The sequence below is a fragment of the Falco rusticolus genome, chromosome 4, assembly GCF_015220075.1.
Source record: "Falco rusticolus isolate bFalRus1 chromosome 4, bFalRus1.pri, whole genome shotgun sequence".
Classification (NCBI taxonomy): Eukaryota; Metazoa; Chordata; class Aves; order Falconiformes; family Falconidae; genus Falco; species Falco rusticolus.
Window position 1 is genome coordinate 32,407,058 of NC_051190.1, and position 144,179 is coordinate 32,551,236.

The window sequence follows — 144,179 nt, forward strand, 5'->3', positions numbered from 1 at the left end:
AATTTGTATTTTCAGCTCTTTTATCTGCTATGCTTCAGAGAGTTACAATGGTAAAAAAATATTTTCTCTTTCATGGAGCCTACAAACCTATGCCTGATACCAAATGGCACCAGATTTATTTCTGCCATTTGTATAGCATTTAAGCACACCCCCTTTCTTCTGCAGCATAGCTAGCAGTTTACTAAGAGGGCCTTCAGGTTTCTCCAGGCACACTATGTACATACTCCCTAAAGGATAATGATGAGAAAAAGAATTACAATCAAGTTTATGTATTTCTTTGGAAATGGGTTATTTAAAATTCAAATTCACATTAAATAATAATAATTGTTGGAGTAATAAAAGTTCTCTTTAGTATAAGGGAATTTGATAAACAGAGATTTAAGTCATTTTTCAAAATGGTTACAAATAATAGTTTCAAGGAAGTATATTTATTTTCTCACATACAAGGATTCTTGTTTTCACTCACTTGCTTTTTGAAAACCTATCTTCATCTCAGAAGACCTGTCCTCTTTTCACTCAGGTGTGCTCACAGCTTAGTGTGGGACCATCTGAAAGACACCCAAAGTGGCCCTACACCAGCTGTGCCGCCAGAGCCAGAACAGGGAACAGCTTGGGCACACTGTGTTTAGCCTTTCCATGATTAGGCTGCCCTGAAGCCTAATTCATTCAGCATTAGCACATCATCCAGTATGTGTTCTACTTCACAGTCAAGGAGACACAAAATTATTGGGGAGGATACGAAGGCATTAGCTACATTCATTTCAGCCTCCTGAAAAAAAAAAAAAAAAAAAAAAAAAAAAAAAAAAAAGAAATTCAGCAATCTGCACATTCTCAGAAGCCAAGCTGGTCTTGGTGCACCAAATGTGAAAACTATATAGAAGCTGAGCTGCTGCAGTGGGGAATCTAACCTGAGCCTTTTCACATGATGCAACAAGAGACTACAAATAGTAGAGTAGAAACATTGAGGGGACTAATCACAGAAATGAAGCTATGTCCAGCACTACTGAGCGATTCAATAGCAGAGCCAACATTTAAATGGTTGCTCTACATGCAACCAAAGACAAAGCTCGGGTGTTCCAATCCCACTCTCACAGAAACAAACTGTTTGATCAAGAACTTGTCATGTAACTTCTCTGATCCAAATTTTTTGTTTTCAAATATTATGCAGGGGCAACAGGGCAATTAAATCTTAGTTGTGCTGAATATGAACATGTTACCATTTGGGTGTTCATCAAACAACCATCATATGTCAACAGAAAATTATGACAATCACAACATATATTAAACAAATTCCTTTCTCTCCTCTGAAATACTAATCTTCATTTGCTCAGTAGTAATCACAGTAGTAACATTCCCCTTTCTGCATCTCTGTCTTTCAACCTCCTAAAACTGCCAGAAAAAAAGACAAAAGCAGGCTTTTTGCATCAGTTGAACAGGTAGCCAAATTCCTGCCATAACATGAACATGAGAAAGACTGTTGTGTAAGACTTCATGTTGTCCACAGGAGAGAGCAAGCTATAGGCAAGACAAAAGTGAAGGCATGTTTGCTGCTTATATATGCTCTACTTTACTGTTTACGTATTCTCTCAAATTAACAAGAGTTAATCTGTGGATGGTTTCCTGTCCATTACATTGGTTTGCAATTCAGAATTGGATCTGGGGCTTTGCATGTCGCTGACCAAGATTACATCATGTCAGTACATGATACCTGATAGCCTTTGCAGAGCTGGATCTGTAGTGGCAAGCTTAGCACAACACCAATAAATAAATCAGTTATAGATTTCAATAATCAGTAAATAGCCTTACAGATTCACTCAATGCCTTATTTTCTACAGCCCAGTCAAGCCATACATAAATTACAAGAGGCCCTTGTCTTTTTCACTATTATTATTTATTTTAAAAGAAATTATTTAGAAGTTATCAAGAATCCATACACATTTATTCACCGGTGTAATTGCCTGGAAACTTTGCTGCCTTTCTGGTGTGACATTTCTCACCTTGAAAGGGACATTTGCATTAAGAGTTGAAAACAATTTTAAAACTCAAGGCTGAGAACACCTAGGATTGCTATTACTCATCTTTACCAAGCAGTGACAGTTTTAAACCTTCTGAGTACTGAGATAGCTATGTAATTTCCTAAGGGAGTCAACTATTGTGCGACACTATTGTTTTCATGTGATAGCACTTTCAAATCATTAGCCTACAGAATTGTATACATATCTGTAAACAGGTATGATTTATAGCTTGTAGGATGGAAAAATCAGACTTAAAATATTACATTTTAACAAAAAATAATAAAAAAAGAAAAAGTACTAAGAAGCCCCTCTGGATTTCTGAGGAAAATGCATCATCGCTTTACTATTTACATTGGGATAGCACAGAGGGATGAATAAAAACTCCACTGTGGTAGGCAGTATGTAAATATAGAAAAGGACAGTTCTTCCACAAAGAGCTTAAACTCAATACTTTAAAATACCTATTTGAGACATCACAAGGGATCGATAATGCAAAAATCAAAGTAAAATTAATCATCATATAAAAAAAAATTGGTCCACAACCTGTTTTTTTTCCTTTAAAGCAAAATAAATGGAAATAATCTGCTCTACCACAGTTCAAGAAAAAGGATATTACAATAAATAACTTAGAATTTAAATAATCTCCCCATAGCCACCAAGGCTGGATCCACATGTGAACTGGGATGTTTTCCAAACTTCAGAAAGGACAACAGGTTTGGGGTGCAAAACCGAGACAGAAAGTCTGGCACAGACATTAGATATAAAATTGAAGGGGCTCAATAGCCTTTCTAAGAAAACAGGCTAAAACAAATCAAGAATAAACATGAGACGTCAGAACTGCATCACTGCAATTAATGAGTAACTAATAAACAAAAGTTCTCAAGGAGCCACACTGCAAACATAAAACGGAGATGCTAAGAAGTAATTCTGAAGGACAAACTAAGCTCAACACCCCCTAAACCCTGCCAATATTTACTTAGGAGATATTTAAAGGCCTGTCCCATTTAGATCTCAATTAATTTAACTAGATTATTACAATCCATCCTGCTTAAGTTCTCCTTCACTTTTAAACCATTAGTTCTATCCCTAGAGTTTTCAAACCTCCAGTGCTGTATGGCACCCAGTGGAAGGCAGCTCTGCCATAGGAACTCTAGATACTGTTACCATTGATAATCGATAGCAAGTACTAGGAAGCTTAGAATGAAGCACCACAATGTTCCTCACCTCTTTCATTTTTATATATGTACCACAAAAATACCCCCATATAGTATGGGAATACGACTAACTTAGTTAATGCTACTTTTCAACTTAACACTTCACTCACTGTGCATAAGGATTCATTTTCTGGATGAATCTTCTCAAATTCTGTCTTTGCTAAATGTATCTCAGTCTGAAAATACATTTTTTTAATCTACAGCAAATTCATAATTGCAAAATAACTAACTATCTTTAATTACAGTGATCTGCTCCCCCATCATTGCAGCAGAATCACAATTATTTTAATTGGGTAGCCCAAGGAACACAGCCCTAAAGCATAACGTAGCCCAGTGGCATGCAGTAACAACTTCAGGTTCCTTAAAATATCAGCTGCAAATACAAGTCAACAATAGCACTATAAGAAAAAACCATCTTTTCCATTTGCTTCCCATTTTCAAAAATAAAAATATATGGTTTGGTATTAAGTTGACATGAAATGGAATGCTTGTAAAATTGAGAACATCCCAATTGCACCCCATCAAAAATTTTCTAAAGTCCTGTTGAATAATAATTTTAAAAAAATCAACATGCATTTAATTTTAAAATGGTTAAATGAAAACAACCATTTCATTGTTTTCTGAAACCAAACCAATTTCATAAAACTTGAATGAACTAATGAAATGCTTTAATGCAGGTGGCTTTGTATTTCTCACCAGTTTCTGCTGACATTCTGACCTGTTTTTTACCTTGTGTGGTAGAATTTTATCCCCAAATATTTTAACATGTATTATAAATATATGGAGTGGGTGAACTCTGACTTCATACAGTATACGGTGGTCTTGTGATATGACATGTTGAAGTCTGACTGAGACAAGTACCGAAATGTACAAGATCATGACCTTGAAGTTATCAATTCAGAGACCACTTTAAAGAGTAGGGCTTCAGAAAAATACTACATTATCCTGTATCAATAACAAAACTTCTGGAAGAAAACTTATCATACTTGAGAGATAAGTGATAAGGAATTGAGCCATGGCATATTCTGCTAATAACAGTGCCCTTATCCAAAGATTAGTTTGTCTAAAGGACAGGAAGAGAGTATATTTACAAGGCTTAATCTGTCAAACCTCCATCAGTCTTTTTCCTATTTATCCTACATAAAGCAGCAGAAGAAAAAATATTCCCCTCTGCTGCTGTAATCAAAGTGATTGTGTTTCACATCAAAAACATTTATTTACTACATGGATTAAAGGATTAAACTGTATATGAGTACTTTGTCCAACATTTTGTGCTTATGCTAGAATTCAGCTGCCCTTAATCTCCATACCATTGACACAGCATATTGATAAAATGGTTTTTCCATTATGGCTTCTTTGTTTGTGATGTATACAGAATTAAAGTAACATAAATAAGATTCCTAGGTCATTTTCTCCAATGAAGTTAACTCCTCAGCCAGCTTTATTAACAGGCCATGTATCTTCTGCCCAAGAATTGCTCCTTTCTTGCAGAGAAAATAACTGGAATCCATTCCTATTGACCCTGAAGGGCGGTCATATAAAAAGGAAGAGCAAGAGCTATGCCTGTTCCCAGCTGTGGCACACTGAAGTGAAACAAAGTCATTAATGTCTTGACCAGTAATCTTTGATTAAATCAAATTTCTGTTTGTTTCTTCTCTGCCCTTTTGAGACATTCAGCAAAACCTTGGGGTGCTTGCAGTGCACACTGGAAAACCTCACCCACTAGTTGCACTCACACACCACAGGGAGGCTATGGCTGCGTTAATACACCCACACATCTCAGAGCAGGGCAATGTGGCAATGCCAGCTTCAGTTCTGAAAGCATTATGGCAAATTTGCCCTGTTGCTCTGCCTTAGCTAATAAGCCCTACCCTTCGTCAGGTTGAATTAGGTTGGGCAGATCATCCAGTGGGCAACGTTACATTGCTTCCAAGTCTGGAGGTGGCTCAGGCGTCTCACACTGTCTTGTTCAGGGCAAAACAGGTATGTCATAGTTTACAGACACCAATGAGGTTCAGCTAGGTATGAATGGCAGTTATCTAGAAGACCTGGGGAAAATGAGTTAAATAGTCAAAAATCACCCCTGAAAGAACAAAAAGCCACCAAGAAACAAACTGTGCCACAACAAACCCCAAAATGACTCCTCATGTAGGCCAGTGGCTACAGACTAAGATATACTGCTTTTAACCTCCTGCAAGAGACTCACTTTTCCACCACACCTATTGATACACTAAAGCTCTGCACTCCCACAGCTAAACATCTAGTTTGCTTTCTGTATTTGGCTTCAAGGCAGATTAAGTCTCAGAAATAAACCGGGGGGGGTGGGCAGGAAGACTAGAAATATCCTTTTAGAGGCAGGAAGAATGAATTTAATTTTGATTGTTCTCTGACTACAAAATAAATTCTTCTTTCAGGTTGTTCAGGAATCCATTTCTGAATGGACCTTGAGTGAAATAACTCACAATGAGAGACAGTAAACTAGGTTCAGAGTACTAATACTGATCAGCAAGACTACTATGACAATTCCATGAGATCATGATACTTTCTAAGCTAAATGACCAGATGTTTTCTGTGCAATGGGATCCAGACACATCCCATGCAATGACCTGTGATTGCTGCAGCCCACCAAATACTAAAAATAAAGGCAAATATAACCAAATATATTGTATTCTGTGTTAGTGAAAGTACTGCTCCTTTGTTGGAAAAAGTTTTTGTATAACCATGATACGGTTTAGAACAGTTTCAAAATTAGAGAAAGCTAAGCTGAGCTGCCCTTGAGGAAGGCACAAAACTCCACTATCATTGTGGAACCTTCTTGTGCTCCATCCCCCCTAACAAGCCCTGGGACGTATTCCACTTGTGGAGAATGCAAATAAAATATTATCGACCCTCTATTATCACTACACGCATTACGCCTAATACACATCCATGCATCTGTGTTCAGGACAACATCTACAGCCTGGATAAACTGTCCACGGATGACAAGAACCATGTCAAGAACCATCCAAAAGAATTATGTTCTTTCATAAACAGGGACACATTTCACAATGCTGACACCTAACAAAATCCATGACTGACCCTGGTGTTAGCAACCAGTTACAGAAGATGAAGCACTTTTCACCTTAGACCTGTTGTTTCAGGCTTTTTGCAAATTCAGGCAGCCATCACTGCAACAGGTTAGACATCTATCACACAGTGACAGTTGTCCGAAGAAAATACAGATAAAAATCCCCTCCTTTTTTTCTCCTCTAATAAGAGGAGATACATCCACATATCTCCTTTTCCCAGTAAGTTTCCAGTTCTCTGCAGCTTTTGCTTTGAGAATTGACTTAGAGTAAGCAAATATGATAAACTGCTTTAGTAGTATTGCCTGCTGATCATGAAAGAGGAAAATAAATAACGAAGAGTCCCAGTCACTCTTTTATTAATCTTTGTATATTTTACAGGGCACACGTTGGTGTGTTGCTGCTGTTGTTTAAAATTATGTGACCTTTAAGGTTTATTTTGTATCTTCAGGCTTCTGCTCTTCTGCGATTAAATGCATAAAAGCAAGTGGAATAATAATTATGTAATTTATGTTCATACACATCCTCCCACTGGCATGCTGCTTCTTGACTGAAATTGTATTTGATTCATGAACAGCTAACCATTAAAGATGGCAGGGACAGATACTGCAAATCTGTAAGAGCAATCATGAAATAATATTTCAGCTACACCACTCATGTCAGGTCCATTTGCACATTTTTATCACTGATTCATGTTCTGTAATCTACTGCTTCAACTGACAGCATTTATCCTTGCTACTTTTGAATAATATTATAAGCATGTAGAAAGGTGAATCATACAACTCAAAGTGCGCAGTTCTTACCATTGATTCAGGGAAAATAGGAATATAATCGTTAACTAAATCTACAAATACAGACAGAAAAATTTTCCAAGTAAAGCCATTAACTTGTGTGTTTGTGTTGACTTCCACTATAGGAGAAGTGTTATACCTCAGAAGTGCTAAACTAACATGTATAAATTAAATCAGAAGACCTCTGCTAAAAGGGGCAACATTTCTTTTCTGTATCTACATCTAGCTCCTGGGTAACGAAAATAACCCTAGCTGAATAGCAACATATTACTTACATAGCAAGGACACTTAAAGAAATGGTCTTGTGTTGGGCCTCTCAATTGTGCCAGGTACCGTTCAAGCTTTTGCCATTATGGAAAAGGCAAAAGAGTGACAGAGAAATCAAAAGCTGACAGGAGTGAAGTAACTTGACCAACATGACAAAGCGAGCCAATGGCAGAATAACACAGAAAACAGATCTTGAAATTTCCCAGCCTGTGCCCTAGCTAACAGACATCAGTTTCCCTCAAGTCCTTATATGAAGGCATTGTAAACCAAGTTACAATTAATTCAGCTGCATTCCTCTAAGGATGTACTGCAGTCGATGGATGATACCAATTCTTCATCGACACTTAGTTCTGCCTAAAGAGGAGGGAGAATTTTAAGGCTGCAATCTGACAAAGCTACTTTGTTCTTTAGCAAATTCATGACTATTCTTTGACTAAATGACATTTAAAATTAAGAGAAACACTGAGAAGTTGAAGGTAATATTTCTCATTTCAAAGGAAATATACCAGTGATCTGGAATCTGGAATGAAAAGTTGTAAGTTGCTCTTAACAAACCCCCTGAAATCTGTGGTTCTGAGTTTACAAAGACATGACTGTAAATTGGTCAAAATCCTCTTCGCAAGCATTGCTTATCATGCTGCAACAAATACCAAGAGCTACACAAACACAGCCTAACCAAGTATCCAGTCTTCTTCAGCAACCACCTAAAAAGCTATTAAAAGTTTTCTAGAATAAAAATTTCAGTTAAGATGTGGGGGGTTAGACACTAAATTGAGGTACACACACATTCAATCAGCCCCACTGAAGAACAACTATTGCACCAGTCTATGAACGTATTTCATAAAGAAGGCACATCTAGAGTTAAAAGCAGTTATCAAAGCCGAGATCTCTTTCTGGGTGGATTTGCAGAAGAGTGCAACAAATGAAGCTGAGTGCCCTGGTATGAAACTATTACCGCAACAAAGCACTATTTTAAGGACTTCATTCAGGTCACAGAAAAGAACTGATGAATCACATAGTACACAACTCCTAAAAAATATGTCCAAAAGAAAGGTAAACTGGACTTACTAGATAACTTCCCCTGCATGACTAATAGCCTGTTCTGAAAGCCTAACAGAATTCATATCTGTACTAAACCATCCCACAGCTCCACAGCATCGCATCTGTCACAAAGAGAACGAAACAAGCATTTCTGTGTTTTCAATCATTAACTCATTCACAACATACTGGTTTAGTGAAGCAGCCAAAGCAGAGACAAGGAAGTCGCCATTTCCCCCCAAACTGATACTTATTTTTTGCACAGCTGCAAAAGGCTCAGGAAGGCTGAGTCTTTTTCTAAATTCACCAGATAAAACCAGGTAGCAGATGGTCAGAGGATAGGCCGCCACTATTTCAGCCTCCTAGTGTGTCTTGTTTAGTAAGTCTTCAGTTTTAGAACCACTTCCACAATACAAAAGATCACAATGCATATTTTGACAGGCCTGTTTAAGGTGTTCCATTGAAAGAACTGAACTGAGAGCTGTGGAAGACTGGACTGGTGTACATGATAATTCTCGTGCTATATGGTCTTTAATTCACAGGTTAAGGATTAAATTATTGTCCCACTGCAGTCAGTTAAGGAACCTTCATGAGCAGTACATAACGTTCTGAAGGTGTTCCATTTAGTGTCTATAGCTACACTCAACAATTAAGACTACATCTTTGCAGTAGGGTTTAAGTTACCTATTGTCAGACTGACTTCCCCAAAACTAGCCTGGTTTGTCTGAATGTCACATAATTCTGAAGCAGGGCTGTGGGATTACATGCATGAGTAAAGCTCTATGCCAACTGACATACTAGAATTAGCTAGCTTGAATTGAAAGTGCGACCACAAGAGGAAGTTTTGGGTCCTTAGAGGAGAATCTTGATTCTGGGTAACATTCAAGTTCAAGTTAAAAGAGCACTAAAGCTAAGCTATTTGCATAGATAAGCAGGTAAATCCTTTACCAAGGTATCATTCATACGTTTCTCCATGCATTCTTGCCTACAGAGAAAACCACTGCAGTTACAAATCACATCCAGCATTAACTGCTTTCTACAAAGTCAGAATCCCACACACCCACCCAACACTTCCACCAAGAGTTTATATGCAATACTAAAAAAATACTATTTGCTCTCCAGAAATTTCCAAAGGCTAAAGCAAGAGCAACACATCTCACGCAGGATGCACCTAGCTACACATCTGGAAACCAGATATATCCTGCAAGGCACATTCATCTGACCCCACTTTTTTATTGTGACCTAGTCACCCTCTATGTATCTTGCATGGCCATACATTTAGTCTCTGCTACTTGTTGCCAAGCATATGTAGTAAAAGGGAGAAGAGAGTAAAGGGGCTATGGGGGATAACAGAATTTTGGACACTGTCCCAACGAAAGCATCCCAAAACTCATTTAATCCCAACAAAATTGAGTTTGGACCACATAGACTGCAGTATCTTAACAATAAAGATAAGATTATTTTAACTGAGAACAGCTTTTTTCACCCAGGACCACAAAGCAAGTACATTTTACAACTACCACCACACCGCAAAATATCAAAAGTATCATTATATTTTTTCAGCCCACTTACTTCATACTGGAGAGTGTCTGTCACCCACAGAGTTAGACAAGGAATCCTGAAGTCCTGGCCCCAGTCCTCTACAGAATCTCACAAAGATGTGAGATTCACATGCTCAAGCTAACAAAAAAATACAAAGGATAGCACAGTTTATTGCACGAGATGTTAAAATATAGCCTTCACAATAGTGCATGCACTTAAATAATGGTATTTTAATATTGCATCTTTCTCTACTTTTTTTTACAGAAAGTGAGGGGGATAACTATTACACAATGAAATATTTCAGTGACACCACCAGACCTCAGTTAACAGTTCTGTGTTCTCTGCCACTTGTACTGCTTCAAGAGATGGTTAAGCAATACCGACCCATTGTGAAGTGGTTTATAAATTGCTACTGATGAGAACTCTTGCTGAACAAGCAAAATAGATTCTTTAATGCCAACTTCTTACCAACAGCAGCAAAGTGGAGAGAGACAATAATTAATGTGTTAGTATCAAGAGAAACAAAGAACCTGCAAAGGTCTCTGTCCTTTCCCAGATAACAGACTGAGAAAGCTTCTTTAATATAGCTGGTTCTGTAACTGTTCATGGAGGTTGGACTGAGGGTAAGCAGTGGTTGACTGATTTAAGGGACAATTCTGACAGCATCTTAAGAGCCTGGATAAATATCCTTTAAAAAAAAAAAAAAAAATTAGGCTGCAGGCAGCAAGTGAGGTCTGGTATAACGGTGTAGGGCACAAGAATTTTAAAAGCCAAAGCTAGTATCACTTCTAAATATAACAAACGTCTACACCATGTTCAGGAGCACAAGAGTCAGGTGCATTGGAAAAGAGCTTTTATCAGCACTTCATTATGATAGCTGTTTTCTGGGACAGTTATAGTTTTCTTCCAAGAAATCCAGCCAGCACCAATTAAATGGCAAGATACATATTCGTACAAGGAGCTAACGAGGTTCGCATTATTGAACAAAACAAGAAGTAAATGGGTTTTGCCCTCATAAATCCAAAACACTACACTGCCAAAATAGAGGATGTGAGAAAGCACCCACACTAGTTGTTGCTTCTCCCTTGGAAACACAGACATCAGAACCCCCAAACAACCTGAAACTTTGCCATGATCGCAGGGTTCAAACCTAATTACTTACAAGAAGCATGATACAATCTTTCAGGACTAGACAAGGGCAGGACAAGTTTTGTAGCTCACTCAAGACATACTTTCCAAGAGCGTATTAACGACATGTAGTATTCCAGTGGAGCCAGAGGGAAAAGAATCACCTCATGACAACCAAAAAAAAATTAAAAAAATTAAAAAAAATCCAACCCAAAACCCAACCAGACGAATAAAAAAAAGTTACTGCTCTTTGTAGCACCAAAGTCTCCCTTAATGAGCTTCCATGACCATGTCTTCAAAGTCCTGGCTGTACAAGATCCAGCCATTAGAGCACGTTACCACAGCTAAAAACATTTGCCTGCCTGCTTACAGTCATCAGCAGAACAGTCTGGACTGGGGGAATTTCCCTCAATTTAATTTATTGCCAATTAACATAAAATTTTAATTACTGACTCAGTTATCGAGAGGAAAAAGAAAAAAAACCAAACAGGGAAACAAACCTTGGAGAAACACCTTTCCTCCCATTTCAGCAGGCTCTGCTTCAGACTGTCACCTCTTCCTGCTTCCTCACCTCAGGCTCCCTTGCTTTTGCCATGGACTCCAGTCACTCCCAATCCCTGCAGAAGGGCACGGGCAGCACAAAATGGGGCCCTTCAGCCACTCTTTGCTTCTTTTCTCCATTTTTCTCCTCAGGTCTTCGCTTCTTACTGCTCCTCTGCTCTGCACGGATCACCCGTTGCACAGTCCCTCACAGCCGCGCTGGCCCTCGAGCACACCTGCTCCCTGAGGGGAGGCGGGTCCCACCCGCTCCCAACCAGCAGGAACCAGCTGCGACCGGCACAGGGCAGTTTGCAGCCTACTCCCCACAGGAGGCTGCCCAGCCCCTGCTACCCAGACCACAGGATTTATGCCCAGTATACTCACATGTGGCATTTTCTGTGGGGTAACTGAAAGATACACAGGATTTCTAAGAGTAAAGAATTAGATTATAATAGGGAAAGGAGAAGTTTGAAAGCAGGGAGGGGATATGGCGTGGCTGACACAGAAACAGCATTTCCTATGCTCTTTCCTTGAAAGTCTCAGGGAATGGGAATGCTAATTTAGAGTAAATGAGAAGGCTACAGTCAAGAAATTAAATTCTGCGTTAATTTCACAGAGTTCTTCCCCCCTCCTCCCTTGCAATTCAGCACCTTGAGTCTTATAAGAGACCCCATGTAGCGGTACCATTGAACTAACACACCCTGGAGTGAGCCGAGTGCCTGCACATGTGGACACCAAGGACCCTGACACATCCAAAAAAACGGCGACAACTGGCATGCGAGACATCAGTTATTTCACATGTGCTCTCCTGAACCTCTTAAATGTGAAATGCACCCACACTGAGCTGATTAAAAGCTCCTGTGAGTCTGAATTCCTCTCCCCGAGTAGGTTTCTACACCACAAAAGAACATTTCATACATCATATTTGAAACCGATCGGAGCCTTAAAAGCAACTTTATTCTACTGCCATTACAAAACAGAGCTTTCATTGTCTGCTGCTGAAATGCTTTGAGTCATCTTCTTCCAGTAATAACTAATCTCTTGCTCTTTCTCTTTGTATCTGACAATTCATGGACAGTCCAATTACAGGAGAGGAAAGAGAGGAAAGCTGCATACCAGTTTCAGAGGGTGGACTTATAACACCCAACTAATGTTAAATGATTTTGTTTAGGAGTGTAATTTACTTAAGTAAATGAATTCTGATAATCTACTTTGAAAGCAGACTGTAATAAGAAATGGTTAAACTGCAGCAGTATCGTATAATAAAAACAAAGCAAAACGTGATTACAAAAAATCAGGAGACTGAAGTAATACAGTATAATTTGAGAAACCTGACAACTATTTATGTCCATGTAAAACCCACAGCCCACGTTTTTGTCTACAGTTTTTCATGCCAAATCTGCTTCTGAGTTGCTAGTATTTCTGTCACTTGAGTGACCTACCATAAAGTCCATTTCACACCAAGACAGGTATGTGTGTAGAAGTCTACCACAACACACGAATCTCTATGCATTTCATACAGACTTAAAATATGGCTGGCACAACTTTGGTGTCAAGGACTTGTCACTAGTTATCCTCATGAACATCCAGCCAAATCTGTCCAGGACTCTGTGCGGTGGTGAGGCTGGGGGGAACCACAACAGAAGGAATTTTAAGAATGGTGTAATGCCCATGCACACTATTTCAGAGACAATTTTAAATTCAATCTCTCTTAATTCTCAAGCGTTTGATTTTACCGAGTAATAACAAGGGCTCTTTTTGTGTAATATCTAATCTGCAGGAAGAAACCTTAAAGGGAGCACTCAGAGTGAATAGACAATTAAATTGTTACTTCACTTTCAAGTATCTGCTCAGCAAGATGCATATTGAGCATATATCTGAAATAACAAGACAGAGCGAACCCTTATCTACAGTCATAAATTAAATGCAGCTAAGATACATGCCACATGTGAGCTTCCTATACTGTACTGTCAAACCACTTACCTGCTAATGGACAGGTGCTGATCATACAAGGTACATCAGAAGACTTCCTCCAGACTCTGAAGAGCACTCGTGTAAGTAAAAGCTTTCAGGATTTACCTCCTTGGAGCCAGTGGTAAACATTTGGGCTAAGAGCATCTGAGCCTTCTTTCAAAATAAGGTAAATCCATGGCATATACTCATGGGGAAAAAAAAAAAAAAAAAAAAAAAGAGAACTAAGCATTAACATTTGCACATTGACACCATCAGGGACCTTATTAAAACAACTACCTCTTCCCTATTAGCTCTGCTCCCTCATTTTTTCTTTTAGAGTATATTTGAATAAACAAGACAGATGTCACAAATCTAAACCAACAAAGTTTGTCTCTTAATTTACATTATAATTTTTCCATTATGATTTCTATCATGAACAGAAAGGCAGCTGAACTACCCGATGACTTCCTTTCAGAGAATGCTGTCATCTCTCAGAGTCAGACATATCTAAGATATGCAAATGATTAAGGAAAAGATACTGCAACTCCTCTGATGCAGCATATGCCATATTCCACAGCTACAAACGTTACAATCTTCAATAAAAGGAAGCCAGCAACTCCCTTCAAGTCCTAAGCTTCGTTGTGAATGACTGCATATACAGTATGTTGTGACACATGCAGAAGTGTTGTTTTAGAAGAAGAAAGTTCAGATTCTTCTTGCCAACATGATTTTGATAAGGAAGCAAGGCTTTGCCAAAAAATCGTTTGTTTTCCAAACCCTTATATAGTGCTTACTACTCATGTACGTGAGCTTCCGCTTGTATATACTGGCATACAGCATGACTCAATCTACCATCCCCTCTTCAACATAACACACAAACCAAGTGTGGGAATAAAAAGGCCATGCTTTATTCATGATCCAAGGAAACAAAAGCATTATCTAAAACAAAAAGGAACTGGTGAGAGTAATAAACTCTCCCTCCTGGCCAAATCCCACAGCTAATCCTTTGATCCACATACAGAACTATGTTAAGCAGAATGGCTTGCTCCCCTCGATCTAAATGCCTGCATCGCAAATTCCACAAACTGATCAGCCGTTCCTGTCATCACACAGCTGTGGTTCAGGGTAAACCAGCTGGCTACCATCCTTTTTTGAACTTTTGATGGCTGAATGCTTACCACATGTTTCTGCTGGACCTTATCTGCTACTGGCTTTTCTGGACCCAGAGAAGAAGTCATGACTTGCTTGATGAGTGTCCCTTTGCCCTTGCTAAGGTCCTCAAACCAACTAATGGGAAAGGCAGTAGTGATTCAGCTGGGAAAAACTCTTGTCCATCTCACCTAGGAAAGAATGGAAAAGGAACTTGCATAGGGAAATCCTCTAAGTGAAATAACTTCAGAGAAACATATAATGCATTACTACAGTTGCAGTTTAAGCTAGCGAACAAGTTATTTCCAATTTGCTTTCTATTCCAAAACTTCTAGGATTAGATTATTACAACACCTACACAGGATAAACTAAATTTAGCACTGTTCCATAACAACATGCTGTATTTTGCAACAAAAATGAAACATTCTTTTCCAGACTTTTCTCTGAAAATACACATTTTTCCATAAATTCAGTATTGCACATTTACTTTTCATTTACGAGAGCTAAGAATAAAAGCTTTCCTTTTCATTTACAAGTCAATACTATCTTAATTTACATTTTCAAAATGGCATTTTATTTTCCCTGCTATACTATAGCATTATATCATATCTCAAGGGAGAAAAAAACGCATTTAAGTTAGTGCCAGGTATCTTCATTTTTAATACTAGGTGTACTTGTTACTAGTCAAAGAGTAAACAGGTGCAAATTCATAAACTAACCTAGCAAAACTATACATTATCCTATATACTATGTTTAATTGGCACATGCTGTAACATTTATGCATAACTAACATACAGCAAAATATTCTGTACTAACCACCAAGGCTTCATGCCCAGTACAGTGGAATATCCCACCTCAAAGGTAATGAAGACTAAGCAAATAACCGATACCTAAAATCTGTTTGACATGACCAAGCGATGCCTTCAGCCAAATATGCAATAAAAACATATTTAACACTTGACTTCAAATGGGTTTAAATTCATCAACTTAACAATTTTGAATTCATATGACAGTCATGGCTGAAAACTGTGTATTTATATATACACTTGTATATACATACACATACAGGACCTCTGCCCATCAGCCTCACTTCTCTGCATCAGTTTCAGTCCTGCTTATGGTGTTAGCAGAAGTGTTGTACAAGATGAGCAGTAGAGGGACATGTACTGCATAATGATGACACTCAAATTCATATCAATTGACTGGTTCTGCTAATTGCTGTGAAGATGAAAGGAACAGGTCTTTGCAACTCTGCAAGAGACCTGTGGAAAGCACACGTTGCTTTGTTTTTAAATAATGACTTGACTACAGTTGCACCTACTGCAAGCCTTGATCTGCAGGTAACTAGTATGTTAGGCATTGTTCATCTGTTAATTTGCAGGCGAGATCACCCACCCAGGAAAAGTCATCAGATTCACAGACAGTACACCACTGAATGGTGGTGATTAACTTCAATTATGCCTCTCATGTTATTCTGAAACCTCTAAAGAACCTGCTGTTTTTAAATAAATTAAAAAAGAAAAAAAGACAGACCCACCCTTTGCTATATCAATCAAGATAATCTTAGTTTCTGTGAGAATAGCAGAAATTCCCAAATTAGAGTTCATCTGCAGATGTAACCTTGACCTCTGAACAGTTACTTAAAAGCTGAATTTCTTGTAGACATGAAGTAGACCATTCTGTTTAAATTAAGACTTCTAGAAAACAAATGGTTAACACATTAATTGACTGGCCAGGAAGAAAGACTGTACAGTGAGTGAAGAAATGTTTGTCATATACATACCTCCTATTTGCAGCTGTTATGTAAACAAATACAATACCATACATGAGAACATCACATCCATATCTCATTAATACAGACATCACCCTTTAAAATACAGGCTGTTTTCATTTATTAAAGATCACACCTGATTTTAGGTCTTTTATATTTAGTCCATAGTATAACAGTAAAAATATTCTAAATAAAATGAATACCACAAAGAGTTTTACAAAATATTTATTTTGAAAAAATCACTCTGTACAAATTTAACATTCTCAACACCCAAGTTTTATAAAAATGCTAACACAACAGAAAGATGAGTGAAACATTAAACTGATCTTTTCTTAAATTACAAAGAAACTGATTAATTCTAAAGAAGCTACTGTAATTCTAAACTTTAAGAAAAAAGAAAAGAGAACTTTTTAAGATTTTACTTTACCTATTACAGCCAAATACACGTATCAAAGAATGATTTTTTCCATCCTTTTTATAACCCCCCCTGCAAACACTGTCCACAACTAAACCAAATACTCTAGATTGTTTACACTTTTACTGTACATAGCTTGTGCTCCAAGAAAAGCTAGCACAATTTGATCATAATTTTCTCAGTGCCTAACAAAAAGTCACCTCTATACATCTGGTACAAAATTCTCTGTACAAACCAACTTTGCTCGTGTAAATTTGAAGAAAACGTAAAGGAAGAGTATTTATTTGTGCCTTCAATTTGGTACAATGAAGGGACAGTGATTAAGTAAAATTCCACAAAGCAAAATTCAGTAACTGGGAATACTGTATTTTTTTTAATAATTGCTATTGTATAAAAAAAATTATATACTGCAGGTTATTAGGAATGGCAGACCCTAAATCTAACAGTGCTAGTTTTATGATCCTCATCACAAAATAAGATTTTTCTGTACATTATTTAAGTTTCTGCTCTTCATTTTAAGCTATTTGTGAAAGCTGTTGCATATTAAACAACCTTTCTTAAAACAGGAGGAAGTGTCCCCTCATGAAATTAAAACAGTAAAATTGTCATATTACTGTAAACACAATTAAAATGAAAACCGACAAAATGCAGTGTGACAGGTAAGCCATGGTCTGGAAAGCTTTTTTCACATTTTCTGAACACAATATATGACTCACACCACAAACAGCAGCAAAAAAAAAAGCTATTGAAAATTTCAAGTTAGAGCCAGGGGTGCCACGCAGGATCCATACGACAGAGATTATCCAAGCTATTTGCAGCTGCTACCAGAGTGTTGACTTTGCTTTCTCCTCCTTCGAACTGAGCAAGATTATGAAGTCGAGTCATGATAGCAGTAACAGCTTTCTGAACTAGTGAAACCAGCTGCTGGCTGTCCATATTTTCGGGTTGCCCAGCTGCTGAGAGCGGAGAGGAAGTATCCTCTTGTGTTTTTTTGTGCCATGCAATTATTTCATCCCGTAGGACGGTTTTTAGGATGCCATCAACCTATATGAAGGAGAAAAATCAGACTATTATATTTAATCCAAAGAACCATCATGGACTATAGAATTGTAACTCTATTTTAGTCAATGGCATTTTGACACTTCTGGTCCCAACATCGCAATCTTGGTCTTTTCAAGATGAGTGCAGCTTCCAACTGTCTTTACTATTTCCTCTCAAGGTATTTCTTTTCATAAAAAGCTTTCATTATCAAAACACAACACAATGACTCCTACAGAAATGAAAAATCATGTGAACTATAACATATTAAGCGTGAACTATAACATATTAAGATGTTCATACACAAATATAGTCACATACATTCTATTTTTAAATGACTTTGCTAAATTTATGACTTTTCACACACACATGCATACATACACAGAAGTCTTGTCCAAAGATCAAGAGTGCTTTGCAAAGCTGAGGATATTTTTGGCACACTGATTATGCTCTCAACGAATACTGTTTTCTGCCAATCAGGGAAGAACACTGACTGCAACACAGGTATATATGTATATAATCCATACACGCATATAGATACGTATATATAGGCCAGTTCTATCCTTGAATGAAAAAGAAATGCCTGCAACAAATAGCTTCCAATTTCTTCTCATCACTGAGTTGAGTTACCGACATTAACCTGTCAACTCCAACTGCCTTGAGCTTCTAAAACAAATTTTTAGGTATCCAGTCTGAGTCAAATTCACTGTTTGCACATATAGACATTAGGGCAACATACACAAAACACATATTGAATATATTTTATGGAAATCTCTGAAAGAATATAAAAGTATAAAGAGTTAAAAGCATCCCTCTCAAGTCTAAAGACACATAATCTAAAGCAGTATGCACCACATGCCTGAACTGAGCTGGGCACCCGCAGGTCCAAAAAAAATAAATGGGCACCTGCGCTCCGATCTTCAAGAAATCATAGAATCACAGAATATGTCAAGCTGGAAGGGACCCATAAGGCTCAGGGTCCAACTCCTTGCTCCTCAAAGGACTACCTAAAACTAAACCATATGACAAAGAGCATCATCCAGGTGCTCCTTGAACTCTTGACAGGCTTGCTGCCATGACCACTTCCCTGGAGAGCCTGTTCTGACTGACTGCCCACCCTCTTAGAGAAGGGCCTTTTTCTCATGTCCAGTCTGAACTTCCCCGACAGAGCTTCATTCCATTTCCTCATGTTCTGCTGCTGGCCACCAGAGAGAGAGGAGATCAGCACCTCCCCACTCTGCTGCCACCCCTGAGGACATTGTGGACTGCAATGAGGTCACCCCTCAGCCTTCTCCAAGCTGAACAAACCAAGAGACCTGAGCCACTCCTTTTAAGTCTTGCCCTCAAGACCTTTCACCATCTTGGTCACCCTCCTCTGGACACACTCTAATAGTCTGATGTCCTTCTTATATGGAGGTGCCCAAAACCGTACCCAGTACTCAAGGTGGGGCCATACCAAAATGATGTGGCAAGTCTAACTGGGCATACTACAACATTAATTCAGATGTAGAAACTACAGGCTATGTCAGCAAATGCGTCTGCATGTATAGACACAGCTTTGTAAGGTAAATGATAAATTATTAAATATTCTTAAACACAGCTTTCTGTATTATAGATTAAAAAAATCACGGAGTATTTTCCATCTTTTAAGTAAGTAGCTCAAGCATAGCTAGAGTACGCTCTTTGCAATGTCTTTCTGGTACAAATTGCTTGCCTAAGTGCAAGGTACCTCATTTTTGGAAAGCATTAGAATTTAAAAGGAAGTCAGACACTTTCTTTAGAAAACTACACACTGTGAAGAGCTAGAATACATCAAAGTAACAGTTTATCTTCAGCATTCTATTCTGCTAACAAAGGGTCAAGACACATTTCTATTCACAAACTACTATGAAGATTCTAAATTTGTCATTTTACTATTTACCACTGCCAGATTTTGTACAGATTTATGAGGCTACAGAACTGAAACAATCAGCCTCAATTAACATGTTTGGATAAAAAAAATTAAATTAAGGGTCAAATTAAACCTGTCTTCCTCCTATTCTTTCAAATAAGGCAAACTGCAAACATCTCAGCTGGCCTTTGTGATGACCTTAGGGTAAGATTTTAAAAAAAAGTAAAACACTGACTGTTCAGTTTCTCCCTCAACCAGGGAAGTGCTATTTAGTTTACAAATTGCTACACATAACATGCCTGCAAACAAACTTTCAAAAGGTATACAAACCTTAAAGTTTGGCTGTGCAAAGCAGCGAGCTACTGCAATCATAGATGCAGTCAACGGACCAGACACCCCAATGGTGGTAAGAAATTCAGAAATATTTGGTGTAAGCCGGAATGGAACTGGACGGTTGGCATCCAAATCTCCAGTAGCATCATTAATGTCAAAGCGGAAGTAAGCTACATTTAGCTTGCCAGTGTCCTGGAAAAGTAATTAAAGGAACGGATTTTCATTAATGAAACCAAAAGAAGCTGAATCTTTGTTTCCTGTTAATACTCAGACTACAAATGGTACTGCGGTAGCTTTTCACTCTTTCTGTCAGTTTTTGAGCAAAAAAGTTAAAATTAAAGGCATTTACACATTATTGTAATATCAACCTTCAGGAACAGATTCTTCTGCAGTATCGTCTGTAAGGAGTCATGCAGATAGACAGATTTCTATTCTCTATGCATCCCAGCTCTGGGCAGGCATTCTCTATGCATTGTTCACTCTGGGTAAGCATCTGAACGCGTATCTAGAGGGATTAAAGAACCTTAATTGCTATGCAGAGTATAGCCCTCAATGCATTAAAATGACATTACAACTTTAATTTATATCACCTTTGCCCTACTAAGGTGGCAAACCTTATTTTAAATGTTGGGTTTAAATGGTACAGGAAAAAAATCACTCTTAATAGGAGCTGTAGCTTGACATGATGTCAATGCTGAAAAGGGAAGAGTATTTGAAAAAGAGTATTCCCCTTTAAGAAAAGGGGAATTTTTTGAGGTTTTTTGAAACCTGTTTGACACAGAAATATATTCAAAGCAATATATTTGAAGGAGGACTAAAAAGACTTATCAGTCATGAACAATTCCAATGCATCCAGAACATGAACGGTTCCACTTATCTTAACAAAGATTTTACAGACAAAGTTCTAAATCCTCACCACAGAAGGTAGAGTTGATGTCCACGGGGACTGCGGTTTAAATTACTACCTACCTGATGTGCAATCACATCTAAATGAAAAGCCTACTGAAATGCAATTATATATATCAAATTACTGTTTTGACTCATTTCAAAAGTACTGTCCAGATTTTCATTTGACCAAAGATGACAGCATGCATCTAGAACAAACTAAAGCATACCTGGGCAATCTGCAGCATTTCGGGGTTGAGTCTATTTAGATGAAAGATGAATTCTGCAAAGCCAATTAGAGCTAACTGAATAGTGAACATCTTTCGAAAAGTCCAGTAATCTGTAGCATTGGGGAATGTATGTAAAGCCCACTCCTTAAGCATACTGCGCGGCACCATGTTACTCTGCACTTCTTTAAGTATATCTCTGAGAACCTATATATGAAAAGTATTAGTTGAAAGAGATCATTTTTAATATACTTCTTAGCAACTGACAAATATGCCAAAAGCAACTACCAAACTTTTCTCAACTGCTGTATCCCATTTTAAGAAAAACATCCTGAACTTGGACACTTTCAATCCAACATTACTTCCTGACAACTTTGTCAAAACACACGATACCTTCTTAGCCCATCCTCTGCACAGCTAGAAAATATTCTTTAGCTGAAAAGACTACATTTTAAGTAAAACCACTAAAAGTAGGAAAACTGTAAACAGGCATGTCAGAAAACCTGAGACTCAAGTATCTTCTATTCAAGACTTTCAAGAAAAACAGAAGCGAGCTAAAGAGACATTCAACTCACAATGTTGTACTCTCATGGGAAACTAACGAAACATACTTCACTATTTTCTCACTTCAGTGCAAGCTGGATATGCATTTTGCAGCAATAAAACAAAATCCTACATTTTAAGCATAATGGCAAGATCTGAAATTATACATGGGGCCTACAAAGCATGCAACCTAAAAGACGGCTGCCTGCATGGTTTCGTCATATATAAGGTAAAGGATTTTTATATACTCAAGATAAGGAAAGACAGTAGGTAAATTGTAACACATATTATTACAGCAAATTTACCTCAAAAGTACAAAAAGATAAAAGCTGAGAGCTGTATTCAACTGTTTCTCTAACTGTACACACTGCAACAGTTTTTTCCCTAGATGTAAACATTTGCAGTCTACCAAAATATTTAAGTACAGTAGCATATACTAGCCTAATTAATTAGAAAAGGTTAGGATCTGTTCTATTACACCAGAACACACGATAACTATACTGACTTCAGTTAAACACTTGTTAAACAGTTTCATAACCTAAAGGAAAAATACTCAAAATTGAAACAAATGTTATGTAACGCTTAGTGTTATTTTGTAACAAAGAAAGACTGAAAAGATAATTTCTTTAAATTATGTCCGTGATACATGTATACTATGTATTTTCTAATAGCTATTTCTGAAATGAGACTGGCATTTTATGTAAGAATTTGCATTAACCTTAAGATAAAAAAAAATAAAATAAGGTTATTTATCACAATTGGAAGTTTGGTGGAGGCTACAGAGAGAGGGGTCTTTGTTCTTTCTGAGTACTATCATTTATTAGGGTGAGATAACTCAACTGTTTTTATTTGACTCAGATGAAATGAACCCACTGGCAATTTTAGGAGATACATTAGAAGAAGATGGGGAAGCCTAAATCACATACCATGCTGTAACTGCTTATGTAAATCAGGAATGCTGTTTCCCATGTTATCAATTATTTTCAAAGCACTATACAAAAGGGTCAAAAACCAACCAATGCCTTGTCTGTTACAGTTTTCAGTTACAAAACAACCTAGAATAAAATGAATACAGCTTTTTTGAAGTTTTCCAAGATAATCTAAAATACCAAAGAGATATAAGAGTTCCCAAGAAAACACTAAGCAAAAACAAAATAAACCCCCAAAAAATCAAAACACCACCTCTGCAAAAAATATCTGTCTCGCACCTAATTAGAGATGAAGAGTCCAGGGGGAGAGGGGAGCTGGACACACTATAGTACAGTCCTCAAGAAAAGCCCTTGATTAAATAAAATTCATTATATATTCTAATACCTGATGGCTAGCTTGAGTCCCCCGTGCTTGGACAGTTGCCAGTCTGTCATAGTAACGAGAAATAGGGTTGTCATGCTCAATGCCTTTCTTGGCACAGCGTTGCTTATAAATCTCCACCAGGGAAAGAGAAGAGGGGTTGTCTTCTACCAAACGCATCTGTGGAGAAACTGCTACAACACGGGGGACTAGGAGTAATGTGAGAAGGGTAAGAGAAGATGAGGGCAGGGGGGGTGGGGGAAGAGCAAAATAAAACAGTTAATCCATAACCCAAATATTAAGAGAAGAATTAGCATGCAAGTATCAGCCCTTAAAATACAACTGTGATAATCAGCTGAAGTATATGAAGAGAAAAATTGTATTACTACATTCATAACTAATTCACAAGCTCAGTTAAAAAGAAATTTAATAGCAGATTTTTTTCATCTTAACAGCAACTACAGTAGCAAAAAAATAAATTCAGCACTCGCTATTCTCAGATGCAAATGGGTTTGTAATATCTGATTACATGACACTGGCATCATGTCAATAAAAATGACTTTGAAGAACAATACTTAGCTCAATAGGGTATCTAAAGTGATTCAGAAAAACTGAAGGAAAAATATCTGAACACAGTTGAGGAACAGACGTTTAAATGACGCTATTTGAAAACAACATAGGGAAGACACAGAAAATAATTCAATAATCAGAAAAGCCACAGAGCTTTTCCTTGATGAACAGTAAAGTTGCAAAACCCATATTTTCACTTCCGTGATGCTCAACAGATGTATCATCCAACTAAATCCTACGTGCATCCCCACCTACATTGAGACAGACAAGGCTTCTTCCATAGCCAGGTTGTCCAGCAACAGTTTGTACTGTTTGACAGCAATCTCCAGTTACCACCAAAACTGTTCTCTCATCATTTCCCTCAGAAGCTGTAATAATTAACCTCAGAAATACAGGGAAAAGTTGTTTAAATGCACTTAAATTGTTTGATGTAATTTCTTCAATCTTAAAGAAGAAAATGCATTCTGCAGAAGGGGTGTTAATGAGCAATTTCTTCTGGTCTGCTTCCATTAACCTCTGCCAGCAGAGAAATTAATGTTCTTTAGGTTTCTTTCAAATAGTATCTAACCAAGATACAGAATTATTTCCGCAAACACTATAGTTTAAAAACAGCTCTCTGAAGGAAAACGTATTACTTTAATAATCATGTTATATAGATGTATTTCTGCATCAGTGGCCTTGTTTATCATTATCTTTCAAGGCTTTATCCACTGCATTTCTGTTCTTTTGACCTTACTGTGATGCAAAATTGTCTTCGCATATGTAGAGATACTATATTTATCTTTTGTTATAACAAATCCTTTGGGTCATACATTTTGGTCTTTCAAAGTTAGAACTCAAATATGCGTCTCTAGCTCTCTAAGTGCAACTTGCATCATCTGGCCACCTAAGCTCAGAAAGCAACTTCATATCAATAGATACTATTAGCCCAAAAGGGGGGACTGATAAAACCATAATTCTTTAAAATCAGATCTCAGCACTTTTAGAAAGGACAACAGCAAAGCAGCAGCTTTGCCTTAGCGTCTTTGATTGGTTTCCCTTATCCATAATATATTTCCTGCTCACCAACCAAGGATTATTAGGACCGACTAATGCAATGTACAGAACTCGTTTATATGAAGTGATTCATTGACCTTCTAAAATGAAATGTATTTATACATTCATATGAAGCAGCTACACAGCTGTAAGCTGGAATTTGCCAACAGCCTTAGTATCTGGAGAACACAAGAGTTCAACTATTATGAAGCACACTAACCAATCAGCATATATTATTTCTGAAAGTGAACACTTAATTTACTTGAAAAATTACAGAGATATGTTCTCACATCAGAGAATCCAAAAACTATGTATCAAATTCAAACTTCTAAAAAAAAAATAAAAAAAATCTTCTGCATTCTGTGGAAGAGGTAAAAGAAATTCAGTATCTGTATATTGCAATTTGGGGAGAAAAAGTTTTGTTCTGTCCCTCTCCAATTGTTTCTCAATGCTTGTTCTGAAGTACATGTATCCATTACCATAGCAACAGATCCAATAGCCATGCCTCTGCCTTATGCATGTTATTCACAACTGAACTTTATACCACAAATTATGTGTATAAGCTCTTTTAAAAACACCCTAGATCACATGCAATCAACTTTACTTCTTCAGAGGGTTGCTACAATGTCAGAAAAGACTAATCACCTAGGCAGATGTGAATTTGCCTTCTGAATATTCAAAAACCTCAGTATCAACGATTAGTAGCTATCAAAAACTTTAGCATTTACAATCTTTGAGTGTAACATATTTAAAAATAACATAAAATCTCTTTCCAGTACCTGTGAAAAACAAATGTCTTTTTGTGGTTTCCTTCCGTTTCTCTAAGCAGGGGTTCAAAAGGCGAAGAAGTTGTAACACCCGCTCTTCTCTACGAGACTCTGTCAAGCAAGCATCATTCATTACGAGGTATGGGTAAATCTTTCCATTATGGCCTCGAATATAGAGTCTTCTAGCTGCAGTATTGTGTTTCTGAACTATCTCCACTCTGGGCATAAACCTATCAGGAAGGAAAGGATAGTAAAGCATCCAGGCTAATCTCCTCTGATATTAAACAAACAAAACCACCAAAGAAATAAGGCAGTGCAAGTGTGTTACAAGGTACAATTCTATTATCCCTTTAGCCTGTGGTCTCTATTTTGTAGTAAGAAAGCTCTTCTGTTTTTTATTTAAGAAAACACAATTCTTGAGCAATATTAATCATCAGATCAGACCTTTATCACCATTTTGAAGAATAGTGCCTCTGCTGACTACAACAGAAGAATTAATATCAACTTGTATCAACCTAACAGAAAATCAAATATACTCTTCATGTAACAGTACAGTTCCTTAGTGAGACAATGTAAAATTACAGGAGGATAGATTAAAAAAAAGGCATTTATGAAAGTATGACTCTAGATACGTAATTTAAATAAGTTAAATGTATATAACATCTACTTTTGCAGAGTGGACAAATGGAGGAAGTTTTTATTCTCTTCTCTGTTTTCAGAATTACAGCTACCAAGGCTATTTTTTAGATTACCTTGCTATCTTGATGTAGTAATGTGTTGGCTTTGGCATAAGGAATTCTCCAGGTATCTCTACTTCTGCAGTTTGAGCTGAAAAATTACTTAGAAATCGGCACTTTTCCTCTATGAGGAAGAACTTTGGAAGCTGTTTAGTTTTTGCCTCCAGAATTTTGATCCATTTCTTCAGTTTAGAGATAAGATTGTGAAGTTTCATTGACCCTGGCACACTGAAGTCAAAGTCTAAAAGAAAAAAAATACATATACATCCTCAGAGTTTAAAATTCTACATAGTGTATTTAACTACCAAGTGTCTGAAGTTTGCATTTTGAAAGAGGTTCTTTCAGGCACATGCCCTGAAGAGAAATACTTTAAGGAGTCCCACATATAGCACACACACCTTTTATGTAGAATAGCATCACACTGATCTCAAATACTGTAGTAAAATGGAAAGCTACTACAGTCAGCAATTCACACAAAAAAGGGGAGGCATACTACCAAGCAAGTCCAGCAGAGAAACATGGCTACCTGTGAATCCACAAAGAAAAACTAGCAGGTTCAAGACAAACACAGAATAGCATAGGAATCATCAAGGAAGAGTGTCCTCGTTTTGGCTGGGATGGAGTTAACTTCCTTCTTAGTATCTAGCACTATCAGCATAATCAGAGCATAATCAGTATAGGATCATACAACAGCAATAACACTACAACCAACAAATTATAAAATTCAATAGTGTAGAAGAGCTGCTGAATATTTCATCTCTGTATAAAATCCTGTAGTAGAGTCCTAAAATTATATATAACTTAAATCTGTCAGAATCTTCTACCTCTTTTCTGTACACAGCTCTAAAATACTGTTATTTAGTAAACAACGACGCTCTTAAGATTTTCCTGTTTTATAGTCTGTGGATAACTGGCTAGCTGAAAAGGGTCACATAGACATAGTCCACCTGGCTGGACAAAAATGCACATCGCTCTCAGCTTATCTGAAGTAAAGCAAAAATATAACAGGAAGATTGTGGTGGAAAAAGAATGTTGCAAGTGGGAACAGATAACTACAGAAGAGAAACTAGGGGCAGGCTTGATATTTAGGCAACTAACCAATAATGTGCTTAACTTTTGTAATATGTATGAGCTAATTATAACAAGGCATAAAAGGTGACTGTGAGGTACAATAAACGAAGTCTGCTGATCACTCATATTGAGTGACTGCGTCTTCCCTCCGTCATGACAATAGTCATGCAAAAATTAGAAAAATATCCTGTGAAAACTTTCAATACTACTACTGTATTCAGCAGTATATATACTACTGCAACCAGGGAGATTGCATAGTAAGAAAGCAGTAATAAACTGAAATTATTAGATTAGATCAGATCATTTAGTGAGAGGAGAAGTCTAGCACTGTCATTCTCTACCTGTTTCACTAAGTGAATTATTTATTTAAAATCAGCGGAGGCTTTTTGCTTTTAAAAGGGATGAAAGAGCCTGAACTGAGGATAGAACATAGAATCTGTGAGCGAGTGCAGGACAGGTAGTAAAATTGCTATTACTATTTTTCTCCTATGCAGAGATGCAAGAAAATTCTCCTTATTCTTTCCTGGCTTAGCTAACAATTTCGTGCCACCACAGGAAGAAAAGATCTGACAGCCTAAGCAAAAATTACAATATTATGCAAACAGCCTGCTCTTTCCTTTACAACCGAACAGTGTTGCAGCATGCAACTACCTCCTGTAGCCCACACGCAAGCAATGGAAGAACTTTCCCAAGGTCAATACATGGTCTTCAACACACTATGCAAATAATTCTGTAACAGAAATCACTGTAATAACAACCATTTTCTGGGACAACATCAATGCCATCTTCTCAACACTGCTTTCACTACAGTTTCAGAACACCACAAACAAACAAATAAATCTGTTTGAATTTCCCAGAAGAGGGAAACGCATAAGCCACATGCATAAAATTATGGTTCAGCACTTCAGTACCACAACAATGAGAGATTAAACACACTTGGATTAGAAGATAACCTGCTTTCTCTGTAAACCTTGTTATGGCATCCCAAGTCATACAAGTTAACAGACTTGAATTTTTAAAAAGCGTTGGGGGAAAAAATACCACCCACCCCTGCAACAAACGCAAGAGAGTCATGACTGCTGCTCAAAGAAGAAATTAATTTGACCACATAAATATGCTACAAGCATCTATCCGCACGTATGCCAACAGTGAATTAAGTACATGAGTACAGTAATTACTGCATATACAAGTTTTTTTCAACCACAATTAAAACCACTCAAAACTCTGATTATTCACAAGACCTACTCCTACAAACAAGCTTAGAACATTTGTTCTTTCAACCAGGACAGTTCATATCGTTCTATACATACACTCTTTTTCTCCAAGTTCTTTTCTTTACATGTACAGGATACTATTACCAAATAAAATCATGCAGCCTAGGATTCCTTTCATTTTGCTATTCTGTTACTTAAACAAAATATTAGAGAATATATAACCCAACGTATTTCACTGCGTATCGACAGCTAAAAGCTTTCAGTAAAAATCTTAAGCCTACTAGACCAAAACAGCTAAAAAACAGCACATACCAAATCCTTTTCATTTCTATAAGAAAAAAGTCTATAATGAAAAATACAGTTTCATATTTACAGATGTTAGAAATCAGTGTAACTGTAACATTCCCTTTTCTTTTTGTACCTGGTATGGGCAGTGCATCTATTGCAGTACCACTGTAAAACACTCTTATTATAATCCCAAGCCTACCCTCTAGCGAGCAGTGGGAGTAAATCATTTCACGAAAAGTGAGAAAATTTTTGAATAATTTATCTCCTGAATCTCTGAAGCGAAGGAAAGTATCCCCAAATTGCAACTAGGTTTTGTGCTATGTGACTCACCAAAGTAGTAAAAATATGCGTGTATATACGTGTGTATATATATATATATAAAATATATATTCCTTATTAAAAAAAACACATTCACTTAACCACAAGGATAGCTCTAGTTTGTTGAAATGCCTATTTCAGGATTTTTGTTGTTTTGTTTCCCAATGCTAGACAGGAAAAACAGAGAGTTCAATTAGTCTTTTTGCTCATGTGACAGAGAGCCCATCTGAGAAGAAAAATTACTTCAGCTGGATGAAAGGGAAATACAAGACTAGGCATTATTTGTGCACAAAGTCCCCTTGCTTTGCAGACATCTATATAAATAGTATTTTTGTTTCAAACAAATGCATTTTGTCAGTACTTACTACTGGAGAACATATTTCTCAAGCTAACACATGCTGGTCTAAAACACCTTACTATTTACACCATCGTTTCCTAAACAGAATAGGAAGTTTACCTCCTCATCTTTAATTGAGGTATTCACAGAAGAGCATGACACAGACTGCAACTGAAGCAGCTTGCTCTTTGTTCTCAATGCTGCCAAATGCTGCACTCTCAATAAAAGAACAGGGGGCACAATATTCCTGTCAGTGAGACAGATCTAAAAAAACTCCTTGTGCTTCTTAACACAATACATAAAGCTTAATTCTTTTTGAATAAGGGCTGTAGCATCACTTCTCATGAAGCAACGCAAAAGAAGAATACACTTGAGTAAGCAAAATTAGAGTAGCAAGCCCCTGTGCCCCAATCCTTGACCTACAGAACACGAACATAGCATTACAAAGAAAATGCCTCCAAACCAAGACTTAGCAGCTAACACCCCCTCTACCTCACCTCATCCCCCCTACCTCACCTTCTACTACACTGGCAGAAAATAGTTCTAATCAGTTAAAAGTACCAGGCAATTAACACTTTCAGAGCAAGCAATAGTTCATTTGCAAGATTTTAAAAATTATTCTGACTATAGATAGACCCTGATCACACTTGAAGATCATGACCCAAGGATCTTCAACTAAAAAAAGACAAGACGCCAATCATATAAGAGGCCACTTAGGACTGAAATGTAAGCTTAGCTTCACAGACCAACCCAAATTATTTATGCATATGATACCGAAGAAGTTCCAAGCATTCTCAAAGAAAGAAAAGCTGTCTTGCTTTTGAAGTTATTACTCCGACATTTACACACTCTGTAAAAAGAAACTTTGAGAAAGCAACCTCACAAGGACTTTTGGAAAGCACCAACAAACCTGAAAAATCCCAGTGACAGGTAAGCAGCAATATGATGCAGGACTTCTGGTGTATCGCTCAGCTCCAAAATACCAAGACATAAAGACCAGACCAAGTTTAAATACGATGCTAACTCAAATCTCTTGATCTGGATTTTCTGGATAATATCCTGTTATCTAAAAATTAGAAGGGAATTAAAGATAGAGCTACCAAAGTGATGCTATGCTCAGTCTCGAGAAAAAGAAACCAAATATTCCTTTAAAAAAGCTGAAAATTATTAACAGATCTTCTCCCCCTGCCCTCTCCCCACATTTCAGAGACACACTAGGTCTTCAAGAAGCTTTGTTCCGATTACAGAGTTTCCATTCACAGTAAAGAATTCACTGTGCTGGGTGCCAAAACTCCCAAGAAAGTTATCTTGCCCTTTAAGGGTATATTTGGGATTTTTCCATTAGTATTCAGCTTGAGTGGAGAGATGGTTGCAGAAAGAAGCAATCCAAACTCTAAACTATCATCTGCCCACAAAAGAACAATTGAGGCAGTTTTTCTCCTCCTTTCACTGCTGAGAGAGCTCTCAAAGGGAGCATTTCTCAGCATTTGCCTGTTCTTTGATGTCAAAGGTTTAGCAGAAAAGGAGAGAAGGAACAAAGAACAGATGGTCAAAGAACTATGCATTTGAAGTTCCAGGGGAAAAAAAATTCAAAGTAAAATTTGGTTTTAAAATATTTAACATTAGGATGGAAAAAGATGACCTATCAAAGCTCCAATGGTCCAGACTGCTGCACACAAAGTATTTAGAATATAAAAAATGGTGCAAGAGTCCCCAGTGGTTCCAAACAGGAATCAAGATGCAACTCAGATGTTGATGGAAATTATTATGCAACCAAACATAGTTGAAAGTGTCTATAAAACATAGCTGCCAACATTAATCTGGAAATAATTGAAGAAGAGAGTTTACTCCAAGACAGCTCCTCAGCTTGGATACTTTTGGAATGGAAGGCAACGGCTGTAATTAGCTGTCCATCATCTAAATGCAACTGGTACTAAGAATCAGAAAAAATAAACATGAACATTCTAGTGTGACAAAAGGACATGGCAGGCATGATTTACAAATGGTTTCTCGTTATGTTATAGCCGCCTTTGCTATCTTCAGTACAGTAATTACAATCCTATTAATTTATTTATGCACATTTTACTGCTATTACAAAATTAATACAAGACTTTCTTTCATTTTCTGCATAATGAATTAAATTACTAAAATGTCTAAGTACATTTATCAGTTTAATTTCTTCTGTTTTCCCACACTTCATTTGTGGATTAAAACACTAATTTATTAGATTAAAATAAAATAAAATCTAGTACCAAGCAAAATAATTATTTTAATCTTGTAGACATTAATGTTTAATCATACTCAAAAAATAAAACATGAACTCTTCAACAAAAAAAAATACAGAAAGCAATTACTTACTATTAAACTAAAATTTACTAAGAAACACATTGTATTTTATGACTTACAGGATTTTTATGCCCAGGTCTATGTTACTGTTCTTTGCTTTATATGTTGTTCCATATGATTCTTTGTAAATGCTATGATCAGATAGCAAACCTGAAAAACTTAACTACCATTTATACCGTAAAGATATGCAAAAAATATACATCATAATAAAAATTGAAAATCCTCTCTATTTTTTATCCAAAAATTGTAACTGAATTGCAATTAATTAAACTTTCTTAATTGTTTTTCTAGAAACACTCTGAAACATTACTTTAGATTTTGCAGACTTGAGCCTGGTGTTGTATTTAGTTTTCCTTTGGAACTTCCAAACCCCCTGATCTCTGTAACACTCAAAGGAAAGAAACTAAAGAGATACTGTGACAGAAAAAAAATAACTCAAATCCAACAAAACCTGAGCATATCAACAACACTTACAGCAATAAAAAAGTGACTATATACTACTGCTGCAATGTAGAGACATATAAACCACATTAAAAATGAAAAACAAGTCCAAACTAGTATTAAATGCAGAGCATAGCATTTCAGTCAGAAGGGACCTACAACGATCATGTAGTCCCACTGCCCGACCGATTCAGGGCTCACCAAAAGTTAAAGCACGTTACTAAGGGCACTGTCCAAATGCCTCTGTCCTGGTCTCAGCTAGGATAGAGTCAATATTCTTTCTAGCTGGTACAGTGCTGTGTTTTGGATTTAGCATGAGAATAATGTCGATAACGCACCGGTGTTTCAGTTGTTGCTAAGCAGTGCTTGCTCTAGACCAAGGACTTCTCAGTTTCCCATGCTCTGCAGGGTGAGTGTGAGCAGGTGCCCAAGAAGCTGGGAGGGAGCAGAGCCAGGACAGCTGACCCGAACTGGCTAAAGGGGTGTTCCATACCATAGAGCATCATGCACGGTATATCAACTTCAACTAGGGGGAGATGGCCAGGGGCTGCCAGTCACTGCTTGGGGACTGGCTGGGTATCGGTCAGCAGCTGGTGAGCAACTGCATGGTACATCACTCATTTTGTTTTTCCTGGGTTTTATTCCTCTCTCTCCCTCTCCTTTCCATTACAGTTATGAATGTTTGTTTGGGTTTTTTAAACTTAGCTGCTGGCTGGGGTTACATCACAACAGCCTCAGACACTGACAGGCTTGAGGCATCAACCACCTCTACAGGAAGCCTGCTCTGGTGTTTGACCACCCTGACCACCCTCCCAGTAAAGAAATCCCTCCTAATGCTCAGCCTAATCCTCCCCTGGTGCAGCTTTGAACCATTCCCATGTGCCCCATCACTGGATCCCAGGCAGAAGAGATCAGCACCTCCCTTTCCCACTTCCCTCCTCAGGAAGCTGTGGAGAGCCATGAGCCCACCCCTCAGACTCCTTTTCTCCAAACTAGACAAGCCCGAAGCCCTTAGCTGCTCCTCACAGGACATTCCTTGCAGCTCTCTCACCAGCTTTGTTGCCCTCCTCTGGACACATTGGAGGACCTTCACGTCCCGATATGGTGGGGCCCAGCACCGCACACAGCACCCCAGGTGAGGCTGCACCGCACTCAATACAGCGGGATAATCCCCTCTTTAGACCGGCCAGTCACGCTGTGTTTGATGCACCCCTGCATGCCATTTGCCCTCCTGGCTGCCAGGCATGCTGCTGACGCGCACCCAGCCCGCACCCCCAGATCCCCTTCGGCAGGGCTGCTCTCCAGCCACTCCTCTCCCAACCGTGTCCAGCATTACTGCATCCGATGCACAGAATCGGGCATTTGGACTTGTTAAACTTCATTCCATTAATCACTGCCCAATTATTTTTTTCTTCCCTGTATGCTCCCATTAAAGACACACACAATGTTTCTACTTCCATTTCCCTTCCTAGTACACTTCATCCATTAAAAATTTAATCATATGGTTCAAGACTTTCATTATCTTTTGTCATGCAACTCTTGTGTCTCAAAAAGGACACCATGCTATACAGTGTGCACAAGCTATGTAGGCCATACCTACAACTGAGTTACTTTCACAAGTTTCCCATCAGTTCACTTATTTTCACAACAGTATCAGTAAAATGCTTGAAAAAACATTATAAATCCACTTGTCAAACTCTGTCAAACAGTTATCTTTAAGTAAAACCTGATGTAGTTCTGATAGGAATTTATGCAAAACTGAGAATTCTATCAATCCAATACCCTGATGCCAATCGGTGTCACCTCCTGTCACATATAGCACATGGCCTTAACACTTTTCTCCCAATATATCAAAACCACGCTCTACTGTACACCTTTTCTTAGAATTTTAAATCAGCATTAGATACTCAAACATGTAACTCCACTGATAAAAACGACTGAAGCAAAGAAAGCTACCTCCCTTAACTATCTTTTTTATTAGATCTGATTAAAGTTATTGATTCCATTTACCTAACAATGATGTAAATTTGTGTAATAGGATTTTTATAATCTAGTTATCCAAAACACTGAAGTAATCTTACTCATCAGAAATAGGCTGTTTTGAAAGACTTCACATAATACTGTCAGTTTGGAGTTCTGGCGTAAAAATTTCATTAAATTCTGGCATCACTGTAAAATAGAGATCATTATCGTCCCTCATCTATAGCAGGCAGTTCTACACAAATTGCAAAAATATAGTGAAGTAATTTATCTTTAAACACGTATGTGATGTGACCACAGTTTTAGGTAATAAAAATGCAACAATATACTAATTCTTTATGTCGACATCTGTTTTTTCATTTGAATTATCTTTACTACTCCACAGAAAACTGGAACAAACTATTTACGGTTTGCTGAATGACAGAAAGGTGCTGCTTTCTGTATTTTCTCTTAAGAAAAATAGTGGAAGAAGAATAAAAAAAGCAGAATTTCTTCACAGTTGAACTTTGAAGGGGGAAATTTCTCTGGAAATTCAAAGTATCATTTAAAAAAACACTTTAAATATTTACCTGTTGTAAATTGCCCTTTTAACTTCTGGAACACAGGATCTTGAGCTGTCGCCTGTGCTCTCCTAGCTAGTGACTCTGAGGCTGCACTAGAAAACATGGTGGACACATTAGAGACATTCTCAAGACCTACTCCAAAAGTGCTGACTAACTTCTTGACAAAATTTAGAGTATGAGGAGTGATTTTGGCATCTGAAACGGCTCCACTTTTCTCAAAGGCAACGGAATAACACTTTGCCAAGCCCTGTTGCAGCTGTCTAAGAACCTAAGGATTAAAAAAAAGAGAAAAGAGTCAGGAAAATTAGGACTTCTGATTTGACAGCAAGTATTTATACCTGCGCTGCATTTTATATAGTGAAGTTATTCTCAGAAACATTTATTTAAAATTGTATTTTTAAATTGCCTCAGAGGGTCAGTCACAATGAGCGCACTGATTCTTATTAGCACCGCAAATAAACTGAGCAGCAGAAATGCCCCAAAGTACACCTTGCTCTTTTAAGTGCAGCTAAGTTTTAGATATATTTTCTGATATATTAGAAAAAGATGTGATATGAGGAATCCTTCTTCAAACAAACACTGTGCTAGGTAGACAGAACTTAACAGCCCGACACTTTGAGGCAAATAATAAAAGTAGAGTGGCATGTCCATCTGCTCCCTGTTATAATTCAAACTTCAGACAATTAACACTACCTGTCACAGACCACCAGATGAAGAAGGAAACTGGTATCCATGAAACTTAGTAAGAATATAAATTTTGAGTTAGTACAAGCAACAGCTTAAATCCTAGAGGCATTCATCTAATTATTAGTTTTGGGAAACCTCTGCATTTCTTCCAGAAATCACCATGCTCCTTAAAACGCCCATCAGAACAATCAGTTCTACAAATACATCAGTTTACTAATCAAAATGAAGTTATGTTTTAATGTTTAAAAATAACTCTAGATAAATATTTTGCATTTAACTTTTCCTTAAGTGATACATACATATGAAGGTGTATTAAAGCCAACTACCTCTTCATGCCAATTCTCTCTGAACCAGACCATCTGATCTACGATCCCTTCCAGAGAAGACAAAAGTGTTGGATGTAATTCTCGCTGCATATGCATAATTCTGCTGCATCGCCACATTGGTGCAGTGGCTCTGATTGGGCCAGGATCTGAGGCAGAGTGGGACTGGTTTCCAACTGAACTTGGCTGTTGTTGCCCAGAATCTAGAAAGTAAAAAATTTTAAAAACATAAAAATTACCTTTCATAAACCTGAGATGTGTCTTCATGAAGTAACATAAATTGTTCAAAGAATTTGCTTTAGATTTGCATTAAGTATTAATCATGTATTACCTACGGAAATTCAGAAAAATTGGGGGGTTTAGAAAGAAATATTTGGGGGTTTAGATGTGCATGTGGCAATATCAAGAATTTGGCAGAGAAACGCCTGTCACTGGATATGAACGTAGTGAAGTATTATGGTATGTGGGCATCCCCTCCTCCTCCAAAAGAGTACTCAAAGAAAAATAAGACATTATTTAATTAGTCCTTCAAAATTTAGTGAACCAATTCCCAAGTGAAAAGGCAATTAAACAAACAATGCACTTCATAACAAAGAACACAGAACAGAACGGAGAATTCTTCAAGTGCACTCCTGGGATTCCCAGAAAATTATATGGGACAAAAGAACGATGAAATTCTGTGGAATCATTTGACGTAACAGTTCGAAATAGGACTTGTTGGAAAAAAAGGTGTTGCACAAGTTGTTTAATGTTCTTCCCACCTCCCAAACATTTCTTCAAAGCCTAAATTGATTTTATTTTCTGTAAACTTAGATGCTAACTTCACTTGAACATTCATCTTAAGAAGTTATTACGGAAACGTTAAAGTGGAGATTATTCAGGGAAAGCAGCCTCCCTCACTTGAGTTACATGAATTCATCCTTTGTGAAACTATTTTTAAAAGTTGGACTTACTTGAAAAGAAACTGAATGTCACATGGTTCATGCCTTCAAACAAAATTAGACTACAACATCTCAGAAAACTATGATGCTCATCTGTACCTGTAATCCAAGAATTTTCTATCTCTCCACCAATTTTTAAAGGTAAAAATCCAGTAAGGAATATGTAATTCTCAATAATTAAGTTGGCACGGGAATGAAGGCGATTAAACTCTACTTGGTTAATATTTTATTCAAGAAAATTCAAGACAGCTCAAGCCATCTGTACATTTAACTTCACAGGAACAAATGAATACAAGCAAAGTTCGTCAAGATTTTTTTTTCCCTTAGCCTTTATAAATTGGTTATGTTTTCTAGAGAATCAGTTTTCCCAATAAAATCAGGTGAAGCTCAAAATAAGTTAAAAAGAACCCAAACAATTTCATCATGATCAAGCTCACCACTTTTGTAGCGCTCTCGCTGTTCTATCTTCAAGGTCAAATAGAGGGTCCTAATGGGGAAGTAGACAGCTTGGGGATAGACCCTTCCCACCTATTCGAAGACACACACAGACATATTTCTCAGTTAAGGAAAACTGACTCTAAATCAGATCAACATGTACAGGTTCTCTTTGTAATTGAGTGCAATCCAGCTCCTTGTTTTAAAGATTCTTTCAGTAACAGAAACTCTTAAGAGGATGAAATGGTAACTCCCTACAGACACTGCTAAGGCATTCCCTAACGAGGGCTTCCAGATCACGTTGCTTGATAAACCTGAAAACAGCATTAATGCCAGAGTACCAGCCAGGCCTGCTCAAAGATCTTACTCAGGCAGGTAATGGAAGAAACACAGACATCATGACAGTGGTTAGTCTTTAAGTTAGGCCACAATTCCCAGCAAGCCCCATGATACTTGATATGAAGGCCCATTAGAGAGAAACTTCACCCAATTGTGGCACTTTAGACTAAGGGGATACTAATTTCACCCAAGGATTAAAAAAAGATTTTATGGCTTCCATTAAAAAAAAAAAATGCTGAAGAGATACTAACATTCAGCATCCCCTTTAAAATCTGTAAATCTCGGTATCTATTAAAAGGAAAGAAACAATGTGTCTAAGTACTACCCACAACAGAGCACACCTGAAGACATGATTAGAGGCTTCTACAGCCACAATTTTACTAAACCAGGGATTCTTTCTCCATCCAAATGGGCTTGGTAAGCGGTAGAAATTTTGCAATGGCATTTAACTGTTCAGTAATATGATATTCGTGGCAGATTACTGATCTGACACACACACGCTTCATGTGTAATTCAAGAGTAAATCACTGGAAGATAATTGTAAGGTTTAGGTTCTAGTACTTCTGCAAACTTAAAAGAGTTTTGAATTAGTAACACTGAAAATTTGGTACTTTTTTATTTTATATTCTTTCAACGAACCTGAAGTGTAACAAAAATATCTGTGATATTTATGAGCCTAAGCTCATAAAGTCCTACAGCAGGACTTCTGAGTAGGCACTCCTAAAATTTTATACAGATCTCAACAAATAAAGTGTCTACAAGTCACTGAAATAATATTTTTCTGTCTGCTCTCAGTAGACAGCCAAGCACATGGTGTTGCAAGACAATATCAAGCCATACACATCAGAAATTTTGACTTAGCTACGTTGCTTTCTTAAGCTGTTTGGGTACATCGCCTCTTCAAAGTTTCAGTTTCATGTTAGGGAGAGAGGGAAGGAAACATATATATACATATGCACACACATACTTATCTAGATTTGTGTACACAAGTATCAATGCATATGCAAACACAGATGGACAGATTCCTCTCTATAAAAATACATATTCTCAGAGCTCTGAAAGAGCAAGGATAAGAGATAGATAGTATAAAAGCAGCTGGATATCACAGGATCACAGAATATCTTGAGTTGGAATGGACCCACACGAATCATGAAGTCCACATCCCAAAAATCAAGAGTGGGGGGAAGGAAAGGAGCACTGTGAGGAATTCAGCACAGCAGCTGTCCTTTGCCAGTTTTCAGGGACCAGTGGAGCACTGCAGGCAGGAGTGACCTGTGGTTCAGGCTACTGCAGCGTCGTTGTGTGTTCACCTGTACATTAACAGGACTTCACTATTGTTTTACATTAACCCAAACGAGCAAACATCAAAATGCTCCCAGGTTGTGCACACGCTAAAACACAGCTGAAGTTAGCCCATGAACAGTTAACATCTCTGAAACCAGGCTGGAACCCCGTTCACACTAAGCAATACCAAAACAGCATCTAAAAACACATTAACAAGAAGATGTCAGTTATTCTCCCTCAGTCTACAGACATGCTTAAACCAACTTTAAACTGACATACACGTATACATTCTATTCTTTGATTCTGCTTAAAAACAGACAGCAAAGACAGTAAATTCTTAAAATTCCAAAGCAAGACTAATCAAAATGTGTATCTGTCAGTTCAGAGGTACATATCCAGGAAGTAAGTTCAGTTTCTTCATCTAACTCCTTAAACCTTATCCTTATTTGTCTGTTTGTCATGCTAAACTTCAAGTGAAAACTTACAAAGCCCCAGTAAACATTTCTGATGGTGACAGAGCCTTGTTTTTTAATATTGTCTAATAAAACCCAAAGAATTAATGAAATAGTTTGCCCTTTAGTCACTGAAGTTAACAATTCTTTATCCCTACTCCTGCATTACAAGCATTTAACTCTGTGTTTCTAAATGTGTTCCATAATGTTCACAAAAGTCTAATAAATACAATTCCAGAGGGAAAGCTATAACGCCTTATGTGCATATGGCATACAACTTCACTGGGTTTAACCTCATTAAGTAACACTCACTTTGAAATTTAAAATATTCTAGAGAGAAACTGCCTTTGTTGTTTGGTGGTGGGGTTTTTTTTAAAAAATTGCATTTTTAAAGCTTGGCATTTTCATAATTTGCTTTGAAAAAATCTTTGTCTCTCATCTTGAAAACAAAGATTGCAGACAATAAAGAATTAGCGATTATCTTCCATACCTGACTAATGAGGTTCAGAAGGAGTTTGCCCTCTGAGCCAACCAGGCACGTCAACAGCTGTGGAATCCAGGCCAACCACTGAATGGGTGGGACACCGATACAGTACTTATCTACTGCATCTGCTAAGGTGTTCTTATCATCATCAAAACTCAGTAGCCAAAGAACCTAAAAGAGAATTTCAAGACGACATCTCAGCGCTTAAATTCAAGACACATCAATCATTATGATGCACAAAAAACACAGGTATTTTATTAGCATTTTAGTGGAGTCCTTGCAAGCCTTAAAGTTGTTAAAGCGTTAAAGCACAAGAACTTACATTCATTATGCCTGGCCAATGTCATTTTTTCTCTTAGAAATTATATTTAAAGGAAATAGAAAATAAATATAAGTGTACTACTTGCTATGAAACAAGGCAGAAAAAAGTAAATGAACATGACTGCATTCCACAAATTCTTTGGGTATTTGGTAGGGAAGGGGGTGGAAAATGAGGCGTGTTTATAGAATGTAAAATATGCTGTTCAAATAAATTAACTCTGACACCAGAACCTGAGTATTTCTTTGGTTGTTTTTAATTATTTTAACTGTCCACCCCTAATGATACCTTTCCTACAGCTCAATTTAAATGCAAATATATTAAGCACTGACTAAAAATCACTAACAGTTATTCAACCAGACAGGGAGAATAATAAAACTTCAGAGTGCTACTGAGGCCACCATTAATCTAAAAAAATGTGTTTGTTTCATGTTCGAAACAGATTGTCTTCCACAGTCTGCTGCCATTTTTTAGCTTTTTTTTTCATGGGAGAGATTGAATATGTCCATAGTAACCACAATACTAACTACAAAGCGCTTTTTTGGCTGAAATTTTGTTGAGTTACAGTAAAAATTTACAGAAAAGGCATATTTGAAATAAAATGCAATACTTAAGTAAAAGTTACTATGAATTATCCATAGTAATGATAAACACACATCAAATTATGTTACTTTAAAGGACCAAAGGATGCCTTTCTGCAGATATTTCACCCATTTATATAGCAGAAATGCTGGATGTGTTTCGTCCCCTTTATACCACAAAAAGGTTCCATACCTAAAGAAAACCCCAGATATCCCAATGAAGTAGAAAAACCCAAGATGAGTTACGTGCAGTGACCCAACAGCAACCATATGCAGATTCTCTACCTAAATTATAGCTTTCCATCAGTACCTGCTATTTCTCTAACTGCACAGATGTGGACACTGACCATTATCCCTGCCTCTTCCGAAGGGGCGGAGCTCCAATTCTTTCTAAAAAAATCTAGGTCTTACCTTTGCTAAGTATTTTCTTGATTTACTCTCATTCTGATGACGACATGCATGAAGGTAGCAAGTAATAGCAGACACACCCAGGTGAAGCTGACGTTCTTTCACAAAAATATTCTCCAGGTAATCGCCCCACATTGCCCATGCTTTCACTAGCACATCATGCATTTGCACAGCTGCAGAAAAAGCTTTGTTTGCTTCTTCAGACCTGCATTGTGACAAATAAAGAGTATGAATTTTACATTAACAAAAAAGTTACTACACTATGTAAGACAGATTTCTGATAGGGTACTCAATTACATTTTCACATCAAGTTCTCTAGTAAGGTCCCTTATGACTGTTTTGTCTTAGCTTTCCTTAAAGTTCAGCACCTATGAAAGTACATGCTTCATAACAGAAACAACTACACAATTATCTTAGATCTCCGGATATCTCCTGAAAAAAAAAAAAAATAATAAATTTCCAGGGCACTGCAATAGCACCCAAAGCAATGATACCGGGAGAAAAAAAAAAGAGTGAATGATAACACAAGAAAAGACAAAGCAAATGCATTAAAAATTGTTCCTCTGCTGAGCAAAAAAGGGAGTAAGAAAAAACAACATTGGGAAGACGTTGTATCAGCTCTTTTGGAGGACTATATTTTATTTAACTGTTCTCCCACCAAAGTCATGAGAGAATTTACAATCAACATTATCTGCAAAAATTCAGTTCCTCATCCCCACAGCTTTAAAAGCTTATTTTAACAGGAAAAGCAAAGGAATATGTGTTAATCACACAGTTCTTCATAACCAAAAGGTTATTTCTTTGATACTTCTGAAGGCTTCTCTAGGTTTCCTCAAGGTTTTCTAGTCCAAGATTTGGCATTATTCATCCAATATATATGCAGCCCTTGACCCTATGTAACTTTTCAGGCATAAAAATAAACGATGAGAAAACTCACATTACTGAAATGAAGACACTTTTAAAGCATTCCAAGGTTCTGTATTAATAGAAACCGCTTCTCTTCTCCCTTATAGAAGCAGCATTGAAATAAGCCATACAAAAGTAACATAATGCTTGTTTGACTATTTTTTTTTTAATTAACTGTAATGTATTTTTTCTATAAAAACACTACCTTGGTGAATTACAGTGATTATAGTGATAAATTAAAATAACTATTAAGGCAAAACTGTAAAAAAGAAAGTAACTTTGTCTGTCAAAGCATATATTAGTTTTTATGTTACATTAACATTACTTGCTTTCAGAGGTTCAGGTTTTGCAGCAAACTACCACAGCAGCAGCCTGATAAGATGACTTGGTACCATTACTTCCCCTTTATAAAAAGGGGACTTTTCAGTCTGTTTTCTTTTCTCCTCTACAATCCATCATTCCTGACACCCAAGATGACTTTTTTAAAATGGTTTCTATCACCTTGCTCAGCAAATGGGCAGCACAGGGAGATGCCAGAGCAGAGATGACCTTTAACTTCCAGTATATAGTCAACACACAGGTGATAGTAGTCACACATTCGCAGGTTCAGTGCTGTCACTGTTCTTAACTGTAGCTGACCTGAATTCCCGACCTCAGCTGCAGTGCTAAAAAATGCCTGTACGTTTTTGGTAAGATTAAGAAACTGTAAGTACATCAGAACCATGTTTTAAACAGAATCCTTTATCCATTCTGTCCCAAAAGAACAAACAGAGACAGTTTAGCTGCCTATTACTTTATCTGCATACATTTTAAAAAATTAAAAGACGACGGGGGGAGGTACGCTTCCTTCTCTTTACACCTTCACTGAAACAAAGGTCGCTTATGGCCATAAAAAAATCCCACTGCACTTTCCATCGAAGTAATTGCATTCAGCCTATTTAAAATTCTCTCTTGTATCCACATAAGAAGATATTCATCACTTCCTGACTTAAATTGCTATGTGAGGTTGCAGTGTACAGCTTAAAACCTGATGGATTTTATTCCGTAAGCATCCACAACGTAGTGGTAAAGGAATTATTCCACCCATATGTAACACGTAGCAATACTGCCATTAAGTACCATGCATACTAAACGCTGTTGAAATCCAAAGGGTTTTTTTGGCATCACCAAATAAAATTTGACTGCTGAGATACTTGTTTATTGAACTAAAGAGAGATCTTCCTCAAAACAGCAAGATGCCTGTCTGCATAAATCAAAAATATTACAAAAGTAGTTGAGTGAAAGCAAGGCTTTCACCTAGGTGTTTAACTGCCACAATGCAAGATGTCTCCAATGCACACCACATCAGTGTTTCAAATTCCATTATCTGAAACTAGCATTGCCTTTCCATACTGCATCACACTCCAGATTCACCTAAGCACTCTGAACTGTGCCACCACACATGTTCCTATGCCTTGACCACTTGCAGCTATTAAAGGGACATATACAATGACAATCAAACAGAAATGAGAGAAACAAAGAGGTAGGTTAATTGGTTACAGATTAAACTTTTTCTTCCTTGGTTTTACATGTGGTATTTACATTAAGAGCATAAATAAAGCAATCTCCTTTTGACAACTACACTAAGATGTCAGTTAGACATCAGTTTGTCTAAGTATTCACACAACTAGTAGGGGTGGTGTGGTGGTGAAATACAAAACTTTCCAAAAAAGAACTGGTGCAATGTTTGTTTTAACTAGTTCTTTCCTACAATACTTAGAAATACGACCAACCATTACATCTTCAAACTACAAAGGAACTTTCATGTATACTTTCACTTTCTTGCAGAGCTGTGACAAATTGTATAAACATATGGAATTTCCTGCTCAAATACTGTGCTGAAATACTTCAGTTGCATTTTTCTCAGAGGTGTGCCATTGCCTCTTCCAGCCAACATACTTGTTAATCTGTGCCAAGAACATTCCCTTCAATGCATAAAACTCAGCAGTCATCTCCTTGGTGAAGTACTTCAGATTGGTTGATTCAATAACTTCAAGACCCTATTAAAAAAGCTTTAGTGAGAAAAAGCCTTCTAAAATGGAAAGGTTTAAGATGAAAGCATCATAAAACAATAGCCAAAATACTCTCTTGAAATTTAAATAACACAGATTTATAGTATTTAATTTTCATTTTAAAAAATCTGGACTGAACAATTTTAAGTTTCCGCCAGCCTATGCAAAACTATCAGATACTACAGACAATGTTCATCAGGTGATCGGCTACCTTTTCCGTCTTGTTTTTTTATGTTATGTTATGTTACATTATTATAAGGTCCCAGTTTGCTGACCTTATAATCTTATGTCAGTGGGTTTTGCCTACAATCACATTTTTTCCTTTCCTTTTAACACATACAATTTCACTTCAGTTTGCCAGCATCCCTCACTCACGAGTCAGACACTTAAAACTGACTCAGAGCTTCAGTTAGTCTTACAATAGTGTTTCTTCCTATTGTAAATAATCTAATATTCAAAATCCCTTCTATTCACCTATCTTGTAAGATTCAAAAAAACATATTTCCACTTTATTTTTTATTCAGCTAACGTTTAATGTATTCACAGTACTCCATTCAAAGAGGACAATGACTGCTTTTAACTAACAGCATTACTTAAAACAACACTCTATCTACGGTATAACATGGCCAAGAAAACTAGAGCCTGCTTTGTATACAGGCAGTTTATTTAAATCAATGTATCCGATAGCCCTTGTAATTCTCCAAGTTCCACCCACTTCAGAGATAAAGTTACCATACCTGCATGCATTCATTCTTGCCCATGACTCCAGCCAGCTGAAGGTAACATTTAACTTGCTGGCGAATCTTCTGAAAGCAGTCCACAATGGGCACAGTTGGAATTGTATGAATGCGACTCAGGATGTCCAGAGCTACGTTGACCAGCCCTTGTTTACGAGCTATCTTTCCATATTGGATAATTGCCGATGCAGAAGCATGAACTCCCAACATAGCGTTATTGGAACTAGGATCATGCTGAGAACTATTTTCATATGCAGTTACAATGGCTAGAAATAAAACATGCAACATTTGTCATTATAAATTAAAATTATATACACAGCAATATCTTACACAGCAATACATATGAAATGATGACTTAAGATAATGAAACACTTCAAAGGAAATTTAATAAAAACAAACATTTGTCAAAATCAAAACCATCCCTGTATGTTTAAACAACAACAACAAAAAAAAACATTAAAAGAACTTATTTCAAACAATGTGTTGTCTGGAAAATTACATGATGAATGCATGCTGGACCAGGCAGTTTTACCCTGGTAATGATGTTGTCTCCACATGAAAATGCTGCTCCAGTGGGATAAATCATCTGACACAATAGGTAACCTGTTCCTCCAAGTCTTTACAACAGTCTTCATATCATGTAAGCTGTTGTTCCTCCCCAGATTAGTTGGCTGCAATCCTGCATTTATTTGGGCTGCTTCTTGAAGTTCAATTATTTGCTGCGCTGCCTAGAAAACATTAAACAATATAAACACCATAAAGGATAGTAAAACAAGCTGGCCAATTTCATTGTTAGAAAAGATCTCAATGAATGATGCCACCTTTAAATGATCAAATAAAGATGAAACTGTTAATGCTCTTTTAGGGACCTGTCTATTAGCTGCATAAATGACCTTTAACCAATCATTAACAAAATAGCAAAAAGTCCAGGAGATTAATTCAACACTTCAGTCATTGACCTGAAGTGTTGAATTCATCCACTGAATCACCAGCACAGTATTTATATGAATGGGTCACTAGTCCTAATAAATAGGCAAATTATTAAAAAAAAAAATAATAAAGGTGCCATAAAGTACTTTCTTACATGCTTCCAGAAGGTCCCTGCCTACCTTCAGGCTCCCCCCTTCTCCAGGGATGGAGTAAAAGTACCAAACAGTTTATTTCATGCATGCCTAATGCTAATAAAACCTAAGTGCCCTAACATTACTGGGTTGTAAAAAGACATTACTGATCTATACTTAATATTTTCTTCCTATGATACTATGGGTTTGCTTGTTAAGTTTAATTTTGGGTAACTATGATGTGTCTTTCATTCATTATATTAAGACAAAAATTCCCTCATCCATCCTTTTATTTTGAACTGCAAATACTTTCACAAATTGCCCCTCAAATGGTAGTGTCTTCCTTTGAAGAGGCAGTTTTTTCTTAAAAAAAAAAAAAACAACACACAAAACCAAACCAAAACACCAAACCCACAAAACAAAACAAACACAACACAGCAGAGGAAAGAATTTACTGGAATGTACACTTTCCCTTCATCCCCATCCTCTTCCCCACACGCACTTAAATAAAACCACAGGTTAGAATTAAATTCTAGCATACAGGTTTGACCTTACTACATCAACCCTAATCACAGAAAAGCGCAAGGAAACATGCATGCTAAATACAAGGATCAAGTAAAAATACTGACTTCAAAACTTTCAGCAGAACTGGTCATGATCTGACTTCTTGATAAAGCTTGTATGTACAGAAATACCATCTACATGATTCTGAAGGTGTTACTTTAAGCTACTCCACATACACCTTAGCTTTCAGAAATAAGTTTAGAATGGTTTCTCACCGGTATCTACTATCCTCAAATTAATGAGAGGAACAAATAGAAGATGGCAGTAGTCTCAAACCTACTTAAAGGCAGGAGACATTTTGTTAAAACTTCAACAACCTGAAGGAAAGGCCCACAAACTTTAATGGAATTTAATTACCTGTAGTACAGTAAAACCAATGTAGTATTCTCTAATCTACCACTTGGCAGATAACAGTTGTATTCATTGTTAATCAAGCAAATAAGATAATTATTTGGAAGGAGAGAAAAAAAAAAAGCAGCAGTCCAAATTTAGAGTGAAATCTCTTGAAACAAAATAAATTAAGCAAAGTAGTATTTTCCTACCATCATCTCAGTATCAGCTCTCACAATAGCTTAACCTTCATCCTACACTCATTCATCACGTAAATTTAATTTTCTCACAGGTATTTAATCACATACTATCTGATATTAAAAAAAAAAGTAATTACTGCAGTGCAAATGCATGTAACTGCATACATTTGTACTTCTGTCAGTCATTGACTAATCTATCATTTCTTCATGAGGGATATATACATATTAGATTATTCTAAAAGCTTGTTTTAATTGATATCTGGAAGCACTTAAATACTTTATTTAGCAAGACTAATCCTTTCAAGCTGCAGATACTGCCATTCTTAGGGGAGGAAAAACTTGAAGTATCAGTGAAGACTTAGCAGTAAAGAATTAAATTTCATCAAGAAGTGTTCTAGTGGTATTCTATCAGCTCAAACAAACAGACTCAGAACGCAAGGTCCTCTGCATTTCTACAGGTAAGGCTCATTCACCGTTCTCTAAGCAACAGCCCATCAAGAAGCGCATGCATCCCTGTTAGGAAATTCCAGATTGTGTTGCACTGAGATTTTCCAGAATTTCCCCTCTGGGCATGAAAGGTTCCCTCAACAGTAACAAGAGCTAAACTTTTGCAAATAACAGAATGCAATAATATACCCACCCAAAATGGATCTCACTTCAAAACCCAATGAATGTTCAAGATCTCCAAGTACTGCAGTGCATTATGTATTAGCCCACAAAAAAAGATGAGCATCTGATCAATTTTTCAATAGCTACCTCTGCATGCTACAAACAGAACAGTCTCAAGTAAACTACAAAAACTTTAAAAGGAATCCAAATTGAAATGCACATTCTGCAACTTTTAACAAAAAAATATCACTATGAAAAACCTATCAGCACTACACAGTTAAATATTTTACAGTTACTGAAAGTTCTGAAGCCTGCCACTGAAAAACAACTGGCAATAAAAACCTTCTCATTCTTACCTGCAGGAGGGGAGTATGAACATGTGAGACTACGTGAGGAAGCCTTCGCCATTCTCGAATAGCTAAACTACTCGCCATCTCTACCAGCCGCTCGATGAAGTTAAGCTGTTGCTCTTCGGGGTGGCAGATTGCTAAGTATCCTCTGTACATATTCACTTTCCATGCCATCTCCTTTGGACAGCTCAACTCCACCTGGTAATGAAATGGAAAAGAGTCTAGTAAAGATCATTCATACTCCAACGCAGACTTTTAAAAATTATTTTATAATATAAAAGCAAACACTCAATTTTATTTTTATTAAAGTTCACTCATTTTCTAAAAATACCAGACTAAACTACTAGAAATCTTGTCATTAGAGGAGTCTGAGCTCTCAAAGTTATTGGCAAGGGCAGGCTAGCACATAAATTGCAAATTCAGCACAAGAGTAGAAATGCCTGCATACAACCTGCTGTTAGGGTATTTTTACACTGACAACTGTAGTGTTCAGACAGCTGAGCAAGCTGAAAGCAGTCTTGCAACAGGAGCATGAAGCTCACTGCAAACCAATTCACCCTGTATAAAGAAAAAAAGATGCTTCTCAGCAGATAACGCATACTACCTCCGAAATGCTTCAGGCGCTCCAGAACAAGTAATGTCAACTTCTCACTTCACATGATCCCGCGCCCCCATATGTCAGCACATTATGCCAGTATTATACTTCCTACCTGCCTGCTCTAGGACATTACTAAGTTCATGAAAATAAACAGTTAATAATTTTTTAAGTCATTTCTCAGTGCAGGTACAAAGTCAGGTTGTAGTGCTAAAGTAATTTAAAATTTTTCTTAAAATCCTGGAACAACAGAAACGTGGCAACTAAAAACAGTAAAGTACTTTAATGGTCTAGCAACTAAATTCTGTGAGTATTTTACAGTAAACTTGCACTTAGCCAATGCTCCCTAGCTGACACTGCAGGTCTTAAATCTAGAACATTTTCCCTTCTTTTTCTTCCGCTTTACATCAAACCCTTTATGGTTTGATATGCAACACAGAAATCCCTCTGCATTATCTTCGTGTTGATATACTCTATCTTAACCATTACAACTGTTATTTCTGTTATCCTCAACTGATTTTTATGCCTGAGCCAGCAAAGAGAAACTGCCAGGTAGCAATCTTACACTTACACAGTGAAAATAATCTCTTTCTTTATTACATTATCTACTGGATCATTAAACACAATGGCAATGTGAGCAAACGGAAATGAGTCTTGGGTCCTATCAAAGGCCACTTGCTGTTTTAATAGCTCGACTTTAATAGATAGATTATTAAAAATGTTTCACAAAGATTTAAGAACACAGATACATGTTTGCCATCCTTCTGACCTCTCTTGTGAATCAACCATGGAACTTGATAAAAAACAGCCACATTAAAGGATATCAATAAAACCAGAATAGCAACTATAGCAGCATAGACTCAATTATTCTTCCACATCCTAATATTTATGCAAACATGTCCTGAAACTTTTACAAGAATCTGAGTAGAGCCACAAAAGCTCCATTTATGATTTCAGCAGCATCTTCTCCTTAGTCATTTAGTAAATGTCTCATCACTGAAAATATCTCATTTAATATAACTGCAGCTGAAGCATATGAGCAGTTACTCGGGGTTGTCACTTCTACTCAACTTGCAAATCTCCAAAACCAGAACCTGTCAGACACAATTTCTGTTCAGTATTTCATTCTGTTCAAACTCACGGTTTATAACGTACTGTACAACACAGTTCTTATTTTAGGCTTTAAAGGTTTCTCAAATAATACTATTTCTATAATTAGCCAAGGAAGTTGCACACTTAAATAGGACAAAAATACTAATTGTTTAAGGACAAAGGAAGTTAATTAAAATGTAAATATAACATATTTTTTGTAGCATATGCAGCTTGCTGCTTACAGATTTGGCTTCACATGGGCTGATAAATAATAAAATCCATCTTTAGAGACACCTATTTAATTTGAACCATTAGTACTACATCCAATTCAAACGTTGCAATGGTTGGACACCCTTAATCTAGGTTCCATCAAAAGACAACACTACCTTTAATTAATCAAAAAACTTTTACTGTTTACATGGTTCAGCCTTTAAAGTAAAACATACTGATTGTATCTACCTATTTTCCCTTCTGACAAAAGAAAGCATTACAGAAGAGTAAACATACTACATTTTAAAAATGTAATATTCAGTCTGATTTTGGAGAAAGTAAGAGACACACACAACTCTGCATATTTATCATGTGAGACTAAATTGTCACAAGAAGCATGCTGTTAGGATATTTTGTATACAAGAACTTAATCCTGAAAGATATTGGAATTAAAGGATGCTCAGCCTTTTTCATAATTATGCTTCATCTCTTGCAAATACTATGAAACTCAACAGTCAGCTGTCAATTTGACATGTAATATTATTAATTGGTAGGTATTGGTTCAAAAGACAGTACTGATGAAACAATAAACACTAATTAAGTGAGGAACTAATTCTTCTGGCTCTTTGCAATACAAAAAAACACTGCCCATGACTCTGCTTGAGAACTTTGTCAGTAAGATTGTATTTTTAATATGCAATTCACCCTCTTATTCCAAACTCTGGCATCTTTACCAGAGTCATTCCAGTAATGTCACACTATGTAGCAACAGTGCAATGAAGATCAGCAAGTTCCCCTTTGCTTGTGATTTAATGTGGTATCCTCACCTTCCGAACTGCAGTTCTACTTAATGTAGAAACAAACCAGATGTAATCACAGGTGAACAACCCTACGCACCATGAAAAGAGGGTATATTCCCTTAAAATTAAAAAAAAAAAAAAAAACAAAAAAAAAAAAAAACCCACACTACAGAACAGCGATATTGCATATGAAGTTGGGGGGGGGGGGGGGGGGGGGGGGAAGCCCCAGACAAATCTACAGGTGACTCCAATGCACAAATCTGTCATTTGCCCCAAGAAGCATGAGATGGCCTAACATTTTATAATAACCTCAAGAACAATACCAGTTTATTCACATGGGATGGTTCTTAAAACAGTTGGGGAGAAGATGCCTAAGAGAAGACAAGGAGCAAGTTACCTAAATATGATCAGCTTTTTGCATGTGTAAGATTTCATCAAAATTTGCTCAGATAGAAGTATCTGCCTATGTATTCTCTCTCTGTTGCATCTTCTCAGAAAATGAGGATTCATTTACAGCATGTTTCCCTTAGCCATTTTAACTTTATCCACACACACACAAAAATAAATTATATTCCAAAAGAAAATAGATCTTCCAGATTCAAATCTTTCAAAGTGTTATTTTCTCTATGTAGTGTGCCCCCCACCTTCAAGCTGTTCTGTAACAGCCAAAACTTTAGAGTATTCATTCATCAAGCACACAACACAGAATACACAGTCTCATGAGTGAAACCCAGGAAAGGTCAAAGGGAAAGTTAAATGTTTTACAAGTCCATGCTGTTCAGAAAAATGAATTACAAGCAGGACACAATAACGAACTCCATAATGAATCAGGAAGGTCAACAGCAGGAAAGAACAAACAATACATATTATCCACGACCAAACGAAGATGGTGACTACCTCACTTGCCATATGCAAGTTCCTTAGTTTCTAACAAAAGAAGCCAAGTACTGCGCTGTTTTCTAAAACAACATATAAGGCACACCGATGCTACTTCAGATGAAGAATACGTCCAGAAAGGCTGTGGCATCTCAGTTCTTAAGAGATCCTAAAACTCTTGCTAGGCAAGACAACCTGATGTACTGGGGCCCTCCTCTGGACAGAGCAATGGACCAGATGACCTCCAGAAGTCCCTTCCAACTCAAGCCATTTTATGGTTCTGTAAACTTTGTGTTAAACTATTAAAGTATAATCATCGGTGCTTCTGAGGAAACCTTGGAACATCAGAAAATTCCAAACTCAAGTTTTCTGATTCCACGGAGGATCAAATAAGGAACTTAGAGGGAACAACTCCTACTAGCTGTGCCATCTGGAAGCCTCAGCATTCTGTCATAAACGTATATATATAGTAGTCTTTACAATAGTTATATTTACTTCTAGCACAAAAACTTATCACAAACTGTCACAATTTGAGAAAAGATAAAAATACTTTTCAGCCTTTTTTTTTTTTTTTTGGTAAAGACTGTAGATTTAAACAGTGTCACTTCACAAAAGCCTACTCTTGCTTATAATTGGTCTCACCATTTTTACTTGTATGCTTTCTAGTATAAAGGTTATACACACAAAAATTGTTTTGGGAACACATTTGAAAGTCAATCGTCTAAAAACTAGGTATGCCCTTGTGCTTATGCATTATGATTCTATTTACTTTATAAACCCAGTTGTAGAATCGAAGTACCTTTCCCCCAGAAGTAACCCATCCCTTTCTGTAATCAGTGATTTGAAAAATTCAGTGACTTGTTCAAATCAGGTCCCTATCTGCCTCCCTATCCATCAACTCAAACCCTGTCTCCTGCACAGCCAGTCCCACTAACGCACCCTGCAACATCTAATTCAATGCCTCCCTCCTCTCCGCTGGTTTTACCACGTCCTTTTACACTTTCTCGAAGGAAATCACTTCCTTCAACTTCTTGCTTCTGTCTATTTACCCAGTTATCCCTGCCACTCCTCGTCAAATTTGTACTCCTCCAGCCTTCTTCATCCTCACCTCATACTCTTCTCATTGCTTCCTAATCCCAGGCTCATTGCCTGAGGTTCATTACCTGGTCTTCCTGTCCCTCATTTCTTGTTAGATCTCCAGTTTCCAGTCTTGACCATACTGGCTCCAACCTCTAGTGTTCCCAAGATATTTTAAAATTATATGTAACGGATACATTGCAAAATCAAATGAACCTCATTTTAAATGGAACTAAAGTAGACTCAAAGTGAGAATCAAGTTAGGAATCTAGCAGTAAATTTGCAGTAATAAAGTATTTGAGTACTTAAAAAGAAAGCAAAAGATGACAGATACAGGAAGAAATCCCTGGACAGACAGTACAGACAAACATTGCTACGGAAAGAAAAACAAACCTATTACACCTCTGCTAAGCAGGGCTCTAAAATCCAAGAAACATGAAAACCAGCATGCGCCAAGTAATCCCAATACATTTCCCACCACACAACCAACCACAAATTTGTCTCTTTCTTCATTTGAACAGTAACTACTGCTATAATCTGCAGCGTACACCAGCCTCGCCAACCAATTAATACTGAAACTGAGATTTAATATGTTACTTTTTCAGGGATCTTTTTAACAAGGATGCTGAAACACAGCCTTACAAATATTCCTCAAATATACCAAGGTATGTAACGTAATTCAGCTAATCAGTCCCCGACCCTCACATTTTCATACAGGTCTTAATCCCCCTTCATGTGCAGTGGAGATGAACAGAATAAATTGTGTTTAGCAGTTTTAGGTTTGGGCAGGAGCAGTTCAGAACGCTTTGGCTTTGCCTTTCAGGTGCTAAAACACACACCCACCCCACAGGTAATGATGGCCTTTTGCCCTTTTACACCTGGAAGCACAGTTATGTTGCCCACAGACAGGGGTATGATAATAGATGTGTTTTCATACTTCATTCCCTTTCACAAAAGGGACATTTATTCCTGTAAAGGTGTAAAATACAAAAAAAAATGTCCCTCCCCAATAATGTACTATTTTAAATTACACATTATACTTGCAAGGGTCCCATTTTAAGTTTCTCCACATATCCCTGCTGGCACACACTTCTGTGACAAGCATTTGTCACTTTTTAGCTACTCATTACAATGCACATTGTCCTTCACCTGCCCTGGCTAGATTTTTTTACATAGTACAGCTTTATAAACGGATAGAAAAAGAGAATCAAGTTTGTCTGTTGAAATTACATGGTTCAGTTGCCAAAACACCCAGCTGTGCGCTGGGACATCAAAGATAACTTCCAAAGAGCAGTTCACTGTGTCTGTGAAATGAACTGAAATGCTGACTTGTTAGCAATGTAATCATTAAAATGAAGAAAGAAACTAAACATTAGCATAGAAAGCCCTCGCTCACCTGCACCAGAGCCTCCTTCATAGCAGTCCAGTTTGAGACCCTCCATGCACATTCCAGTACTAGGTAAGGATTTATATGACCTTTGGACTGGCCATATTCTGTCAAAGGTTCCCACTGGTTCAATTCTTTAGAGCAACTACGAAAATCAAAAGCATTGTCAATTTGGTTAACAAAAAAATAAAAATTGAACAAAAGTGACTATAAATGTTGTGTATCAGAATATTATCTGCATAGTTGTTTGTCTATGAACAGCTCTGCAAGCACTGTAGAAGTCTTCTCCAGATGGGAAGATTTTTTTTATTATTATTTTTTTATTTTTTATTACCAGTTATAATACAGAAATCTGTGAACAGGGAAGAGCTGCATTTTGTGTCTCCCAGAACAACCATTTTAAATAAGAAAAACAAATTTTAGCTCCAGTCTGTTTCCACCAATATCAAATTACACTTTTACAACACTTCAGGCATATCACTTCTGAGGTTCTGTTAAGGGAGTAAAAACCAGCTTTTTTTATTCCCTTAAGTTTCCCCTGTATCTGAGCTAAGTCCTCAGCTAGGTTTATTCTCGTAACTAATGTTTTAAACAGCAGGGTATTTTACTTCAACTGCAGGGTAAAAATAGTTGTTCTACACCAGCTTTAAAGTCTTACCGAATCCAATGGTCTTCCCAGAGCTGATATTCAGGAAAGATCGAAGGAGAAGCATTGTTCCGTTCGTGCTCTTTTTTAGCCTTTTCCATTGCTTTTTCGTAAGTTTCTTGTGCCTAAATAAAATTTAAACCATTTTATTCTTCCACCTGCTATATACACATTAACTCAACACTTCCTCTACAAAAAAAAAGTTATAAGAAAACTTTTATAAAGTCTAAGTTTAAAAAAAAAAAAAGTGTAGTGTGTTAATTCATTCCTGAATATAGTCACTATTTTGCAGCTTTACAAATGTGATGGAAAAAACGACAGATGTGTTCAAAAATCTCAGCTTATCTAGTTATTACACGGCCTTTAAACTACTACTTTAGCCAGCAGAAAAGCTACAGTGCTTTCTATTTTAGAATACCGAAGTTGTTTATTAATATTCAGAATTTTTTTTCTGACCATAATATTTATTCTGACAGTAGAACTACTCAAATTGTTTCTAATGTCAAGAGCGTACCTGTTCAAAAAAGCCATGTTGTTCATAGGCAATAGCTGTTGCTGTCTCTGGGAATTTACAGCGCTTCTGCCACAGTCCAGCCCACATATCCTCTTCTTGTAGCAAAGAGTAGAGCTCAGCAAGGGAATCCAGTATTTCCTAGAATGTTAAGCACACTTACTTCTCCACAGCCAAGCTGTCCTTATAAAGCATAGTAGATAGCAAAACCACATGTTCTACACTGAGGCAAATTGAGAAAGACATGGAAAAAACTCCAGAAGGCAAGCAATTAGCAGCAACCAAGTACTGAGGACAACACTGCATTACATGACAAAAAAAACTACCTGTGGCTTGTACATTGATTCTTGCTTGTCTTCCCCAATAGATCAAACCATAGAAACCAAAAACAACCAACAACTAAGTTTTTAATGTAAAAGGAATCTAATATTCAGCTTCCTCAGCTGATCAGAAACATGCTTAAGTAGATCATAAATACCTGACAGACCACTAAACACAACAGCACCTATTTACACATAACTCAATTTTGTTTACCTTTAATAATTCTTTAAGGCCATATAATAACCAACTTGATTATGGAAACTAAGGGAGACAGACAACACAGAGTTCTACTCAAGATTTAAAATTAGGGGCAGAAATGGTTTCATGTAGTTCTACGGTGCTGCAGAAAATGAGTTAGTGTCAAAAACAAAAGGAAAAGAGGGATCAAGAGAGAAATATGAAAATATCAGTGACAGATGAAAGAAAAGCATGAGAAGTAGGTAAGACACAAAGCAGTCAATGTTGCAAGTGTCTGTATGCGCAAACACACAAGGACAGGAATTTCTTGACTGAATTAAGAGAAAATCAACACTAATAAGCTTCTAAATACAAAGATTTAGAAGTGCTTGTCCCCCTGTACTTGGCACTGATCAGGGGGCACCTCATATACTATGGGCAGCTGTGGCCCCTCACTGCCAGGGGGACGTGGAGGGGCTGGAGCGTGTCCAGAGCCGGGCAGGGGCTGGGGAAGGGGCTGGGGCACAAGCCCTGTGGGGAGCGGCTGGGGGAGCTGGGGGGGGTCAGCCTGGAGAGCAGGGGGCTCGGGGGGGGACCTGATCGCTCCCTCCAGCTGGGGGCTGTGGGCAGGGGGGGGTCGGTCTCTGCGCCCAGGGAACAAGCAACAGGGCAAGAGCAAACGGCCTCAGGCTGCACCAGGGGAGACTGACTCCCTGTATTAGGAAAAATGTCTTCACCGAAAGGGCTGTCAAGAACTGGAACAGGCTGCCCAGGGAAGTGGTGAAGCCATCATCCCTGGAGGTATTTAACAGACAGGTAGATATGGCACTTTGGGACATGGTTTAGTAGTGGACTTGGCAGCATTAGGTTTATGGCTGGACTCAGTGACCTTAAAAGGTCTTTTCCAACCTAAATGGAAAAATATGACTATGGTACCACCGCACTACACTATCACTGTTTTTTTCTCTTCTCATTTCACAAGGTATTTCAATTACTCTAACACTACCTGTTGAGGAGGAGTTATGCTTTCCTGCTCGTAAAATTCTGTTGTCTGTTTAGGCTTAATTTGTAGACTCAGTCCTTTTTCAAAGGCTTGATGTTCCAGCATCAGCGTAGAACGAAACCAGAGGTTATGAGTTTTACCCAAGTATTTCAGGACACAAGGTCTGATGGGAATGGGAGGAACACACTGTGACATGGCTTCCACAAAGCAATTCAGGGCACTCGGCTGGCAATCTCTCTGTACTTGATGGCTACCGCTGCACAAGAAAGGACTTATTTCACCTGCTAGAGCCTAGAAGAAAAAAACATAGTAATAGTTATCTGTTCAATCAGATTCTTCAATTCTCTAATTTAGATTTAAAATCTTGTTAATACATGGAACATTCATTTGATAACAGTATTTCTCTTCGTACACTGAAGGGCTCTATTTTTTTAAAAAAGATGTATTGAGGTATACAGCATTCACTAGTCACAAAGAACGGCAAACTCCTCAAAGCAAGTGAACAAGTCATTTATGACACAAATACATTTTCCTGGGACAACAGTCAGTTACAAAGGGGATTTTTTAAGTGAGAAGAGAGAGATTCTCACATGTTGCTGCCTGTCAGACAAGATTTTCCAAAGTCGTGAAAAAAGCTGTATCCAAGTCTTCTCTGCTAATGGTGTAGAAATATGACATAACTGAACAAAGGCACTCAGCAATGCTCCAGTCTAGAAACAAAAAGAAAGAGATGTATATAAATGGCAAAAATACAATTCAGTACTATGGAAAAACAGTTCAGAGTTAGACAGCTGTTTAAGCAGTAATGCAAATGCCTTTTCCAACCAACATGTCAAAAAGTTGTTTCCTCTAGCAATACAGACTACTGTAACAAGAGCTTAATCCTATTTTCATGTTGATCAAGACTCTGATGCATTACTGTAACCATTTAAAATTTAAAAAATAGGAAAGAAGTTTATTACTTCAGTAATAGGTATGATAAATTTCATTGGACAGAGCTGTTACTATTGTGAGAATTATTTCACATAGCTTTCAGCTAAAATTATTTTCTCAGAAATGATTTCAATGCAAGATGCTGATACACATTTTTGATCTCTGCCCTGTCTCTGCCATCACTATTTTCTTAACTGAACAGTTAAAATACATTTACAGGTGGAGTAGGATGAAATTGAAGTTTGGTAGGAAAGGGATACAGTAACAACTAGCAATTAAGTGAAGGCTTAAGAAATTTTTACCCTATGCAAATAAGAAATTACATCAGATTATAAGAGATATCTACATTAAAAAAATCAGCTAAAAAAAAGTGTGAGATTAAAAAAAAAAGGGGGGGGGGAAGGGATGTCAGATCAGTTTGAAGATTTCAGTATTAAAGTGTTTTGTCAAGAAACCAACCACCCATACCAACCTTCACTTCTCGAAGAGAGTCAAGAAATTTGTCATGCCGGTTGGTCAACATGTGCAGCTGGTTGCCGATGTCCTTCTCAGAAAGTTCCTTAGTTTTAGGTGTACTGGTCTGATCTCCTGGAGCCAATTCAATGTCTATTTCAACATCCTATACAGAAGTAAACAAATCAAAGATTGCAGATAATTTTCTACACACTTTTGCTTTTTTTCCCATACAAATACAAGATAGCCTTCCACTCAACTTATTTCAGGTCTCACTATTTCTGTTAGTTCTTCAGGTTCAGATATTACTAGAGTGCTATAGGAAAGAAAAGGCTAAATGAATGATGCAAGTTCTGAGAAACCCATGCTTGGTTAAAATACAATGTATTAAACAAGGATACACTGAACAATCTGTGCACCTCACCTTGGACACATATTCTCCAAACTTACTACATGAGAAACTAGGAAAAGCTATACACCAGCAAAGATTTTTCTACTGTACTTTCTGGAAGTTACCTCCTCTTTGGATTCACTGTTTTCCCTTTCACGAGGCTCTTGTTTGACATGGGTTACCATAGCGAATGCCGCTCTATCGTGACTGTCAGCAAGGTTGATAACGTTGGTAATAGAGGGCAGCATAGCACCCTGACAGCTTGTCCCAATCGTTGTATTCCTCTCACACACTGCCAACAGGAGCTAAACAAGGAGAAAAAGCAAGGGGAGTTTCTAAATACACAGTTAACTGCAGTATTCCAAGGAAAACATCACTATTGTTTAATATTTATCAGTAAGATAAAATTTGCAATAATACATCTAAGGCCTATTTATCACCGTCATTCAATAAATACACTAATATTTTTTCATCTTAATCTGATTGCATTTTGTCACCATTTTCAAGTTCATGACTATACTTTCAAGATTCGTTTTCAAATCTCTCCTGAAAATGCTGAAGAAATAGGAATCTTCTACGCCTAAATTCTGTATTTGGTACTTTTTAACATGTCTATTTAGTGTCCCCAGTCTGCTAATGTATACAAACTCTCACCGTTACAATGAAAGTCCTCCCAGAGTGAATGTTGTGGGGCTCAGGGAAATCTGAAACCAACAATGCTGGGGTTTATCTCTCCGGAAGGAGTTCTAATACTTTTAAGAGTACAAAGTTATCCTCACAGTCACTCTGAAGTCATGTTTTAATATGCAGATTGTTAAGAAATGTGGGGTGGGGGTGATCCCATCTTGTTTTAAATAAGCCAGCCAAAAATGCAATTTCATTTCAATGCAATCCCACCTAACCACTGTCATACGGCCAGAGCAGACGCTCTAGCCTTAACAGTTTTCTTGAAGTCATCCACTGTAATAATTCTTGTGGGGTTTTTTTTATAATTACTATAATTAATAAGAGATAGGTTTTCTTAAGCAGTATAAACCTGGTCATTAAGCTTTTTGCAGAGAAAAATAGATTTTAAAGGTTAATATTAAAGCCACCTTCCAAACATCAGCATTTCACAATTTAGACACTGCATTTATTTTTAAGCAGCACAGGAAGTATCTGAGGCAGCAGACTTGGTACTTTTAGCTTTGATACAGATAATACATACTTCAAGACACACACGGCACAATGCTTTTACACCCAGCCAAGCAAAATGGGGAATAAAACATAATTCTTTAATTATAATTGTATTTCTGATACAAATAATTTCCTCACCTCGATACACTGTTTTATCCAAAAGTGATTTCCCATTGCTTCCCAGTTTTGAGAACAGGTCACATAAAGTAGGCGCTCATAAACACGACGTTTCATAGAGTTGTCAAAGACCTCAAAAAATTTGGCTCGTATGAGTGGCTGGGCACAACGCAAACCCGAAAGAAATGCTGGCTCAAGTTTAGCAGTAAGTTCACTACCAGAAAGATTCTCATCCCTAAAATGAACAAAGATTAAATGACAGAGACATTAGTGAGAGAAGACTTCTAGGGTTTGTATATAACATCAAAAAATCAAAAGAGGTGATATTCTGTAGAAGCCCACAAGATATGACACAAATATATCATAAAAACTCTTTCAGGATAAAATCTTATCATAATTGTGAAGCACTTTCAGCCATATCTGTATTCTGTTTGAAATGACAAATGATATTCTGACTACCATGTCCACACCAGGGCTTTCCACAGTTAACCAGCAAACAGAACAGCAGCAAACAGTAACTCAAAATACTGCGAATTGTCAGCACAAAATTAAATGCCTGGCATTTGTTGTTGATAAGGTAATTATTTGAGTTATTTCATCATGTTACAAAACCTAGCAAAGTAACTCTTTTGAAAGTATAACTTACAACAAATTTCCAAGAAAAGAAGAATTATTTATACCCTATGAATGTGAAAAGACAGATTTCAGCTGTTACCACAGCGTTTAGAATACAATCGGCTACAAGGATGCCCCAGTATCTCGGGAAAGGAAGAGGTTGGGGCAGTAAATATATTTTAGTGGATCCAAAAAGAAAATCCTTTCCAATGAACTTCTATTTTCAAACTGTCTTCCGTAATGCATACTGTGGTCTCACCGAAATGAACTGATTTTGCTTTTTTTTTTTTTTTTCCCTGGGAGGGGAAGACATCACTTAATTCAGACCAAAAAAGACTGATGATACGTCATAAAGGTCATATATGGTAAAAACTATGAACCAGTACACTGCAATAAATGATTAATTGCTATAATTACCTATAGACATAGTTAACAAGGTCTAAGAACTGGGCATTTAATTCAAGGTCTTCTGGAAAACGCTTTTCAATGTAAGTCATCATTTTCACTAGTAAAATGGACTTCTCCCGGAGAGTAGGTGTCTGTGTTAAAAGAAGACGTGATTAATTTTGTCAATTCATCTTAAAACGTGCAGAGAACTGGCACATTCAAAGTACACCTCAGCCATCCTTTATATCCCTCTTTCACTTCTGAAGTACTGAAGAATAGCTTGGTAGAAGGTCATAGTTCTTAAATAACTCAAGCATTTATCCTTCTAATATATGCTAGAGAATTTTAAAATCATGACTAAAACCAGGTTTAAGTAGTTCAATGATTACAAAAATCTAATGTATATTTGTAAAAAGTGTAGGTCCTTTCATACAGCACTAGGTTGTCACGTATCCAACTCCAACAGAAAATACAGCAAATTGAGAAGCCACAAAACGTTACAGGAACAACACAATTTAAACCTGCATTACTCCTCCTCCTCCTGAAGAATCTCTTTATCCATGTTAATGTAAAACATATTTTAAAACTTCTACTTTAAAACAAGTACTCAGCAAAACAGCACTTGAGATCAAACACCTAATATAAGCCTATAAAATGCCAAGTATCTTTAAATCCAGTTACTTTTACAGGAGATGCAAAATATTCCAACCCTCATCAAGTGCATCTAAATATACACAACAGATACTTATAACCCTGTCAAAAACTGATGAATTGTAACAGTGTCTTATAGTTATTCAATATTTGAGAGCATTATCTTCTCAATTTACCTGATTAGCTGCCATTGGGGAATTGTTTTTCACCCACTCTTCCACTATTTTTACCACTGCACGAAGAATTTTGGCATCAGTAGATTTTTCAATGAGAGATGTCAGAATAGCTTGTATGAAATTTTTCCTCATTTCCATGCTCATCACAGCCAGCCGAGTTTTCACAAGGTCCAGGCTTAGCATCACCAGTTCACTTGTACCTGCTACAGATAATTGTAATCCTTTGTTGTTGTTTTTTTGTGTATATGCATATAAAACACCTAGTAAAACTTTTTTCAAGGTAAGCTACTGTAATTTTAAAAATAGCAACAACCATATCTATTACCTGGAAATATATCCCCAAAAATAATGTTTTCAGAACAACTACTTTCCATTCCTGAACAACTGAGACAGACTCCTTCAAAAAAAAAAAAAAAACAAAAACAAAAAAAAAAAAAAAACAAAAAACAAACAAAAAAAAAAAACCCAACCCAAATCCATTCAAAATTCTAAAGGCAAGCCTGTGTGGTTTCATTTCAGTAAATCTTTGGTAAAAGGCGTTACAGAACCCCAGTACTGGAAAAACTAAAGTTAAACTTGTGAATGAAGTACTCCATGATGGAGCAAACCTATTCTGTCCTGTTAGTTTCCCGATTGGCTTATCTGTCAAGTTTAGTAATTTTCCACCTGTTTCCCAGTATTAATAAAAATTGCAATTTTCTCATTTAACTATTTAAAATATGGGCTGGGAATCTAACAGCAGCAATTCTTTCGAAGTATTTTCTACAGTAGCTTATTCATTAATAAATTACAGTGCTTGTTACTAGCACTGGATTTTCTTCTACAAGAACATCTGACTTTTTTCAATGACTCACGACCTAATCCATTTGATGACAGAATTGTACAGAGTGAAGAAGCTATTTTAAGATAAAAACAAAGCATCAGCTCCAACAAGTTCATTTCACAAAGCTGTTCCAATGTTATCAAATAGGAAGGAGTAAAAAAACGCAAAAGCACAGAATAAGCAAAAAAATTCAGCCCCTCTCCCCTCAACACTATAAACTCTTTATAGAAATACTGAAATTCTTAAATGCTGTAGCTCAGCAAATATTCACTAATCATTCACTGAAGTGTTTGGGTTAATACTGAAATTGATATAGAGTAAGCACCTAACAAGACCTCAAAGTGCATTTTTATCGTTTGATACATTAGTAGTATTTCTCACTAATGCCAAAGTATTTTTCAATATGTAATAATGCACACAAATCTACAAAATCATTTGGATCCCTTTAGGATGAAGGGATCTTAATACTTTACAACACATCAAATAATTGACACCCCTAAACTATATAGTGCAATACCTGTATTTGCTTCTGCTGTTCCTGCTGTAGCCTGTGGGTTTAAATGTTCCCTGACCATCTTCTGCAGAGATCGCATAAAAACTGAGATCAATCTGTCAATATAGCTGGGATTGTTACTGCATGCAGACTTCAGAATCATCAAAGTACCTATAATTAAAAACAACACTTAATGAAGTAAAACTTTTACTGAGCATGACCTGAGAAAAGTAGAGATTTCCAACGTGGATATTCTCATTTCATGGACGAGTACAGAAAAACATTCAAGCTGTGTTTTGTCCTGCCATGAAGGAAGCATGGGACTACCCAAGCTACACTATAAATGAAGACAGATTTGAAGAAAAACTTCAGTTTCAACTTTAATCTTTAGTCTATTACTAAAAAGTTATTTTTGCATTAATCAAAATATTTTGAAGTCTGTATAAAGCATGTGATGGAGGTCAAGGGGGAGAAAGGGAGGACAGAAATAGAGGCATTGAGAGTAGATACTTTTCCAACATCTGGGAGGGGGGGCGGGGGGGGGGGGGGAGAGAGAGAGATTTAACCAGCCAAAATTAAACTACTCTTAATGTTGCACATTTTTTTAGCAGCAAAAAGTAGCAAAACTTTTACATGAATAGGCCTTGGTTTAGTAATTAAAAATCAAGTAAATAAAAACATTACACAATCCTGGGTTTCTAATCTTATTAGTTTCAGTAGCTAACTTTTTCAATCTGCAGTAAGAGCTGGTTTCAGCACAGTTTACGAATGCACTATGCCTACAAGATCCCAGTCCTTTCAAATTACACAGTTGTTAACGATGCCTATCCCAACATAAGCTTATCCATGTTTGTGCAAACCAATCAGTTTTAGCAATATCTGCTTTAAAATACTTAACCGTTTTTTAAAAGTGCGCCCATCCTGCCGAACTACACCCTCTAAAAACACCTACAGCTATCCCCTTCCTTACTACAACTTCACAATTGAACAAAAGCCTACAACAATATTTAAAGGAGTGTGCTTTGTTCGTTGAATGGCTGCTTCAAAAGTTTTGATCTCTTTTTGTGCTCAGATGTGTACAAAATTCATCACACAAAGTTCAGCCTCAAACACAAAATAACTAAGATGTGCACCACCTGACAGACTGTAGTGCTGCTTTTAAGCAAGCTCTGGACAAAATGTAAGAAACATCTTTCTTGGTTAGTTTGTTGTATAGCACATCCTGACATCTGACAAATAGGCAATTCCCAAAGCAAAATTACAACTATCTACACAAATCACAGAGCAGAATAGTGAAGGACATTTGCCATTAAAATCAGCAAGTTTTCCAAAATTGTGCAATTTCAGGTCTGTATTACCAACACAACCAGTTCCAGGCCAAACTGTATTATTGCAATACATCCTTGCCATTGTATTATGTAGCTGAGTTTTTTAGCAACTAAGTATGAAGAACAAGAAAAGGAAAATTTCAGCTGTTCAGAATGGCATATGCTAAAAACTCAGATTTGCTCACTCAAGAAAAAATAGCATTTTTGTAATTTCTTACTTACTGAGAACTCAAGATCTATATATATACACAAATCTTCCCACCCTATTTAAATCAGCTGATAAACAAGACTTTAAAAACAACTGAAAAAGAGTAAGGCAATAAAATGTAAGAATGTTTACACAGATTCCTTGAAATATTCTACTGCATCTCAGAATACTACCCAGTATTCCAGTAACTTTTACTTTATATTTTGCTTAATCTGAATGCTGCACCTTTTTCCTATACCCTTTAAATACAGAAGGCTTCCATGTGGCACAATTGCAGCTCCCCACTTCCAGTAACTGCTCCCAAATCATACAGAAGACAGAATGCAATGAACCCCCAATCCCTTTCTTCACAGATGAAAAGACATCCCAAGCTCGTCTCTCAAGTTAGCCTGAAATGCTTCCCACAGCTTCCTCTCCGTGGTACAGATTTCAGCTTCCTTATGGAGAATAAAAGCTCATGACAAAGATCATATTCGTGAATACGCACTCCATGTATATCTGCTAGAGATGTGGGAAACTTACCAAAGAGCTGAGAAGGGTTAGCATTAGTGGCTTTTTCATAATTAGTAAGTCCTTCATAAATAACCTTTCCAACTGCAGCATAAAGGCACTCCAGCTCTTCATACTTGGAAGCTACACTTGAGGTACCTGCAGAGTTTAGAGAGTTGTGTTTACTTTTGGTAACATTAGCCACAGCACAGGCAAGGAACAGTTACACGGTGAACACAGAGTCATCTATACCACGACCAGAACTTTATCTTGCTAACAAACCAAAGTAACATAAGCAGATCCCTCATTTATAAAAACCTCTTTATTATACAACCAATATGTATTTTATAATAGTGTACCATTACTTCTGAATAACTCATTTTGATGAGAAGTCTTATAGTAGTGATTTTTTTTGGAGAGAGAGGATTACCTAAATTAGTGCATATTAAGACATGGCGCACTACCTGTCGTCTTTCTTTTTTGTACTCTATCTCCCTTCCTTGTTTTAGGAAAACATCAAAGCTTAGCAACTAAAAGATTTGCACCTCTGAAACTGAAAAATTATAATTGCAAAAATACGTTAAATTTATAGCATGCATTTCTTGAACCAAAGTTATGACAGCCACAGGTTATTAAGTTTTTATGTCAATGGATAATGTATTGCACACAATTACTTATTTCAGCTTTTCTTTTTTTAAACAGAGGTTGAAAGTGCAAGCTAAAATGGACCATTAAATGCAGGAATCATAAAACAAGAGTATTAGCACATTCCAAAGAGTATCTTCACCCCGCCCTTGATCACTTACGTTATGCAGCAATAAAGGATAAAAGGAGGAAGAAAATGCCACATACTTGGTTCTGTAGGGAAAATACCCATCAAGCGAGAAAGCAAACTGTGGACTGCTCTCAAAACCTTGGTGTTTCCACAAGTCATACAAGCTGCGACGCCTCGTTGCAGGGGTTTGAAGCTGCTAAGGATAGCAGGGGGCTGCAGCACAGTCAACAGGAAACTTAAGACCTCTAAGCCAGTGCAAATGTTGGCAAAATTGGCCTGATTGGGTTGTTCCTGAAGAGAACACACGTAAAAAGGCATTGAGTGGGGGAAATCATCAAGTATTACACAATTAGTAAATCCATATCAAATCTGTTGACAAGCTGTAATAAGGCTGAGGTTTCTACACTGGCAATGTTTTACATCAATCTTTTGATTAAGTCACACAATATAAAACTGTAAAATACAAGGTGCTCTAAAATCTTTAACCACAGAAGTGTTACTTAAGCATTTACAGGTATATTCCTTCTGGTGTTTTTTGTGGTCCTTCGCTTTGAAAATTTGCCTGCAACCTTGTGGTTAGAAATGCTTTCAACAGAGGATTGTGTTTTATCTCCTTGTCAACATCTCTCAGAGACAGACCTTCCATGAAGAGCTAAGACAGCGTATTCTGTGGTAAGTTATAGCTTAAAGATTAGAAAAGGGGATATCTGGAACAAAAAGGAAAAAAAAAAAGGAAATAAAACATCTCTGGACATATCTTTGTAAGCCTACAAAATCATCAAGATAGTAAATTAGCCTGTTTCCTGCAAAAGCCTTAGTCTTTTCTTCTGAGCCTCTTGTATAACTAATGCCATATAGCACAAAATTAAGATATAAAATTCCTGTTCCAAAGGGCTCATATCCTTGTATTAAGTAAACATCAGCAACCACCACCTTCCTCAGGTCTGATGGCTGGTATGACATGTTTGTTTTGCGGTGGGCAAAGGAGAAGTGGAGTGGGCTAGGTTTTGATTTTGGCTCACTCTTAGATGCAGCGCACTTAGCCCACCTTCCACAAATTCATGGAAGATGATAAACTGGAAGATTTGTATGAAAAAGGCAGAGGAAAACGATAGCAGTTCGCATTCTGGTAGCATAAAACTCTCCAAATTGCATGCTCTAATGCTATTTTCACATCTTCACCATCTTCGCCTCTGTTTGGGAAAGCAAGGGCCAACGCTGGTCTGTACGGTAACGTGCAGCTCTTCTTCAGCAGCCAGCACACAGGTACTCACAACTTTCTCTGTCTTCAGTGCACATGGCTTTGCTGAAGTCATACTGCTGTTACTGCACGGCCTCCATCAACCGGCACTACAACAGCCTTGCAGCTGTGCAAGTGAGGAAGATGAGGACGAGGCAATCCTTGCACAGCAATGGTCAGAATTGACTCTGGTTTTTCCTGTTGCAGGCTATCAAATGCCATAAACAGGAAAAAAATTATGACTTTTAATGGCAATTTTCACTCAGGTTGCACACTATTTGGGAAAAGATGAGTAAAGCAACAAATATGAGCTCCCTGGAGCACTGAACATTTGTAAATCCATAACAAATGGAGCCACATCAAAAACTCTTCCAACAGAAGGAGAAAAGGATGAAAGTACATACTTGCCCTTTCAAGAACTATCTCCATAAAGACAACAGCACTATTGAAGTACGGCACATGCAAATCATCGTTTGAAAAAAATAGGCCACAGCAAATTTTCATGTAATCTTAGAGATTTTAAAATTTACAGAAGTAGGCTATATTAGTCCTTTATTCAAAGAAACAGAAAAGCGACATCAAGGGAGCTCCTAAAAATTTAACACTGTAAGATTTACCAATCTATTAAATAGCATGATACAAATAAAATAGGTGTAAAAAAAGTTACTATATGGCAAAAAGCACAAAAACAGCACAGAGATTATAAACAAAATATGTTGTAGCACCAAATACAGGAAGCCAGCCTTTCAGTGACTTCATATAATCATAATGTAGTCAGAAAACCAAGAACCAATAAAAGCAATCTCAATATGTAAAACTTTCTATCAACAGAAAAGCAAAAAAACACCATCCAAACAAGCAAACTACAACCTATTTCAAAATTGAAGTAATTCAGGAAGTTACTCCACCTGCTCCTAAGTCTAGTTTAATGTTTTAAGTACTGCAGCTATACAAATTATAACCACCGATACAATTCACATACTTAACAGATTATGTAGTTCACTACAAAGAAGAAAAGACGAAGACTGTAAAAATCAGCATCAAGATATCGCTAGTATTCAGTCAATGTATGGGCTAGTGAAACCTGAAGACCTACAGGACTAGAATGTTACCTACCACAGTCATTAGCAGCTTATCAAACCACTGCAACTTCAGTTCCGATTTTGGCCACATGTCTGGCCGTAAAGCTGTTTTCAGAAGGTTGACACAGCGGCGAGACAGCAGTTCCCCAGGAGATCCAGCAGTGTTTGAGTTGTCATTTACCTAGCAATTAATCAGAGTTAACAAAATGACACCCTTTTGTAACCAACTCATTAATTCATTATGCATTCCAAGCAAGCACATAATTTCTTATTTCTGAAATGGATGAGCTTACATAGTTTTATCAGTATAGTCACAGAGTATTTAACTACATAAAAAGCTGACAAGTAAACATCAGTACTGGTGTCTAAAGTGCTAGCTAATTACCCCAAATCACCCATCAAAGGTATATTTTGAAAAAAGTTTAATCCCATACACTACAACTCTGAACATGCTCAGGATGGTTAATCTTTTCTGTTTGCAAGATATGTGTAAACACACGTAGCTCTTTCTTCAATTCATCTTCATACTTCGAGAGTGTGTCTATTCTGTGCAATGGACTGCAGAGTATAAAATCCCGCGTTACTTACCAGCTGAGTCTGCTGCAGAAGGAGAAGCCATAAAATTTGTCAGCTTTGAGCTACACCCTGCTAATTTTCCCCACTCTAGAAAAGTTAATTCTTACAAAATATGGTGAAAAGCTTTAGTCCTACATGCTGCGTGAAAAGAAGTAATACCATGTATTTGATCTTGAAAACACAATTACAATCATTATCCTTAGAGATGTAATTCACATAGTCTTCCCCTATTATAAACTCTCTAGTTTTTGGATAAAATATTTTTGCCGTTAAATCTAGGCAATAGAACAAGCATACTTTGCAGCATCAGGCAAATACATAAACGAATTAAAAAAAAAACGCTTATGGGCACTTTCTGAAGTCTGCCTGGCTCCAGCCAAATTCTACTACTCATGTTCATTTCAATCATGTCATTCCTGATGATATAGTACTTGCTTGAAAAAGAAAGTAAAGAATAAACAAACATTTCTAGTAAAAATACTAGAAATGATCAATAGCACAGTAAAATGGAGTCGAAATTTCAGAATCTGGATTGCAACTGTTCACATTTGAAGTTTTAATTTCAAAGTGCACACTCCCTGTGGCAAGCTCTAAACATACAATGCCAACAATAAGAAGCTAAAGCATACTTCTCTTGAATAATATCCATCATTTGTGACATCAAAAACACACAGAAATTTTACCAAATTCAGTTTCTTTCCTCCTTAAAACAGAAGTATTTTACTACTTCTACAATTTCACATTAAAGTTTCTGACCTTTTAGCAATATAAAGTACACAAACACTAGAATAATCTAAGCATAAAAGGACTCTTACGAAAAGAGGTGTTTATGGTTTTGACTACTAATCCCGCATTGGTATTTGCATATCGGAATAAACACATTACCTGGCAAGCAATTCTAATCAAGAAATTCACGACTGTATCTGTATGCTGCTTGTCAATCGGCTTGGAAAGAAGCGCATCAGCTCCTGGCAAGGACTGGCTACGTCCAAATACCTGCAGGTATACAAAACACAAAAACCATAAGCAACACTGGAAAGGATAACAACAAGTACAACAAATTTAAAATATTTTTTAAAACCTTAACTTTCAATTCAGGGAGCTTTGAGCTAGGTGGAAAAAAAATAATTGCACTAAATTGCTTAGTGAATGCAGGTTATAATTTCAGAGTGTCTGAACAAAATTTTTCTCTTACGGCACTTATTGCTCCTGTAGCTGTCCTGAATCGTTTTACTTCTTGGCCAGAATCCACAGACAACCCTCTCTTAACAGCAGATAAGGCAGAACCTGCTCCTTCTCCACTTGCACTTGAATCCATATCTGAATCTGGCTGAAATATCACAAATGTATGTGTTAAAAAAGCGTTTAACTGTATAACAGTTCAATCTTTACCAGTTTCTTTAGACTTCCTACCTGCTGGTCTTTAATTCTTTGCAATTCCCACTTAATAACTACTTCAGCAAGATCCACAGCTAATTTTCTTTGCTCTATTGTAACACTGGGAGTGAAGCCCAGTCTCTGCATGGCACTAACCATATGCTGAACCAAGTGATGCCTCACTGGATAATAAACCTGAAAAGAAGGTTTCACAGTCATGTTAGCCATTAACCAATAAAATTCTACACAAAAACAGAGCCAATATAAAGCAAAACGGTAAAAGTGTCTTTAATCTCAAAGCCTACTAAATCTGTACCATGTTCAAATTTTGCAATCTGGAAAAGTAACTGGTGTTTTGCAAATAAAACTTTTCAGTGGTGACTACTGGTTTCATATACCCAAATGAAGATTTTTTTTGAAAATACATTATTTTTCTCAAGGACCAATCATTCCAATTTTTTGCTGATCCTTTTAGAGAGCTACAACTCACATTTGAACTCAGATATTTTTTCAAAAAGCACCGAGGCATTGATTCATGAAAAGCGACTTAAATGTATATTAGGTAGCTGTTACTTCACGTCGTATTTTAATACAGTTTCAAAAATACTCCTATATAGATATTCTGCAGCATTCCTCCATTTGCTTAATACTTCCCAACATACATTAGCTGGAGATAAAAGTTGTCTAGTTAACCCCACAGAATATATAAAGTCAATAAACAAGAATTACTGGAGGATGGAAAAGAATATCGTTCTGCACTTTTTTTAAACAACTTAAAGAATCTTCACAGATCTGTTAAAGAGCACTGCTAATGCATGTGCAATGAATTAACCTTGCAGACTTTCACCTAACATTCTGACTTCAATCGTGATAAAGCTTAATAAGTGGCTTGCTGCTTAATTTTAATAGTTTTCAGTTTTAAATAAATAGCTTTGCAGACAGTTGATGCCTTTTCAAGATAAACCATATAAATCAGATTATAGTTTTCTAAGCAAACTGCAGTTAACATTCTTGGTATCTGAGATACCGTGACTGCCAGAACTGGTGCAAGTACCTTGAAATGTTGTACTATCAAGTGCAAAATATGTACTAGTTGTGGAACTGTATGACCCTCTTCCACAATGATTTTTCGCGTCCAGTGAGTCAGCATCTGATGTCCATCCTCCATTCGAGCAGGCACAGCCGGAGTCAGAATGGCCATCGCTTGCCTGACAATAGCTCTGGCCTCCATAGCATGAGCTTTTAGAAGACTGTGAAAAACCTAAACAGCAAAGATTCTGATCAACATTAATATTACATATATTTTCAAAAATAAAGCATTTATAAAGAAAAAGAAACTACAATACACAATTCTCTAAACACCATTTTTTCCTGAAGGCCCATAATTTGTTAAATACATGATGATACTTCATTATGAGAGGTATACAGCATATATTTCCGTTTCCCTTATGTTCCCTTTTTCTTCCTCCCTCTCCACTGTGCAATTTCAAGTCTTCCTTCGGTCCCCACATTCTACCACAACTGAAATGTGTGTATTTTTTAAAATGAAGAAGCATTACCAATTTTCCTAATTCAATCAAGAGGACTTTTCACTGTCCCATTTACCCTCTCTTTCTTCCCTTACCATCAAAACTCTTTCTATACTCTTCTACCCCCAAATAAATTTGTATTAATATTTGGCTTGCTGCTTCTTTCTTTGTTGCATACGGATTTAACTAAGTATCCAAAGTACGTATATATATATTATTTTTTTTAACTAAGTAAACTAAGTATCCCAAACTACTGTGCACCCTCTCCTCTGCATTTTTAAATAAAAGAAAGCCCACTAAAGAACTTATCAACATCCCTTACATGTATGAATACAAGCCCATAGTCAATACCTGCAGAACTATCTTCTTATGTATGGCAAATTTTGCAATGATGTGTGCCAAAAGTAAATGTCCACTGTATTTGCATGCTGGGTCCACACAAGCCTTGGACAAGAGACAAGGCCAAGCAAATGTCATGAGGCGTCGTAGTTTGCTGTTCCGGTTTTTGTTATTGTCATGAATGTGATGTGGAGCATGCTCAACCAAAAGTGTTGCAAACTGCAAGAGATATATCCTGAGAGAATCCAGCATATCAGCCTGTTTTTCTGGATCAAGTACCTAGTCCCAGGGATGATCCAAGAGGAGAGGAGAAAGGTGAGGAGAAAAAAGAACAGTGACAAAAAAAAGACAAAAAAAATAAAAACAGAAAAACAAAAAAACCAATTTTATTATAGTTTTTTTTTGCTTTTTGAGCAGTTTTTAGTAAGACTAATAAAGTATACCACTTTTTTTATTCAGTTTAATACCCACAAAACAACCTCCTGAGTTGAGAACTTTTAAATAACAAGCACACCTAGGAACTTCTGAAGTGCTAACCTACTGGGGACGACGCCAGGAGGATGACAAAAAAACCCAAACACAACACCCCCCCACAATCCTCCTCTTTAACAACACCTATTTTATAACTCCTAACTGGTTCAACGAAATCAATGTGAATTACAAACATACTGATGTCCAGTCATGGAAATCTTTGCTTATGCAAAAGACTGGGATTACAGCCATATAAGCCCCATTTCTGAAGACAGACGTTCAAGTTGTAAAGGTACCATGAACTGAAGTCCAATCCTAATGATGACTGAGGGATCTCACACCAGTTCAAAATTATGATGTGATTTGATATACCTGATCGTAGTATTTAGAAATAGCACAACTAATTCAAATCAGGATTGAAAAGCCAAATGAGAGAAACAACTTTTTAATTTTCCAACACTTTAATGTAAACAATCCTTGTTTACCTTTGTTATAAAAACACTAGTGATGCTTTCTGGATTATCTCCCTCTGGGTTTGGAGGTCCTAACAGCTGTTCACCTTCTCCCTTTTCAAAGCTGTACAGGAAAGCCGGATTCAGGATATGTTGCAGCACCTACAGAATACAAACAAAAAAACGATTATATTCAACTACTGGATTCTTCTAACAGCAGTCAACATTCGAGTAATTTCATATGCAAACCTGCATGTTAGACACACTTGCTGCCTTACAAAAGGCAGTGATACATGAAACCTTAAAGAAACAGATACACATGGATTCCCCCCCCCCCCCTTTCCCCCTTAAAGGGCAAAGATTCTTAGAAAGTGTAATCTGAAGTAGTCAGCACTGAAAGCAAGATAAATTGCTGTCTCTGTTTATTATCACTCTTCTTCAGGTATGATATTTTCACCTAAATGACTCTGCCAATTATCCAACTCACTGACATTTAAGTAAGCAAGTTTTGTTGCCCTTGTTCCCAAGAAGAAAACTAAACCTAAATTCCAGGCTTCTTTGATTTAATTGCTTTCGTTACCTTGGCTTTGAGCTCATCTCCAAAGTTTGGGTCATTGAAGTCTACAAATCGGAAGAACAAAGCCCGTTTCTGGGGAATACTGTAGTTTTTGGGGATCTCTTCTTCCATGTATTCTTTTAAGAAAGTCATATTGCAGAGAAATCGACCTGTAAAAGCTCGAAGCAACTGGAAGAGCAACTCTATATCACCATAATTCCTTCTGTAAAAGAACATTAAAAAAAAGCTTCTGTGAAAAAATACCCAGCCAAACTACTATGCTAATGACTTGATAAAGAAACTAGTCTTGGTTTTAAATGAGCACAGGCAGGAGCAAGCAGTGTCAGAGGCATGGTTTTAGAGCTAACGGCAGTATTACAAAATATATTAAATTTTCTCTTCAATAACTACAAACCATTTTATAGTACCCCTACACACCTTTACAGTATTTTCAAAATTTATTTTAAAAATATATGCAAGCTATAGGAAATAAATGTTTTTACGTACTTGCAGTAATTCAGTAAGCAATATGCCAATAGCTTAGGTTCTTTCCAATTAGTTGCTGCCATATTCTCCTTACGATGTCTCTCCTGAAAAGCTTCACTCACCCAAACACGTTTCAGCTGATTCACCAAAGAATGTTGATTTGCTAACCAACATTCATCATTCTTAACAATAATACTTATGATCTGTCAAAAGCAAAACAAGACAAATGCACAGTCAACACGCAATAGATCTGTCAGTAGAAAAAAATTATATAAAAGCACTTCTTTAAGGTCAAAATCAAAGGTTTTAAATATTTTTTTTTTTAAAAGTCAAATAAAAACTAGTCTATATTGATTTTTACAGGAATTTCTTATTTTAAAAAGATGTTTCTGTGGCCATGTTTTCCTCTTGTATCGTACTTGATTTTTAAGAAAAGAAAGTATAGTTCACCTCAAGTCTTCTTTCCCTTCCTACAGTGACTGACTACAAACAGTTCACATTTTTACAATTGTTTTTCTATGAGCTATAACACATACACACACTTGAAAGTCTGCACGTAACAGGCTTGTAGCTAAAGAGATTTAACTATCTAGTTCAGAGACAAACAAGAATAAATGAATACCTTGATAGCCTGGAACTGCAGATCAAGACGCATTGTGGTAGTGCTTGGAGAACCAGGTCTAACAGCTGCTTGGGTACCAACAGGTAACAGCAGAGTGATAAATCGGTTAGGATTAGCTGCCAGTACATCTCGTAGAGGTTTGGCATCTTTATGTTTTAAGAAACTCTGCAGAAGGGGAAGACATAATTTTAATAACAACCTTTAAAAGCAAAAATAACAAAGGTCTATATCATCCTGTAGATTTTATATTCCTCCCTTAAGTTGCAGAGGTTATATTTCACATACATAAAAATAACCTCTACAACTTTAGTAATAATCCTACATGATCTGGAAAGGTATAAAATCAACATCTCAGGGCAAATAAAAACCTGAGAATTGGCACCCTACAGTCAGAGTAAAACCATGATTAAGGACTACCAGGTCACAGAGGGAAAAAAACACAGAACAGATGAAAAAAATTTTGTTCATCAGATTTGTGAAGATGAGGGATTTCTCCTGCTCCCCTCCCCACACAGCTTACCATAAACATTCTGCTCCACTGTGGATCATTTAAAGTGGCTTCCATCATGAACAGCTCCACAGTCTGGGATGGATGACGCGTCAAAAATTTTATCAATGGTTCTCTGAATGGACTGCCAGCCTGGAAGATTCATAAAGCTTAAATTAAAAATGCAGAGTAGAGAGTATTTTCTAGTCATTTATTAGAATGCAGAAAAATCCATTTGATTTGGCATTTATGCAGATACAAAATGTTCAGAACATCTACGATGAGAATTTACTGACAATTTCAAAAAGGCACTTTTAGGAGTCTAAGACAAATGTTAACACCTCCTAAAACGCTTGAAGAGAATATTCATTTATTTATTCATTACACAAAATGTTTTTCTACACCATTCCTAAAATATTGTAATTATTATATACTAACGTTTAAAAATACCATAAAGCAGAAGTGTCAGCAATGTTAACTTCCACTTTTACCTCAATTAACATTGCTCGTTCTGTTTTCATAACAACTTCCAGCAGAGGTTTAACCAAAGTCTGAGGGGCAGCTGGGATCAGATGGAATAAATTTATAATTGCTGAACAAATCTTCATTTCCTACAGGTAAAAAGGAATACAATTAAATTAATATTACCAGCTAAACATGTAAAAACAGTATCACATACCCTACCTTTTTTTTCCCCCCTTCTATATTAGCATAGCCAGCAACCAAATGCGAAGGTTTAACATACATATAGCATCTACTTACCAGAATGTACGGAGAAAATTGATTTTGTGAAAGCCTGCCCTTCCCCCCTTGTAACATCATGGTTTAATTTTATATTCTTTGTCAGTATAGTGGTGTTTTACAGGTAAGAGCTAAACACTATTTAATGATAATGGTGATGGGGAGTTATGGAGTGCTCACTGCACTACACCAAGTGGCTCATACATCAAAAAGCCAGTTTAATTTCTCATACACACCCTGCAACCCCAGACTAGACACAAAGAAAAAGACAGACAGCTTTCTCACAGCACTGTTCAGTATATCTCACAAACAGCTGGTTACTTCAGAGAAATGTCAGTTCTGTTCTTCCACTAGATATTAAATTCTTCTGATGTTCAAAATAATTTTGTGGGTTTCTTTCAGTGTAATTTAAATGGGCACTATATTTCAGTTGAGTGTGAATTTCCTTCAGTAAGAAAAGGGAAAGGAAAAAAACCGAAACATCCACCCTCACCATCCCTCTGAAACTGAATTCTAGTACGCATTATACAAAAGAATATTACCAAGTGCACTGCATCTCCTCAACTGAATTTAGACACAACGTATTAGGCCCCACTCCTTAAACATGATCTGCCTAGACAGATCCCCACAAAACTACTCTCATGGATTGAAGTGCAGCACTGAGAACGCATATAAAATCTTTTGAAAGTACTTATGCCTTCACAGAAACTAAAAATCCTGCTCTTCCTAGTACAAACATGCTTAACATGCTTAACATCCTTAACAGCAATGTTATCAAAACAGCTCTGCCACAGACAAAAAGAAGACAATTCACAGCACTGCACTCAAAGGCACAATGCACTCTGCCCAAAACACCACAATTGAACTAACAAACCACAATTAAAAAGAAAGGAAAAATAAAAAATAAAACCAAGCGAACAAAAAAACCCACAACAACAAAGAACTTCCTGGTGCCTCCACTGAGTTTCTCACCTCTACCCCCTCCGCGGCAGGCTGAACCAAAACAGAAGTCACAGCATGAAAAGAAAATGCCCACAAAAATATCAAATAAATGAACAAATCAGGATATGCTATTCTTCAGGCTGCAGACAGAAACTGACTTCAGTAGGGTTATTTTCTCATCTCAGACTGAAAGAACGGAAACAATGAGCATCTCCCATGCTCTGAATTGCTCTCCTAAGAATTAGGATGGAAAGCATTCTTTTTTCTACTCGTATGTTGTTTAGACATAGCTTCTCAAATATTTATACTGAATAAAAAGATAGTAGAGATTATTAAGTCAGAGGAAACAATATTTTAGCATCTTCAAAGACAAACTGGTGCAACATTGAAACCACTTTCAATGCTTGAACTACCAAGCTATAAAGTCCTTCTGACAGACTGTAACGCAGAATTTCCACTGCGGTGCCACTGTTCACAAGCCGGACGGTCAGAGGCAACCAACTATTCAAAACTTTTTCAATTCCCAGACATGACCTAAAAAAATGCCTTTCCCTGGGGAGACAGGGAAGAGAAAAAGAAGGGACTTAAATCAAAGATTTCATTCATTGAGCAAATGGATTAAATCTTAAACGCTGCTTAATATGTTCTGGTTTAATTTGTTCATTTCTCTAAACAGCCCAGTCACAGCTCAGGAACAGAGTAAGACTGTCAAAATTATTTAGGTGAACGAAGAACTTCGTTATTCTGGCATCAACGTGGATCTTCACAATAGCTGTTAATTATAATGCAGCATTTTTAACAGAGATGTCTGAAGTTCTTTGTTTGCCTAGAACTGCCATCTACGTGTGAAAACTCATTCCACAGACTTTCGGTAGGTTTCATTTAGCAGCCTTGCTGACTAGCCACTGCCCGCACTGTGCTGGAGCACTGCACACGACCAGCAGCAGCAGCATCAAATGGCACCTTCATAAAGTGCCAACGGAAAAAAATGAAAACACTTTACATCAAAAAAGTTATCGTAACAGTGTTCTCTACTGTTTCAGCTAGCAAACACAAGGCTTTCCTGACCAATTCCATTCTCCACAGCATGCCTACCGTCTCCTAGATCTAATCGCTCACTCACTCAGTCTGAACGATGAAACCTACTCCAGTACACTCCCCAACATTGCTTTTAAGTGATTACGGCAGATTTTTGAATCTCACTATGGACAAAAAGAAATCGCAGTAAGCGAAAGGCCAGCTACAGCAACTTTGACCACCAGCTCTGCCATCCCAGTTTTCCCACATTTAGAAGGTACAATTACAGCAACAGCACACTGTACATATGGACATACAAACACAGACTGTCACAGCAATGGAATTAAGACCACGCTGTCTGTGCCTTCCTTCAGTTTCTTAGAGTTTTTATTTTTAAGGAAGCTTTAGAGCAACAACTGGGGGGAAAAAAGTAGTATTTCAAATCAGCTTTGCAGTCACGCAATTCTATTTGAACATGTTTCCATAGACTTCTCTCCTCTCTCAAGATGCAACAGTAGCTTCCTTCTGAAGAGTCTGGTGTGCACCTCACCCTCAACATACCTAGGTTTTAAACCAACACTAAGAAAACATTACAGGTTTAGAGGAGACTGAACACACAACTACATATAAAACATCAACAGAAAACATTAAAAGCAGAAGAATTCACAATTCAATGTGAATTAGGGACAACTAAAAACTGTTCTGGAGGTGTCACACTGTGGTTTAAAAGACTATTGCTATAAAAAGATCTGCAAGGTATCTGTATTCACCACATTTCAGGAAAAGTGAATCCCAAAATAAGGATATGAAGGCCTTAGAACTACTCCGATCTGAATAAATTCTGTTTAACTTAAAAACATAAGAAACAAATTCTACTCCATCTAGGTCAATCTAGGTCAAATACAAAGCAATGACCTAATTCAGATTTAAAAGCTCTCCTTGCAATGACAGCAGAGAGTACTGAAAAGCCATTAAGCCATTTCCATGTTTTGAGGGAAATAAAACACCAATCTAATTTCATTCCAATTTGAAAAACAAAGACATGAACAAAATTCCTGCCAATTTTTCCTAGTTGCAATAATAAGTCTCAACACTTAATGTAAGTTATTAATAAAATCTTAATAGAATTATGGGACTTCCGGTAATCTACGTGAAACTACACTGAAGCAGGAATTGCCCTCAGTACCATATTGCCAAGAGCACACAGTGTAGTCATTAAGCTGTGCTATTTTCCATTTGTAAGAAAATTGATCAGCTTCCCACAGCTCACCATTAAGGCCACTAGTATGGATAGGAGAGAGATTTTAATGTGATTTTAACTGCTAAATATTGAACTTGGTTTTCAAAAATTAGATTTAAAATTAACTAGGATTATATCATTATTCTGTATAATTGTCAGAATACTATGTTATGGACATCAAACATATTAGTGAAAAGAGAGGGATTATGCTGCTGAGCTCATCAGCCATTCCAATGAAGAACAGATTTCTAAGCAGAAAATCCTAAGTAAAAAAAAAAGTAAAAATCATTGAGCTGTTCTCACACCAACCTGTAAGGAACAGGCTTGAAAGTAACCATTGTCAGCAGCTAAGAAGCTCCTCTCGCTAAGATTTGCATCAAATACTCAATATACATGTAAGTTCATTAGTTTGTAACAAAACATAAGTGTGTAATCAGTTATGACAATATTTACAACTGAGTTCTGTAATTCCAAAACATTAATACTATTTATTTATTGTGTTCCCACATGAAAGCGTTCATTAACTTACATTTCCATCGCTCCGTTGTCCACCTTTGTGTGTAATAACTACAACCTCCATCCATTTACGCAGGTGTTGCTATAAAGACAGGATAATTAGTATTGTTCTAATTATACTGTTCTATTTTAGCAAGTGACAGCATATGCTACAAGAAAAGCAGCAGCAGAGGCAGGATTGAAGGAAACAAAAGGCAAAATGATTAGTTATTTTCACTCCCTCAGATTAAAGAGTTCACTGTTGCCAAGTCCTCTCCATATTCAAGAAAGTAGGGGTTAAAAGAGTACGTACATTAAAAGTCAGAAAAATCTGAAGTCTGATAGACTTACACTTGGTAATTATTTGCTTGATATGTATGCATTTAAACATTTAAATATCACTGCAAACGGATAAAGAATTCACATACACAGCTTAAAAACTGCGAATAAGAAGGGCAATACCTCCCGCCACTTTATAAATCAAGAAAATACCAAAACAGACTTAGCACACTAGGAAGTAAAATATATTTTCAAGGGTTTCCTTAGTATATTATGCTGCTGGCACCTTGTTTAAAGATAAATTTGTCCAAGCAGACCTTAGCATAATCAGTCTTTGCTAAAAAAAAAAAAAAAAAAAAAAAGTATCCTAACTTTCTGGTTTAGCAGCTCTTTAGAAATTAAGTCAAAATATTTAAAAAGATATTTTTTTCTATTAACTGTGAAACAAAAATCTTTTACTTCCAATATATACGCTGAGTCAGTACTGAATTGTTTGTTGACTCTTCAACAATACAAATGTAAGCTAAAAAAAAAAAAAAAAAAGTTCTTCTGGAAGACCTAAAGAAAACTTGAATGAGCTTACCATCATCTGATCGCAGAATTTATCATTAAAAGAGTTTGGAAAAAGTCTAGTGACAGATGTCAGACGATTCACAACGTTCAGTGTCAGACTTCGATAGTCTCCCAACATCATAAGCAATGGTCTCATGTGTGTATGAATTTGATCAACTTCTATGGTTGCTCCTTCCAAGAACTGCAAGAGAGTACAGGATTAAGATACAGACGGAGAGGGGACTTACTTTTGTGCAAGCTTCTTAAAATAAATTCCACTAAATTGATTTTTCTTCTTTTCATTTGTACTTTTAAAATGCAATAGTTTAAACAATGTTTATTGCCCGAAATACATATAGTGGCAAGATGGATTTGGGAAGCACTTAAGCATTTCTGACACACAGTAGGTTATTCCATAAAATAATCAAGTAGGAGATTTTAATTACAGATGGACTGAAAAACTGCTACAGCTCTAAGTTCAGCTATAAACACTGCTTTATAAGAACTGCCTGTGAATCTGGCTGAAGGCAACAGAGCAAATATTCCCTGTTATATGCCAGTCAATCTACACATCATTACAAGGAGGTTAGAAGGATTTTTATTTTTTTTTCATTTTCTGTATTTTTAAGAATGGTATTAAAAACTTGCTAAACGAGAGTTAGGCATACCTACTGGACAACAAACCACGATGAGAGAATATCCTTTTCACCATCCTTCCAGGGTTTTTTAACACAATAACCTAGCATCCACAGAATAGATAGTGTAATGTAGCACCATACAAGGATGCCGATTCTGACCTTAACCAGTACAGCCAGTCCTGTTCGTTAAGGTAACTGCCATACTGCGATGCAGAGTCTAATCCTGCTGCATTGCTTACTTTTCCAAAACCAACTATGAGGTTTCTACCACTTCTTTTGGGAACAAAAAAAGAAACATGAGAAAAGCTTTTACACTAAAGCCAGGCATGCACATTTCCAAAACTGCTAGGAAGGACCAACACTGTTTACTTTAGAAAAGAAGATACATTTACAAAGACCCAACAAACAGAAAGACCAAAAGACGGGACAGATGGAAAGATTGAAAGACTTACCATGGTCCTTGTCCAAGAGCTTATAATGCTTAATTTCAACCAGAAGAAATTTTTACGGTTAAGTTCAACCCCCCCCCCAAACCACATCTGACCAAAACATAATTATACTGGTGTCACTAACAAAAACTTAACAGAGCAGCCATTATTTCCCATAGAGAACTTTCCCAAGAAGCTTTCTAACAAGAAAGTAAAGCAGGGAGAACAATGGCCTCAAAAGCAATACTGGTTTAATACACTAACCTTTCTCATGCATGCTTCTCCTGCCTCCTGCAGTTCATTATTTGTTGAATTAAGTGCCTTGAAAAGTGCAGCAATGATTTTCTCTCTCGACTGAGGCAAGTAATTGCAGGCAGCTAGAGCATCTGCGAATATCAAAGTAAATTTGTTCTCTTTGTTAATTTCAAAAGAGAGGGGGGAAAATCCCTAATTCTACAGTTCTTCTCCTTAAGTTTCTTTTATTGCATCTCAAATTACAGACAGCTAAAGCATAGCATGCTTTGCCAAAAGCAACAGACATCACAAAACAGTAAAAGAATGGAAACTCTATTAACAGTGTTCTAAAGTTTTCTTAATACTGTATAACATAATTAGTCTAAAAATATTTGGGGCTCATTTCAGAAACTAAATACTAGCCATTAAGAAAGCAGTGATACTTTCCCATTATTCTCTCCATTAAACTGTGTCCTCTAGAGAGCAGTCATCAGTCTTCAAGCGCTCAAGTTTTCTGCTGATCTTGGGAAGAAGACTGCCCATTCTCACAAAGACATACCAAATTTTGTTTAGGAAGTTTTACGTACTTAAGGCTGCAATCCGAAGAGGTACAAGCGACGGAAGACTTTTGTAACAAGGTAGTTTCATTAAGGCAGCATCTTCAGCCTCACACAGATTTAGCAACTAGGGAAAAAAATAAACAATCATTTTAGCATAGCACTGTGAATCATGGTTGAAACAGTATTATCAATTACATTTTGAGTCTTGTTTCCTCAAACAGCCAATTTTACACAGAGTAATCAACCTCCAAATTTCACCAACAGGCCAAAATTATACTCAAAACTAGGGTATAAGTCCCCACGAAAACTGGTGGTTATCCAGAGGCAAGAGAGTCCATTAGCACTGCCAACACAGAAAAGTCAGGCAAAAGTTAGCCATATTGCATTTTTTTGGCCAATACCTAGGTGGTCTATCTGCAAACAGGCTGCTCATACAATCAAAGGTCTACAGAAAAACTTGCCTCCTGAATGGCAGTAATAATACTGCAAATACGAGGAGCAGGGCAAGAGGGCAGAAGGAGATTAATAGGGAGAAAACGTGCTGAAAATGTCTCCATGAATTCTAAAGCTCATGGGTCACTGCCCAGAGGCTCTCCTCTTTGCAGGCGAGTATTTTCAATATATGTATATGGTTTTTATATATATATATATACACACACATACACACACATATATATATAAAACACTGCACAGGTTGAAACAAAGTCATGCAAGTTGACAATGTCCAGGTTGCACCTATACTCAAGAACACTTAACACTCACATTCACAATACCAATGTATCACTCACTTTTACAGACATTTTTTCACCTACAGCACATTGTCTTCATCTTAAGTCAGAAACAGAGGATCCTCTGCATTGACAACTATACCCCACACCTGCTTTGTTAATTGCTATTACTGTTGGTATCAAAGACCTTCTAAATTCACATCTGGACAAGACTGCTAGGAAACCAAGGGACTAGACAGTTTCTCTCAGTTAAATCTATATGCTAGTTTTATACCTGATTTTACTCAAAGTGTTAGAGATGCAAAAAACTTTAACAAACTGTATCTATGTTTTGGTGTTACAACAACTTATTTAAGAGATACACTGTACATAAAATAAGACCTAAATGTGAAAGTTAGGTCTACTAAACTAGGAGTAACACCAAAGTTCATTTAATATATTTCACACACATTAGAACACCCTGCTTAGCTCAGAGCTATTACATTGTAGGTAAAGGCAGACCTCAGCTCACATTTCAAAAGGCAAATTCTTAACATTTCAGTGAAAGTTTAAAAGACACAGAGAAAAATATGTATTTTTAACAAAAAGTTCTAACACCATCACTACTGAAGTATCTACATTAAAATATGACAACATAAAAAGAAAGTACCTCTGTGTAGAAAACCTTGTGTTCCACCACATTTAGATCCATTGTAAACAATCGGGGTTGCAGGGTTGTGCAAAATGTATTTCCCTCCATCAGGCCAATCTGGGCATTTGCAGGTTGATGCCTAAGTAAATGCTTTTTAGGAGGAACCATGTCTTGGAGAACCTACACAGCATAGTTTAGATTACTGAATTAGCAGCCAATTCAAATGACCCCACAGACCTAGCCACTAAGTCATCATTGGTCATGGATGCAAGTTTCTATTGTGGTTCTAGATGTAACTTTAGAAATCACCAAGCAAGAAGAAAAGTATTTCTCCAAACTAATTTAATTCACAGTAAGTTAGCAAAACAACTCAGTATCTGTAATTACATTACATATCATTACAGAATATGTAATACATATTCTCTGTGAGCAGATCTATAATACTTATTAACTTCACATAACGTCATAAACAACAAAGAAATTCGTAGACTTAGACATTTCAAATGCTCAGCTCAGGAAACAAGCATATTTTAAGCTCCTAAAACATCAGAAAAACTAAAACATTCATGTAATTTTTTTCCATTACACCAACTTCTCACTGTCCTCCATAAACACCTTTAGCAAAATAAGGTATGAATTAGAGGAGGCTCCTCTGTATGATCCCAAACTACAACAATGACACCTATAGTTTCATACCCTGTGGTGGCCCTTATGGCTTATGTATGTTTACCTGTCTGTCAAGAGAATGAATGCTATTACCTTTAACAATATTCAGCAAGAAGTTATTTCAACCAGCTTTGATCTTTATAGTCTCTTTCTGGATAGGGCAAGACACAGCAACATGCCTCACATTTAGAAAGTAACACATAACTGAGGTTCAAAATGCAGTATCTACCTGGCCTAGCCTATGTCTGATTGGTGGTAGGACAAGCACTCCATAATTTCGGGAAGTAAATCAACCTGAAGACACTATAAACACTGGCTAAGTAGTCAGGCATAGCCTGTACGAACCTCTATACTACCCCAGCCACAGTGTATTTTAGAACAACGAAATCTAGCAAATGACAAACGCATGCTACCAAAGCACTAAGAACTTAATTCACTACTGTGAGAAAACATACTCAGAAAAGCATTTTGCAAATCCAAATGGGTAAACAGCTTTAAACTCCCTTCCAGCATTTCTGCTCACCTCTTTATGTGGCTCCATAATCACCGTGACACTTTTTCCAGTGACTTGTGCAAGTACCTGCAATGAATGCATGGCCTGTTTTCTCACAGTAGAGTTTGGAGAAGTTACTTCTCGAACAAGGTCATGTGTTACATGATGGAAAGACTTTTCCTGTGCTGCTAGGATTTCTTCTGTTTTTTCTTCATCTTTTAAAGGAGTTGCACATCTAATCAAAAGCTGTTCTAACGTGGTCTTTGCCATAGCAACTGCTCCATTGGAAACCTAAAGTATTATAGATCATTTTTATTAAATAAGTACAGATCTAAGATCAGAAATCTACACACTACTCATCAATGAACTTGGCATCTGATTTTGATCAATCCTCTGCAAATGGCTAAAACATATAAGCTTAAACAGAACACGTATTATTCAACTAGTCTTCCCACCAATCATTCCAGAACTGTGAGCTGCAACGCAATTTCATAAACAAACTCAGGCACTGGAACCCTTAGCAATACTGTCACCATATGATTCACAACTGAGAAAAGGTCAAGCAGCTGACTCTCTAGGTATCTATAACTACATACAGCTTTTTTATAAGATGAACAGCTTTCAAACTAGACACAGAAAGAAGAAAAAACCACAGTGTTTTTCATGCAAGTGAGAGCAACTCTAGTGTTCCTTCACTGATCTGAATGTGACCTGTACATCTCTACGCTGAAAGAAGCAAGTGTAATTCCAACAACTTTGGCAAAGTTATGTGGAAAAAACAGATGTAATTTCTAACTTCGTCTTAAGGTTTAAGTAAAAATTACTAAAATTCACTCCTATCACAGATACAATACATTCTTAAGTTAAGTAAAATCAAAATTAGCAAGAGTTCTTCTGTTCTTAAATTCACACAGATTGGTTTTTCCCCCCCCTCTTTATTTGATATAATTCATTCATTAAATACCTCTCCAGTTAGATCCATCATAACAAAGAGAAGCGCCTTCAGGAAAGTCTGCTGGTTCTGGAGGACCCAAATTAGCGGCAGTCGTTCCATAAGAAATTTAATTGACACAACACCTCCTAGTTTAGCATACCAAGCTTGTTCATAACAGCAAGCACATAAACGTTCCACAATATATGAAAACAAGGGAAGCTGACAAGCCTGGAAACAAAGAAATGTGTCAGTTTGCTTTTTCAGCTCACTGGTAGTCTCCAAAATTTTAGAAGCAAAATTCTATTAGCTGAAATTAGATCATCTAAACATATATATTTAAAACAGAATATATTACCCTTTCCTTTGAACCCAAGATAATACTCGCAACATCAAATATCACTGCTAGAGCCACCTCTCCAATTTTGCAGAGTTCCTTCTCCTCATATGCCATGCAGATTGCTATGGCATCAATAAGCACCAAGGGATCCATGCCTTTTGACCCATTTTCTTCACTATGAAACATGGCTGTGCTAGGCTGGCTTCCAACCTGGTAGCACTGTAGCAAAAAAGGACCTGTAATTTGTATTGGGGGGGCAAAAAGGGGGAGAGAGATAAAACAACGTATATTTCAATATGAACAGTCTTTCAATTACATATTACTACTGTTCTAACTAGCTCATGGCAAAACCAGCAAGGACTGTGTCTATTTGCATATGAATGGATTGTAAAGCATTCTTCACACTTTGAAGAAAAAAAATTATTACATCTACTTGTATATTTTCTTCTATGCACTAAACTATGCACTGCAAGAAGATTTAATTAAAATGAAGAAGCACAAAAATTCAAGTTACGTTAATGTGACAACGAAGTGTGATATGCTTATAGTATGTCTTTTCCCAAATTACTTGTCATACAGTACAACTGCAAACAAAAAGTTTTATTCATAGATATGAGCCACAGCAGCGCTCCAACTTTTACTTGGTTCCTCTGATGGTCCTCCAATACCACAAGTAAAAACAACCCAATTAAAGACCATCTGCAAGAGTAACTGTGTATATCAAGTTACACAAATGCTCTGGAAATATAAACTGTTCCAAGTTGTAATTATTTCATTTGCTGTAGCATTTTAGAAGTATTTTTAGGTTACTAATTGTTTTTTAAAACTTGCTTAATGTTTTTTTACTGCTCAAAAGAATTACAATGTAATTCAGCCATCAAACAAAACACAACGTATCTACCCAGAAGCAACTGCAATATCATGACTTTCTTAAAACAAATTACTATTAGAAAAAGTATAAACTTTTCCACCCTCTGATGACAGTCCACACAATCTCTATTCCACTTACCACATTGCTGAGCAACTGCCACCATTGTGTAATGGCGGATTAAGCTGGCTACAAAAGGCAGAGCGCTAGGTCTCAGGTCTTTGATGACTGCTGACATGAATGCCCCTGTCAATGCCTGTTCAAACGTTTTACGAGCTGGAGTATCCTGGGCTTTGTACCGATGTGAAATAATCACACTGGGTATGGACTTCTCAGTAAAGCTGAAAGACAAAATTAAGTTTGCTATAATCCTAAACTGCAGTATTGGCAGCTCAACCATGAGCACTGTCAAGTACTTGATTTTAAGTTTGCTCTCGATATCTAAATTCTCACCTCATGTTGTCCCCTCATTTTGATAGAGCTAGACCAGTTCACTTGGTCCGTATTAATTTTGTCAGCCACTGGTCTCAAACATGATGGATAGCTCAATTTCATCAGGAACATTTAAAGCAGTGGTTCAGAAGAAGCCATGTATATTACAAATAATAGGTATACAGGCATCACACTGCAACTCAATTACAGAATGTCATTTTCAATATTTTGACATTTTTCCCTTTTTTAAAATGACATTTGATTTTAGTCTTGAAAGATTGAAACATTACTTATCAAATCACTGCCCAACAAAACCTATTCACTGCAAAGCTATATTTACGTCAAGTCTAACAAGTCCAAATTATAAAAGCTACTATACTTTAGTTACGTACACTACACTGCAAGTCAAAGTCAGCACACACTTTGTGGGCAAAGATGTCAAAGTTGTCTAAAAGCAATAAACTCAATAAGTAACAATGACTAAAATTGTATAAGATGTAAAAAATTTCCATAAAAAGCCCCCACACTACGACAAACAAGGTTATGTGTGTGACTACGCTACAGTCTGGTCACTAAACGAAACTGAATTTTTTATCTCTTTCACTTTAGTAAAAAGTCAGATGAACACACAAAATGTCACAATCAATGTTAATCTTTAAACCACAATTAAGCACCAGAATATTCCAACTACTTAAATAAAATAAGCTAAAATTAATTTAAAAAATTTTTAGAAGTCTGATCATATGTAACAGATAATACATTGGACTGTGATTAGAGGAAGAAAACTAAAGCATGAAACATTAAAAAATGTTATTGGCGTTACACAGTGTGCTGACAAAACCCCTCTTATTGCGAAGTCCTGCAGTGATCTAGAAGGTAGCAGGATAAACCAGTAGGTAAAAATCCCATGAAGAATGCACTGCCTAGACTAACCACTGTATCTATATTAAGTTGTTCTAAAGACACTATAAATTTTACATACACATTTATGTTTAAAGAATTGTCATACTTGGGATGCGCAAGAAGTTGATATAATGCGTGCTTATTATCATCCAGGCTCATCATAGCTACTAAAAAACACTTGATTACTTCCCATGCTTGCCTCCGGTAATATGGTTCTGTGTTAGCACTCTTCAAACAGTCCAGAGCAGTCTCAATTGCCTATAATGAAAACAAGACAGGCAGTAACCAAACACCTCTTGTTCTTAATATTTACAATTAGGTGATTAATCAAGGGAACAGCATCTTTAATACATATTAAAAGTAACTAAAAATTAAGAAATGCAGAGAATGCCTGAGCGTGTGGACTGGAAACTATTATGGCATGTGCTGTGCTTTTATAAATGCAAAGTTTCAGGGCAGACACATTTATTTCTGCAGTCAGAAAGCATTTGAAGTCATGAGTGAGTTACACCTTCATTCTCTCTCCCCACCTCAAGAAAATTTTCTTCACCTTCCCTCCAACAATAATTGCTGTTCATAATCCCCATACACTGCAGGTATACAACGCATTTATACACATATATAAATGGTATCAAAAACTGTTCTATCTTACAAATTACTTTGTTGTATTTTTCCATGCAAATTAAGAGCCACATCATACATGATGAAATGTACCCGTCAGCAACTTCTAAACACCGTTTACTTAATGGGAATAGCACTCATTTTCCTTTGCAAGATTTAATACATTTGAGAATTCAAATAATTGCCTAAAATATGAAAGCAATGAAAATGGAGGGTACATCTTTTTGGAAAATTTCTATTTTGCATATACATAAACACAGCTAGACACTTTTTATCCCCCCCCCCCCCAAAAAAAAAGGAAGAAATTAAAAACAAATGAGACAAGCTTTAAGTTAAAAAAAAAAAAAAAAAAAGTTTTGGAGCATGCAAAATAAGGAATTTCAATACTTGATCAACTGTTAATAAAATCTAACCATACATGCTTGAAGAGGATTATGCAGAAAAAGGCTTTCCTATAAAGTGGGCATTTTCCTTCTTTGAAAGTAAAACTATCTCTCTACTCACTGACTTAACTGTCATCCCATCACTGTTTGAATAAATTTATCAGCACCTCAATGAAAAGAACAATGAGTTTTACACAGACCATAGAAGTCTACCAAAGCACTGAAAGAAAACATAGATTTCTCATTTTCACTTTATTCCACGCCTTTCAATTTGACATTTCCTTTTTATAGATACAAAGTATTCAACGGATAACACTGTCGGTCAACACCAAGAAGCTGAAGACTGTTCCATATCATTAACCAACATGGATGTATAAATACTTCAGAAAACTTGGTTTAAATTAAACCTAGCGGGATAGGAAAATGTCAGCAATTACAGTATCTGTATGTGTTCAAGTCATCAGTTTCAGTACAGAGGAGCAGCTGATCTGCATTTTAAATATCATTTTTCCAAGCTGTTTTTAAAGCCTGTTGGCTGTATGAAGCCATAGAGAGCCAGCTGCCTGTAAAGAAAATTGTTTACTATTTTCAGATCATACCTACTTATGAAAGTGAAATTGAAAAGGTACGTATTAAAACTACAGGCCAAATTAACTCAGATCCAGCTTCACTTTCAGATCCCAAGAATTAAGACACAGATTAGACTGCTGTAATTAGTGAGACCTAAGTACTTGTGATGCATTGACGTGGTCGGATGAAAGCCAGTACAAGTACCATGTGGTTTTGCAGCTCTAAGTGGTACTTACCCAACCTAGAGACAACAAACAAAACCAAATCTCTGGAGTTGTTATAATAATCAACTCTGAAGAATTTCTACAGTAAGTTTTTGGTACGCTTCAAAAAGAAAATAGTGAGGTTTTAGAGTAGATTTCTGCTCCTAATCTAAGCAATACACCAAAAGTTAGGAAGGTGAAAAAAATGCACAGAAAGCATTTACTTGTGCCACTTTAGTTCCCTATCCTATCATTTTGTAAAAGTGGAAAAGCATGTTTAAACCTATTATTTCGGGGGTGACATATAAAAAAATGGTTTAAAGGGAAAATAAAGAAAGCACAAGCTGGCAAGCTTCTGCTAATTTTGCATGTCAAAATGAAGCAAGAAGTTAGCGTAGATCCACCTGCCTTACACAGAGACTCTCAACTGAGCATTATGTGGTAAAAATGCAAAAATCCTCTTTGCAGTCATTTCCAAAACGTTTTATCCTTTACCTGCCAAGTAAAGCAACTCAAAAATTATTTGAAACAAAAACAAAAAAAGCATAAGCGAGTTTAGATTATTTTTCTCCATTACAACATAGATTAATTAGAAATCTCTTTGTCTAACTGAAGGAATATTAAAAAAAAAAAAAAATCAGGTATGCAAGAGATCCTAAAACCTACTTCTCAATTGTGTAAATTCTGTAATACAGATATTCATTAACTCATATCTGGAACTGGCAGACATACCGCATATTTTATCAAGGTTTCAGAAGCAAACAAGCTTCCAAAAAGTCTGTAATAAAAGAAAATTGAGTAAAATAGTTTCTCAGCACAGAAAATAACTTAAGCCCTTACCTTTTCCATTGGGAGCTGAATGGATGCTTTACAGTCTGAAAATTCAATTGTAATACTGGGTCCTTGAATTTCTGTGACTACATATTGTAGTTTCTGCGATTCCTTTAACATCTTCCTGTTACTTCCACCAAATTTACCAAGTACACGATAAGCCACATGAGAAATACTGTCTGCAGGATTGCGCAGTGTACGCCACAAAGCCTGTAAGTATTTTAAACATTACGTGGTCAGGCCAGTCACACTTCATAATTTTTCAAGTTGTGATGTAAAAAAAAAAAAGTCAAGGAAAACACTTATTCTTATGTCTGGAACTGATCCTGCATAACCCCCAGAAAATATTTATCTATATTGAATAAAAGCAGTCTCAATTTGCAACCAATCAAGTGCTTTGTAACAAGGTTGTCCTAAATGCAGTTTTAGATGAGATTACTGTGATCGGCTACAAAATCTTTGCCACACTGAAATGAAGTTTCACATTTATGGCTAATATTGAACAACATTAGGAATTCTTAAAAAGAAAAAAAAAAAAAAAGCAGGCCAGTTAAGGCCGAAGTGAATTAACCTCAAAATGCTAGATTTTAAATATAAAAAGCAAATGAAGTAAGTATTATATTTAAAGGATAAAGCATATGCAAGCACTGTATTAGGGGAAATAGCCACATTTAAAACATTGTTCCAAATTTCAACCACATCATCTTCACTGTATATATAAGACTTCATATAGCTGTCAATCATGACATGCTGAAGGTAATTACTTTTCTCATTTTTAAAAAAAATTAATGAACTGTAATCATTTTCTCTACCAGCTCATCTTAAACATAGTAATATTCTTGCTATTTGAGTCCCAAGTCTTAAGTTCAACCCCTTAACAGGAGATATAGAAGAAATTATTAATTCACTTTTAAATTTCTCAGAGTTCTCAGTTTAGCAGCACAACACCAACTGGCCTTTTACATACAATTCAAACTGTATGGTTCTCATGACAGAGTTTTCAAGTTTTTATAACCAAAGGTTCACACACATTTCTAATAATATTTAGCAAATCAATGACCTCTTGTGGTCTAATAGGAAACCACACGTTTACCTGCATTAGCTCAGCTCGCACTGGCTGAATGTGATCATACAGAAAGTCTGGCTGCAAATTATCCACACACAATTCCAGAGTTCTTAAGCCTTGGCTAACCAGGGTCTGAGATCCATTCAGAGCTGACACCAAGGGATCCATCAACATCGGCAGATAAGGCAGTAATGAGCTCAAACGAACTGGCACAGTGAGGCAGAGCTCTACAAACAAGTCTTTCATGTGTTGTTTATGAAGGCCACTTTGCAACATATTAAGTCCTGAAAATGATTGGTAGTGTTATACACTCAAAGGAAAAAGACAGTCCATAGCTTATTGTTAAAAATTTGTATTTCCTAAATTCAAAATAACCTGACATCTTTAAATTCTGTAAAGCTTATAGCACTCTAAATAACATATTTACAAAATACAGTATCATCCATAAATATAACTTACATCTAAGGATGTTATGCAGCAAATGCTTTTGCAGGTACATGCATACACAAAAAAAATCATCTATGAATATTCCAAAATTTAATATTAGATTCAATAAAGTAGCATTTGAATACAGGGGATGAAAACCAGAAAAAGATTATTTGACCCAAACCTCAGCCTTGTTATCAACAGAAAAAAAACCACACAGAACAAACTGTTTTTGAAGTATCTGAAATCCTGAAAAGTAGCATTAAATGAGTTCAAGTACATTCACTGCCCCATACAGACTAAACACGTTCCCCAAGTTATTTTTCTCCCCATCCAGATTTTATATATTTCATAAGCCTAGCTAACACTTTTACAGCGACATATATTTTACATAGTGATTTACAAGTAATATACATATTTGCTAACTACAATAAAAATTGCCCCTACAGCTGTAGATGGGAACCACAGAATTGCACATTCCTGGCATTGTTCCCACCAGCTTGTCCTCAGGTTTAAGTAGTTCTCCACATTTCCTTGCTCACCTTCAGTACCCCTGGAACACAGTCCTTACAAGCACAAATCCTCAATTAATCAACCCGATTGTTTTTTCCATTTCTTTTTGCAAACTGGCACTACTTGTGTTTATTATGCACTTGCAGGTGCACTGACACACCCTCAAGTACAGAACCACCAGAGCTCATCTGTAAGGTCCTCCCCACAAAACTAGTGATGGCCTGGCAACACTGCTTCTCCTATTACTCTTACCCCTCAATGCTTTACGCTAACAAAGCAAAAAATTAAAAAAAAAACAAAATCAAAAAAACAAAAAAACAAAAACCCCACAACCAACCAAAAAAACCCAACCAACAGCCCCACAATGAAAAGCAGAAAAACAAGCAGCAGAAATTGTGAAGCAGCCAAAACTATGGAGCCTGAAGCAGCTGACAGTAAATGAAAACAAGCCACATCGAAGATAATCAACTGCTAAGCTCAAAATAAGAACCTACTTATCAGGGTTAGGGCTTCAGTTTGAGGGTTTTTTAATTACATAACATAACTTTATTACTACTATTTACACAAAAAGATCAGAAACTGGGGAGGGGAAAGAAGGTATTGCTCTACCTTGCAGTAAGTTTGGTAACAGCGGCAAGAATTCTTGATATAACAGATCGTGACTGCCTCCTCCGATAGATCTGAACAGTGCTCTGAGCAGCAGGAAATAGTTGTAAGGCTCTTTGGCAGTCTGTGCAAGTTCCATAGAGCTGTTCACAATCTTGTGCAAATGTGGCTAAAAAAAAAATAAAATATGCTTTAAGATTAAAAATGATCGATTTTATCATCATTACACTGTACGAGTTTAGCATGAAACAAGTTTTTCAGATAAAAAGCCTTCCGCTATTCCAAGTACTACAACATATGCTGATTTTATACCGCTGTTGAAGAATTGTTGAAAAGTAAACCTGTATTTGAACAGTATCAAGAACCTAGAGCGCTGTTTAATTAGTTAAACCCTGCTTTCATATTAGCCAAATGATCAATTCTGCTTGCTACTTCCAGCAATAACTTCATTAGAACAACGAAACATACTGTAAATCTGACACAATGAAAAATATTTGCTCCACAGAACCTAGGGACGTGTAGCAGAAATCAGAAGAAGTGTCAGAATGACAAGAGAAGACATTTCACAATATTAATTTACTACTGATCTAATTTCATCACTAATTCTTCATTTTCGTGAATGCTAAAATTTTACTTTGAAAGCAAACTTTTACAAGTAAAAAAACAGCTATGAAACTGGTGGCCTTCAAGAACAGAGGACATCAACAGTTTGCAAGAATCATTAAAAATAATTGATAAAGACAAGGATTCCCACGGATCAGGGACAAACAGTGACACAACGCTGGATTTTATTAACATCCAAAAGCTTTCTATACTGCTATGCAAATACTGCAAATAGCCTTCATCATTCAGTTAAATTGTCTACCCAAGGCCCGTATCATCAATCCTGTGGAAGCAAAACAAAAAAAACACCACCCCAAAAAAACCACCCACAACAGAAGCATCAGACTGTGAAGGTAGTAAATCGCACTCTTTACATTGAATTTGCAGCTTATAAAATCCTAATGACCTTGATTCTGATGACAAACTAGAAGAATTTAAGCAAGATTATATGAATATTGGTTCATACTACTTATGAATATTCCTTCATATTACTTTTATCTTTCAAAGAATCTGGAAACTAGTAGTCCCTACTCTGTTCTGCACAGAAAACTGAACTAAACTTACTGTTAAAAATCATTCAGCACCGAAACAATTATCACACAGTTACCTGTATCAGAAATTTTAAGTTGGAAGAAGAGAAATAGAGAGAAATTATGAGAGAAGGAGCAGCGTTCAATTATTTCTGAATATAGGCAGCTGTTACTTTTATGATTAAAAACACACTAGCTTCAAGCTCAGTATTTCTAACCTCACTGAATGATGACCTCATCAACATAAATAGATCCTTGGAATACACAGGCAATATGTTGTCAATAGAAAAAGAATAGCATTCCTTAACCTAGACTTCTTAAAAGCACAGAAGTAACTGACTCGAGAGGTACATGTCATCGAATATGACATGAATGAACAAGATTCACGAACACACAAAAAAGTGATTCCAGTCTAAGCAAAAGTCTTAAATTAATATGGAAACAAAGGGGAAAAAACATGCAAGAAGATAAGCATATCCTGACCATGAAGTTACACAGGTCTGTGGTAATCCTAATCAGGCCACAAGCACATATCAGTCATTTATACTCAGAATTAGTATGTCACTTTATAGTTTCAAATATGAAGCAAACGTTCACAGAAACCATCTCATAAATAAGGCAATGTACTGGGCATTTGGAAAAAATGGAGATATATCACTAACAGTGGTTCAAACATGAAAACACTATAAAATGTTAGTGTAAAACAAAATTTCTTCACACATCTGAAGAACGTATTAAGTCAAAACAGATTTTTTTTTTTTATTTTTAACACAAATGACCTTTACCTTCAGCATTTGTTCGTTTTCAGCTGCAAATAGTGAAACTGAGCCAAAGACTAACTTGAACAGCTTGAGATACAGATTGGAGAGTTCCACATTAGAGCCCATTTCTGGCAGCCGATCCAGAAGATACTCTACCAAAATCGTTGCAAAGAGGGCAGAGGTAGTAGGGTTTGCCAAGAAGGAATTGGCAACAATCTGTAAAAGGAAACCACAAGAGTTATTGTTGCTGTAATGAAAAGAACAGAGGGATAAATGCACTACCAATTTAAAACAAAAAACTAAGACAGATTTCTTTCCCCACCTCCACCGCTACCCAAGTGATTCAGGTTATTCTCAATGGAAAACAAACATGCATATTACTTAGGTATTCAAGTTTAATGTTTATTATAGGACTCATGTTCTGTAAAACTGCAGAACACTAACACTACCTGAAGAAAAAAAGAACTCCACAATGTTAATACTTTTCAAGAATAAAGTCCATTCGTATCTTCTAAACTGAAGTGCTCATGTTTGTATTGCATCATTTAATCTGGAGAGTTTTTGAAAACCCATCTTTACAAAGTATTTTTATAGACTGCTTCAAATCTTGCATGCTGATTTCAACATTACCATTTATAAATCCAGCCTTGTGTACTTCCAAGGCATAAGCTATTTTTTAAGTGCTCTTTATTATCATCTGAAAAAAGTAAACAAAAACATAATACCTGGAGAGCATAGTTTTTTGAGATTCTCTCCACCATATAAGGAACAGTAGTTTGAAAGATTTCTTTAAAAGTTAAAGGGTTCATCATTGTGAACACACCAGCAAAATGCTCGAGAACTTCCTTCTCCTCTTTCATTCTGACTGTCTGACAATTTGCTACTCGAACATAGGTCTGTCCATTTCCTGCTATTTGGACCTACAGCAATTGAGAAAACACATATATTGGTTACAGAATTTGAATAACTTTTCCCCCACTACTCTTAAAAAAAGGTTTTGGAAAAACCTGATATACTACAGGTTTCACATGCAAGCCCCATACAATTAGAAGTTGGGCCAAGAGCCAACAGTGACAATGAAAATATTAAAATAAGAGTTTTCCGCACAGATTTTAAAACCATGAAGTCAGGGTGGAAAACAACTACAGCAGGAGATATCACAGTGCATTCCTAAAGTTACGTAATTCCAGATCATGTACATTGGCATTTCATCACTACTTTAACTACAGAACATAAACACAGCCACGTGAATGCTTCAACTGATGCAAAAAATATCACTTTGAAGAAAAGATCTAATCCGCTATGTGAAAGACCATTTTTTTCCAGTCTAACCTGCCTGCATAAACACAGACAATAACAGCGTTAAAAAAATAATTTATTCCTTGCAAGCAATAAGTACTTCGAAATTCATGAAATTTCCTAATAGCTGTGGTCCTGAAGTTGAAGATTTAATGAAAATATACTACATGTGAAATTTGTCTTCTAGCTGACAAACAAATCCTTATTAAAAGATCTAACACACAGTAACTGTATAAATAAGAGTGCTATGCAGCCAGGTTACATACCTGATAAATATCTAAAGCTTGCATTGCATATTTTACCAGTTTTATATATATTTGAGTCTCCTTAGGTTGTAACTGCTTATTGGGAATGAACTGTGCTTCTGAAAAAAGATAAAGAATAAGACAGTAGTTAACCATTAAAAATACTATTTGCTTTCATGCTAGGGAGTTTTAACTGTAGAATTACAAAAGATAAAAATAATTAAATAGATGCAGTTTTACCACCAGGAGCTTTGCATGATGTTATGCCCCACGTGATTGTCTTGACACCACAGACCAAAGTTTTTACCAAGCTTCGACAATCTGTGACCTGAAATGTCTGTTTATCTTCTTTTTCTTTCTCCCCTTGTTTTTCAAATACAGGTACTGGTGCAGGGGCCACTGGAGTGGCTGGGGCAGGAGATGGAACAGGAACAGGTGCTGCATTTGCTGCTGTTGGTACTCCAGGTAATGCGGCTTCAGCAGCCCCAAGTTCAGACTGTGGCTTGCATTTTTTAAAAATTACAGAAAGCTGGTACCGTGCTATGGTGTGGAATTTCAGAACAAAAACCTAAGGCACAAAGAGGGAAGGGAAATGAAAAAGCAGGGAGGGGGAAGAAAACAAAAAGTAAGTTTCTTCTTCAAAAATCCTTCTGAATTTAGTAATACTAATACTTCAATTCAGCAGACCAAGACCAGTAAGATTTATGACCATTTCTGAAGTCATTCAGATCACTGCAAACATTGTTGATACGCTTAAAGTAGTTTGCTTACCTTTAACAAGTTCCAAGAGTAAAAATATTTGCTGAAAACTAGTAAAACCATCAACTAAAATTGGATCTCTCTACAATTCCACTTAACTTAAAATGAAGAGCTATCTGAATACATTTTTAAAAATAAGACTTAATATTTCAGTCTAAAAATGTGTACTATTAAGCATAAATGCCTCAAATTTTTCAGACCTATTTGTAACATGTAAGATGTATTCAAAGATGTATTCATTTTAGGGTTAAGTTTTAGTTTTATGCAATATATCAGATTTAGAAAGCAATAATCAATCTTGCAGAACAGTCTCCCAACATTCCTGCCACTTGGCCAATACTAAACAAGAGACATGTTGTACAAGGTTTCAGTTCAAAATTTTCTGTACTTCCCAGCTTTTAAAGTCTAGATGTACTCAGCTTGCTCAGATTTTTCCCAACTACCACCACAGTTCTGTTCACCCCCCTCTTCCCTAGATGTATCTTCTCTGAATTCACGTATTATTACAAAACGAACACTTGTTTATCAAATAAAAAACAACTGTGCAACACTACAGATTTTTTTCAAAAAGTAGGGGGAAAAAGCACAAGTTTATTTGGAAGACAACCCTATGAGAAAGCTACTCCAGTACGAGAAATCTGGAATAAAGGTCCCATTACAATGCATATTATCCAGATTTTTCACTTGCACTGTCACTTGTATTTTGCATTTAGGATGAAAGCCATTCCCTAAACTACTGCTACCTTAAGAAAAAAATAAGTTCACAGTTAATACCAAATAATCTGAAAATTACTAAAATGACTAAATCTCTTCCCTGGTGCATTCAGAACCACAACAGGCAGTCAATGACAGAGAAGCATCAATGATGCAGGGGATCCACGACATTCAGAATTCCTACATCTCCCTTTCCAAAACAACCAGCCATACAGCTTCCTCAGTTATCTTAAAGCATTAACACCAGTTTGATTTAGATTTCAAGCCATGTTCTCGCATCCCAAAATGAGATTATTAAATCAGTATTTACCCTAGAAGTGTTTTACTCTACAATTGAGTGTATCTTCATGTTATGGCAGAAGAAACACTACACAATCTTTTTCCATTAACAACCTGGCTACAGCAAACAGGTATTGCTTCACTTGCACTACACCAGGGAGGCCAGCTTTTCAGGTGCATCCCTGATTTAAGAAAAAAAAAACACAAAAAAAAGCCTCCATATAAGAAAGATCCTTAAAAAGGATCTGTAGATCCTCAGAGTACAAATATTTCATGTTTTACACATTGTATTGGGCTATGCCAAGGACCTGTGAAATAATCCTCTTTCAGGGTTTAAAAAAAAACAAAACAAAACACACACACAGAAGGCATTAAAGAATACCTTTCTTACATACCCTTAAGCAGTGGTGGGGAGGGAAGATTACAACTAAATTTTAAAAGAAAAATTTAAACAACAATAACAGTTAAGCTACCCCCAGCATCACAGACATCGTTTCCTTCTTTGAAAGAAGTCATTGAATGAATAAGCTGAGTTGGCAAAGCATCTCCCCTATACTTGAGAGATGGTCCCTGTTGCACAGCATTTTAAAAACCCTTCTCTGAGGTACTAAAATGAAATACAGTATGCAGACTGTTTCTATATACTCTCATTTCTGAAGAAAGGAGAAAGTAAAATGAGATTGGCAACATACTATAAAATAGGATATTCAACTTCTTATTGAATGTTTTAAATCAATACCTCCAGCATTCTCATGAGGATATCTCTACCATTTCCATTTTCCTGTTCACTTTTGGAACGGATACAGTCTACCAAATTTAGCAGAAGCTTGCACGACATTGTCTGGATACTGCTAGGCAAGGACTCATCATCAATGTTCTTGGCAAATAACTGGACAGCAAGGGAGAGATCGTTGAGTGGTAAATGCTGACGGACATGATGTACCAGGTCTGCCAGCGTACTATATGCAAGTGGTCTATCAGTAAAAACAAGAAATGAAGAAAACACATTGAGGACAATTAAAATTGTTGTTAATTGGACTTAACCAATAATTACTGCCCAGAGCTATTTCCAAGATTCTAAACCCAGATTTTCTACTTTTTTTATATGCAAATCCAGATCTCACACGGCTTTTACAATTACACAAGAGAATTATAACCTGTACAATCTAACCAAAGATGCATTCATTGATTTATCCCACAACACTGATATTACCTCTCTGATCTTTCTTCCCCCACTGCTGAACATCCCCAGCACATATTTTCATTTACATACAATTAAAAGCAAATTAGTGTGTTGTAAGCCACATTTTAAGCAGTGTTGGTAAGCTGTTTCACAATTAACTGCTGATGATTCTTCATTTCAGAAGTAGTTACAAAACCTGATAAATTTTTAATATAATTTCTTTTCAAATACCAGGTTTAAGCATCTAGCAGATACTACTCAATCTAATACATGTTGTCAATAAGGTACACTTGATACTTCAGCATGAGGAAACAATTCTGCCAGTTCATATATTTTAATTTGGTCTGCAAAAGCACCTAAAAACTAGTACATTTGGAGACACAGCAAGTAAGTATACTCCTCATTTATTTTTTTTTCAATTCAAATGAGTAAGTTTTAAGGTACTGATTGATAAAACAGTTTAAAATTTCATTCAGATTTTACACTGGACACAAGATGTATTTCTTGAAATACTGGGAAGATACTGAGTTGATTTCACTGTGACCACTGTTGTGGCTGTGCTCTGTAATTCAAAACATGAAATAATTTTCATTCACCCATTTATCTCATTTTGCCCTACACTCACACTACCATGCTACGCCATCAAAAGTGTTAAAGAACCACCACTCTTTACAGCAGCAGAAACCATTCGAATATTATGATCTAATAAAATTAGTTATTTAAAGCAAAGATTTAGGACCCTAAAATGTTGGTAAACCTTGAAAGAAACCAGCTGCGGCAGGCACTCCAAACTTTGTCATACCTCAGTGTCTCTCGGGCAGTGTATCCAGAGCCAATTAGTATAGATTCATCAAATAGTTTGTCCATACATGGAATAAATTCTGTAATTTAAAAAAAATAAAGAGAAAAAAGAAAAAGCAATGATTGGCAATGAAAAAATGATTGGCAAAATAAATAATCAAAATAAGATAGTTAAGCATTAAATCATGCAACTTAGGTATTTATACCTAAGTCAGAAAAGTGGTTTTATTATAAAATTCATTCCTGAAGCTTATAAAAGGCAGTGTCAGTTACAAGGAAACTTTAAATTAACCTCTTGTGACTATGAACTCCACTGACACTTGCCCCTTGAGTACACAGTACACAGGCAAAGCCACAGCACTGATGTTACAAAAACAGTTACATCTGGAAAGAGAAAAAAATGCTTATTTTCAACTCTGCAGAAATTTTAAAATGTAACAAATGAGCTACTGAAAAGGACAAGTTTGGGCAACACTGTACAACACAACTCAATTTTGCCTGGCATCTTATACAAGCTCTATCCCAAAATATAAGGAGCAACTTGCAGCAACATGCAACTTGGTGTCAAGGAACAAAAGGAAGATTTCAAAAACAAAATCAAGTGGCAAAGCAAGACCAAAGAGGCATCTGATTTTTAAATACAGAAATCAACAAGTTCATAGAATTGATTAGGTTGCTCTCCCCCCGAAGGCAGATGATGGAAATGACAGGACGGATTAACTGCTCCCACCTCCAAATAGCGCAAGCTAAAAATTAGTAAAAAATAAGCAAAAAGACAAATAAAGACAAAGAGGAATATCCAGCAGCCTCCATTCTCCACAGATTTCCAAACAATAATAAAGATAAAAATTCATCATTTCCTGAATGAAATCTGAAATAGACAAGGAATCAGTGAGGTCTACTTAAATGAAAAGGACAATATAGTAGCTGTCTTTGCTTTAAGAGAATGTGACATTCTGCAAAAATACAGAGGAAGAGAAAAGGAGAGCACTGGCACTGATTTTTGAGGAGGGCAGAAATCTGAAAGAATTACAGTGGAAAAAGCAAATTAAGAATGGGAGCAAAGATTTTGGATGCAAAGACAATCAATTATTTTACAACGCAACCACCACAGCAGTCATGATGTGGGAATAAATTCAGCCATAGCCAGCAAATAATACTGTGGAGAAATAAGGTGAGTCAAAAAGATGGTTGGAAAGGAACTACCTTTGATCATCAAACCACTCTGAAAAAACAGTCTTAGATGCGCTAGTGTTAGCAAAGAGATTAAGGCACAAATCCTGACAATGAAAAAAAGCAAAGGAAATGCAAATTGAGAGTTTGTGTGTTGAACACATTTAACATTCATATTCCTGTGCTGTGACTCCTAATGTGAGCTAGCAAGAGAAATTAAAACAAAGCAAGCAGTAATAGTTTACACCAGACCACTGATAGAACTCTCCTTAAACTTTGTAACTTAAGAATATTTTGCACTGAAATTAAGAAATGGTCACAACGTTCAGTCGTTAGAATTTCAGAAACGCCATACAAACCATTCTAGCTTTTTGAAATGGACACGTCAGTAAAAATTCTCAAAAGAAATGGCTTAATATGGATGAAAATAGGTAAGTTTCTAAATTCAATTTGAATTCTATCTTCTAAGCCAGGTTTTAAAACCTCCATCTAATATTTATGTACACACCACATTTTGCTGATATTCTTAGACAGGGGCAGTCTTTGCAGTGATAATAGTGGAGAGAGCGAGTACAGTTTCACCTCCACCCTCGCTTTTAGGAATCAGAAGCAAAGTTCCACAAAACACATCACAGTAAGGTACAATGGCATTATTTGTCAACTCTCAATCAAAACAGAAGACTCAGTCTGATAGATTCTTTCACTGAGAACAATAATGCCAATGGCAAGACCCACAAACATGAAACACTCTCCTTAACATTCATGTTTTCAAATAAGTTGCACTGCACCAGCAGAATGACTGAAGCCTGATGTTCTACAGCTAGCCAAAAAATAACCAAAGAAACAGCTTTCCATGTGACCACAATACTAAATCCCAGAAGTAGGAAACATGCTATTTTGTTAGTAAGCTAACACCACCTGTAAGGCATCACACTGCTCCATAATTGCTGTTAGCAGGAGAAAAAGAAAGGGTACCACCCAATAAAGATGAAAAGATAGAAGTTAGTACTTTACAGAGTACAATCATCTCCAGTTTTGCAATTCTGCCAAAACAGAACATAGCCACCGAACTTGGTTAATTCAAGCACACCAAAAATGGCTTTTCCTCTGCTAGAAACAAATACTATGAGCTGAATCAAACATACGGCATCAGGTTTTGACAAAACTACTTCCACTCAGGTTAACAGATCAGTATTTTAAAGTATCCATATAATTGTAGGAACAATTACAAACCAACACAAATGTTTATCCTCAAATGGCAATTACTTGGAACAACAGATACTTGGAAAACTAGAAAAGCTACTCTGCATACTGCTGGCAGACTGAACATCTTATTCAGATGATAATTTTTTTAAAGAAAAAGAAAAAAGACAAAACAAATATCACACACCCCCCAAAATAATCGAATGTATGTAATAGTCCAAAACAAGTAATAAGCAGTATGTCTCTTAAATACACAGAAATAGTTGAAATCTTTCCAGTTTATAGATACATTTTTAAAAATAAGTACTACATACGGTTCCTCAAGTCTGTTGTCAAGATGTGCTTAGCAGCAATCAGAAGCTCCTTCCGAAGGTGTGCTGTTTCAGCTGGACAGTTGGAGAGCAACTGCAGCATTCCTTTTACCATTTGCTGAGAGTACTTAGACACCAATTCCTATAACAAAAAATAGCATGAATACAATTATTACGACATTATATTTTAAAGGTTTGCTTTTTATTTGCAAAATAACATTCACGTAAAATTCACTCATTTCTCTTTAAGAAGTACTTCTAAAATCAAAATACAATAGCCATTCCATAGGTGCCCAGGGTGGGTGGAATGGCACATTTTGAGTTTGCATTCACATGAGAATCCTTCTGAAAGGACAACCAAGTATAGCCCCATCTTCAGATCTGCTACACAACTGCTCTTCCCTCCAATCCCCAATGCACTCATGGTGGTCACTTGCCTACCATTAAGTTAACTAGAGATCTATCTGTTGCACTAAGAGTAATAAAGTTAAAAAAACACAACCTACCTGGTAAATTCTTATGATGTAAGCCAAAAAAGACAATGTTTTAATTTGAGCAGCGATAAAATCGGCATACAATTCCTTGTTGTAAAGTTTATGTTGCCTGAAATAAAATTGAACAGTGTTTACAATTTTGTTCCTCCTTTTTAATACCTTCATTCAGAAAATTCACAGAAGTTTCAAATTACATCACCTTGTAGTGAGGCTCTTGCTTCATAACGGAATAAAATCATCATGGGAGAGCCCATTTTCAACAAGCTCTCTGCCATTCAAATTCCCAGAACCTTACGCTCTAAGTAGAAATGCACAGCCCTGAGGCAGCCATACAATTTTCAACTTTCTATAGAAAGCCAAGCCAATACATTAGCATCAAACATCTGGCTCCATTCCCCTAACTAGGGCAATTTTTTTCCTCCAAGCAATACACCCTCCCACAGCCTTGTCTGTCTGTCTGTCTCAAGCTTCAACCACTTATTCAGATTATTCAGGCAGACAGGGAAAGACAGAGATCTTACTCTTGCTGCCCTGCTCAGCATCACTTGCTGCTCCTTAGAAACCTCTCTGTGAAGCAAGAAAAGCAGCACCTGTCATCTGCAACACCACAAGGCTCTACCTAAGCTATGCGTTGGAAGAGCAAAAATACACCACTGGTGGTATAGTAAAGATTAACGAACAGCAAGTATCCCAGCTAATATGATCTCGTACTGTCAAGAGTCACATACTATTTCTGGTAATACGGATTTCTGTCAGAAACTATAAAAACTCTACTATTTAGAAATTCATTTAAAAAAAAGCATAATCAAAAAATTGGCATCTTCTGCACAACTATGGATTTTATCAATGCCATATAATGGGAATATTCAGATTTGCCAATTACTTCGCTTACAAAATTTTGACAATTTTAAGTCAAATAATCATTGCTACTTTTGAGATTAAAAGCAGTAAGACTAAAAGCAAAGATCAAAAGATGTAAGACAAAAATATTTTGGGCAATAGTGCATGGCACATCTAAGAAGTTTATCCCAAATATCATCAAAACACTGTTAAAACGCTCTTACCTTGCTTGAGCAGAAACCTGTATTATAATAGTGTTCATAATCAAGGGCACAAATTCAGCTACTACATTATGAATATTCAGTTTGTAGAGCTTAAAAAAAAAAAAAAAGAGGTATAATTAGAGAAATTTACAAGTCCCTTGCAGTCAACTTACTTGACAGCTAACAGAAAAAATGACAAAATCTCAGCAGCTCATTTTTAGACCATATTTTAATCCCAAAAATATATTGCGTTCATTTTTACTGATATGTTAGCTCGCAGAAGTTACACAAGCCGTTCAGTAATAGAAAGTATTTATATGCAAAATACTGGAGTATACTAACCTGATACATAAGAACAACAATAATAGGTAGCTCAGCCAAGACCTTTAGAGATAAAGATCCTCTGGGAATTATAGAATGCTGAAAGAAAGAACACGTGTCTTATAAACAGTTTAATTATTAATTCAAAGAAGTATTCCAAATACCTTTTTAAAGAAACTGCTCATTTTAATAGCACTATATTTAGCAATAATAACATTTTAAAAGCACAAAACCATATGGTACTACATTAAATAAAAATCCTGTAATTATAGCTGCATAGAAAATACATGGAGAGTTTCAATCAGCTTCTACAAATAAATCTTGATAGGAAAAACAAGCAAAAAGAAAGCTTATTAATTATCTTTACCTGCCCTTGTGATCTGGGGTATTGCGATACAGACAGGCTCATAGCTAAAGAGCAGTTAGAATACTCACTGTTCTTGTTTCACTATCTTCTCGCTCAGGATTTACTTTCACCACAATTGTGGTAATCATGCCAACCATTTCAGGAGTAGGAACTGTGTTCTCTGGAATCACCTGAGGATTCTCAAAATACCGATTCTACAAGCAAAGAGTAGAGGAAAAATATAATAATGCCAGTAACAGTCAAAAGGCCGTTTATCCCATTAGAATTCCTGCATATATTTTTTCCCCACAGCTTACCGCAGACATTTTTTTCTTCTCTGCACAGGACATTTACACAGCAGTATGTACCAGGACTACACACATACCCTGCAATCTTTCACTGCTGCTACAGCAAGAAGTGGAAAAGCATCCCCACCAAGGTGGTTCTTTTGCTGAAGAAAAAGCTCCCAACAGATATTCTGTACCAGTGAGGAAGAGCAGGCGCTGTTCTGCACAGACACCAAGCACGCTGAAGAGCTCTATCTGCTGCAAAGTGCATCACCTCACCCTTCCCTCAAAAAAAAAAACCCCAACATTTGGCAACATGGACACCGCTGCAGTCAACTGACCAGTGCTTAATTACCTAAGTTTACCTCGCTTTTCTCATACTAGTAATACTGTGCTAGAAACATGTTTTTCTAATTCAAAATCTAAATTTATCCATTTTAATTTATTTTTCTTTAAAAAATGTATTAAAATATTTACTTTGTATCACTAAATACAAAAGTAATTATGTTAATATATTTTAGAGATAAAATTAAGACATAAAAACCAAGTTTCTGACTATAGCAAGGGCAATTTAAGAAATAAAACGCTTACCACTACTTTTGGAAGTTCCTTGTAAATCTGTTTCACAAAGTCCAAAAAATGATGGATCTAAGAAGGAAGAAGTCAGTTTACCATAAAGAAAAAAAAAAAAAAAAAATCACAATTTTAGAATCTCTATATTAACAGTATAATCACATAAAATCTTAAGTCACCACTACAGTATATTTTCCATTACATTTAAAAAAATTTGAAAGTGTTCTCCTATTTCCTTCTGTTCTGCCAATATTCATTTGACTCACACTTGGAAAGAATCCAATTTACTTATCATCTCAACATAGTTCCAATAAAGTATTAGAAAAAATTACTATTAACCAACAAAGTCTTCCCAGGAGAAAAGCAAGTAAAGAAAGCAACAGAATAAAAATCCACACTTTCAAATACTCCTTTCATGAGTCACAAGACAGAAGCAAGGGGTAGAGGGGGGAAGAATTTAATATTCTTTTTCCAGGATTTTCTCTTCACAAGTTAAAAAGGCACCAATTCTCTTGCCTTCTGTGGGAATTTTATTACTTAGTCTAATTATATTGCCCATGAACACTAAAAGCAAAGACAACTCGGCTTTAACAATTTGTGTTTTTTCCCAGGGGTGCAAGCACTATCCAATCCTCTTTTACTTTACAGTAAAAAAAAAAATTAAATATATGGTTATCACAACAGATCAGCCAACACAAAAGAACAGCAGGAAAACTCAAACCAACCCACCTACCCACCTGAACAAAATAACAATTCCAAAGAGCATGGCAGTAAGTTCTATACCATCTAACAAGATTTATGACCTACTTCTTGAGTGATTGCTGGTCGGAACTGTTTGTGCAATTCAATAATTATTCTTAAGCAAATCAGTACATTTTCTTCATTCTCCGTCTGAAAAAATGAGAATCTTTAGTGAGCCTACTGCTGCATTCTTCAACTACTCCCTAAGTACTTAAAAACTCCATAAAATTATACTCAACTCAGCAACCTACAAGAGCCCCAGTAATATGAATTTGCATAAGCAAGATACCCTTCCTATGATACAACTTAATCTAATTAAATTAAAGAGTATGGTTAAAATTAAATTCATTCCTACTGGAACAAAAACCAGAAGTTGCAACCACTCTATACCATCAGACCTGTTTCTATTGCCCCACGGACAGTGAGACCCAAGTGGGGCTATTTACACACCAAGACACCTCCACGTACAGCAGGTTATTTTTTCGGAGCTTCAAATGACCACTCTTTCAGTTCCAAGTAAGAAACAAAACAAACTCTCTAGAATAAGATATCTCCCAGAAAAACATTCATGAATGAAATTTATCTAGCATGAGAAAATCCAAGTTTCCAAAGGACAGAACATGCAGAAAACCTGTAGGCAATAAGATACCACACTGGTGAAGCGTAAATAGAATGCCCTTCCACCCTTGCTCTAGAAGAACAGCTATTTGAAATCCTAGCCCCAGCAATTTTTGGAGATCAAGAAAGAAGAGGAAAAACTTCTGGAAACCTGAAACAGTTTTAAGAGAAAAAATAAAAATAAAAATACCTCTAGAAATCTAAACATTACAGACAGGATATTTTTGGTATGAAGACGAAGATGTTCGTTTGTTGGTATCCTGTGAATGATTTCAAGCACTAGCTTTCGGAGTTGCTGTAAAAAAAAAAAAAAGACAAGAAAATAAAGATATGATAGAACTTTTCAAAAGCACACAGAAACCAACAATTGGTTGCAACATCTTTTCAGCTTAATAATTCCGCATGCTTAAAAAAAGCCATTTTACTTTATGTGGACATAAACATATACAATAATTCTTCCTACTACCCACAAATGTAAATAAGGCAAATTTTAAAAGTTTACAGTTGAAAAACTGAGTTTCTTAAAGTCCAATTTAAGTATTTAATGACATACATTTGCCTTTCATCCCATAGTAAATTCATAAATTTCTAACATTCTGTTATATTCCAGTGAGAAAGCCAATTCTGTTTCACCTGTTTTTCCTCATTTTTCGTAGAAGCCCAGATTTGCAAAGTTTATAAGTAACTTTTTTTAGAGGCTGGACTTACTCAATTTCACTCCAAATGACAGATCTATTTTTAACACAAAGTCCATACATAAATCGGTTCATTAGGATAATCAAGTAGTTCGCCATACACATTGCAAAAAGGTAAGAGATGCTCCACACAGTTTACCTGTGCTGGCTTCTCCTGCAGAAACTGTACTTCTCCATCCTGTAGAAAGGTGAGAAACCTAGGGATGATGTGTTCCAAGAACGTAGAGTATTGAGGGGATGATGTCACATTCTAATTAAGAACAAAACAAAACAAAAAAAATACCAAAAATGGGGAGACAGATATAATCGGTATTACACAGATGACACTAAATTACATTCAGAGCCACTATCAAACATTTTCAGTGACTTTTTAATAGATTCAGTGATTACACGTGTCTGCTAACACACTACAGAGCACTATTCATGAAACAAACAAAAGTGAATACAAATTAATGTCTTTCCTCCAATTCCAATGGACTGTAATAAGATTTTTTTTTAACTTTAACACTGTCATCTCACATGGAAAATAAAATGGGCATAACACATGGCCAGTTTAAATAGGAGGAAAAAGAAAAAGCCAAAGCGCTTTAGACATTCTTGAACAAGAAAGACTGACAGGCACGCTCTCATTTCATTGCTCTAGGACTCCCAAGACTTTTCAGCCACTGTTAAATTGAGATTTTAGGTTTTTCTGCAATATGTGTACATGTACACATCACCCAAACTGACAGCATTACTTTCCACTGTGAAAACTATCTTGCACTACTGGAAATATTAGACAAGCAAGCTTTATCTGCCTTAAAAGAAAACCTAACTTGGCCACTGTGAGGTTTATTTGGAATCTCAGCTGTAGTTTATGTATATGCTATTAGGCAATTCTCTGAAGCATCTGTGATACAGAAGCATACTGGTCTGTTAATTAAGGTACAAATGAGAATGCAGCATTATTCTGAAAAATCTATACAGGCATTTCACATTATTCCTTGAACAACATAAAAATTTTATAAAGCCTCCTCCTTTTACAGATTTCCACTGCTATTCTCTACTTTGCAGTAACTTTTCATAGCACACAACCATAAATCATATTATACTAGGCACTGTCCAAATAAAGGGGCTTTTATTCCAAGGGCTTTTAAGAAAGCAGACAGATATCATAGCAAGGGCACAAAAACATTTTAAATACATGTGCCGATTTTGGCTGGGACAGAGTTTATTTTTTTCATAGTAGCTAGTATGGGGCCGTTTTGGATTTGTGCTGGAAACAGTGTTGATCACAGAGGGTGAACAGTGCTTCGACAGAGTCAAGGCCTTTTCTCCTTATTACACCACCCTACCAGCAAGTAGGCTGGGGGTAAAGAAACTGGGACACAGCCAGAACAGCTGACCAAAGGGATATTCCATACCATATGACATCATGCTCAGCATATAAAGTTGGGGGAAGAAGAAGGAAATGTTTGGAGTTAGTCTTCCCAAGTCACTACTACACGTGATGGAGCCCTGCTTTCCTGGAGGTGGCTGAACACCTGCCTGCCCATAGGAAGTGCTGAACGAATTCCTTGTTCACCTTTGCATGTGTGCGTAGTTTTTGCTTTACCTATTAAACTGTCTCTACCTCAGCCCACGGGTTTTCTTACTACTACCCTTCCAATTCTCTCCCCCATCCCACTGGGGGGTAGTAAGTGAGCAGCTGGGGGGGGGCTAATTGACAGGTGGGGTTAAACCATGACAATGTAAGACAGGATATTATCAACACCAAATTAACCAGCATCTTCTCTTCACCTTAAAGGGTTTCCCAAAGAAAGCCTGTCTATATCTTCTCTTCCACCTCCCCTATAATCTTTGCAACTTTGAAAGATTCCTAACCTTCCCAGCTTTATGCCATGACATTGGTCCTACTTTAGAGGAAGAAAGGAAGGAAAGTTTCTAACAAGAAATTAAACAGGTATTGCCACATTCTGGCTAAGTGGCTCACAAATTCATTGAAAGAGAAGTATACCTTCACAAGCCCAGCTTAAATTCTGAAAGCTTCTTCCCAATATCTTTGATAAACAGCAAAGAGCACAAAATTAGCTGCACTACTGATATCTATGAGTTGCTGTTCTGAACCATAGAAGAAACTAAAAAACCCCACTATACTACCCAAGTTCAGAATTATGCTGCTGGCACAAAAACATCAGAAGCAGCAACAGAGGTTGATTCTGGAAGTTTTTTCTCCTCCAAAACAGAGGCTGAAAAGACAATGAATACACTCCTCTCTCCCCATTTGGAATCCAGAATCTCTTGTCAAGAAATGGAGAAGGAAAAAATTCCCTCTGAAACAAGTAATTTCTGAAAAACATGATTCAAAACTATCACGCTTCCATCCAGAAACTAGTTTAGAGAGCAATATCCTCTGCTAGCCCAGAACAGCATCCTAACAACTAGCCCAAAAACTGGCACTGTCAAGTGGTTAAAACTATGCAGCACCTCAGTTTTAAACCTCCCTTCAAGAAGTCCTCCAGAATGATCAATCCACATTCAGTTCTACCCCTAACCAGAGAGGCATCCAGATCACTAATGCAGCCAACAGAACCTGAACACTCATTTTCAAACAGCCATTTTTTGAGGAGGAAAATAAAAAAACCAACATTTGAAGTGAAACATAAAACCTGCTGAACTTCATAGCTATTGGAAGCTGAAGCAGGCAATACAGAAGAGTTAATAAGGAGACTATGGAACGAGAAAATGTAAAGAAACCATCTAGCATAACAACATACAACAATACCGCCCCACAACCTATAGAGGAAAAAAGGAAACTAAAACTTTTTTAGTGGTTCTTGCTCCCTCAAGTATTTTCCAACAAGTAGAACTGTACTTCAGCATAAGTCAATTCATGATGTCTTTACAGAGGATCACACTATAGAAACAAGTGAGTTCCAAGAAAACATTATCAAAACAAATATTAAGTTCTACCCTACTGAAGACAAGAGCAAAGACAGTCAACTAAGCCTTCAAATTCTAAACAGATCAACAGTCTAAGCTGTTAAAACTATTATTTTAGTCAGATAACAAATTGTTTCAGAGATGGCAGGTCAGCTTAAACAGATACAAAACTCCAGAGGGGTATTTTTAGATAGTCACTTATGGTAATATGAAGCTCTGCTCACACCATGTGCATATATATGCAGAACTGTCACAGACATCTACTTATTTCCTCATACACACTAAGAAAAGATTAAGCCTTTTAATTTAGTTTTGTTTTATAATACAGTTATACCAGCTCTAATTTTTTTATTCCACTATGTTAACCTGAACTAAACAAAAAAATTCACTGGACAGGAAATTCCACTGATAACTCAGGAAGAACTAAAATTGGCACAGCTTTCAATATTCAGCATTCATTGGATGTAACTTTATGTGAAGCTTACTTAAAAATATCCAAAGACATTAAACAGGACTAGAACGTGTATTTACATTTCCATAACACAGATTAAGCAAGATCACTTCAAATAAAGTAGGTAAGGACAGAATGTGTTATAGTGGTAGCACTCCTTTTTAATTGCAGTATGACTAAAAAACTAGATACGGAGATAATTACAGTGATTCTGAGACCCTGAACTTTTTCTACAAAATATTAAGTTCTCTATCATTTCAGAACAGACAAAGATTAAATATTCAACTAAGTATAAATTCTGCTAAGACAAGGTTGGTTTAATACATGTCTCGCTTTTTTTCTGCTGCTCATCTAAATTTGATGGTCCAACACTACACAAAAGATGTCACCAGACATCTCCACTCCTGATGTCAGATTCTGCATCTGACAACTCCTCCCTCCCTAAGCTATGGAACTCAGAGGAATGAGAGGGTCCTCTTCTTCACAAGGGCACAATACATATCTGAACTAAATAAAAGAAAGCTTTAAATATAAAAACTACTTATTATTCAACAAAATAGAAGAAAAATCTATTACTTCACCTTCATTTAAATGCTTACTGAATAAAGATTAGAGAGTGAAAGAGCTAAGTCCAGATGCTGTAATTCTTCAACAACCTGGCTAGTTACTAAATATAAAGCTAAAATTACTTATATTGTTGTAACTCATTGATAAATCACAAGATACTATTTTTACCACATAATATCAGAAATCAAACCAACATACATTAATCACAAGACTGCCATTTCAGAAGGTTGGGGGGTTTGGTGGGGTTTTGTTGTTTGGGTTTGTTTTGTTGTTTTATTTACCTCAAAATTCTCACTGACTTCTTGCATCATTTTCAATTTGGTTTCATCAGCTGAAAATGGAAATTAAAGCAAAAAAGTTAAATTCAAAACTACATCACAAAGGAAAACACCAGGTCCATTGATCAAAGAAGCAATCAGATCTTATCAGTTTAGCTATCACTGCCCAATTATAAGGCACACAGTTCTCACAACCAACCATCATACAACCACACACGCACACAGCTTGCTCACTTTGGCTCATGCAAGTATTACTCATCACTTTGCTTCTTCAAAAATCAAAATTCAAATAAAATTTAAACTGAATTCAACACACGTTTATCAATTGTCTGAACAATACCATAAAGTTTGTGAAAACTACTGAAGAACTGTAGCTTTTCATAGAAAAAAAGTATCTCACGTGTATTGACATCTGTAAGAGCAGCCACAAACTGAAGGTATTTTTTCATCAAAGTGGTTTGGTCCACCACCGTAGGTCCTTGTGCCGAAACGAATGCCATCTTGGAGGACGAAGGATCAGCTTTCAGTACATAAAATCAAAACTAATACACCTACAAAAAAAAAAAAAGAAAAAATATTTACTAGTTTATACATCTGGTTAACAGCAGCTACCACATCACCACCTACATCCACTCTGACGTATCGGAGAGGACACATCTTTTCCAAAAGTCACAACTGTCACATTTAGTTAGGGTGACAAACGTAGCACCCCGCAGCCAGTGTCACAGGAACGCGCTGCCAGCCACAAGCAGACGCTGGGCTCCTCACACCTCACACGTTGTTCGGTTTCGTTGCTCCACGGATGCTCCCGATACCCCACAGCAGTTCCCCCCAGCCGGGTCCCAACCTCGCAGCCACCCTGGGACATATCTCAGCAAGACTCGCTCCCTGAGGTACCACCAGCTGCCCCGCCACCGCCAGCTGCCCTGCCTTGCTGGTCTGAGTCACTGAAATAAAAATCAGCTTGAAAAACCGACCCTCTCCCCTGACCTCGGCGCTCTCCCGGCAGCTCACTTCAGCCGAGCCGCCCGGCAGCGCCCGCCGCGACCGACAGCCGGGGGCCCACGCAGACACCCCCGCCCGGTACGGCCGCGGCCGGGCCCCGCGCCCCCTTACCTTCCCCGCCACTGGGCCGGTCGCCACCGGGTCGCTCCCCGCTGCCAGGGCGCCATCACGCCGCCCCCATCCCCGCCGAGGCACCCGCCCTGTGAACACGGGCACCCATGAACGGCCGCAGCGACACCTCCCCCGCCGCGGCCCTCAGCCCTCCCGGTTCCCGTCCTCGGCCCGCGGCCTCTCAGCACCGCGCCGCCGCGCTCCGGCCCCTTCCTCCCTCCCTCCCTCCCTCCCGCCCGCCGGTTCCGCCCCGCAGGCTGCGCCGCGCTGGGCCTCGCCTCCCGCCGCTCCGCTCCACCCCGCCCCCGCGCCCCGGCCTGGGCCCCGCCGAGGCGCTGCCGCCGCCGCCGCCCCCGGCGCTCCTCACCCCGCGGCTCCACGGGCCCGGCCGGCCTCGGCCCCCCACCTCCCTCCTTTGTTGCTCCCGGAGGCCGGCGGCAGCGCATGGGCGCAACGGAAGCTCCTGAGCCCAGTTCCGGCCGCCGCCTCCCGCGCATCTTCCCCGGCGGAGGCGGGCGCTGAGGCCTGTGGCACCGCCCCATCCCCTCACCGCGCCCCGGAGCCGCGGGCCTCGCAGCCCCCGGCCACCCCTTGCCCTGCCGGGCCGCTCTCGCCCCAGACGGGAAGGGCGGCTGCCAGCTCCTGCGGTGCCTGAGGCGAGGCTGGCCCCGTCCCTCCCCTCAGCCCCGGGGTCTCCGCTGAGGCAGCGGCCGCTGGGCGCGACGCCGGTAGCAGGGCGAGGTGTTACCCCGGCCCCTCCCGCCGCTGCAGCCGCGGCCCGGCGGCGCCCCAGGGAAGCGGCGGCACAAGCCGCGGAACCGGGAGCAAAGCCGGCAGAGGGGGCCTGATCCGCACCAAAAGGAAAAAAAAAAAAAAGGCAACTAGGATTAGGAATGGGCTTCGGAGAACTACTTACACAAAACCTGCATTGCGCCTGCGAGCCCCCCGCGGCCACTCGGCGGGACGGGGTCCGGCAGAGCCGCGGGCGCGGAGCGGGCGGTGACCGCAGCCGCTCGGGCGTCCTCACGGCACCTGAGCCTGAAAAATACCGTTCTCCTTGCCGTGCCAGCCACCACACCGCAATACAAACTCTTTCCTAAACGCTTGCCCGTTCCGCAGACGGGCAGCATTCGTGCTTGCTGCTTTTTTGGTTTGCCTTCCCCGCCCCCCCCCCCGGCGGTTCCGCAGCAGCCCATCACGTTGGCGACAGCCCCGCGGGAACTTCCCCCGGGAGAGGCTGGTTGGGCGCCGCCGCGGGGGAGCGTCCCGGGGGCGCGGACGGCGGTGCCGCAGTACCGCGGGCGGCCTCGGGGGCAGCGCCCGGCCCCAGCGCGGCGAGACCCGGACCCGGACCCGGCCCGGCGGTGCCTGCCCGTGGCCGCCGCCGCCGCCCCCAGCATGCTGGGGCTGACCTGCGTGCTGCTACTGCTCGGCCGCGCCGCCCCGGCGGCAGGTGAGGGGCCGCCGGTCTGCGCTGTCATCGCCGCCGGCGAGCGGCTCCCGGGCAGCGGGCGGGCGGGCGGGCGGGCGGGCGGGGGGGGCGGGAGACCTCGGGCGTGAGGGGCTTGACTTGTGGGGTGGCGGCGGGTCCGTGCCCGGGCTTGCTGGCCACGACAGGGGATGGAGGCAGCTCCGAGCACCCCCGGCCACCCCAGACTTTCTCCTCAGGCGCTGGCAGCGGCGCTGGGGCACCCCGGGGAGCCCTGGCGCTGCCTCACGCTCCCCGACCCACAGGCTGCGCTCCGCCCGCCCAGCGCCGGGGGGCACGGCTGCCCCCTGCCACGGTACCCGCGCCGCGTTCTGCAGATGGAGGTGGTGAAGGTAGAAAAAATCCCAGAACTGGTCTGAAATGGCTTGTTCTGCCAGTGGCTCACTGGGCGACCTTGGGTTAGCCGCTTAATCTCCAACCGCTGCAGCTGCTGGGCTTCAGCCCTGGTGTGTAAAGCACCGTGATAACCTCCAAGGAGAAGTGCTAGATAAGCGTGAGGTAGCTGGCTGGTTTTTTTCCCCAGGTTCCGCTGGAACAATGCGGAGAGTTGCCTGAATCTTCTAGAGACTTGAAACCTGTGTCAGATTTCAACAAATCGCCAGCATTTCTCTATTAACTCAAAAATCTGAACTCTTGTGCTGTGAAATGGGACCGGTGCAGTTCTTGCTCAGGCAGTAATGTTACAGTTTTTTCTCACAGTCCTTTTGTGTTCAGGTTTGCTCAGCACCTGCGATCTGTGAAATAAAATGCAGGCACTAAGTAGATGCTTTGGGTTCTGATTCCACGCCATCCCAAACCGATGGGTGCAGGGAAGGCAGCACAGGGGTGAGCTGACCCCAGTGCTCCCTCGATGTTACGGGTCATGGATGAGTGAGAAACGCAACTTCTGAATCCACAGTATTGAGGTCCCCTTTAGCAGTCTGGTGGCTGCTGAAAGAGAGGAGAGGGAAAGTCACCAGCATGAGAATCCCTGCTGCTCTGCCCCATTGCTCGCCCGTGAGAGGACAGCCAGGCAGGGTGCTGATGCAGGGAGGGAACATCCTCCACGTTGGAGGCAAACAACCAGATACTGTTCCCAGCTCTGCCCCAATTCACAACTTCCAGTGATTGTTGCCTTTCCTTTTGTTTCGGGGTTGTTTGTTTTCATTTGTTTTTAACACATGCAGGTCACTTAATCTTTTTGCACTGTTATTTTTTTGGAAAAATCAATTGCATCCTTGCCATAAAACCCAACCTCACTCCCACTCTGCCCATTGCAGTAGTTGTAAGAGCTGAAGCAGCTTGTGTAAACATGGCAGAGAAGTTTAGTGAGCAATCCAGAGTAGCAGGGATGATTCAGTTATGACAGGTCCTGCAATTCTCATGTCTTGTTGTTTCACAGAAGAGTTTGGGTTGGAAGGGACCTTTAAAGGCCATCTAGTTCAACACCCCTGAAATGAGCAGGGGCATCTCCAACTGTCCAACCTGATCTTGAATGTTTCTAGGGACAGGGTATCTATCACCTCTCTGGGCAACCTGTTCCACTATTTTACCACCCCATCACAAAAAATCACCTCCCTCAACCTGCTGGCCACACTTCTGATGCAGCCCAGGATATGGTTGGCTTTCTGGGCTGCGAGCGCGCACATTGTTGGCTCATGTCCAGCTTTTCATCCACCAGTATCCCCAAGTCCTTCTCTGTAGGGCTGCTCTCAGTCCCTTCATCCCCCCACCTGTATTGATACTGGGGGTTGCCCCAACCCAGGTGCAGGAGCTTGCACTTGACATTGTTGAAGCTCATGAGGTTCGCATGGGCCCACTTCTTGAGCTTGTCCAGGGCCCTCTGGCATGGTACAAGTTTCATTTACACTGGGATTTTTGGTCTCTTCCTGGAAAAGAAGTCAATGGTGGGCCATAGAGCAGAAGCTGGTACTGAGATTTTTTTGTTCAGCTAGGAGGAAAATGGGAAAGATGTGTTGGCCAACAGAGCTGACAAAGGAATCTATTAGATGAAATCTTGCCTGACTTTGGAAGTTCATTTTTTTAGGGGGCAGGCTGGAGCTGAGCTTGACTTTCTTCTAGTAGCTGGAAGTTTAGTGACCATGTTAGCTCCTTAGTGGCACTGACCCTACCACCAGTACCCAGCTCTGCCTATAAAACCTTATCTAAGTTTTTGTGATGTTCTAGGCTGAAGCTCCCTTATACTACTAGAATTTCTAGGACCCAATCTAACATGCTGGTTTATGCTACTTGTTTGAACACATATATACAGTTTCTGTTCCAGGTTTTTATATGTTTAAAAAAAAAAAAAAAAGACTGCTATCGTGAATCACATAGCTACAGCTGACTACTTACACTGTGTAAATAAACAAACTAAAAAATGCAGTACAGTAAGGTTTGTTGGGTTTTTTTCCTTCTGATTTCCACAGAGGAATATGGTCTGGAAATAACCAACAATGGTCCTGTCACAACGGGAGCTCAAGCTACTGTTCACGCCAGTCTAAGTATGAAGAATGACAGTGCTGCATCAAACTTGTATCACTTTAACTGGATTTATGCTCCTCTGATCCTGATAGAGAAATCCGAGCAGCAGTTTAACTCCGTAATTAATGTGACTGGTGAATTTCCTGGGACTTTTCCTGTATCTGTCTGGGTGACTCATAGAAACTGTTGGCTATGTCGGCCGATTGCTAGAAATGTCACTGTGCTTCAATTTACAGGTAAAATGGCTTTACAACTTCTATGTCTTCCGGAATTCGGTGTACATCGGGATGCTTGCCGCCTTTGCTAGCATCAGAAAAATGAAAGCCAGGCATAAATACGGCTTCTGCCAACAGAGTTAGATTTGTGTAGCTCTTTCATTGAATATAGGTTTGGATGGCATTGTACTAACTGAGCCATACTGTAGTTTACCTACATCCAGGAAGCAAGAGTGATCCTGCCCATGTTTTCCTGTCTGTCACTTAGAGAGACTGAACTAGCAACTAGGCGCTTCAAGAGCTGCAGTTCACAGATCAACATTGTTCAGTGATATCCAGACTCCTAAAACAATGCTCCCTGTACTGCTTTGCAGCATTTCTAGTCCTAAAGTTAGGATGACCAGCAGCAGTGACAATACTGATTTTCCCTGTCGCATGACATAGCAAAAACTCAGGCCATCAGCACAACAGAGCCATTACATTTTCTTTGGAAGTTCTGACTGACTGTACTGAAATTGGATGTGAAGTCGTGGCTGCATTACCAAATATCGCTAAGTGCAATTTTGGCTTATTTTGGGAATATTCATAAACATAAATATGAGTATCTTTTTTTATAAATAGACTAATGGTACCATATGGTTAACCTAATCTCTGATACGGGGATTGACATGAAGTAACACCTGAGAGCTTCACACAGCCCCATCTTTCAGAGACTAGTAACCATGTCCCTTCAGCCCCATGTCCTAGTGTTTGACTTACACACTCCAATACAGACCCAGCTCCTAGCCAAAGAAGAAGATGTGCATGAGGACAGAAGAGCTAACCATAGGATATAGCTGACATTTTGGGGAATAACTGTTGAGATTTTTCTTTGAGAAACACCAAGCTTATTGCATAAGTCTTTATAAAAGTATACATGAGATCTTTTCTCTGTTAAGAGCTGCTGTCTTGCTGAATATCTACTTACTCCTTTCTGGCTTTGCACTGTCATGTTCTCATGCCGCAAGCAAAAGGGATAGAAACTTTCTTTAGCTGTGTAAGTTAAGATTCCATTGTACCCTTCTGCCGTCCCCAAGCAAGAGCACCCACCAGGGCTTCACAGAGGCCCCAACGTAATTGCCAATAATTCATATAAATAACAACTATGGTTAGTTCTGCATTACCAGCCCCGTTGTGAAGTGGTAATTGTGATTCTTAATTGTGCATCAGGAAAATAACAGTTAACCAGATTTAAGGAATTGTTTACAAGGTAAGAGTCTGTGACTGGTAATTAATAGCCCATTAATGTTATAATGAGCTAATAAGTGTATCATCATAATACGTCTTTATTCGTAGGTTAGAGAAGTTTTTTTAGATGCGCCTTTACTAGTCCTTATAAACAAACTTGAGCATAAGTTCTCTTACAGACATCAAAACCAAAATTTCACCCTTTCTGTATTCACAAGATACATACAGCACATCTGTTATTCATAATAGTCAAATTTTCATTTCTGTGGAAGTAGCTAAAACTAAAAAACAAAAAACAACACCATAAATACCCACAAACCATCCAATCAAAAACCAGCACCCCAAATACAAAGGGTGTGTATACCAGTTTGATTCTGAATCCCTTGATCTAGATACTTTATGTTAATCCCAATTCTTTTAAAATCAGTAGTAAAAATTGGTATTGACCTCAATCGGTCCAGGATTACTTCTCTTAGTTCTATTAGAAGCTTTATCATGACCCATTGTATAACCCTAAATAAGTATTTAATCTCTCTGCCTCACTAACACATGTAACAACACTGAGTAATATTACAAATACACTTAACCATTTGGACTAGGATACAGAAAGACTTATGCAGTACACTTTAAATAATGTTTTGATACTCACACAGAGCATGCTATGAAAGTGATGCATGCTGTCATTCTTTTTCCACCTTGTTATTCCGCAGAATTTATCACAGGGAATCTCACCATTGCCCAGATAGAAGACAGCAGATTTATCACGCGTAGTTCCAGTTCCTCCATGGGCGCCATATCCCGGATTTCTTTCTGTCTTCATGACCCAAGTCATTACTTCAAGTCAGCATCGTTTGTCTACACCTGGGATTTTGGAGATGGGTAGGTGTGGTTACTTTGTTTCCTTTAATGAGTATTCAAGATGGCTCTGATTCAGTTGCTCATCTACAGAGAAATCCTGATTAAATCATAGGACAAAGCATACGTCTTTGTCAATTGATACATTCTTAATATGTCAGCCAGGTGAATTATGAAAACTTCGGCATGGAAGTCACTGTGTACTCATGAAATGGTGACATTTTAAAGACCTAAATTTCTTGTTCAAATGTATGCTTTGGTGCATTGCTATACATGCAATGAGCTGAACCGAACTGAACAAACTGGGAAAAGTAACTTATTGTAAATTGTTATTTTAAAACATCATTATGCCTGCAGATCTCCATTAGCAGATTGTTGTTGTTGAATATGTGCATAATTTGTGCACTTAAGGAACACGGAAGAGTATGCTGTCTTGCGGTTAGGCAGTAAGTAGCTGTTACTATGACCAGCTACCCATAATATACCACAGCTTGGGTGAGGAGCTTTGGGAAGTGGATAGGTGTCTCAAATAATATGGAGGTACACATTAACACACACCTAATGCTTACCTAATAACAAAATGGAGGGGAAAAGACCACAACATAGCTCAGAACCATCGGAAACAAAACCATGGGTAAAGCTACTTGGCAGTAGGGATGAAAAGGGACATTTAGGTATTTTCCTTTTCTGGGGACAAATATATGTCCAATACAAATAAGTGTATGCAAAGAGAGATGTAAGCTTTAGTCTTTCAATGCTACATTTTTTCTTTCTTTCTTTCTTTTTTCCTCCACCCCTCCCACCTCAGTGCTTCAGTTAGCTTATAGTCCACCTGCTATAAAGGTAGTTTTCATAATTTACTGACTATTCCATTTTGTTAATTGTTTTAGCATTGTCTTTATTTTCTTTGATTAAAAATGGACAAATATACTCTGGACCTTATACTGATCATAGTTCTATTGGTAATGCCACAGACATTAATCCTTATTGATATGGACATAAAGTAGAATTAAAGTCACAGCCAACTGTAGCATTGTCTATAAAGAAAATATATAAGAGCTTGTTCCCTTTTTAAATCAGAAATATGCAAGCACTTGATAAAAGGCAATTTTGATTCTAAATCTTTCCGTGTTGCACGTAGAGTTTATCAGATTACCAAGAAACCCTTTGTCTACTATAACTGCTCTACCATGGGGAATCGCACAGTGCATCTGAAAGTCATAGCTGAATGGGAGCAAATTGGAAGCATCATGCATGAAAAAGAAATGGTGCAGAAAACTGGTGATTTTACCACTGCTCTGGAGCTGCTAGGTAATTATGAAACATTATGCATACTCAAAACAGAACTTGCTATATATGTACAGATAGAATCTAGCTTTAACTTGATAATACAACTTAAGCATTGTTTCACATGCAAGAACTGGTCAACGTTGTTCAATGAAGTGTTTACATTGCAAAATGGACTTTGTGCTTTTCTAGAACAGAAAAAATGGGGGAATGGGGGGAAATATATAAAACCTTCTGGGTTTTTTTCATCTACCAAAAGTTTTACTGTCTTTTGTAAAAGTCTCACATACACTTAAAACTTACAACAAAATGTTTACTGTAACTTATAGAGTATTTATTTGTTTAGTTTATGCCAGCTATCCCTAAAAAATGAATTAGTTAAAAGAAGCACTAGGAAAGTCTTATTGATTTGATCAGCTTCAGGAGTAAATCAATACATAAGTAAAAATGCAAAGTATTAATAATGTGGTTGGTTATACATTAAAAAGAAATCACAAAAAAAGTCAGAAGTCTTATAACTCTACCGGTAGGTTTCCTTTTTGGGTGTGAGGCAAGTATTATTATTTGTGGGACTGATGGAGCTGAAATCTGCAAAGTCTATGAAAACAAACCTTCACTGGTTTTCCAGTGAACTGTAAGTTTACATGTGGAGTGTGACATGCTTTCTTTTCTTCCTCTCAGATGCTGTTAAAAGTATTAATGTAGTGGGCTCCAGAGAGACTCATGTAATGGAAAACTTGAGTTTATCTCTTCATATCAATGGCACGTAAGTAGGAAACGCAACTTCTTTCCCCAAAAAGCATTGTCTATTTCAGGGGTTTTACCCACTTTTTCCTCAAAATAGTCAGTTACACCCCACATAAGTGTTTCTTAAAACAAAAAAGAAATTTCCTTTGAGCAAAATACTATTGAATATTGCATTTTCCTGGCTTGAAATACCATGAACTCTAAAAGCCTGAAAGAGCCTGCATCTTTTCAGAAAAGTAGAATCCTCCCAAGTAAAGCAAATGTTATTTTTTTATCTTTGTAAAGATAATGTTAAAAGAAAACTAGCCAGAGAAAGATAGTGGGGAAAATTAAATTTTAAAACTTCCTTTTGAATTTTCTTCTTGAACAGTTTCCCCACCATTAAATTAAATTGCATTCAGAGTCCTGTTGCATAGCAGCAATCCTTAACTGGCACATGGGAGTAATGGGTTTGGGGAATAATTTTCACAAAACTAAGATTGCCACAAGATGACTAAGTCAGAGAGGCTCCATGGAGTGAGATTTATAGGAACATGGGAGAGCCATGAGCACCTCAGTCCTAGCACGAACTCTCACAGGCTGCAGTATTTAGAACACATCAGAGCTTTTTTTGTATGGCAGAAGCATTTTAAATACTATTCAAATACTCAAGAAACCTTTCACCATAAAAACTTCATGACCACAGAAGTAATTTATTCTGAAGAGGAGTGACACTTTCAAGTTCTGCTACTGGAAGCTGTTTAGGCTAATGCTGGTTTAAAAGGGGGAGGGAAGGAAGAAAAAAAAGAAGGAAAAAAAAAAGCAGGACTATTATTATGGATGTAGGATGGAGCGAGCAGCACCCAACACAGAATCATTTGCCAAAGGTAAAAATAGTCCCAATAGACAAAGCAGCACAGTTGCATTCAGAAAGCAAATGGCACACTGGCAGGAGTGGAAACTGGAAATGGCATACCAGTATTACAGGCAAACATGAGATCCCTAAAAGCAGGCTTGGTTTTAGGCTGGACAGTGTTTGCCAGACTGTCCTGGTTTCAGCTGGGGTAGAGTTAATTTACTTCCTAGTAGCTGCTGTAGTGCTGTGGTTTGGATCTAGGGTGAGAATAATGTTGATAACACACTGATGTTTTAGTTGTTGCTAGACAGCATTTACACTAACTCAAGGACTTTTCAGTTTCTCACCCCACCCCACCAATTAGTAGACTGAGGGTGCACAAGAAGCTGGGAGGATGCACAGCTAGGACAGGGGACCCCAGCTGACCAAAGGAATATTCCATACCATACGGCATTATGCTCAGCATATAAACCAGGGTGAAAGCTGGCTGGGGGACACTGCTTGGCAACTGGCTGGCCATCGGTTGGCAGGTGGTGAACAATTACATTGTGCATCACTTCTTTTCCATACTCTAATATTTTTATCATTATTATTATTATTATTATTATTATTTTCCCTTCCTTTTCTATCCTATTAAACTGTCTTTATCTCAACCCACAATTTTTTTTTTCCTCCAATTCTTTCCCCCATCCCACTTGGGGGGTGGGAGGGGATCAAGTGGCTGTGTGGTGTTCAGCAAGCTACTAGGTTAAACCACAACACAGACCTAACCTCCTAGCCACAGCACTGGGACTGATGCAATAAGAGTTTATGACAGAGAAGCAATGACAAAGGCTTGAGAAATGGGTTATCAAAGAAAATCAGGTAAGCACATAAACATGCTGCTTTCTTTAGCAGAGAATGTCCTACAGAGATAAGAAACAAAATACTAATAAGATGGAGTAAAGAAAAGCTCTATCTCTTGTCAGAATCAAAGTCCATAGTACATAAGGTGGGTCCAAGCAGAATCAGTTAGGACAAGGGTCTGAAAATGTAAATAAAAGGCATCAACTAGACATGGTGAGAAGACACATGGCCATAAAGCAGATTGCACCTAGATTGCCTGATAGCAAATAAACCCATTTTTGTTATTGTAAGGGAGATCTTGTGATTTCTTTACCTTTTCCAGCTATTAATCTGTTGTACAGAGCTCATCCTACAATCTTACCAGTTTTGACTGGGGGGGGGGGGGGGAGATTAATCACAAAATTCTTGGGTGTGCTTCAGTAACACAGAAAGTGAGTTCTGTGTGAGAAGAACAAATTAAAACCAACCTATACTGCCTTGGAAGCACAGGGGGAAAAAAGACTCCTTTTATCTTCGTTGGAGGACTACAGGTTTTTCTACATACAATGGCCCACCTATGACCCGCACAGGTATTCAGCTCTCAGCTGAAAGGTTTGCTTTTATAGAAGCATCACAAAGAACTTTCTCAATTGACAGATGCTATAAACCAAACAATTGTGCAGTTAATTACTTCTCTATTCGTATTGAGATTAACTTAATTATTTTCAAAATCATTATTCTGTTTTAACCAAGTGATTCATCAGCTCTTTGACGAGATTTTTGCAAAATTTTCACCAAATTATTCCCTTCCCTTCCTCTTTTTTCGCTCTTGTCATTTCAGCCCACCACTGGCATTATGCTGGCTTATAAAGTCCGAGTGCATTCCACTCGAAGGTGAGAAATGCCATCTGGTGGAGATTGATGGCTCCTGCTACAACCTCAGCCATACCTTCAGTGATGCTGGACAGTATTGCCTCAGCGTCAGAGTGGAGAACGGCGTGACGATGCTGCAGACATACCATGAAATAAAAGTGTGGCCAACAGGTGAGGAGCAGCTAGTCTGAGCAGCGTGGAGATCCCCACCTGTCAGGGAACCGACAGTCTCAAACATGTCAGGGACAATTATGGATTAACCAGCCTGCAGATGAGGTTTCTGGAAACTGGTATAGATCCCTAAAAGCATAGGAAGGAGGAAGAGAAAGGAGAGCCTGTACTGTGCCTCCTGTAATTGCTCTGAGCTTCTTGCATCCTGCTGAACCCTTTGTCTCATGAGTGTCTTGAAGTTAATGAGTTTCCAGGGAAGGCTAAGTTACTTAAATTAGATATTTTCCAGTGTAGATAGTCTGGCTATTGTAGTTAGAGAGGATAACTAGGAAAACATATATGTCTGTAACTCTCCCTTACTTAAGCAGTTTCCATTCTTCTTTTTGTTTAGTTTAGTTATGGGGGTTTTTATGGGTAGATTTTTCTTGGCCTCCATTTCATCAGATTACTGTCCTCCCAGCCAGCAGTCCCTGCTGGCTCCCTCATGCACACTCACACGTGCCCCTCTTGGGTCCCTGAATCATCTGAGAATGTGGTTAGGTGGCCAAGTGAGGAGGACCTGACCAGAGAGCAGCCAGGCTGTGATGCAGAATGGTTATACCACCTCACCGTGGGCCAGCACTGGTATACGGACAGGCCAGCTCACTCCACAGGGTGCTGGTGTGCATTCAGGACTAAGTGTGCAAATCCTCTTTGCTGGAGGCTGCTAGCTGCTGTGACAATGAGGTATCCTCCTGTCGTCCTGGGGTACCACAGGGGTACAAACACCCTGGGGAATTAGGGCTAACATATGTAATTGGGTGGGCTTTGTAGGCTGTTCAAGGGAAAAGAGGGGTGAAAAGGGAAGGAGCCTTACAACCTCACAACCCCGCATTCCCACTTCTGAGATTTCAGAAAGACATGAAGTGATCTGGGCTGAAAAATTTATTCCCTGTTACACACATGTCCTTTGTTCTAAAAATATGTAAACTCCTAAAACGTAATTTCCTTCTTACTGTTACCTCTTCTCAGTGTATTGCATCACTCCAGGCGTATGCCCTTGTGCTCTTTCCTAGGGATCCACCCGGCTTGCTTTGTCCTGCTCTGCATTGCTCTGGCTACAGTGATGCTAGGGCTGGTGCTGTACACAACCTTTCGAAGTAACACACAACAAAAAGATCTCGTGGAGGTATTCAGTTACTCTTACTTTGAGCTGGGATAGTAATTAAATACCTTTCATCCATGTCTGTTCTTTAATCACCAGACAAATGGAGTGGGAGGGAGCATTTCCCTAGTATGTCTGATCCATTCCATGGAAACATCTGAACAGTGTAGGCAAGCACTTTAAGCAACAGGCATGCTTCTGGCTTGTTGCAGAGAACTGTAACTATAATTCAAGCTGCCAGGGCTATCACGGGCAGTTTGTTAATATTCCCAAGCAGATGCTTGCGCTGAAGTATCCCTTCCAGAGAGTTATATGAAAGTATCCCTCAGAGTGGTTATATGGAAGAAAGCAGGGGGATAGTGAGAGAGGGTACAGGATAGTAACGAAGGGTGGGTTATTACCTAAAGTGGCACTACATTGTCACCTGACCCTAGCATGTGACTTTTATCTCCCCAGCTACCTTCCATCTCTGGTGTAGCTTTCACTTGCTACATTATCCTATTTGTAACGAGCATGAGCTCCTCAATCAAAAGGATTTTTTTTTGGCCCTTTGCATGAGCTTCTCAATCAAAAGGATTTTTTTTTTGGCCCTTTGGAAAGCTCCTAATACACTTTTCATCGTGCCACAATGCAAATGATATAACTCATGAGAGACTGCCTATGAGCCGGGTGTGCAGCAGGTATAAATCACAAGTCTATTTGAAGCTGGTGACTGACTGAAACTGGTTGAGGACCAAGTGCCATTTCTCTGGCCCAAAGTATTCTTGCCGGACTCGCCTGAGCTCGTAGGACCCAAATTAAGAAAGATCTCTCTGATGTTCTTTTTCCAGGTAGCTGACTTCGACTTTTCTCCGCTGTCTGACAAAAACCTCGCCTCTTATTCGGAGTCAGGCTGTGGCCGAATGTGTTGCAGATCATGTTTTCTTTGGTCATCGCAAGAAGCTGCCAGGGAGAGTCATGAACTTCTACATTCTTTTTACAAGCCAGTCAAAACTTACACAGTGTGAAGAACACAATTGCACTTTCCTTACACTAACTGTCAAGTTTAACTTTCTCACTTATGATGAGCTAAAAGCCCAGTGCTGCATGAATGGTTTGGTTTTGCCAATGCAATAAGGTTAACCACTTTAAGTCCAGCACTTGAGTAAAAGTAGCTTTCTATTTTTAAATTATACGGGTGTATACATTTACAGTTGTAAATGCAGCATTTTATTCTTATGAAAGATTGTTTTATGTGCAGGTTTGCTAAACTCACTACCTCTTGTAATTTCTCTGTTCCTTCTGCTGTTTCAAAGAAAAAAATGCTTAAGACAAACACACTTCTCTTTCCTCTGTTACAATACTATTACCAGAAATGGAAGTCACCCAAAATGCTGTTGAATGTCTATTTGTTGTAAAAAGGAACTGACTTATCCAGGCTGAGAACAGCCTAGGTGGTTCTAATGAACCAGACTACCTAATTACAATGGGTTTTTTCCTCCTGTCTCAGAAGACCCCCTTTTTAAGTTAATGGGCTTCTGTGGGACTGTAGTGGCTGGTGACCTGCTCATGGAGAGCTAGCTGCTGGCAGTATTTTGGTGGGATCGCTGCACATGCTGTAGAAGACTTCACATCTCCAACACTTTGTGAAGCAGTACTCTGCTCTAATCTGTAGAAGCAGCTTGCTTTTTTTTTCCGCCAGGCTGTCCATTCTTTTCTTTCTCATATTACTACCCAGCTAGTCACCAAAGCTCCTCTTGTAAAAAATGCAACAACCAGTAGCTCAAAGCTGCTCAGCAAAACATATTAAATTCAAATTCACGGTCAATGTTCAAGGCTGTGTAAATTCCATGCCTGTTGCAGGCTGTCTTCTACTATCAGCTTCCTGCTCAGCCAGGCTTTGCCTTCTGCTACAAGATGTTTCAGAGTACCCTGGAAGCTTCTAAACAAAAGCACCTTTGTGGCAATTTCTTATTTTTTTAAACGTGACACACCTTCCCCACCTCTGATTTAAAGCCTATGGGTGTCGTGGGCTTGACGTTTTTCAAGTATGTCAAAATTTCTCAAATGTGTTGATTGGAAGATGGTTGTCTGAAAGTGAGGGGATTTACCATGAGGGTTTTGGGGTGCTCATTTCACACATTCAACCTCTGTGTTTCCTCAGAGAAGCCCAGAGCATCAGTTCCTCTGAATGAAATTACATGACTTCAGAAGGGCTTTGTTAATTAATTTGATACATTCAAATTGAATAGGATCATCTAAGATAACAAATGATCCAGTAAACCCAAGTTTTGTTCAAAAAGTACTTTCCAAGGCAGAACTTCTTTTGGCTTTTTTTCTAAAGAGAAATTGTATTTATAAGCAAGCTTGTTGATTCTGAGTGGTGTCCTTTGTATTCCTTCTCAGTGCTCTAGTGTCAAACTCTCACCTTCAGTCATATTTGGTCACTGTTAAAAATGTGCCTGTCCTTAGCAGAGAAGTTATTGTTCTAGAGAATTTCACTTTTACTGCTTATTCCTGAGATCCCAGTCATCTAAGCCACTGCCAAAGGTATGTGCCTTGTTCTGGGATGTCGGTGTATTCTGTAAATGGCTCCACAGTCCTTGGGCGCTAGAAATAACAGATTTCTGACGTGAAAAATGCAACTCAGAGCATTGGTGGCTCTAGACAGACTGCACAGTTTCTCTCTGTAGCCAGTAGTTCAGTTTGGGCTGCTTCTTTTATTACATTTGTGACAGGCATGTGGCCCTTGCTGCTATAAGACACCTAAAGACAACCCCTTGGCACACTACTGAATGTGTAAAACCCCTTTCTTCTCCATATTGTACTCCCAGAAAAGACAGTAACTCTGAGAGCAAACTCAGTTAGAGTTACATGAAACGGGTCATTTGGGTTGGAGGAAGATCATGTCAAAGGAGTAAGACCTATGGGCTGCCTCGTTTTCTATCAATACCCAGCTGATGCATGGGGTATTAGGCCACAAAGGTTGCTGCTTTAGTTTTGTGCCTCCATGCTCTTCCCAATACATCCCAGCTGAGATACAACTCATCACGCCAAACCTGGCTAAAGTGGATAGCAACCCCCAGTCAAAAAAAAAAGAGACATGGAGTTAGTGATATGAAAGACAGGCCTAAGAAAATCCCCAATTTCCTACTCGGGAAAACAGAGCAAATGTCCTTCAGAAGAATATTCACTCTTATTCTCTTCCTAAAATGAACAAAGGATGGCAAAGGAGTCAAAGGATTCAGAAGGGTAGAAAAGATAAAGTGATACAAAGTGGAAAGTCAATACTATCAAATAGTGGAAGATATTAATTCAAGAGCAGACAGAAAATAATAGAGGTTAGAAAGAAAGACATCTCTTGCAAAAAAAAAAAAAAAAGCTGTAGAGAAAGTACACTTAAAAGGACATGTCAAGAAGCAAACTAACCAAGAAAATTTAAACAACCTTAACAAATTGAGGTGTAAGTATGAGAACTATTCACATGAACATGTTCCTGAATCTAATATGAAACTGCTTCCTGCACAAAAGACTGATCTGTGGATTCAATAAACGCCTCTGAAATTGAAGACAAAAGGTAATTGAGCAGTTCAGGATATAGCAAGGAGATTAGTGGGATGTAACAAGGATCAGCGGGAGGATTCATTTTGTTAACCTTAGAAATCAATGACCTGGAAAAAGGAATGTTCAGCAAAACGATGAAAGTCACTGATTCAAAACAAGAGTCCAGTGAGTGCAAAGCTAAAGAGTGATTAAATTCAGGTAAGCAAGAGTGTGAGCAGATAGAATTATTTACACGAAATGTGTTTGAGGACAAAAGTGTTCAGTAAAGACACAGTATAAAGGCACACGGTAAACCGAAAGAACTTCTCTTATTCTGTAATTTGTCATATAAACAATGGTACCAGTTTGTGCAGTAGATGTGGGGACAAATTAGCCCTTTATCTTAGCAGAGCGTAAGGCTCTGTGGCTGAGCGGGTCGGGGCTGAATTCTGCCTTTCATCTCTGGGAGTAGATTACATAGCCCGAGCTGGGACAACAGTTTGAATTTGCAAGACCTCTGTTGCATTTGCTGGATGCTGGAGGAATTGAAGTTGTTTCAGCAAGAGGAAGGTGAAGAACTTCATATATTTAAACACTCAGCATTATTATTAGATAATCAGCCAAAACGTCACCTTGATTTTGCAGAGCCAGGGCCAGTTTCCGTGGAAACTGAAGTGCCATCCTGTAGCTGTCAGAAAATTGTTTCAATCCTGCAGATCTCAGCTTTGACAGCACACCGAGCACTACAAGGGTGGATTTTTAAATTGCAGCCACCAACGTGGGGAATGCAGAAGTTCCAGAAACTTTTCTCAGAGCTGGGTATGCTCATCGCCAGCGTGTGTAATTCCTACAACGGTGTGCATATAGTCGCAGCATGTAGTGGGTTTTGTCCAAAATGCCATAGTTGCACAACTGACACAACTACCAGAGCCAATGACACGAGAGCACTAGTGAAAGGCTACCCTAGCCAAATAAATTTCTAACGCATTTACTCACAGCTGTCCCAGGAGGCAGGGAAGAGCTATTATCACTATTCACAGGAGGCAAAAGGGAGCCACATAGAGATACAGAGCTTGCTTGTGCAGAGGCGGGTGTAGATGCCTGCATAAAGTTTGAGATTAAAAAGATTATGGAAGGATGCAGACCATCTCCCTAATCTTGGTCCTTTTTACAGTCTGTGGAGCAAGGTAAGCACTACATTCAGGTTGCTTTGTACAAACACCGACTTAGATATCCTGTACGGTAGCTCTCACAGGGTGCCTGGGCATAGCACGCGTAGTGTGGCAGTGCGGTTTGTGGACTGCACAGCAGGTGTCTCCCACGGCACAAGAATATTTCTACAATCTTCATACTCCCACGATGGCAGACTTGAGCCACTGGTAAGGCTTTCAGTGAATATTTTTATGCACGCCTCACTGTGGCACGTAAGCTAAATGCACAACCAAGTTCGATAAAAGATGCACATTATTCACAACACGAGTGCTATGGTTTTGGATGCCGCCCCGAGCAGCTGTGACCAATGGCTCGGTGTTGGTCGCTGCGTGCAGGAACGCTTGCCCCATGGCTTTTGCTGGAAGGGGATGGATGGACAGACTGAACAAGCTGTGCAGGCAGTAACGGTCCTGGGAGATAACTTTCTGGACTTTATTCAATGCCCTTGACACGACAGCAGCCTGTTCCACACTCCCTTAGGTCAGTGGGACACGTGCTGCGTGATTAGAAACTGGTGGGACCAGGCCCATCCCAGTGAGTGAAAGCACTATCATTTTCCATAAAGGAGAGTAACTGTGAAGTTTGAATCTACAATGACCCATCTTAAATTAAGGAAAATTAAGAAGAAAGCAGCCCGCAGTGTAAACCACAGCTGAGCGCAAAAGTTTCCTGAAACCACCTAGAGGTCCCCATTGCTTCAGTGGAAGGTCCCAGAAACTGGGAAGCAGAAGCAGCAACAAACAGGCACATCCTGGCTTAGTGGCTCTATAAATTCAGTCCTTCGTGGTAATATAGATTAGGACTCTGTCATTTAAAGCATCTTTTTTCAATTATAATTTAGATACAAAGAAGAGACCACAGCAATAAAATCCCTTATCTCATCAACAGCATGTACTATTAAGCAAAACAAAACCAACAAAAAAATGCCATAGGTTCTTAAGGTCCTTTCAGTTTCCAGTTCTTAATCTATTCTTTCATTATACGCAAAGTACTTATAATATTTTAAATTAAATCCAAAAGGAAAAAATAATCCAAAAAATTCAAATGTGCTTGCTAATTAAATAGCAATACCCTTACTTTCATTCAGGCAATCTTGATAAATTACAGTCTTCCCGTACTAATTAACTTCCAGTTTAATGGATTTCTCTCACCACCCCAAGCTATGTAACAAAACACGACATGCTCAATTTAACAAAAACAAGTCAATATTGAACCTGGCCGGTTTGATTCTGCTTCAGCAAAGCACTCAAACACACACTGAAGTGCAAGCACAGGAGCAGACTCAGAGGAGCAGCTCCTTGGGGTGTTAGATAGGGTCTGAAGGGAAGGCGAGCAGCCTCACTCCAGCAGGACAGCCCAGTTCTCAGGACCACATCAGGTGGCCTGCAGCGAGCACCCATCTGGGGAGCTGGTGGCTAATGCAAAAACTGTTTCTTAGTCCACTACTGGATTTTTTCCATGTGCAATTGATTTACTTGCAATTCACACTTGCAATGAATCCAGAGCATTTTTGTGGGTGATGGGGGACGAACAGGACTGATCTGTGACGGGCAGTGTGGCACTTTCTCTGCCACCCCAGGCGAGCACCCCATGCAGGAGCGCTGCAGCCAGAAAGGCAGATAGATACACATGTGGGAACTGAACCCCAACACACAGAGCAGTTCCTGGGAGGCTCTTGTTTGGGTGTTAAAGTGTTGTATTGTATGTAATTAGACCATTAAAGTAAAGTACTTCTGTTACTAAATTATCTATATACTGTGGAGTTGGTCAAGGTTATAACAAAGTAGATTTGAGCTAAAACATTGTGAGAAAATAGGAGACCAGCCAACCAAGACAGTATCAGAAAATGAATGGCAGCCCCTGATCCTGGGGGAGAAAGATGGGCCTCCCTGAGACACCAGGGAAAGACTTGGGTTTTTGTTACAGCTTGAGTTTTGTATCCGAAATTATTCCCAGTGTCTCTACTTGTGGTATTTTGAGTTCTTCTTTCTGATTTTTTTTTCTCCCTCTAACAACAGTAGGTTAGGAATGCTCTGCCTTGTCAAACAACTGGAAGATTTCACTCATGGATCATCGGTAAGATGAGTGTTTCATGTCACAGGTCCACCTCTGCAGAAAGAGTGAGGTACCCGGTTCCTACAGACGTCTCACCGCAGACAGCAGTTGCATTCAAGGTATCCTTAAGAGCGATCCAGGCCATGCAGCTTGCATGGGGAGGGGGGAAATTTCCAGGGGCAAGTGGATTTGCAAATAGCCATTATTTTGTTTGGGTTTTATTCTCTTTTCTCTGTTTTGTCCTTTCCTTCCCTATGGCTTGGTAATAAGTAGTGAGGAAAACCTGCTTGCAGTAGGGAACGCACTGTATAACTAAAGGGAAAGCATTCTATTTAGTTCTGTAGGAAATGCATCCTTTTTCATAATACAGTATGTGAAAAATCAGGTAAGCAATGCATACATTTTTTATGAACAGGAGGACCCTCAACTATTACTAATGAAGTACAGGAAGAAAAGACAGGACTCTCAGTAGGGAAATACCATCCATTAAACGCCTCCCTGGGGACCAAATGACACTCTACAATGGAAAGACACTAACTGCCTCTTACATTTCAGTTGGTACCAGCAGGACACCTATTTGTAAAGATTTGTGCTGCCTGTACTCTGTTAGTGTAAGATGCCACATAAATATTTCCTGACCTTTGCGGCAGATATTACCCTTTTTTTTTTCCCCCACAGACCAGCAGCCTGATTTTACCTTTTAAAACCATTGATCCTGCTGAAGAATGAGCACAAGAGCAACCCTGCGAGAGTGCTTAGGCCCGCTGAAGTCAATGGACCTGCTGAACACGTGTTCTGAATGTTTTCTGATCAGGGTTTTATACATGTCACCCGTTACAAGACTTCCACGGTTCTTTTTGTAAAAGTGTACTTGCCTTTAACTAAATACCTATCACCAAAGATCAAAAGGCTTTTGAAATGTGTCCCCTAAGAAAAGCAAAAAAAAAAAAAAAAAAAGAAGTTAGAAATTCATTCATTTCAAAACCGATTAATCAAAGGCAGCTCTTTGATCAGTGAAGAAAGTCCTCAGTTCCAAAACAATGAGCACTTTAACAGGGAACAATTACATTTCTCTGGATATATCATCCTGGAGGCATATATGGGGCTGTCATGGGTGTCACGTCAGGGCTGACCAGGACCCCAGGGCATGCCTACTTCTCATTACTGCACCACTTGAAAACTCAACAGCTCTAGCCCATGGACTGACTGCTCCCCTCATTTGTCTTTCTGGAGTATGTGGTAATGTTTGCACTAGAGTTCCCTGTGCTTTACATGTGTGTGCGTCTGCATGTGTGCATGTGTACACACATATACACATATTTGTGCAATATCCACTGCCACTCAAATTGGAAATGCACAGTGATTCCTTCCTGCAGTGGATTTTACATGACTCCTATAAAAAAACGCAACTGTAGTCGCAAATAGCAGAGATTAAACAGCAATGTCAAGGTCTGAGAGGAGAGATTACAGATCCCATATCCACAGATGTTTGCAGCCACTGACAGTCTTGTGATTTAAAGAGCTGTTCTCCCACGTCAGGCAAACGTCTGCCACAAATAATCATCAACAGATCCTGCCCTTTCCCAGAGAGCTTAATGTGGATCAAACAGAGCCTGTTCAAAACTCACCATGCCTGTTGCAGTGGTGGCCACAGCTCAGTGACAGGTGAAGGCGAACTGAAACTGTCCTCCAGTGTCAAGGACTCATCAGAGTGTAAGATGCAATGAGGACACTTGATAGCAGTGCTAAACTAGCAGGAATTCACCCCTTACGCACTGCTCATTTTGAGTTGCTGCAAGATGATGAACTGCCAGTGACTTTGGGAGGGTCACAGTGGCAATAGGAAAGGAACAGATATATGGTTGTTATAATTAAGAACCTGGTTTTCATACCACAGACGGAACACAGATGTGCAAATTATGTAAAAGCAAAATAATTCCTGGGGACCAACTGTCACAGAAGAAGAAACAACTCCAAAGCAAGTTTTTAAATTAAAAAAAGAAAAAACCATCAGCAATATCACGACATTACAAAGGGACTTGCTGCCCAGAGAGAGACCGAAGAAGGCATAGCATCCTTGGGGAAATATCAAAGTGAAGCAAAAAGCATAAAAAGTATGAGGCAATTCTATGGTTTGGGAATTTTCTGGGTAACATCTGTGCTTCTGCAAAACATACTCCCGAGAGCCAAGGGGGAAGGGCAATGGTAATCAGGGGCTGTGTACAGCATTAAAGGGGGGGTTCAGAAAAGGTGGGTATCACCCCTCACTGGCAGTGGCACACAGCAATCTAATCACCCTCTTAAAGTGGGAAAGCTAATGCACAGCAGGGGGTGGGTGAATTCACAGCTCGTTCATTCCTCTGCACTCATTTTCCAGGTAGATGCTCTTCCATACCAGGTGCCACGTGGCCGCAGAGGGCTGCCCTCCTCCCGCTCCAGCTGGGCCATGGCAGCACTCGCTAGCATTTGTCCCTGTCCCTGCACTGGATCTGCCAGAGTGAGCAAACCGTGGGAGCATTCCCTAATTCACAGCAGCCAAATCCCTGGAGCCAGCTCACACCAGTAGCATGGCCAGTTTGCACCAGACCTACTGGTGCTGCCTGATCCAAAGGCGTACGTGCTCGTGCAAACTCCTTCTGCCAGCAAATAGGAGGGGGCAGCAACTCCTGGCAGAGAAGCACTGAGGAGCATCTGGATCACTAGCATCTTCTGTTGACTCTGCTGGACCTGCAAAAGGGCATCTGTCCAGGGCCTCCCTGCACTTGCTGAGTAAAGTAAGCTGCTTCACACAAAGGAATTCAGGGCATTAGCGGGATGTGCTGCCAAGCTCACGCCCTAGTTTACTTTGCTACTAATTGTTTACATGAGCTTTGAGCCAACCTTTTGTGTTTTCTTCCCTCTCTTCCTAGAAGAGCAACTTTACTATCAGTAATTCAGGCAATATAGCATCTCCTGGGTACAATGAGCATCCAGAAGCCCCCCTGCAAACCCCCGATGTGTGGCTGCTGTTCCGCTGTTCCTTACAGTAACATGTCGCAGCGTTTGCGCCAGCAGAGAAACTTGAAAGAAAACAGAGCCCGAGCAGCCCTGTCAGACTCAGGTCAGCAAAGGTACAGCAGATTTGCCATTTTACAGAGCCGCATCTCTCTTCTGCTGCATCCCGGACTCTTTGGGAGACTTGAAATACCAGACCCCATTCTCATACATGCTGGTCTGCCTCTGCTGTGGTCAGCCCCTAGCTGAGTGGGACCTGCCAACTAATACGGTTCGGTATCATAAGACATAATGAAACACTTCCATCAGAAAATCAGGCTTGAAAATAGTTCATAATTAATACTAAAAACTTAGTGGTTTTAGGCAATGAGTGCATTGAACCAATTGCATAGAGAATAGACACACAAAGTATTTTTTTGCAAATCTTCCTGCTACCCTACAAATTGCTGCTTCTTATACAACATCCCTAATTCTGATGTATACTGGGGCATATTCTTAGTGCTGTATACTTTTTAAAACAGATGGGGCTTGTTTAGTTCCAAAGCTCTTGAGTATGCCATTTTTAAATACAAATCTGGAAAATTTCCACCTCATTTATACTACAAAGTTCGCATGATTTCACAGTAGCTGGATATGTTTCCTTAATTCGTATGCTCTGCAAACACAGCCTGTACCTACACACATGCACCTATCTTCAAGACAGATACAGAACCACGAAATGCAAATGTTTCATTAATGTGCATGTGGGACAGCATTACTCCTTGCGTGAGATTTTTGTTGGGGGTTTTAAGGCAGGCTATGGCATTAAGGATTCACATTCACTACTTTATCCACGCTGCACATATAACACTTTTGAAACTATTGTAGAATTTTTTGAGACTTTTCTTTCTTATTTTAAGCAAGACAGGTTTTTTGTATTCCTTTAGCATTATAACCAAGTGCCTGAGTACCATCTGTCTAATTACTCACATGGAGCCATAAAAGCATTCTGAAATAATCTAATATGCCTTTTATTTGCTGGTGAGTGCCACAGTTTAAGTTATTTCTAATTCAGATTTGAAATGGCTATTAATCAGCGCTCAATAACAGAGGACAAATAAGTATTTTTTCTTCTAATGACATGCAGCACTGTAACTTTTAAAAAAATGCAATGTATGTTACCAGCCCAGTACTGAATCTTACAAGGCATGAAGTTCTGGAGCATGACGTTTCATTGTTTGGATGCGGGAGAGCCTGCAGAGCTGTGGCCACAATATTTTAGATGTGATATATTTTTTAGACTAGAAATGCTGGAGGTATATGTGGCTATATATTTTTAAAAATTGCTTCCTTTCTCCTGAAAGGGAAGAAAGATTGTTAAGTGGTTTTATTGTGGCACAGAGGGAATCACATTGGCTCTGAGAGGAAATAACATTGCAATCAAAAAGCCTTCAAGAGTGCATCCAGGATCCAGTAAGCTGCACTGAAACCGCTCCCCGGCTTCTCTCCATGGATTTGAGGAGGATGAGCTCTGGTGCTCTGGAGGAGTCAGAGACACCAGGAGGGGAGGGAAGAGAACAAGAGTCCTCACATTTCAATGCCTTAAAGGCAGTTTGCCTGCAAACTCGCAAAACACTCTGAAAGCCAAAGCTCTGCTGACTATGCTTTACCTTATTCTCCTCTTATACTTCAATATGGCATTTAATGCCAGGTTCACCATCACAGCCCCAAAGGCAACTGCCACACTGGTAATCTGACAAGAAGACAAGTAAGTGGCTGTATTATAGGTGGTTTAAGAGAAAAATGCACACAATAGAGCATTTCTAGCTTTTCTTGCAAAACCATGCCAACAGTGCCTGGGCATTTTCAGAAGCCCAGAGAGCTAGCAAGGCTGTGGGTGCTACTGAAAGCCAAGGAAGCAGGATCGGTCCTGCTAGGAACAATCCTGCCTCTGCCTCTGAAGGCTGTCCTTCTAGACTCCTGCTTATCAAGGTGGCTTTTATGAACTGAGCAACCCAGGACTGAATCACTGCCAGAATTTCACTTACATTCAGTGCACCTTTGCAGTTATTTGTCCTTGTTGGGAGTTTTGTAACAAATCTGGTTTTAAAAGTTTGCCAGAACACCGTGCTAGCTGTATCTTTTCAGGCATTTAGAGGCCATGCAGGTCTGCCAGTCACTCAGTCACATACATGCATCCAAACATTTATAGGTATATGATATAGCACATGTTCTACCTATCTCTCACTACTCCATAAGCACTGCAGATGAACTCTCCCAGTCTCTGTTCCAACATTCAAGGGAACACAGAGATTTTTCTGCAATACTCTAAATGATATGGACCTGTAAGCAAGAATATGAAGGTCCAGCTTTCCATACACTCTGCAAAGTCTGCATTAAAAGAGACCTTAGGTCCCCCTGTCTCTCGTCCTGACTAACTCAGCTATGCTATTGCCTCAGAAGCCTGTAGGAGGGATACAATGGATCCAGACATCGCAGATGGAAATAGCAGCTAAGTAAAGCACTTTACTTCAAAACCTGCCTCATCGCACAGGAAAATCCTGTGTGGACAAACGTTAGTCATTATTGTTTAAACCAAGTCAGGGAATTTCATACACTTCCTCCTCGCTCCTTCATATGTACTTTCCTGCAAAGCCCAAAACAGACGGCATTCACCAACGTGACACATCATTGTAGTCACACAATTTCTAACTAGCCTTGTGTGGTTCAGACAAAATTAGATTTTTCAGAACTCACACTGACGTCAAAAGGCTCAAAAGACAGAAGACTGGTGGTCAGCAAGGTAAACCCAGGGTGACAATGAGGATAAAGCTGGTATTTTGGACAGCAAGTTGCTGGGCTGCTCTGGGCACATGAAGAACCACACGACCTTGAGAGGCACATGTGTGAACGAGTAGTGCTCCCTGACCCCTGGTTCCCTTATCCGTCGTTTCATGGATCCAGGAACTGCAGCCTGCTGCCTCCCCAGGGGCAAGATACCATGCTGATCCAGATCAGCAGCACGTTGACATTTGATTGGAAACATCTCCTACTTATACCAGGTTTCCGCTGACGTGCTTAATGTCCAATTTGCAAAAATATATATATGTATTCTGAAAGACTGTCCTTGACGGTTGCCAGCTCTCGTGCTAAGGGATGCAATCCAGAAATGCAGAGTTGCTAGGCTCTGAGTGGCTCACTCACGCTCTATCAAAAAAGAAAAAAAAGAGTATTTATCTTAAGAATAGGAAGTACCTACTGAAACTGTATCTGTTATAGAAACCTGCTGTCCCTCCTGAGGGTGCTGCCTTATGGAAAGCCACAGCCCAGATCTGTGTGTGACCAGGTCACATCACGCAGGGACACAGGCACCACATCCAAACGGTGCTGGTGGGAGCTGGATGGGTGCTGATGGATTGCTGCCCTGGAAGAAGGCCCTGCCTGTTTCTCAGTCCATGTAAAGGGACTGAGCCCTGGGGCTCTGTGTGGGAAAGGATCTGCCCATGCTATTTTTGCTACAGGAGGAATCCCAGCAGTTCAAACAGCCTCTGTGATGACAGTGGGCTGGGCTACGTTAACCTCGCTTACACTAGACAGAATATTTCATAAGCAAGATGAACATGGAGTAAATAGGGACAGGTTGCAAAGCCCTCCCCCATTTGTCATCTGGAGGCTTCCCACACTCCGTACATCAAAAAAAGATGAGATTTTCCATTGTTTGAAAATGGTCACAAAGATGCTTCTCCAACCTACATCTCTGCCTGTTTCCAGTGCACCACCAACTTCTGTTTTCAGGCTTGAAATGGTGTGATTTTTGTGTACCTTTGCAGTTCTGTTCTCCAGTGGGAGCCTGAGAAGTTGAAATACTGCTGAGAAATGTGTCCTCACAGGGGTTTCAGCCCAGGTTTCAAGATTCGTGACATTCAAATGGATGAGAGGAGCTTTACAGAAGTGTATGAACTTCGGGCTATTCCTCTGAACTGCACTCAGACACCAGCCCCTGAGGAGTACACCCATCATTTTTAGAACCTTATTAACTAGAGCTTAAGGGAAATAGCTATAGATTTTATTCAACAGGGACATTCTGCCGTATGGAACAATGCTCCCTGCATTCATTTCCTTTTCTGCAGAGTTTCAGTGTTGCGCATTATTTAGGCATCAGATCTGAACACAAATAATTGTACAATAAAACATAGTGACTCAACAGGTTATTGCCACAATAACTCCTACATCTCCACTGTGTACAGAGTTAGCCTGGTTGCTTACTTCACTTAGGAAGTGGATGCAGGCAGTGCCATTCCTAGTCACAGCTGCCGCCTAGTCACTGCGCGCCGTGTATCACTCGCTAGGCAGAAGTGCTGGTCACTCAGTCGGTGTGTTGCGGAGACCATAGGGCACACTCCAGACTGAAGAAGGGGAGAGGTAAAGCGGACCTCTGCTTATAACTATTAGCAAATCCTTCGTACACCACTCTCTAATGTTCCCTCTCTCATTCTTTAGTTTGCAATTAAACGCAGAGCTTACGCAGGAAGAGCAGAGCAGGTGGAAGCACTTCCATCCTGTGCACATCTTTACTGTGGTGCTTTCTCCTTCAGTGCCCTATTCCATTTGACTTTGCATCCCACAGCCAGAGGGATGGGGGTATCATTTTCTAGTCTGCCTTACTAATTTCTGGCAGATTCATGAAACTGAAGAGGAGAGAAGGGAGAAGGAAACAATGGATTCACTGATATAAACACACACATTACACCTACAAGTTTGCCACAATGTATGTGGGAGAATGCAGACCCCAAACAGAGATTGTGCTTCTAAAGGTTTGCAGAATTACAGAGCCTGACAACCCCCCCAGATTCACGCAACATGATGGAAAATGCCGTATCTCTGCATTACAGCTTCAGCTATGGTCACAGTAGCCTAGAAAAGACTGCTGTAAGACTAGGAAACAACCTAACAGCTTTTCAGTAGAGTACAGTCACCTAACTCTCCTCCGGTTATACTATCAAAGCCTCTGCAGTCTACGCTTAAAGACAAAGGGGGAAAAAAACCCACCAAAACAGTGAGCGAGGGAGCTGGCCAGAATGCAGAACAAACCTATACATGCAGCAGCTCTCCTCTTTCCATACACCTCAGAGGTGTCCCCAGAGCCCCAGGGAATGACACAGCCATGGAAAGGAGCAGGGCTGACTGCACCCCGTGTACAGGCAGCACAGGTGTTGCTGAAATCACCCTGCACACAGCCATTTCTGTTCATTTGACTTTTTAGCGCTTATGACTCCCCTTGCAGGAACTCATTACAGCTCATTGCAACAGCAGCCGCTCACCCTGTCACATCGCATTGCGCACCAGAGGAGGCTGCCCTTTCATCTCTGTGTTTTTTTAAGCCAAGCTTTAGCACATCAGGGGGAACATCTTTGAAATCCTCACTGATTCCCACTGGAAACAGCCAAGCAAAAGAACCGTTTCCCATGGACATTTCTTTCCCCAGGGCCACAGGCACGCTCAGCTCAGCCCTGCTGAGTGTCATCTGGAAACAAAACAAGCCCAAACCCCAGCTCTCCCTCTCTTCCAGCAACATTTTCTGGGTCTGCCCAGTGCCAGAAAATTCTCCCATCCCAGCCCCAGCTGAAGGCACAGTGATGGCAGACAGCAGCATCAGTGCTACCAGGGCAGCTCTGACAGCTCTTTGAAGCTCATTTAGCCTCAGCTTGGAGACATTTTAGCCCAAATTTTGTGCCAGAGCTGGGCAGGAGAGGTTTATGGTTTGGTGCTTTGGGCTGGAGAAACCCTGGAGCGGGGCAACAGATGATGTCCCCAAACACGGGTGCAGCTCTGTGCACTGCTTGTTCCTGGGACACACTGGGTCCTGGTGCTGGAGCCAGTCTTCTCCATGCCCATCATCCTGGAACTTTCTGTTTTGAAGCAGCACTGGGAAGAAACATTTAGCTACAGTGAGGAGTCTTGTCTCATTATCTGTGTGGCCTTTTTGATGAATTATAAAGAGCTCATGCTGCTTGCTAAGCATGTTACAGATGCCATGCCACAGGCAGAATTTTTCTGTACTTTTTTTTTTGATTGAAAGAAACTTTTTCCAGAGGCTTTTTGTAAATTACAGAATTATCTTTGTGCAATATGGAGACTGGGTGCTCTTACCAGCTTGGAAACACTTGTGCAACACTCATGCCAAGCATGTAGTCTGGATTTTGTTTTAGGGAATGCGTGATCATTCTCTCTATCACGTCTACATAGCCTCATAGTCAATCCTTTTGTTTATTTCACAATCTTTAATTTCTCCTCAAAGCATCCCTGTGAGACGAGACATTTTATGATCCCCTTTTTTCAAAGAGAAACTTTAAGATCTGTGTGGATCACAAAGAGATTTAGTACTTAAGTAGAAAGTGGAAGCCTAAATCCCACTGAAATGAACCAGAGATAAGCCCTCAATAGGACTGAAATGCTTTAATACTTCACTAAATTTCTACCTAACCGATTTGACCAAGGTCATGCAGGACATTTGGAAAAACAGCTCCAAATTCCACAGCTTGCTCAATAATTACTGTCACTCCTAAAGGTGGAAATTTGGCAATTTTGCAAGGTCATTTGGGAAAACAAGACCCACCTGTTGTGCTAGCTAACCCCGACAGGCAGCAGGTACCTTTGCCTGGACACAACCGATCAATGCAACTATTGTGCTTCCCAGCTTGTTTGGAGGTAGCTGGGAAACCTCAGCACAGGGCTGCATTGTACCCGGTCAGCGTCACCTAGAGCAGGGCAGAGACCTGAGCCAAAATCCCAGGAGTTCCACCCATTTCCTTTAACCACAAGGGCAGTTCTCCCCACGTCATCCCTCTTCCCTCTGGGGGGGGGGGGGGGGCGGGGGGTGTCAGGATGAATGAACAGTGCCTTTTCAAACACCACAGAGAGTGTTTGATGTGGTAGGGCCTGAATTGACTCTTTCAGAGCCCTTGAACCTCTTCCATCCTCATAGAAAAATTAAAATCTTCAGATTTCTTGTTTTAAATTCAGATCCAGTTACTGCTGAACTCTACAAGCAGCATGTACACACATGAAGCTTTATGCCTCCCTGACTGGTGTCAGGCAGAAAGTAAATTATTTATGAAAGTGCTCCATGTGATATTTTATTTTGGATTTAAAGAGGCAGGAGCAATGGGGAGGATAGTTTATTAAAAAAAAAAAAAATAAAATGCATTCAAACCTGAGTCTTCTAGTTCCGCTCAGGATCTACTCCCTGCTAAGACTGGTTGCATGAAAGCATAAATATGATCTCATCTCTATTTACATGGATAATGCCATTCACTTCAGAAGAGTTGCTCCTAATTGCCACTGATTTATACAGGATAAGAATCAGGATTTGTCAAAAAACATCTCGGATGCCAGCTCTTCAGGGCTGAGTGGGTGTTTGCAAATGCAAACCCACTTTCCTCCAACCGTCTGATCCACTTGTGGCTTTTCATTTTCCACAAAATTCCCCAATCCATTTCTTAAATTAGCAGCAGCCAGGCAGCCCCAACCAGCCACTGCTACACAAAATAAAATTACCTGAAATACCATGCTGCTGCAGGAAGACTAAGATCCCAAATACAGGAATAAAATTGACGGTAATATTCCAAAGTTTTCCAGGTGTCATTTCAAATCAACTATTTCTAAGTGACTGTGGCTCAGAACAGAGCCTATCATCTTCACCACCACCAAAGGTTTAATCTCTAAAAGCACACTAAAGGCAGGTTTTTGAAAAGGACGGAGCAGAAGTCATTCCTTGACATCAAGCCCTCCACCTGTCTGGTACTTGCGTATATGGTAAGTCTGGCTGGAATTTCAAAGAGGAGTTAAATGATAAAACACCTTAATAACATTTTAGCATGTCAGGGTCAGGCCACTGATGCCAGGGCATGAGCCTCACGTGATACATGACATGAAGTTGTGCATCAGCTTGCCCACAATTTCAGGAGACCACCGCAGGGAGCAGATTCCAACCTGCCTCTCTCCCCCTTGACGTGACAAATCTCTGTTTCAAACCTGGGTTTAGATCTTCAAACGACTTCCAGGCTTCTCTCCCAAGCCCATGGTTCAGCAGTAGGACCGTGCTCACACTGACTACAGCTACAGCTGCCCTCACTTCTCTACTGTGTCTTCACTAACATCTTCCTCTCTTTCATTGTCATAATCCAAGAATATCAAAAAGTAAGGAAAGAAAAAAAGTTGAACGGTACCTCATTGCACATCCTGCTGTACATGGCAGGCTTTACACACACACACACAGCAGCAGTGCAAGTAATACACAGCCTAGAGACACAGTTTCGTCTGGTCCCAGCCTCTGGAGCAACCCAGGACTGGAAACACCTGAACAAGGGCTTCTGGCTTGGTATCACATCCAACACTTGGGCTGGTCCCACCCTTGGGTTTTAAACCTCAGAGTCTGTGATGTTTCATCTTGTTCAGGCACATGGATTTGTTTCAAGGCTTTCCCACAACACAATTAGTACATAATTATTCAAGCGTCCTGGGAAAAACCTAAGACACCAGCACCTTCTTTTGGTCATGAGCACCAGCATCAGCAATCACTGTGCTAAAAAGAGCTCTTGCCCTTGACTTGGATTCGACTTTCATTTCAGAATGAGTGGTGCAAGCCACTGTGCAGAGCTTGAAATTACCCAGCAAAGTTATTTCTTTTATTACAAAGCTTTTCCAATCTCATATGGAAAAACAGCTCTGTATTTCTCAGGCTACTTTGACAGCTGAGCTGGTGCTAAATTTTTCCCGAGCCCAGAGGATGTACTTAAGTGCAGACTCTGCCTCACAGCAGATAAATGAATGACTGGCCTGGCAAGGGCCCTTTCAGCCCTACAATAAGATGACCTGTGAGGGCTG

At 38.5% G+C, this 144,179-nt stretch overlaps 2 protein-coding genes across 6 annotated transcripts; one reads left to right on the forward strand and one right to left on the reverse strand.

The window, feature by feature from the left end:
- Nucleotides 1-16,680: 16,680 nt before the first annotated feature.
- On the reverse strand, nucleotides 16,681-113,561 carry LOC119146191 (transformation/transcription domain associated protein). 5 transcript variants are annotated; one of them, XM_037383501.1, is made up of 72 exons: nucleotides 113,401-113,561; nucleotides 113,155-113,231; nucleotides 112,685-112,835; nucleotides 112,288-112,337; nucleotides 108,206-108,316; nucleotides 107,562-107,666; nucleotides 106,820-106,903; nucleotides 106,031-106,087; nucleotides 105,242-105,367; nucleotides 104,828-104,905; nucleotides 104,507-104,595; nucleotides 103,455-103,551; nucleotides 102,952-103,090; nucleotides 100,263-100,341; nucleotides 99,017-99,251; nucleotides 96,766-97,093; nucleotides 96,547-96,644; nucleotides 95,707-95,901; nucleotides 95,006-95,197; nucleotides 93,091-93,256; nucleotides 91,570-91,826; nucleotides 90,486-90,686; nucleotides 87,975-88,126; nucleotides 86,675-86,874; nucleotides 85,684-85,901; nucleotides 85,359-85,556; nucleotides 84,425-84,685; nucleotides 83,254-83,415; nucleotides 81,904-82,000; nucleotides 81,347-81,468; nucleotides 80,048-80,218; nucleotides 79,220-79,288; nucleotides 75,242-75,361; nucleotides 74,784-74,903; nucleotides 74,264-74,428; nucleotides 73,663-73,844; nucleotides 73,180-73,378; nucleotides 72,633-72,761; nucleotides 71,689-71,955; nucleotides 70,863-71,069; nucleotides 69,845-70,003; nucleotides 69,627-69,761; nucleotides 69,317-69,427; nucleotides 67,890-68,036; nucleotides 65,611-65,824; nucleotides 64,792-64,917; nucleotides 62,758-62,904; nucleotides 61,418-61,620; nucleotides 60,621-60,742; nucleotides 59,610-59,823; nucleotides 58,421-58,600; nucleotides 57,924-58,070; nucleotides 57,109-57,228; nucleotides 56,522-56,809; nucleotides 55,021-55,158; nucleotides 54,519-54,631; nucleotides 53,870-54,005; nucleotides 47,830-48,021; nucleotides 45,242-45,437; nucleotides 44,710-44,975; nucleotides 43,860-43,960; nucleotides 41,019-41,220; nucleotides 39,714-39,878; nucleotides 37,151-37,241; nucleotides 35,776-35,975; nucleotides 34,769-35,030; nucleotides 26,220-26,445; nucleotides 25,480-25,697; nucleotides 23,120-23,304; nucleotides 21,266-21,469; nucleotides 20,148-20,342; nucleotides 16,681-17,932 (listed from the first exon to the last, which is right to left on the reverse strand). In XM_037383501.1, the coding sequence occupies exons 3-72, from the start codon at nucleotides 112,782-112,784 to the stop codon at nucleotides 17,648-17,650; spliced, it is 11,514 nt and encodes a 3,837-aa protein (XP_037239398.1). In that variant the 5' UTR covers nucleotides 112,785-112,835; nucleotides 113,155-113,231; nucleotides 113,401-113,561; the 3' UTR covers nucleotides 16,681-17,647. The 5 variants fall into 5 exon arrangements, with proteins under 5 accessions (XP_037239398.1, XP_037239396.1, XP_037239397.1 ...); XM_037383499.1 differs by having other exon boundaries at nucleotides 45,209-45,437; XM_037383500.1 differs by having other exon boundaries at nucleotides 87,948-88,126.
- Nucleotides 113,562-114,325: 764 nt separating this feature from the next.
- Nucleotides 114,326-126,902, forward strand: TMEM130 (transmembrane protein 130). The gene is made up of 8 exons (XM_037387342.1): nucleotides 114,326-114,853; nucleotides 117,298-117,588; nucleotides 119,505-119,673; nucleotides 120,791-120,960; nucleotides 121,618-121,702; nucleotides 124,185-124,387; nucleotides 125,443-125,555; nucleotides 126,362-126,902. The coding sequence occupies exons 1-8, from the start codon at nucleotides 114,799-114,801 to the stop codon at nucleotides 126,536-126,538; spliced, it is 1,263 nt and encodes a 420-aa protein (XP_037243239.1). The 5' UTR covers nucleotides 114,326-114,798; the 3' UTR covers nucleotides 126,539-126,902.
- Nucleotides 126,903-144,179: the final 17,277 nt, after the last annotated feature.

Excerpts from the sequence above, each read along its gene's own strand:
- LOC119146191 (XM_037383498.1), bottom strand. The coding sequence starts at position 112,784 with ATGGCATTCGTTTCGGCACAAGGACCTACGGTGGTGGACCAAACCACT. Across the intron at positions 106,904-107,561 it reads TAATGTTTAGATTTCTAGAG|ACGGAGAATGAAGAAAATGT; the intron begins GTATTTTTATTT and ends TCATTTTTTCAG. Across the intron at positions 43,961-44,709 it reads GCAAGAATGAATGCATGCAG|GGTCTTGAAGTTATTGAATC; the intron begins GTATGGTAACTT and ends CTTTTTTAATAG.
- TMEM130 (XM_037387342.1), top strand. The coding sequence starts at position 114,799 with ATGCTGGGGCTGACCTGCGTGCTGCTACTGCTCGGCCGCGCCGCCCCG. Across the intron at positions 120,961-121,617 it reads CACTGCTCTGGAGCTGCTAG|ATGCTGTTAAAAGTATTAAT; the intron begins GTAATTATGAAA and ends TCTTCCTCTCAG. Across the intron at positions 121,703-124,184 it reads TCTCTTCATATCAATGGCAC|CCCACCACTGGCATTATGCT; the intron begins GTAAGTAGGAAA and ends TTGTCATTTCAG.